General features: G+C 37.5%; 2 protein-coding genes across 2 annotated transcripts in view; both read left to right on the top strand.

The window, feature by feature from the left end:
- Positions 1-781, top strand: part of KBTBD11 (kelch repeat and BTB domain containing 11) — a gene marked incomplete at both ends in the record, with an annotated part of 1,785 nt that extends 1,004 nt beyond the window's left edge. Inside the window, one exon of the mRNA XM_079550747.1 lies at positions 1-781. This exon is cut by the window's left edge and continues 1,004 nt beyond it. Within this exon, the coding sequence (XP_079406873.1) occupies positions 1-781 (781 nt within the window).
- Positions 782-45,894: 45,113 nt separating this feature from the next.
- On the top strand, positions 45,895-111,896 carry MYOM2 (myomesin 2; the record flags this gene model as incomplete). The annotated part of the gene is made up of 37 exons (XM_079550376.1): positions 45,895-46,001; positions 47,069-47,188; positions 49,640-49,778; positions 49,981-50,138; positions 50,991-51,083; positions 59,906-59,994; positions 60,072-60,122; positions 60,391-60,555; positions 63,451-63,612; positions 65,665-65,806; positions 67,391-67,590; positions 68,683-68,736; positions 71,211-71,338; positions 74,614-74,797; positions 76,311-76,485; positions 78,203-78,324; positions 79,086-79,106; positions 79,762-79,953; positions 82,290-82,412; positions 86,335-86,513; positions 86,692-86,806; positions 87,385-87,541; positions 87,648-87,754; positions 89,519-89,563; positions 89,967-90,103; positions 94,552-94,696; positions 94,809-94,868; positions 96,281-96,348; positions 100,921-101,034; positions 102,373-102,460; positions 103,463-103,501; positions 104,165-104,270; positions 106,834-106,997; positions 107,294-107,330; positions 107,447-107,469; positions 108,321-108,376; positions 111,582-111,896. 37 exons carry the CDS (start codon positions 45,895-45,897, stop codon positions 111,894-111,896), a joined length of 4,380 nt encoding a protein of 1,459 aa, XP_079406502.1.
- Between the last annotated feature and the right edge of the window lie 32,283 nt (positions 111,897-144,179).

Below are 144,179 nucleotides of genomic sequence, written 5' to 3'. Positions count from 1 at the left end.
AGGCAGCGAGCCACGGGCTCGCCTCTCTGACAAAGTCTTCTGCTACAACCCCCTCACTGACACATGGAGCCAGGTACGCCCACTGGCTCAGCCTCGCTCACAGCTCAAGCTGCTGGCTCTGGATGGTTATCTCTATGCTGTGGGGGGTGAGTGCCTCTTCACCGTGGAGAAGTATGACCCACGGGCTGATCGCTGGAGCCCCGTTACACCCCTACCCAAGGGAGCCTTTGCCGTTGCTCATGAGGCCACCACTTGCAATGGGGAGATCTATGTTTCAGGGGGATCTCTCTTCTACCGACTGCTCAAGTATGACCCCAAGCGTGATGAGTGGCAGGAGTGTCCTTACAACAGCAGCCGTCGACGCTCTGCCGACATGGTGGCCTTCAAGAACTTCATCTATCGCTTTGACGTGAGCAGTGGCCGTGGTGGAGAGCAGGGCCCAGGTGGTGGGACTGGTGCTGGTGTTGAAGTTTTCCGATACAACACAGTGGCCAAGCGCTGGAGCCAGTGTGCCAGCTTGCGGCCCAGCAGTGGCCCCATCCAGCCCTTCCGTTGTGCTGCCTTGGGTAACACCATCTACTGTGTCAACCGGACTGGCACTCTCCGCTTCATCTTAGCCCAGGATGGCGAGGTGGAAGCAGATGGTGGGCTCAAGGGTACCTTTGATGGTGAACTTCTCAAAGCTCCATTTGATGCTAAGGGCCTCCTCTTACCCTTTGTGCTCACTCTTCCAGAGAAGCTGGAGAAAGCAGGGGACCAAGAGGGTTCACTCTCGCTGTGAGTGGCCAGCCTTGCTCTGGCGTGCTGGTCAGAGGGCTGGGTTGCAGCTTTTGGGGAACACGCAAATTCACTCCCACAGAAGGGACCCTCTCCAGCATGTTTGCAGAGAGAAGGGGCTCCCTCCTTCCCTCTCCCAAGGTTTTGGTCTGGAAGTGCTTGGTTGTCACTTGGGTAACTCCTACTGTGTTGCCTTGCTTTGTGTGAAAAGCCGAGCAAACCAGAGGAGAAGCTGCTATAAAAGGATAATCTCTGGATTATGTTTGTGTCAGTTCCTGACACTTTTTTGCACCTGGAGTTCTAAAAATTCCTGACAACAGTGTCATAACAAAATGTTCCGATTAGTTTTGGTTGTGTGTATGCATGTAGTTGTGATCTGGGCTGGAGCCTCTTCTGCCACCTGTTTTCTTTTCTCTCCTGGATGATTCCAGAGGATAAGCACTGCTGGCAACATCACTTAACTGTATTTGTTCTTATGTCAAATCAACTGTTTCCTCTGCTAGAAAAGTATAGGAAGATCATCTCAATCACAGCGTCTCAGTGCAATAGATGGTTTTAGGAAGACATGGCACTGTGTGGTCCCAGGAATTTCAACCATGATGATGTAACAGATACCAGACGTAAAGCTTTAAGCAACACAAATGTGTGCCGCATGTTCATATTTGGAATATACAGAAAAAGGAAGTTAGTTGTTTAAAATGCGGTGTGTCATGGCAGATATGAAATGTTGATATGTTCTTTATTTGAAAAAGGCAAGATTTCTGTATAAAAAGACACTGTTTTATTACTTTTTTATCAGAGATTTTAAATTATAACAAAAATGGACTTTAGCTGTTTGGACTGTGGCAGATTTACATGACCATGTAGAACACTAGAGCTGTGGGAAATATTTTGTACTTCAACTACCCTTTAATTAACTGCAGGTCGAGGAAAATTAATCTAAACCAAATGTAAATTTTTCAAAACTGTCTGCAGACAGCTTAAATGTTTCTTTGTATGTTCAGTACCCTGTGGCAAGAGGCTTTTCCAACTTAATGCAAGACCATCAAAGGAGGACATGGTAAAGAGGAATGTGTTACACATGTTGATTTTATTGTGCACTAGCATGATGTTATTTCCCTATCTTTGGATTGAGAGACTGCTTTATTTATTTTGATTGATTGCTGTAATCAATAAGCCCTTGTCAACTGCAGTACATGCTGATGGCCTATGCTGTCATTGGGATTCCGAACCACTCAGGTGCTGTTTATGGAGCAGCGTCCTAACAAGACACAACCCCAGAGAAATTCTTCTTGCCTGTGCAAAGTCAGAGCATACTTTCTTTGTCATTTTACTCGGAACTGGAAAAGCATAAACTGTCTACATAGACAAAGTATACTGAAAAGGGCACTTGCATTTATTTTAAAAACTTTATATATATATAAAAAGTCAATAGACAGACAAGGCAAATGTTTTAGCTTTACTGTAAACCACTGAAACCTTTTCTGAAAAATAGAACCAGTGTTTTTACTATTAGTGATTCAGCCTGGAATTGGCATGGACTATGGAAGGGAATTGTTTATATTCAAAGTTCTAGTATAGATTCATATTTTAGAAATAAATAGGGACCTTACATCAAAGAGCAGCAGATCTTTTAATGTTTTATTAAGATGTTTCCATTAGCAGAACATTAGCATTCTTATGTTATGGCTAGTTCCAAAGGGAGGCAGCAGGTTCTGTCCTAAGAGACACCATCTTCACAGAAGATGGTAGTGAAGTTTATAGATATTTCTTTCTTTTCCTTCCCAGTTTTTTTTTCTTCCTGTTGTTTTTATTTTTTTTTTTTCTCCTTCACTATCTGTCCTGCATTTTAATACAGCTGATCTGATTTGCCATCTTTAGAGAGCAGTTGTTCGGTTCTGACAGTTCTTAGCCACGCGAGCCCATTTCCAGTGAGCTCATTAAAGCATCTCCCAGGTGGGAGCTGCACTCTGATGCTTATCTTAGCCTCACTGCAGGACGGTGCAGTGGAATTTAGTGCCACAGATGGTGTATTTGTTAGTGATTAACAAAGAAACTGTTGTGGTTTTTTTGTTTGTTTGTTTTTTCCTGAAAGATGATCTTAATTCTTTGACAAGAATGCTTGGAAATATTGACTCAATTAAATTACAGTGTTGTAGCTTGAGCGGGAAAGAAAATGATGTATTTGCCTTCAGCATCATTTTCTATTTTAACTGTAGAAGGTATTTAAAGCTGTGTAGTGAAATACTTAGGTGGATATTTAAACTGAAGATGTAAGTGCTAGGCCAGGTTTTGAATTAGCAGTCACCACAAACGCCCAAGTGTCAGTTCTATCTTACAGTACCATGCAGTTTTGTAGTTCAAAATATTTAGTAGTACAGTTTTTATGTTACAGCATAGTAGGGAATCGAGCCAGCTTTGTCACTCCTATTAGTTGGTCATTAATTAAGCATTCTCATTCCTGTTAATGCACGAAAATGCTGCTGAACAAGTTTTGAGAAGTCTCCCTGATTTGAGATGCAAAAAATATGTCGCAGACTTTGAGGAAGGAATGAAACACATCCTTTCTTCCAGAACTTGTTGCTATATACTATGAATAAATAGATTTGGAAGTAATCTTTACAGCATTATGTGTTTGCCAAACGTGCTGTGGTTTGTATTTTTGCTAGCTTACATCATTAGCAGAGATTGTTTCAAGTGCCTTCCCACTCCACTGTCACACAGTGAGAGCAGAGTCTGGTCTCCATTAGCAGCTGTCCATCATGCCTGTTTCCTTCCTACACTCTGCGTAATCACAGCCTGATGACTGACTGCAGTGCTATGTTTCAGCCCACGTTTCCTACTCTGTGGCCTCTCTTTCCTCCCTGCTAAGCCTGAGGCAGATTTTCTGGAAGCTGTTTTTTTTTCTGCAGCTTGCGTCTTTACTATATTGAAAAAATTAATGCTTGGGTACTAAAAGCAGGATTTAAATAGACTTCAGGAGTGGAAGACCAGATGATGTGATATCCAGGAGCCACTGTTGTAATATGTTTGTATGGTCCAAACCAAAGTGCCATGCTACCCTCACACTGTTTGTCTATGTATAGCTTTTAAAGCAGTCATTTATATAACTGCCTGAAGGCTTCTGCATTTGCATGGAACATGGACACGGTGTTTGCTTTCTTAGCCTGCAATGATTTAACCCAAATCCCTGGAGGACTGGAGGACTTGGAGCTAATCCCTGCTCTCTAAATATTTGCATTACAGTATAATACAATGTTTTGTGTTATGCACTAGATGGCTAAAAATCTCAGAAATTATCCAGATAAATGAATTCAAACCGCCATCCTCACTGAATGGTCTGAGACAAGCTGGAGAGCCATTTTCTTTCTCCATGAATCTCACAGTCTCCTCTCCCGTCTTTACTAGGGCATGCAGGAAATATTTTTTCTGTGTCCTCTTTCCTAGGGTACTCCTGTTTTCCAGGTCATCTTCCAGAAGACATAGGCTTGAATTCTCCTGAGCAGAGGAAGGAGGGAACTCAGACCTCCCACATCACGTGTGTGTATTTTGAAATCTGGATATTCGTAGAAGAATATTGATACCACATCCTGTAGCTTCTTTCAGGAACGAATCTCATGCAAAACTTTCAAAAGCACATACAGGCTCCAGTTCCTGGATGGGTAATTCACGATATGTTTAGTACGAGTTGGTAGAATGGGACAAGTTTTCTGGAGAAAGGTTTTTCAGATAGGCTCTGAATTTTGGATCTCCAGGCTGGGATGAGGGGCTCCATGTACTGTACCAGGAGACTGCAGAGGTATTTTAGATCCCACTCAGGGGCAACGCCTTGTTTAAGAGGCATGCACGGCATGGAAATGCCAGGAGCCTTCATTGCATCTAAATGAAATCCCTGCATGAATAAAGAAACAGACCACCTCAGCAAATGCTAATAACAGACAGAAATTTACTATTTCCACTAACTGGTTCTGTAAAAAGAATTTAATTACGGCAAAGCCTTTGGTACAAATTCTGTTTATTCTTGGAAAATAAGTCAAAGGAATAATTAGCAAAAGAATAATCCTATTTGTGAAAACAGGCACTGCTAAGCAACATGGGAAGGATGCTAATCGTACCCTACTAATGAATAAAATTATGCAGCAGCTGATGTAAATTCTGTCCACAAAAACAAATCCTTTGCAAACAAGTACATGGTTAAATTTTAAGAATGAATTATGCACATGAAAGCTGTAACTCTCCTGTGCTGTTTGAATGGCTCTCAGAGTACTGTATCCCAATGTTCACTATTCATGAGTGGCCTGTTGCTTTTCTTGCTTTATGGTATCCGTTCCATTGACTGCTTTGTAGATGGGTTGCCCTTCATTACCACAAAGCTTAACATTGGCATGGGGATGATTTGCTTTGTGTCTGAAATGACGTGTAGTGCTTTCTCCTTGAATGAATCCAAAGGATTTAGGATTACCTTTCTTTGGGCTTTTTATTTTTTTAGTGGCGTTGCTTTTAGGAAACTTAAGAGGGCACAGGAAGGGAAATGGTAGTACAGTGGATGAGCTGTGGTAACAAGCATTTAATGATTTTCTGTCTGCCATTTTTCTACACATCAGATGCACATTGGACTGAAAAGGACGGCTCTGTGTAGCTATTAACAGTGTGATCCCAAGTGCTGCTGTGGCAAAGTATGTTTTCATTTAACTATATTCTCTGGCTCAACTCTTACTCTGTGATCATTTAATGAAGATTAGTAGTAAATCCATAATAAAGTAGATTACTGGAACTATTCTGAATTGACATTACAGCTACTAAAAGCAGAGATTGACACCCAAATTCAGTAAAACCGTGCACTCAGAATATGTAATAATGCACTTTTCATTTGTTTTGGCTTAATGAATGGTGCTGTAAGAAGTGCTGGAATGAGCCCATCTGAATTAGGAAGCAGAAGGCTATTTTAGAGGCTCTCTAAGCTTCATAAATTACTCAGCAAGAGAAAATGGGAGAGTGAAGAAGGGGGAGAGGAGGAAGAAGGAGAACTAGGAAAGAAAAATGCCTAGCACGTATTCAGTAGAAACAAGTAGCAGAGAAAGAAACCAGAGGTAGTATTGAGACTGTGATGACTATGTGACCAATTTTCTTTCAAGTATTTTTTAGGTAGCTTGAGTTTTTTATCTATTATGTTGTCGGTCTTGTTGTTCTGCACCTGCAATTCATCTCAAACAACCACAGTGTTCTGTAATCTGCTTTTTGTAGGAGCTTTGTGCTTTGCTTTTAAGTTTCGGTGGATAAATCTTGGACAAATCTGAAACCATAAAGTAACCATGTTGATGCTGCCACTTAAAACAGGTTAAGTCATGCAAATGCTTTAGACACTGTTCACAATTCAGGTGAATTACATGTGATGTATTAACAGTTCATTTTCAAAGTGTATATAGGTAAGGTCACTGTAAAGCTTTTTATGTATTCCAACTTATGCTGTAATGAAATAAATACATACAAAAGGCTTATGCTCCCCATAGAGGTTTCTGACTAACTGTTGTTTTTTCTTTGTCATCCATTTGATCATTAAACAGTATCATGTATGTTCTTATCATAAAACAAAGGCAAAATTAGATGGATGATCACAAAGGCAAAATCTTCAGGAAATGTTTCACCATGCCCTGAATATTAGGAACATGAAATACTCGGTAGTGAAAGCCCTGTTTCAAGTACAGATTTGCATAAACTCCAGTTCCACTGATTTTTATTTTCTGTTATGTTTATTTTTTTTTTCTGGAAGAATGTTAAAATATTTACTTGTGACTGTTGTGTGCAGGTTTTCCCAGTGTGCTCTCCTTTCTATGTCAGACATAGGATTTTTGACAGCAGTAGATTTACAACAGTATAAGAGCAGAATCAAGCACAACTTGAGCTTAGGATGTTGTCTCCTACTTATTGTCTCATCTGTTATTTTGCTGAAATGATATCATAGAACCCTTTTGAAAACTCCAGGATCCATAGTGAGACTCAGTGGAGTTTGACATGGTATCATTCATGTTGCATGTAATTTTCCTTTGCCAACCCAATGTACAAGTTCTATCTATTTTGACTTTTTTACGTTTTCTTCATAACACCCAAATTATGCTGCTGGATAAACCAGGATAAATCAGGAATGACTTAACCAAATGTCTGAGCTTGCCAGAAGAGTTGTTTCATTATGTCCCAGAGTTTTGATCTGACTTACTAAGGATCTATTTAGGAAAAAAAGAAACACCTTATGGATTTAGGCAATCGCTAATTCAAAGTGTATTTTTTGCATGTTTTCTTGTTTTTTTTTAAAACTTGATTTCATTACAACATTATTTTTTTTTTAAACTATGTCACTTTCTGTTTTTCTCTGAGCTGTTAACTAGATACCAGGAAACATAGTGCCCGTGATGTTTCATGTTAAATGTATATTCCCTTTAGGTTCACTGACCATTGTCATAGAATGATTTGAGTTGGAAATTTAAAGGCCATCTAGTCCAACTTCTCTGTAATGAACAGGGACACTTACAGGAGATCAGAGTGCTCAGGGCCCTGCCCAGCCTGGCCTTGGGTGTCTCCAGGGATGGGATGTCCACCACCTCTTTGGGCAATGTGTATCAGTACCTCACCAGCCTTAATGTAAGAGATGTTTTCCTTACATCCAATCTAAGTCTTCCCTCTTTTAGTTTGAAGCTGTTTCCCCTTTTCCTGTCACAGGAGACCCTACTAAAGAGTCTGCCCCTTTATTATTGCCCCCTCATTCCTCAGGTTAATTAGCCCATAAGCTCAAGCATCAAAACTGGTAAGAAATAGGAATGGGCCAAAGAACTTATGTCACATTATGGCGCTAATTTTCTAGTTCTGAAACACTGCACCAACTGTGGCACAAGGATTTGGGTTTCAAAGTCACCCTGATTTGGGTGCAGAGCATTCCCTCATATCATCTGTGTCCAAGTATGATGCACATTTTTAACATGATGTTTAGCATTTGTTTGCATGCATCCATGCATTTGTGCTTCAAAAATCACAAAGGTTTCTGTATGAAAGCATCCAGAGACATGCAATGTTGTCTTTATTCAGTTGAAGGCAGAGAAGTCTTACTGGTAGACAAATTGCTTTTGTTCTTAGACTGCAAAACAGTAGAGGCATGTATACTTGGGAAGTGCCATAGCATACACAGTAATTAGCAAATACACAAAAAACCAAGCTCATCAAACACGAGCTTACAACCTACAGATAGATGTATGTTGTGGGTGGAGACAAAGGCAGCTAATTATTAGTAATTATTCTTGCTGTGACCATGCCTAGGAACAACCCCTGGTCTTGTTTCAGGGCCATGTTGTCCTGGCACCTGTAAACAGAAAAGAAACAAGTCAAAGACTCAATATAACTGGGTGGCTAAAAGTAGATCAGGGAAGCAGAGAAGCAAGTGGCATTTATTACTCAGCTATGACAACACCTGCAGGCTTGTGTTTGAAAAGAGCATGGAGAGCATCTGCACCTCCAACAGCACCTGCAAGCAAGCAGGCTCATCTGTGAAGGAGGGGAGTAGGCAAGACACAACAGTGACACTGCTTGTCAGCAAGGAACAGAGAGGAGCTGAACCAAGGCCCTCTGAATGACAGCTGTGCTGACAAGCAGTCCTTGGAAGGGTGCGAGGAAATGATATGTGCCTGGCAGTCTTAGTATTTCTCCTCCACTGCTGTGCCCTCCGTGCTGAAGGTGACACACGCAGATCTTTCTTCCCATTCAATTTTTAATTTTTTCTCCTCCTCTCATTTTTTCCCTTTATAATGTGTTCGATTTCTGTCTTGGCTTGAATGCTTTAACAGGGGGCTGTGAATTTGAAAAAATTACCTACTGGAAACCAATGAAATTCCTTTTTATTTTACTTCTCTCAAGAAATCACTAGCTCATTAGTTTTCCTCCCAGATCAGGTGGGGCAGGCTTAATGCACCTGCTCCTGGGCAGAATGGTGCAATTTACCCAAGCAGCTTGCTTCCTAAGGAAAGACAGCTGTGAGCAGTTAATGAGTCATAAGGCAGATTTAAGGCAAGAGCTCTGTTACCTTTGTTAAGGTACTGGTGCTTTTTATTTACTGTATTTACTTGTATTTACTGTAGCTTGTAGCTCAGCAGAGAAACTAACTGCGGGATGACAGTATTAAGCAGGAAGAGGTTCTCGGAGGAATGGAGAACAGACTGCACTACTGCAAAATTAGGTTAGTTGCCACACCATTTAGAAATCATTATCTCAGGGCATTATTTACTGACTGCTTGCTACTGCATTACAGATTCAGCTGTTTTATTGTTGTTTTTGAGTTGTTTGTTTGTTTCTTGTGGGGTTTTTTTTTCGCCTCCCCCTGCTGCTTTGCAGTTCTTTGCATTTGTGGAAGAACACTGCAGAGCTTGCAAGCAGAAAACAACAAGAAATTTTTACTTATTTTCATGGGTAACTGAATCTGTCATCTGTGGTGATGGATTATACTTCTCTCTTGTCCTTTTCTAATTAAATAAAATGCTGAATCTTGGTTAGAAATGGAGAAGGAAGTGGTGAGATTAATAGTTTCTGAACCTTAGAGAAAACAAAGAAGACAATCAAGTTCTGCTAACATTATTTGTCTCTTTTTAGATCATAATTAAGTCCTAAGCAGGCAGACAACCTTCTAAAAATATGAGTTATGCTAAGCCTGTGAGAGATCATAAAGTCATTAAGGTTGAAAAAGACTGCTAAGGTCATCTGGTCTATCCACCAGCCAATCCCCACTATGCCCACTAACCCATATCCCATAGTACCACACCTACCTTGTTCTTGAACACCTCTAAGGATGGTGACTCCACCACCACCCTGGGCAGCCCATGCCAATGCTTTACATCTCTTTCTAAGAAGAATTATTTCCTAATATCCAACCTGAAATCCTGTCTGGGGAGTAGTGCTGTGTAGGAACTTCTTGAAGCTGCTCGTTTCCAATTTTTCCTTTCCTACCTCTGTGCCCTGCATCTCTTTGAAAGTAAATGCTGGCTCCAACTTCATAAGCACATCAAATATGCTTTATGATTTGATAACACACCTTGGAAGCACTCTGTTACTCCTACTATAATAAAAATGACATGCAAAATTCTAAGGGTAAAAATTAAGAAAATCTCATTCATTTATACATACATAATTAAGCATTGCTTCTATTAACTGTTGTTTTGATGCAGATTTTTGCTGTTTTGCTTTGGTTTGCTTTTGGCAGAATTGCGGTATAAAGGTGTGATGATAGCATGTGTTAATTATCATATGTGATGTTGGATTGAAATCTTAATTTGGATGAAATGGTGCTGCCTGTCTCAGCTGACTATAGCTGAGGAGCTCAGCCTGGCATTCAGCTAGAGCTATTGCTGTCACTGATGCCAGACTTTTCCAGCAGGCTGCTGGTGTGCAAGCATGTGTTAGCATATCTTATAGATGCCTGGAACACTCTTTTATCCCAACCTAGAGAGATGTTGCTTCATCAGCCAAGAAAAGGACTGGGCAGACACTGCTCACCTGATACTCCCTATTGTAAGTAATGGCTGCAAGGATTTTGGGGAAAGAGCCTGTCTGGTTCCAGCTGCCTTCCTGACCAGACTGCCTGGCGCATTGCCGGCCATGAGAAGGGAAGCAATATTTCCCTCCCAAGAACAAGAGAGGAACAGCAGATTGGTTGTTACCCATTTGTAGGTCTCCAGGGAGAGCGCAGCTCCTGGTTTCCTCTACCTCAAGTTACAAGGTAGCTTCTGATTCCTGAGAGCCAAGGAATAGCTCAGATTACGCGTGGTAAAGGAGAAATTCTAAAAGAAGTTATTTTTGAAGTAGCAAGGAAAATCAGTATTTTCATTGGCTGCTCGTGGTTTTGCTACTCTGTTTGAAGCAGTTGGAACATGCTGTGCTCTTCCTCATCTGTCTTAGGGCATCTCATGCAGTTTTAGTGTGGAGGTGTCCAGGCAATATTTTTTTTTTAAGTTCCCCAGCTCTCTGAAGCCATTAAAAGGGCAAATGATTATCATGGAATCATAGAACTACAGAACAGCTTTGGTTGGAAGGAATCTTAAAGATCATCTAGTTCCAACCCCCAGATCATCTGGGAAACAGCTTCCAGTGAATGCTTTTCTTCTCCTCCACAAGCTGAATGTTCTCAGCTAAAAATGAAAAAAGCAGAAAACTGTATGAGCAATGGCTGCACAAAGAACTTATGGTTAGTTTCTGATGCTCTTACAATAGGAAAAATGGTCAATAGAAGGACTGGTTCTGCTACAACCTTGCATCTGTTACTGGGCTCAACTGCTTAAGCTTCAGTTTTCTCTGAGAAGTGTGTCAGGGAGGAGCAAGATGATTCATCCCATGAGGTGTTGGAAGTAATTCCATTTTTTACTCTAGCACAGCACTGTGGGAACATTAGGTAATGCTGTGGAGTACATTATTTCTTGTTTCATATTTTACTATGTTTTACCCATGTAAAAAGAGTATTTCCTTCATATGAAAGAGAACTGAATCAAAAGAGTAGAGTGAAACTCTTCCTGCTTTGTTCCCTGTTTGTGTCCTTTAGCAGCATCCACTGTTCCTGAGGCCACAAGATCTGACAGGCAGCAGATTGCCTTTCTACCGGTGTTCAGATGCCTGCTGTGTAGGAACCAGGTGAGTCACTGTGTGGAAATAGGTGCTTTGGGAATGGTAGTTCCTCACCCTCACGTCTCATCCATATACGTGGAAGGATACGTAGTCTGGAGAGAAGTGGAAAGAAAAGAGTTCTCCCTCTCAGTCTCTTCTCTGTTCCTCTGACCTGAAATTAAGTGCAGTGTTTCAGTCTGAATATAACTAAAGTTGCAAATGTTCAAATTTTCATGTTTTTTCACTTTGCCTTTTTAAGATTTTGGTGCTATTTTTTTCTCTTAATTGCAACATCGAAAGCCGTTGAGCAGTTCGTTAAGAATCCACTGTGTGCATTCAGATGGGGTACCCATTTTTATTCTATTCCAGATGAAGTCATAGTTTTAATCTTTGAAGTGTTCCTTTTAGTAGACTTTAAAAAGTTAAAAATTTTAAAAAGAAATTAAGAATAAATATTATAAAATTAAATATCCTAATATTTTGGAGAAAGAAACAACCAAATTCATTTCCTGGAAAGAGCTGTGATTTCAGATTTTCTAGATCTTGTCAAGGGCTGCAAATCTGAATACATGAAGTCAAGAGGGCTGTGCTGATTTGTGCTTCCTGAGAATGCAGTCGCTGGGCAACTTTTGCCAATGTCCTTCCGTGTGCAAGGATCTGATGGCTTAAGGACATCTAAAATGCACTAGCTATCCCTTTGCTAACCCTGTGCCAGGATTCTACATGCTTTTAGCCATGTAGTTCTCCGAACATTCAGTTCCTGCTTCTGCCAGCCAGCTGATGATTGCCATAGCACCTCTGATCTAAAATTTCAAAACAAATATGGGACAGCCCTGGCCAGTTCCCCATAGTGACACAGGAAGCTCTGTCCTCATCCAAACCGGTTGCGAGGCACAACCAGTTGCTTTGAGGGCACAGCTTGCCAACCTGATGAGCTCCTTCATGCTGTCCTGCTGTATACAGCTTCCTCTTTCTTTCTAGATTGGAAGATTTGCAATCTCTAAGCCAGAAATATTCTAAGATCTGAATCTATCAAACAGGGCCATTTACTACTCCTGGATGTTAAGAGCCCTACATAGCCATCTGGGAGTGTGGTGGGGGAACCCATGAAAAGCTCTCACAAAAAGAATCCTTATTATCAGCTTCCTCATATGTCCACTTTCTAGCTTTGTGCTGAGCTGCAGACTTGCATAAAAATTAAAGCTGAGTGTATCTAAGCTTGGCTGTGTTCTTTTAATAGTAAAGAAGGCATTCTCCTGCAGCCTAGGGCTACCAGAGATAGAATACAGCCTGCTGATCTCAGCCTGCAACTCTGGATGTTACGTACTTCAGACTGATTATGGTTTCAGTAGAAACTCTACTTATGAAACCACACAGAGTGCAGGTAATTGGAAACAGCATCTGGCACAGAGGTCTTCCAGAGCTTTGCACCGGGCTTTGACTTTGTAAATAGAAAGGGCTGTGGTTCTCAGTAAATTTCATAAAGGAAACAGAGACCTTATTGTTTCCTCTCTCCCCACATAGTTTGCCTTTGTTTTTGTTTTGTTTTGTTGTTCTTTTTTTTTTTTTTCCTTTCTCTTTGATCTGAGAAAACTACAGGACATCTCCTTTAATTAAGGGGCAGTAGGAAAAAGTTTGCCTGCAATTTGTCTGCAAAGCAGTGTTTATGATGACAAACAGAGCTAAGCCTAAAGGTTCCATCTTTCTCTACATCTGTATTTGGAAAAGCATGACACTTTCCTTATGACCTTTTTAAGGTTGTACTATTTCTTGTTTAAAACATATCTTTTTCTTCTTTTTCCTCTTTCTTTCCCTCAACGGTATGTGCCTAGGCAGACTATATACAAAAGACACTTTTCTTTCTCTTGTATTAAGTAGCTTTTTTATAGGCATGGCACCAATGGTAATTACACCATTATATGCAAGAGCCATAGGCTTCCCTTCTATGTCTGTTGTTAGGTAACTGGGATTTCAGTCATTTCCTTAGACTGTTTCTTCTCACTCTTTCAGAGTTCTTCCCCTTTCTGCCTCTACCCAACTCATTTTACTGCTTATAAAGCACCAGATGTGAGCATAGTAAGCAACCACATTTTCAGAAGAAATTTCTGGTGTTTCATTTTACAGTATTCACATGGCCATCTTCCCAGCTAAAAAAAAAATAAATAAATAAAAATAAAAAAAAAAAAAAAAAAAGGATTATTTGATTCACCCTGCACAGTACAACTGGTCAAAATCTGTAGCTGAACTCCTCCTCACTCAGCATCTCCTAGGTGACAGTGACCGCACATACTCCAACATATTTTAAAATAAAATATCCCATGGTTACAATTACCAGTTGAATTATGAGGATAATAGTGGTGTTTGGTATCTCACATAAAGAACTCCAGGAGGCCATTGGGACTGTAAATACAGTGCTTGTTAATCCAAATCAAAAAGACCCACATGGGACAGAATTTGAAGTGCTGGATGCAATATTTTCATTTATGTCAATTCTGAACAGTGCAAACATCAGTGGAGCTGGTTTGGAGTTAAGAAAAAAAGGAAAAAAAAAAAAAAACAAAACAAAAAAAAAACCAACATTAAAAAATGTCCTAGGATAAAAAAAATACCATTTTGAGTTTTCTGATGGATCTTCCCAGGACTGCTGAAAAATCAGGCTCTTCTAGAAGTAAATTACTCATTACAGGAAGAACAGAACTATTGCCTTACCGCTAGTAGTGGGCATATAAATCTAACTGAAGCAAGAACTTATAAAGCAAAAGGCAGCTGGGATGTGCATAAATGTGAGCCCATGGGTTTGGTGACACATAGCAAAGTGGTGGTGACAGTACACGAGTGCTGGGACAAGTGGGAGGAATAATGATCTCTTGCTGCTGCTGAGAAATAGTTGGAGCATGAACATGGAGGAGGGATAAGAGATGTGTTCAGACAGAAGGCCATTTACCAGCTCTGCAAACTGGTACTCTGCTAACTAACTGCCACGTAAACAAAGCAGAGGCTTGCATATGGCAGATGAGATGTTTGCAGTGCACTTGGGAGCTGTGCTCAGCTGTGTCCTGCCCAGGCACCTCCTATGGGTCATGTATCTGTGGTTGCTTATTGCACTTCCCTAAAATCGTGTTCTACATCACTAGAACCATTTGTATTTTGTGGTTTCCGATCAGGATAAGGAAGAATGACAAAAACGATTGCAAAAGCAATTGGTTCAGTTTTAAAAATTTTGAAGATTTGAAAGAGTTGTTTTTATTTAGATGCACTGGCAAAGTAGGACCTGACAAAGTGCGTTACCTGTTGCAAGCTCATTTTCAACATAGAAGTGCTAATGGCATGAAGTACAGCCACTGACCCTTGTTAATAAGAAATTAGATGGTGATGTCCAGCCTGGCAGAGCTTTGATGCTAACTGTCCTATGGCTGAGGCATGCAGGCTGGGAGTAGCTCAGCTGAACTCCAGAGGAGTAGAGTACTACAGTACTCAGCACCTGTGATGTTGCACCTTGAATACTATGTTCATCCCTCACTGCAAGAAGGACACTGAGGCCCTGGAGTTTGTCCAGAGATGGACAATTAAGCGATGAGGGGTGTGAAGAACAAGTCTTGTGAAGAACAGCTGAGGGAACTGGGATTATTTGGTCTGGAGGAGGCTCAGGGAAGACCTTACTCCTCTCTACAATTACTTGAAAAGAGGTCGTGGAGAGGTGGGATTTGGCCTCTTCTCCCTTGTAACTTGCTGTAGAACTAGATGGAATGGATGTTAGGGAAAAATAATTTCTCCAGAAGAGCAGTCAGGTGCTGGAATGGGCTGCCCAGGGAGGTGGTGAAGTCACTGTCCCAGGAGGCATTCAAGAAACATTTAGGTGTTGTGTTGAGGGACAGGGTTTAGTGGGAAATATTGATGGTAGGTAGACAGTTGGACTGGATGATCTTAGGTGTCTTTTCCAACCTTGGTGAATCTATGATTGTAGGATTCCGGAGGAGGGCCAAAAAATGGTCCAAGGGACAGAACACTTTCCTACAAGGGCAGGCAGAGAGAACGGGGGCTGTTCAGCCCGAAGAAGAGAAGGCTCTGGGGAGATCTAAGAGTGGTCTTTCAGTATCTAAAGGGTGGCTGTAAGAAAGAAGGGGACAGACTCTTTAGCAGGGTTTTTTGTGTCAGAACAAGAGGAAATGTTTTCAAACTAAAATAAGGGTGATTTAAACTGGATATAAGGAAGAAGGTGTGTGTTTGTTTGTTTGTTTGTTTTTTTAATGATAAAGGTGGTGAGACATTGAAACAGGTTGCCCAGAGAGGTGGTGGAAGCCTTATCCCTGGAGATGCTCAAGGTGAGGCTGGACAGGTCTCTGAGCAACCTGCTCTAGCTGTAGGTGTCTCTGTTCGTTGTGGGTGAGTTGGACTGGATCAGCTTTAAGGTTCCTTTCCAAGTCAAATGATTCTATGATTCTATGACTCATGCTTCTCAGGGAGGAAAGGTGGAGAAGGAGCTGCGGTAGGTCTCTGAAGCATGGTGGTCTTCAGACAGGCAGCAGCTGGCTGTAGGTATGGCCTGGTGCAGATGGAGAGAATTAAACTGGCAGAAGGTTGCTCTGCTTGAGTTATCGATTCCTGTCAGGGGAAAAGTTTGATGCTACGATTAAGAAGATAATGTTTTCTACCAGGATAAGCTGCATTACACTTAGTGAAGCTTCATGGTAGAGATTAGTACGAAAGTGGGCAAAACATTTAAGTAATCAGAAGGCTTGGATTTGTCAGTGCTTCAGATTGCTTTTAAAAGAACCTGAAGGAGTCACTGAGAATCTGCCAGGAATGCATGCCCCTTTTCTCCTGGTATCTACTCTCCAAAATGAACTGTAGTGTCATTTCCTTTAAATTCCATCAGACATTTCATCATTCCATACCACATGTAGCAGTCGGTACAGAAAAGACTGAGAAAGGCTTCTGCAGCACCCTTCAAACTGCTGGCTTATCAAGGGGTTGTGGTGATAAAAATTCACATTTCCCTGGGTAGAGAAAAGGGCTGAAACACTTTTTCCTTCACTTGTATTAAAGCTCTGACACGTTGCCTTTGAAACAGGAGATTAGTCTCCCTCCCTGTATTTTGTGCAAAATGTTAACCAAAAAGTAGATTCTGAGTAATCTGGATAAACGAGACCTTACAAATGTAGTTTTGGATGGCACATAGCAATAATGAGGAAATGTTCTTCTGCCTGAGGATAAGAAAACCCTACAGAGGGATCTGGACTGGCTGAATTGGTAAGCTGAGGCCAGTGGGATGAAGTACAACAAGAGTTGTCTCCTGCACTTTGATCTCAGCAACCCCAGGCAATGCTACAGGCTGGGGAAGAATGACTGGAAAGATGTGCGGAGAAAAAGACCTGGGATTGTTGGTCAGTGCTTGGCTGAATATGAGCCGGCAGTGTGCCTGGGTGGCCAAGAAGGCCAAAGGCATCCTGGCTTGTATCAGAAAGCAGCATTTATCAGTATCAGCAAGAGTAGGGAAGCGATTGCCTATCTGTACTCAGCTCTGGTGAGGCTCCACCTCAAGTACTGTGTTCAGTTTTGGGCCCCTCACTACAAGAAAGACATCAAGACTTTGGAGTGTGTCGAGAGAAGGGCAGTGAAACTGTGAATAGTCTGCAACACAGTCTTATGAGGAACAGCTGAGGAGCTGGGATTTTTTAATGTGGAAGACACTCAGGGCAGACCTTATTGTTCTCTAGAGCTACCTAAAGGGAGGTTGTGAAACTGTGGGGGTTGGTCTGCATAAGCAGTGATAGGACTAGAGAGAATGGTCTCAAGTCATGTCTGGGCAGATTCAATTTGGATATTAGGAAAAATTTATTAGGAGAGATTTATTGGGCACTGGAATGGGCTGTCCAGGGATGTGCTGGAGTCACCATCCCTGGAGGTGTTCAAGAAACACACAGATGTGTCTCTGAGGGACATGGTGACCCTCCAGGTTGAAGGCAGTCCCATCCGTATCCAGACAGCATCACGATGTAGAGAAATACAGGGCAAGAGAGAAGGGCACAAGGACATGCTTGATACAGTGTTTTGCTGCAGGCAGGTTTGGATGTGGTTCCCTGCTCCCATTGTTGTTTATGCAGCACAGTTTTACTGCAAAAGGATGAGGGCCCTGAGCCCAGGGCTAAGAGCCATCTTCCTGCTTGGCTGCAGGCCCAGTGCTGTGGGCAGTGATGTCTCCCGCTGTCTCTCCCATCTCCCAGCACTTGTATTCCTCTCAGCAGAGGTCCAGTGGCTGCTGTGCATCTGTCTTAACAAGTGAAGCCAAAAGGAACCAACATCGTGTGTTGTGCAAGCAGGAGTGCAGGACTGGGCTTAAATTTAACTTTGCTCTGCTAGTTTTGCTTCAGCTTTAACTCATCCCATCTTCCATTGCCTACCACAGAGTTCCTCTGACATTCTGTATTGATTTAGCAGCGTAGAAAATTGAGCCTAGTGTTGGAAGCTCAGCACTATCATTGGAGCAGCAGCTGGACTTATTGCTCATGCAGTTCTCGGACCTCTCCTTGACTGCTTCTTTTTACAGCAGTTTCTCTTGCTGTGTCAGATCTGCGGTAAATTATATTGCTAATCTGCCAGACTGTGCCTCTGTGTACAAAATGCTTCTTCTCTGCTGACAACTTGCCTGTGAGGGATTTGTGCTGCAGAGCTTGGAGGAAAAAAAAAAAAAAAAAAAAAAAAAACAACCTAGAAAAAACAGAAGAGAGAAGTGTTCCTGTTCCCCTTTGTCCGCGTGTGAAATGAGCGTGCGGCACTCTGCCGGCCTGGCTGCACAAAAGGGCCTTTCTCCATGCTTAGCCCTGGAGCTGTTCCTGCTCTGTTCCCACTACTCTGCTCACTGGATGCCATTCAAGGAACAAATTGGGGTAACAAAATGGCCCCTGCTGTTCAAAGGGATCACTGCAGCTTACATAAAACACACCAACTCCTTAAAATCATATCCAATTCCTCAACCTGATTACTATTCTGCATCACTTTTTTTTCTTTTTTCTTTTAATACCTGTAATAACTTGAAAGAGGTTTGTATCATCCCACACACATGCATTATTGTTCTTCCCTAGTCGGTATAAGATCATCAAGCCTTGACTAGGATAACCTCTGTATTGACAAAACATTGTGCTAATGCAAATAGTAGTGAAATGCTGTAACCAGGTGAAAATATGGGTACGTATATATTTTAAAGTAATGAGATGAGATTTCACCTGGGGCTCCACTGGGATTATTTTAAGTGGAAATGTAGTATATGCTGTAGTATCCCTGCTTGAACCATGGTGCTGTATCCAATGACCTCTGGAAATTTCCTGCGACATCACCCACTCTGTGATTCAGTAGCTCTGTTAGTGGTGCATTGCTGCTGCTTTTGCAAACAAGCAAAAAGAGATAATTACCTTGGGGGGAAAATCCCCTTTAATGATTACTAAAGATATTAAAAATAGGTTTTTTTTTTTTTCCAGATAATTTCGCTTTAATATATCAGGACTGAATAAAATGCTTTGCCTTTACCTTTCTGCTCTTTCAGAATGGCTTTGAAAATATGTAGGAAATTGCAGGACAGATATGGATGAGGTGTCTGCAGTTCCATACAGAGGAGATAGCACAAGAAGGTGAATGAAATAAGTAAATACGGAAGAACTAGAAGGTACATTAAAAAGAAGACTTTTGACCAGTGAGTTTAATATATTAAAAGAACAAAATGATGTGAATATTTGGCAGACGCAGTTCTTGCTTTTGCTGCCCCAAGTTATGACTGGAGTAATGTGGTTTTCAGGCAGACACCTCTGAGACTGCCTCACCCTGCAAATGAAGCTCCAAGTGGGTGGCAAACAGCTCGTGTTCTCTGTGGCATATCTAGTTCTGTAAGTGCCCAATGTGACCTGGTTGAATTTTCACCCCTGAGTTCAGCAGAACAACACTCATCACCTGCATGTAATACAGGGTCAGCTTTCTTTCATCTAATTCCCAGACTGTTTTACATTTAAAAATTTAGTATAATATAGTCTACTCCATGTCAGCTTACCAACAAGATCCTGGGAACCCTGTCTATACCTGTCCCTGTCTATTCAGTCTGTTCTCATCTTGTAGTGACAAGAGCCAATTTCTTCTCATTTCCTCTCTGGATTTTACCTTTTGCACCATCCACACAGAAGTATCTGTGGCTTTTTCCACATGAAGTTGCTGGCAACAAAAATGAGCTTCATGACAACAAGAACATTGCTTGAACAAAAGCAATGAATGGCACAAAGCACTACTTCTGTGGATGAAAAATCACATGTGAAAGGAAGATTGGGAACAGTCAGCCAGGTGGCAGAATCCTACCACATCCTTCAGGATTCTGCTGGAATGCAAAAGAAATTGGATTACCAACAGCATGATGCAAATAGTGTACCAAGGAGAAATTAGCCCTAAGAAAATTCTGAACAGCAGCATATTTGTGAAATGGAGATGAATTTTATTTCTCTTGGCAGGAGGTGTGAGTCCAGCCAATACTGAAATACTTCACCAACTTTTAGGGATTGACCTTGGCTAGAAATGTGGACCCACTGGAGAGAAGCTAGAGAGCAGTAAAATGAACATGAGGATCAGGAAATGAGGAAAGGTTCAGAGCAGTGGGTATGCTTAATCTAGAAAATGAAACATTTAGTAAGGAACATGAGAAGTTTTCCATTATATAAAAGGTTGCTATTTGAGAAGATAAAGATCTTTCTGATTCTTTATGACTCTTTTGGAAGCGCAGAATGAAATCAGAATTATTTTTGCTAACTCTCCAATTAAAAAGTCTAAGACTGGATATTGTGTAAAGTATGTCCCACATTGAAGTAGTAATATTCCTACCAGACTGCTTGAGGATGTGTAACATCCTCGTTTCTTATTACTTTGTTACCAGAAATTTCAATGGCTAGAATGTGTTTATGAAGCACTAACTTTGCTTTTCTGAAGTTCTTGAAGCACCTTCAGGCCGCACAGGGCTACTGAGTAATTTCTAGATAAAATGAACAAAGATGCTTTGCTCCTAACAATATGTGCTTCTAATTATCTTGAGAGCACTGTTGGAGTGGCTCACCCTTTCAGAACTAATTCTGATACTGAGCTTTAGAGAGAATTAGATGTGCCACAGTCTAGCCAACACAAGGAAAGTAACTTGGAAAATTAAAAACTTCTAAGGAAATTAACCACGGGAAAGAATTGATTGATTATGTGGTTAATGAAAAGAATCAGAAGATGCTGTGGGAAGAAGTTGCAGGCATGTGACAAAGTGACCTTGGTAAAGCCATGCATGTAGGTGATGAAGGAAAATCTTCCTGACAGAGAGCTGCAAAAGAGCTGGGTGGAAGCAGGAGAGTGGGTAGATTAAAGCAGTGGCAGATGAAGCGTAGGAGGCAGCAAAGAAAAGCTGGAAAATACATGAGGCTGAAGCAGAGGTTTTCCTTCCCGCTTCCTTACATTACAGGATAGCTCTGCTTTAGAAGAGCTGAAAAAGAAAACAGAAAATATTCTTCAGCCTGAAGGTGCCCTGCACAGTTCCCAAGGAAGACATAGTGTCATCAGAAACCACTGCCTCACTCCAGGCATGCCTTTTCAGATGTACTTTGCTATTCTGGATACCACAAATGGTATCTGGAGCTCACATTCCTAACCCTGTAGCTACCTGTGTGTACGCAGAAAAGTCTTGCTTGTTATTTCCATGCCTCGGTTGAATCCTGAATTTGTACCTTAATGATTCCATTCCTTTGTTTTAATTTTGTTAGCTCTATTACTGCATGTGTTTCTCCCTTGCTAAAGTTACAAAATTACTGGTGACCTTGCCTTAAAATGCGTAAGTGACATAACCACCATACTACTTCTTTGGTACGTATCTCTTACCCTAGAATTGGAGCAAATGCTTCATTTTTTCGAATCTACCAGCTATGTATATATAAACACTAGTGCTCTTTCTCTCTCTGTCTGTCTGACTGTCTGTCTCTCTCTGTATGTATATATATGTACAATAAATAGGGTTATGGCTGTTGGCATGGTCACATCTGCACTATAAATCTCTCATAGCTTTAAAAAAAGGAGGACCACATCCCAACCTGCATAGGCTATGCACCCTTGGCCATGCTGAAACCAGCTTGTACACAGAAATATTTTGGGGAAATGACATGTCCTAGCCCAAAAGGGTGCCAAGGAGCTCTCTAACACAATGACAGCATTGATGACTGAATCCCTGGGAATCTTCTGTTTGGTTCATGATTAGCCATAGTGTTCTATCTTCGGAAATTGTTCTTGGAGAAGGCAGTCTCTTTAGGTTCCGATCTAGACAGCAATATGGCCAACCTTGGCCTAGTTCTTGTCCATTTTGACATGAGTAGGTATAAGATATCTGACCTGCCAAACTTGTGTTTGTCCCACATGGCTGGTGCCCCTCATCACATATGCTGCTGTGCAGAGCTGATAGGAAACTTAATTGGGGTGTTATCTAACCATAATGTGACTAATATTTATTGAATGATTAACTTCAAGGCTCAAGGTCTATGTTCTCCTCTCCTGTATGTAATTTACCATGCTAACAACCTCCCAATCATATTTTCCTTCTGTTCAAACAAAGCTTTGAAGCTTTTGCAGTTAACATTCTCTTACTTAATTTTGTAAACATAGGCATAGAATTTTAAGCTAAAAACTGAAATTCTATCACTTCTGAGAGGCACTGAGAAGAGAATTAGGTTGTTTTAGACAGACTTTTGTTAGGTTGTCTTACAAAACTGATGAATGTGAAGAGAGAAAAATCTGATCTCAGAAAAAAATGCTACTGCTTGTGCTGTTAAATAGAAATGTAATAAAATGTATCTCCTCCCTTTCTGCCAACCTTAGAGATCTCCGCAACTCTGACAGCTGTATCTTAACTAATGCATTATGATGACTACTTTTAGACATTTATTTTGGAATGGGATGAATTGCATTTGTGCAGTGCCTTTCTCCAATGGCAGCCCATGGCGATGAGTTCAGGTACATCCGGGGGGGATAACCTTCATAGTAATAGTAGGCTACGTCACTGTGGGACAATCACCTTGCAAGATGGTAAATCATCAAGTAGTCAGTTGTGAGCTGTGAACAACAGTGGAAGTCCAAAATGATGCTGTGGATCAGTGGTTGTGGCACCGGCTGTGTAGCACACAGATTTTTGTTTCTCAATCCCTTCTCTTTAGTAATGTTGAGAATTATATTTTCTGCAGGGGCTGATCTATTAGGCAGAGGCCAAGCAGGGAAGTTGTTGTGTTTCTGCAAGAGGATGGGTGCCCAGCAGGCAGCCATATCTGAAAGGCCTCCAACTACTACTGCTTGTGGGAAACATAATTTCCTAAGGGATGCTGGCATTGCTGTTGTTTGGTCTAACAAGGAGGTACTACATAATGCTGCATAGGAGGTACTACATAATAAAGATGATGTGTCATCTTATTTTACAAATGTCCTCCTTTGTAGCTGGGAGAAGCTTCAATCGTATTGGTCAGAAACAGACATGTAAACTTCTCTGAATGTTGTCAGTAAAATATAGGGACCTCATTTCTTTCTTTCCTTTTTGAACAATGCTTGTAAGGATTAGGTAGCCAGGAACCTATTTCAGTGTGTCACTACTAAGAGGGCAGTGACACATTGGAACAGATTGCCCAAGGAGGCTGTGGATGCCCCATCCCTCGAGGCATTCAAGGCCAGGCTGGATGTGGCTCTGGGCAGCCTGGTCTGGTGGTTGGCGACCCTGCACATAGCAGGGGGTTGGAGCTAGGTTATCACTGTGGTCCTTTTCAACCCAAGCCATTCTACGATTCTATGAATATGGGGTTTAGAGGGTTGGGGTCTGTGTTTTACTTCTGGAGTAATTTTTCTTCTGGATACTAGTTCCTTTATGAATCAAGTTCCAAATTCAGCTCGAGCTCAGCTCTCAGTTCTTCAACCTCAGAGTCCTTTCTGCCCTTATTTCTCCGTTGGAAATGAAGCTTCTCGTGATGGATGCCGTGGTGTGAGCTCAGAACTTCTTGCTTTGGATCCCCATCTAGTGGGCAGCAGGTAGTACTGAGGAGCGTCAAAAGCAACTTGGTGCTTAGAGAAACACAAAGCACTAAAAGGAGCTGATAGGGAGATCCCTAAGGAACATAATAACTGCAAACAAAATCACTATGTTCATTCATCTCCTGCTGACATTCTGCCATTTTGTTTCTGTTTCTCGTTACATACATAATGTTTTTATGCATTGGTGTACTGATGAATTTTCAGAACATACTGGGAGCATATCTCAGTCCTATATAAACAAAAGCAAGCAAAAGGAGTTAAAAAAGCTATAAAGCCAAGCAAACAAACAAATTTATCCATTCGTTCTGTACCCTTGCAACCTCTGCATTTCTTGCACTGTTTTGGAGGAATGGCTGCATTATTTCACGGTCTACTCTATAATCGATGGTAAATGTTTCTAGGATGTCAGAATTACTCTGCAAAGTAATCCATAAATTAAGAGGTTTCTTGGGTAACCTTGGAAATAGGAAGCATTCCAGCACTATTAAGCAGTCTATCAGAGCCAAATGTTTTCAATCTGCATTTTATCTAGAAAGAGCTGCTTATATAGCTGTTTGCTAAGGCAATTCATTCCGATATGAATTGTCATGAACTGTTAGTAGCACGTATGTATTAGGAACAGAAAACAAAATTGCTCAAGAAATGGAAAAATGTTTTTAAACTCTTCCCAAGTTACCTTTACAAATGACATTTTTTTTCTAGTCCACCTGTCAAATTAATTTATAGAACAAAAAGTGGGTTTCAATTGCACTTAAGTAGTTCAGTATAACCTGGGGGAGTAAGGTGGATAGCCAGACAGAACATATGATCCTGGCTGTCTAAAATTTTGCTTTTTAAAGTTAAAAAAAAAAAAAAAGAGAAGAAAGAAGGAAATAAGTGAACTATCTTATAACGATAATGTTGCTCTTCCTGGCTAATGTGTTTTACAGAACTAGATATTTTCAAGGGACTGTCTATAAACTCTTTGCGGCTCACTGTCTCAATTTGAAATAAACCCCAATGAAAAGCACTTTCTGAAGACTTTCTGTGCTATCTGTACTTTCAGAGAGGATCACAGGAGGTGGAGACTGAGTACTCCAGAATTTATTTAATGAGGTGATTTCACAAAAAGCTATTTTGCAAGGGATAGTCTGATTATTTTCATTAAACTGCATAGCAGAGTTATTTAAACAGAGTGCATGAAATCCCCCAGGAAGAGATATTGAAAGACAAATGAGAGTCTGACTAAAATAAAAAGAGTACTGTTGGAAAAGAAACCTTTTTTTAACTTTGGCTATTCAACCATGATCTTGAAATCCTCTTCATTTATTTTTTCCTTTGTGTTTTTTTTTTTTTTTTAACTTAGTGAGAAAAAAGGACAAGTTATTTAGAGTCTGGAAGGCTTCCCATGCCTTGAAAATCTGACTTCAGTTTACTGAAGAAAAATAGTCTTTAAGGGAGAAATGTCTGTGTGTAAAAAAAGTAACCAACAGATGATTTATTCTTTTTTCTCATTGACACCATATACATTTTTACTATTTTCTGTTTTCAAACTTCTCTTTTTTTTTTTTTTCTTTTTTTTCTCTTTCACATCAGATGTCACTTTTGTAGCACAGTTACTGTCCTCTCTTTTTGACTAGTTTGGTCTTGCACTGTCTCAGGAGTCATGTAGAGAGTGGGTCAGAACTTTAGCTGTGCAAATTCTGTGTTCATAGACATGGAGAACCTCTTCTCTCCCTAGCCCCCACCTCTCCTTCTCTTTTGTAATTTGTGTCTTAGTCTGTAAGAGCTAAAATGTTTCTGAAATAAATGATCCTGGAAAAAATGACTTTGAGAATAAATGATCTGAAGCACAGTGCTGGAATTACAGCAACTGGAATGGTCCCATAAGAGCTATTACACTGACCAACAGTTGTCCTAGTTCAGCTCCTGATGAAAGGCGTGAAGGCCTGACAGAGGTGAATAATGATAATGTTTTCAGAGAATAGATTTTATTTGTATTGCAGCTATATTCCACTCTAGACTAGACAGAAAATATCTTTTTCACCATAATAATAACTAAGTTTTAGAAAAAGTTCTCAAACTGAGACAGTATTGAAACTCTTGATAAATGGAAGTTCTTCCATTACCCATACCGAGGATCAAGTCCTGGCCTTATTCTCCTCTGTGTTCTCCTATTTAATTACTCTTTCATTATTCAGTTTTTAGAGAGGCTGGGCATAATATAGAAATGTCTGTTTGGAGAGGGAAGATTTAAATCTTTTTAAATCCATGAAGCAGTTAATGCTAAAGAGAAGGAGTGGCAGTGGAGAGGACAGAGGTTCTCCCAGACAGCATGGAACTGAGAACTAGGCATGGGAAAATTCTGGTGTTAAGATACAAGATACATGAAGGTCAAAATGCATGACCAAGTTGCCATGGGAACTGAGACTCTCACAGATCAGTGGGCAGTCTGTCTCTTAAGATACCTTTGCATAAGTTCTGTATCTAAGGGTATACCTACGTGGAGGTAGAGTTAAGTCATTTTGGTACAGGTGTTTTGGATAGAAATAAAATTTTATCTTGAAACTCCTAAAAAAATCTATTCATCTCCCCAGAACATCAACTCCCATTCAGATATTTTCACATCAAGCATAACTGATGAGTCATACTTCAGATGAATATAACCTAGCGCTGAGCTGAGCTTTCACAGAATCACAGAATTGTAGGGGTTGGAAGGGACCTCCAGAGATCATCGAGTGCAACCCCCCTGCCAAAGCAGGCTCCCTACAGCAGGTCGCACAGGTAGGCATCCAGGCAGGTCTTGAACATCTCCAGAGAAGGAGACTCCACCACCTCCCTGGGCAGCCTGTTCCAGTGCTCCGTCACCTCACTGTAAAGAAGTTCTTGCGCATGTTTGTGCGGAACTTCCTATGCTGCAGTTTCCAGCCGTTTCCCCTTGTCCTGTCTCCACTCACCACTGAAAACAGTCTGGCCTCGCCATTCTGCCCCCCACACCTTAGATATTTATAGACCTGGATCAGGTCCCCTCTCAGTCTTCTCTTCCCAAGGCTGAACAGACCCAGTTCACTCAGCCTTTCTTCATAGGAGAGATGCTCCAGGCCCTTCACCATCTTCGTGGCCCTCCGCTGGACTCTTTCCAAGAGATCCTTGTCTTTTTTGTACCGGGGAGCCCAGAACTGGACGCAGTACTCCAGATGAGGCCTCACCAGGGCAGAGTAGAGGGGGAGGATCACCTCCCTCGACCTGCTGGACACGCTCTTTTTAATGCACCCCAGTAAGCCATTGGCCTTTTTGGCTACAAGGGCACACTGCTGGCTCATGGCCAACCTGTCATCCACCAGGACACCCAGGTCCCTTTCCGCAGAGCTCCCCTCCAGCAGCTCATCCCCCAACCTGTACCGGTGCATGCATTTATTCTTCCCCAGATGCAAGACTCTACACTTGCTTTTATTGAACCTCATCCGGTTTTTTTCTGCCCAGCTCTCCAGCCTATCCAGGTCTTGCTGAATGGCAACACAGCCTTCAGGCGTGTCAGCCAATCCTCCCAACTTCGTATCATCAGCAAACTTGCTGAGGGTGGCCATTATCCCCTCATCAAGGTCATTGATGAAGATGTTGAACAAGACCGGACCCAGCACAGACCCCTGAGGAACACCGCTGGTTACAGGCCTCCAACCGGACTCTGCACCACCAACAACGACCCTCTGCGCTCTGCCAGTCAGCCAGTTCTCAACCCACCTCACTGTCCACTCATCTATCCCACACTTCCTCAGCTTTGTTATAAGGATGTCGTGGGGGACAGTATCAAATGCCTTGCTGAAATCAAGGTAGACTACATCCACTGCTCTCCCCCCATCCACCCAGCCAGAGGCAACATCATAGAAGGCTACCAGGTTGGTCAAGCACGACCTCCCCCTTGTGAACCCGTGCTGTATCCACATGAGGCAGTGAAGCTCTTTGATGGAATGTGGTTGTTAACCTGTGTGTGTAAATAAACAAATAGATCTTCATGGCTTATTAACTTGGGTTTAATTTCATGTTGATGTAGCTACAGATTGCACAGATTGGAAAAATGTTAGGTGCTAAATATAATATTTAGTATGTTTTTGAATATTTAATATTTTGTAGTATGAAATTTAAATCACTGGCAGTACCAAAATAGTTACTTACTGAAACTTACTTGTTTGAAACTAGAGCTCGAGAGCCATCATTTATTGCAAAAGTTAAATGAGGCCTTGAAAGAAATTTGAGCAGGTTAAAGAGCTCGTTGTTTAAGGGTGAATGCACTACCACAGAAACTCTGCTTTCCTAGTTTAAATGCCTTATAAAATTTTACGTTGTGAATTCTACGTGTTCTACAATTCTACATATTGTGAATAAGACAGTAGACATTTCCTGATCAAAGCATTTTCACTGGTGGCCTACATTAGGCTGTGTGTTTGAAGAGAAGTCTTTGGAGGAGACTTTCACCATTTATTTCAGTTTGTGTTTATTACCTCTTGTCCTGACACTGGACACCACCGAGAGAGCCTGTCTCCATTTTCTTTACACCTTCCCTTAAGGTATTTATATGCATTCACATGATCCTGAGATCTCTCTTATCCTGAGAGATCTCTTATCCAGGCTGAACAGGCTCAGGTCTTTCAATCTCTCCTCTTGATTCAGATGCTCCAATCTCCTAGTCATCTTCATGGCATTTCACTGGAAATATTTGTTTAATAATGCATAAAGCAATTAATCCAAAGATGGTAGTTGAAATATTAGTACAGTTGCAAGATGATTAAGTCATGATGCCACCTTGAATGTTTGTTTGAAATTATTCTGAATGTTAAGAAATTTAAATGCCTTATATAAGACATATTCGGACAGCTACTATTTAAATTATTTCCTGGAGGGAGCTGCTGATCTTTGATGTTGGTCTTCAACTGTAATCCATCTACCTAGAAAGGCGTCATTGTTCTTGACTTCTCTTCTGATATCTTTTATACACACTCTGATTTATCTTACCTCCTTGATCGGTTGATGTTTCCTAGTTGTTTCTTTCAATAGATTACATTTATCAAACAAAAGTTTATCAGTTTTTCCTCTTTATGATTCCTTGGTGCTAATTTTATGGATTCTATTTTAAGAAATGAATGACTAAAATTAGACAAGGCCTACAGTTAGATCTAATGTCCTCTCCCTGCCTGTGGCAAACAGTAGGTACTTTGAAAGAATTTGATAACCAAGGCAAACAAATGTGTTATGCTGCTCCCCAGAATAGTTTCCTTCCTCTCAATCAATTCCAGGTCAAGGGATCCTTGAGAGCAATATGGTACCTCTGCAGCTGTGAATTTAGAAGGGCTGGATGTGGAGGGCTTTTTTCAGGACCAGCATCAGCTCACCGTGTTCCAGTTGCCCACATGGTCCATCAAGAAGAAGTGTGACTGCCTACAGAGAACCCCAACAGAAGACTGAGGGATGACATGATTACTTATGCTGGTAAGCTTATATGTAACCCTGTTAATTCTGTGTCTTGGTAAGCGGTGAGAGATGATGGCATTGTTTTACTGGCTCTCCTCTCATCTCCGTGGATAGCACCAATAAAAGGACACTTTGTTTTCTCTTGCTTCCTGAAGATAATTAATGGGAAGGTGGGAAAAGGAGAAGAATAGCAAAAAGTGATAAAGCTCAAGACAAAAAGTGAAGCAGAAATTCAAATATTGAAAGAACTACTCTATATTATTTGAGGCTGTGGCTTTAATGGACTATCCCCATGTATTTCTCTTGAGGCACTTTTATTTCCCAGTACATGTGACACATTAAGAAATTTTTGCCATACTCCCATTGGAAAGGGTGTGACACTGCACGTGTGTCCTTTCTGCCAGTAGGGAGATACATGGGTAAGCAATGTGTTCTCTTTTCAGTGCCATACTTACTAATAGCTGGGATCAGAGGCATTATTTCTATAAAAGATATATCTTGCATGACCTTAAAACACACAATAGATTGGAGATCCACAGAAAAGCAGGATTTGTTGTTGTTTCCATTTAAAATCACTGAGTCCAGAAGAAAGATCTTACTTTTCCTTTCAGGTAGTCCTGTTTGCTGGCTTCTTCCATGATTCCTGTGCAGACATGACCTTCCAGCCAGCCTTTCAACCACCAGCTGTCACAAACATTGTTATGTTCTTTACACATCTGTATTATTCTACCTGAGATTAAACAGGAAAGAACTATCTACAAAGTACAATATACTGTCTTTTTGTACACACAACTAAAGTTCAGGCTGAGGCTTTTTTATCACAGTGGAGTAATGGAATGCAGTCTTGCACATTTAATGCTACCTGGAATGCTTCTGAAAATAATCCTAAAGTGTTCTTTTTGACATCACTCCTCTTTCTAAGGGCTTCTTTCTTCAAGATTTTTCTTCTTCTACTGTTTTTTTTTTCTTAACATACCACTGCAAACTGTTACTTCCATTGCTCAAAGTTTATTATGATCAATGTCTATCCCACATCTCTGATTATCCAAAGATCAAAACCTACCATGAACTTTCTCATTACTTCATTGTCTACTAACACTGTCTAGGCAATCACTTTCTTTTCCCCTTAACTTGGAAAATGACAAATATAAAGATCCCAATGCAAAATATTTTCATGATGAAAATTTATGTTTCCATTCAAGACTTTTCATGCAATGGAAACTCTGAACTGCTGATTTGGGTCCCTTTGCCAGGGAGAGGGCAAGGATCGGTCGCTCCCTGAGGTCCCTTAGCAATCCCAAAGGCTTCGATCATGTTACGATGTTGCTGCTGTTGTCCTGTTGTAAATGCCCAGACATCTTGACGACTGCAGTCAGCTCAAAATTTTTTCCTCTCCTGCTCTGCTCTGTAGTATTTGTGTCACTTGGGGAATACTGCCAATGGATTGGATCAGGTACAATCATAACCAGACAGGCCACTGAGGGAGGGAGAACAGCTGTCCTAAGCATTCAAAGCTTTGCATTCTGTGCAGCTCTGAGGTGATCTGGGCTGCAAGATATTAATTAAGCTGGAAGAAGGTCTTTTTTGGTCTCGCAGCTCACTGATTCTGCTTACCTATTATTTAGATACTTTGCAGTAAATGTGGGATGGTATGCATTGCTGCCTGATTGCAATAGAAATTCAAGAAAGAAACAGGTTTAATGTTCCCTGTGGAGAAAATCATATACTGCCAGCTCTGCAGTACTATTAAGCCATTTGAATATCTGGAGTCCACAACATCATCTGACTAAAATCAAGAATAACAAACAAAGGCTTTAGTTCAAGTGAAGCAGGAATACAAATTTTCATAATTCTATCTGAAAAATGATTTTCAACATAAATATTGCCTTGTGAAAAAAAATAGTTGCAGAAGAATGCGCAGTAAGCCCAGGACACAAAAAAAGACATGGGTGAGTTGACTTATAGATAAAACTTAAAATGAAAAAGAACATAGGTATGTCTTGTATAAGCTTGTGTAGTGTAACCATGAGAAACAGTCTTTATTTGGTTAAAAACCCCCCTTTGAAATCAAGTAAGTCTTTAACTTGAGGATGAAGGATGCTGTTGTCAACCATCTGGGGTCACAACTGAATGTCAAGGAGGGAGAAGAGTAAAATAACAGTTAAATAGCACGGCAAAAGAATTCAGTAAATCCTCCAGTCAGGAATACTTGTTGCTGTGCAATGGCTGAGGATGGTAGTGGTAACTGTGAAAACTGGTGATCACCAAATGTATCTTGGCTTGAAGCACTAGCAGGGCTTGCAGCATTGCTGTTGAAGACCTGGAGAAATGACTCACTGGCATTTCTGTAAAACAGTAGTCTGTTTTCTTGTCACTAAAACCACCAAATTCTGTCTCATAAGACTGTGCAAACTCTGAGCCTGGCAAGGTTAGCGCACTTCTTGTTGGACCACTTTGTACAGAGCTCAGCTCTTTTGTTTATAACTTCTGAAATGCATATAACTAACAAATTCTTTTGAATTCCAGCAGTAGCACTAGAAATTACAGGGTCCTATTACTATCACTCCTAAAGAAAATTATGCCTGGGCTGTTTCCATTGTTTCTTGCCTGTTCACAGTGGAATTCTGGTCTGACCTCTACTTTATCATTGCTTTAAGTTGCTGTCCTTGTGAGTAACTTAATCCTTGAACTAAATAATATCATTTTTTAAAATGAGAATTACCTGCTGCCAGGAATATAGAAAAGACTTAGTACTCTAGAGCACATTTACAATCATACATAAGTCAGAGAGGGGATCTTGTGTGGCATGGGTCATACGCTGCATCAAGAAGTACTTTCAGTGACACGAATTGATGAATATGTCACGCAAAGTTCAATAACCCTAAATAGCAGGATATGCCTGAACTTGATACCATTTGATGATCTCACATGTTCTCACATTGAAGGTGATCTCATGCAGGTGATCTGCTGAGTGACCTGTTATGTACTTGTTACCTTCTCTTTTTTTTTCTCCTGTGAAACAGGAACAGTTAATTTCCATATTATCTGTGTGAGGATAAGTGGAATGTGAAAATGTTTTTTCTCTGCAAGATTATGTGACCTTGTTGTGTAAGGACGGAGAGAGGAGAGCCAAAAATACAGAGACAAAAGATCTGACTAACAATGACAAAAACAGTAATAAAAGTGTGTTTTGTTGTACTATTTGGTGAAGGTGGTAAAATTTAGAATGTTTCTTCCAGCAAAATGATCTGATTGAGAAGCTCCTAGTGACAGGGTAGCAAGAAAAGGTGAAGGCAACAAACAAACATACAGAGACACAGACCTAACAAACTGTGGAGAATGTGAGGAGAAACAAAATTCACTGGTCGCACCGATTGATGGGCTATCCCAGGAAGACTAACCTGGACTTTGCAAATGGTAAGAATGCAAACTGGGGTGTGGAGATCCTGAATACTGGGCTAGGAGGTAGGATTTGGTAGAACTGTGAGAAATGATGAAGGAGTATTTAGGAGAAGGGAATGGGGGAGGAAGAAAAGGGGACAGAATGAGAGGTAATGCGCATAAATTAGAACAGAGGAGATTCTCCCTGAACATCAGGAAGCATTTCTGTGCTGTGCAGGTGTCAGAGCACTGGGGCAGCCTGCCCAGAGTCTGCGAAGTCTCCTTTTTGGATGTGGTGCTGGGCACCCTGCTCTGGGTGTCCCTGCTTGAGACGGTCCCAGAGGTCCCTTCCAATCTCAGACAGTCTGCAATTCTGTGATGTGGCTATCTGTGCCCATGTTTTATGTGAGTCTTGTGGTTAGGAACTATTGATGCAATGCCTTGTCTTCGGTAATCTTGGAGACCAGTCATGTTAATGTCTTCTGTGGACGTTAATGTCTTCTGTACATCATTGCATGTCTCTTCAATACATGTTCATCTTCACTACTGATTGAACTTGCAAATGGAAAGCAGCAGCTGAGTTCCTCACTCTGGCGAGAGATTCTGGGTCACAGAATGGGGTCCAGCATCTGGGCAGGAGGGAGTTTGCTCCCAGCATCCTTTACCAACATGAATAAGCAAACTCTACTGCCCTGTGCTTGCATAGTGATATCCTAACCTCTTTTATTTTTTCCCCAGAAAATCAGGAAAGAACATTCAGAACAGGGCCAGTATTGGGTTTCAGAGAATCCACAAAATCTGACCATCTAACTCCCCATCAGTGATGAGAAAATGGTCAGTTCCCACTCACTCTCCTGGGATGCAGACATCTTGGGTGTCATCTGATTAGGAAAATAGTGAGAAATAGAACTAGTGCTCTCTACAACAGTAATCACTGCAACTGGCATCTACCAAAGCTTGATAGCATTTAAACAGACTTTGTATGATGTTAGTCAGTGGTGGATTCAGGGACAGTAGCTGAGTAGTGCACAGTGCCAGTGCAGTGACGTCTTCAGGCCACTTGACTTCAATGTAACTGGTTCCTGTCTCTGCCCTTTTACCAACTGAACTTGTCTAGATTTCATCTCTCCTTGCTGACACTAAGATCAGTTGATGGAGTAAGTGTTGCTAGTGCGAATGCCTGCAGAACATTTCACCACACACTGTGACACTTGAATAAATATACCAGAGTAAGAGAAAATCATTATGGCCCTTATCATTGTACCTGGCTGAAAAATAGAATGCAATGGTAAAGGAAGAAAGAGTGGTTGATAAATACTGGGGGTCTTCTATGGTATGGCTTGTCTAACTAACTGCAGTTAGTAAACTTTAGTAAGTGCTACTATTGTCATTAAGAAAATGTTTGGAAACTTTACAAAACATTTGATTAAATAAATAAATAAATATAAATCTAATCAGTATCTTCATGCCAGAGGTGGGTGACCCATTTGCCTGGCTCACCTTAAGACTCAGCAAAGCATGCTTAGTTAAGCAATCCCACTGTATGAAACCCCAATTTTGATTAAAATATCACTGTCATCCCATTACCAGCTTTGCAGTATTTCATGCTATCCAAAGCAATGGAAAATATATTCTTCTTGTCACTTGCAATAATTCACAAAAGAAGAATTTGGAACGCTTTACTGCATGAAGCAACCCTATATTTTCTGTTTGTGTTTGAGCTAGCCCACTGTCAACTCCTTAAACAGGCATTAAATCACGAAGGATATGATTCAGAGCCTTCCTGAGTCAGTAAAACCTTACTGCTGACTCTAGTGTGCTCCAGTGTAGGTCCTTGGACAGCAGAGTGACACATTACAGTTTAAATATCTTTTAAAATGTCGACTCAATGAATCATGGGCATGTTTGCCTTCTTAGATATAAATAAGAATAGTTACTAAAAGATCAACTTTATCTTATGTTGCAGGGAAAAAGTACTTAACATGTTGTGTATACAAGTATTGTAGCATTTGCTCAAAGTTTAATGCTGTCTGATGCTCTGGATGCATTTCAGTCTACCTCTGTATAAATGCCAGTAGAAAATCCTGGTCTGGATGCTTAAAACTGCCTCTATCAATGCTTTTTGCAGCTGTTGCTGTTCTGTCTCCCAGGAGTTCCATAGCCTTCTCATGGTTGTAAATGTCTTCTACGTCTGCAAACATCTTGGCTTTGGCATATGCTCATCTTTACACAGCCTATCCTCATTTCTAGGAGGGTTAGCTGGAGCTTTCAGCGGTGTGCCACTGCATGTGCTCTAAAATACTTGTGATTTGGGTGCTGAGAAATTAAAAAAGGCTCTAGTAGAAAAATGGAAATCAGTAGAAGATAGGAGGTAGAGAAAGAAGTGTGCAAGCTTCTTAGGATCTGGGCTGGGGCTGTCCTTTTTCTACCTGAAGAAGGCTGTTGGGTATGTTTAATGTTTAAACGGGCATGAAAATTTTAAAGTACTTTATATATTCTTCTGTTTTGAATAAGGGATATTTTATTTGTCATATACCTGGACTCCATTACTGACAATCTTGAGCTTCTGACCAAAGGCAGTAGTTGAGTAAAGAGCCTAATTTCTTTATGTGGTTAGACTTGCATCCATTGTTTTGCCTTTCATTTGTAGGGTCAAGAGAGATGCTAGGATATGGGTAGCTATGAAGGAAATCCAAGAGATTTTTCATAGAATCATAGAATGGCTTAGGTTGGAGAGGACCTCAAAGATCATCCAGTTCCAGGTTGCCACCCACCTTATCAGTCTGCCCAGGGCCCCATCCAAACTGGCCTTGAACACCTCCAGGAATGAGGCATCTACAACCTCTCTGGGCAGCCTGTGCCTGGGCCTTACCTCCCTTTGAGTGAAAAATTTCTTTCTAACATTTAATCTAAATTTCTTCCCTCTTTTGAAGTCATTCCCACTTGTCTTATCATTATCAGATTCATTGCCTGAAAACTCATTCTTCCTCTTGCTTGTAAGCTCCCATAAAGTATGGAAGGCAGCAGTAAAGTCTCCCTGGGTTGCTTTATGATTTCCAGTGTACAGTATCCTTTGTCATGATGTGGCATCAGAAATATTACCACAGGGCTCTATAAATAATTAGAACTACTGCAGAAATGAGGAACTTCATTTCTAGTTACCAAATTGTCAAGTCATGTGAGGCTATGAATACACTAAAAGCATCTGAAGAAATCAAGAGCTAAAATATTAAAGCCATGCTTCAGAAGATGTCTTTCATAGATGCAATATGTTTTCCTGGAAATGTAGAGAGAAAAAAGCACAAGGCCATCACTGAGGAAATCTTGCAGGCAAAAAGTACTGCTATATTTCCTTTCATTACTGTTTTGATGTTTCCTCCAGTAGCTAACAAAGCTAATGCATCTTTTTTTCTGAGCTCTGTTGCAGGTCTTGGTCTACCCCTGAATGGGAGTAGCTGAGCCATTACTTAAGCCTGTACACATGTAAACTTCCTACAACAAGAGGTTGGGATAAGACAGAGAGATAATTCCGAAAGACCACATTCACTAAAGGATTTTAGCACAAGCTCAATTTTAAGTGCTTGAATAATCCTTTTGATACCCTGCTAAATCTCGGGTTTAAAAAAGTACCTCTTAGAAAAGAATTTCTGTTTGGGAATTAGAGGGGTCAGGAAGAGGTGCCTTTAAAGAGGAAGTTTGTGCTAGGCCATAATCCAAATTTTTTTATAATTAAAATGTTGGATCATTTTTGGATTGTAAGTGCCCTGCTGCCTAAATTTCAATACCACCAAATGACACAATATTGCTGTTCTCCTTTCTACTCTGTACTGTGAATAACTACAATGAGAAGGAGAATTTTTGTTTTTTTGCTTACCTGGAAACAGTTTGGAATCAGCCCCTGCATGAATATTTCTTGCCTTGTTCTGCTCCCCAGAGCCCTCAGGATGCACTCTCACATTTTTGACATCCAGCCACGCCCTGAGGAGATAACTTAAAATAGAAGAGAGCTCAAGTGTTAGGACAGACAGACCAGGCTGTACGTTCCTCCATTTCTTTATAGAAAATAAATATAGCACAAGAAATTTAAAACAGAGTGTAATGAGGACTTTAAAATTTTCCTGCAAACTTACCTTTTGCCTCCTAAAACATAATGAAATAGGAGAGCAGGAGTTCTGTAAGTAAAGTGGGTTTGCTCTATTTTATTCCATGCTAATTAACAGCTGCTTCTGAATCAACATCTGTGCTCACTGCAAATGTACTCATTCTACCATGTCTGTCTGCATAGATCTAATTCTTTCAGACTGAATTATAATTTAAGATCGAAGGGAGGGAGGCAGAAGTCTGCATCAAGGAAAGAGTAGTCCTACGTTATGAGAAGGTAAGAAAGATCCTTAATCAGAATTATTTAGGAACTTTGGATAGGTTAGAATGATCTGGTTAAAGGCATCCCTTACACGTGTGCATAAGAAAAAAACATGACTTAAAAGTATGTTTTTCACATATCAAAATTTCTTATACCATGTGCTGAAAAATCTTAGTTGCCATTTAGTGACTTTCGTTTTGATCCCATTCTAACACAAGTGAATTAAAAATAGATTTTGTTGTTTTAAAATACTTGGAGCATCCATTAATTGCCACTATTATATGCTGCAGTTTCGGTGACTAGACTCACTCTTTGTGTCATTACCAGCCATGTTACGAGGTGCCATTAGGTGTGCGATATATTCCCAGAAACATTGTCCTTATTTCCAGGCGGAATAACAGGAATGTGATTGTTTCTTTACACTTGTCACAAAGCCTTGTTAAGGACCTGTTCCCTTCCTTTCTCGTCACTCATGCCATATGACAAATCTCTACAGGGTTGCTCACCAGTGGAGTAGAGTACTACCACTGAGCCCATGCTCGTCAGCTCAAGCAAGCACTGCTGTCCCATCGCATCTGGCTGTGTCTGAGCCAAAGCAGCAGCGCTGTATGCTGCTATCATCCATGATTCTGCCCTGGATCTACGAGATGAAAATCTGGGAACCCTACAGGCTTTGAATATCCATTTTAGTTGGTAGTAATCAGGGATCCTCAGAGTCTCACAGAACTGTGTGCTTTGGGTTGTTTTCTTTTTTCTTCTTCTTTTTTTTTTCTTTTTTTTCTTTCTTTCTTTCTTCCCCTCCCTCCCCCCAATGCACATTGATATATACGGCAGAGAAATCTCTCTTAGGTTGACCAGTGACATTATAGAGATGGAAACAGTGAGTAGGAATTGAACTCTCTTTACACCCATGTCAATAGGCTTTTTATATAGTTGCTGTGTCTTAATATATTGCAGTCATGTTCTCCAAAATCCACGGAGCTCTTAAGGAGGCAAGAGAGAGGCTCATTTTACAGCCTGAGGCATCAAGGGGATCTCATGTCTCTACTTATAAGATTCTGGGATTTATGGCTCCTCACAAGTTACTGATTATTTTAAATCCACAACCACTTCTAAATAAAACGTTAAAACTGTTTTCTCATAATAAACTGTTTGCCATGTGCTTGGTGTCGCACTTTTAACAGAAACTTTTTTATTTAGAAGTGAGGTCTGTCTTTTATGAGAATACAGCTTAAACTGCATATGTGTTAGGGCTTTTCTCTCATCCTTATATCACACCCTTATTGCCGATTAGGATGACCTCAGTTTTGGGAGAATTACTTCGTTAGTTCTAAATATAGCATTGTATCTGCCCTTAAATGGGAGCAAAGGGGCAGTAGCCTTTAGAGAGGGGAATTATTTTTGTTTTCCTCAGCCAGAGTCTACTAAGCTGGGAAAGGCTGATCTTCTCTGCTCTGCAATTTTTCTGTATCCCTTGGTAAGTCCATTCTTCATCTAACTTACTCTTGTTCAGAAGAAAGGGGAGTGATTATGGGGAAAGTGTTGCATGTTGAGTGCCTTTCTGTTCACAATAAATAACTTTCCATCCTTGGGGAAAAGCAGCAATAAACAGGACATTGATGAAATTATAAAAAAACAAGCAAAAAAGAAAAGCAGAATTGTTTCATTCTGTACATAGCCAGTTGATTTTATTGTGTATTGTGTGCTTTGTTTTACTCATTTCTTTTCTTTTCTTTCTTTCTTTCTTTCTTTCTTGCTTGCTTTCTTGCTTTCTTTCTCTCTCTCTTTCTCTCTTTCTCTCTTCCTTTCTTCCTTTCTTCCTTCCTTCCCTTCTTTCTTTCTTTCTTTCCTGAATATAAAGAATTATGTTGTACCAATATATATTTCTATTGGTATATGTGCATTCACACTTGCATGCGTATTGATGGCGCACTTTTTTATTTTTTTTGGGGGAGGGGGGTGGGTTTATGCTGTATGAAGAGATAAAGCATAAGTTTTATGGTGGATATACCCAACAAATAAACATGGAATTCATCCTGTACTAACTGGCAAAACTATTTGGCATGCTGAGTAATGAAAAGTAGCTGAGACAGAAAGTTTTACTTTTATTTTTACTCTACCATACTTTTAAATACATCTTCAGAAGATGCATTCTTAGTGCCTGTATTGCTTTAGGCTACGTGATTGTTCTGTGCCACATGAAAATTCCAGGCAAATTCCACTGATAGCGTCTGGGGAAATCACATTCATGCTCTTGAAACTTTGCCTGTGGGATGATAATACCTGTGAGCCAATGAAAGCGTCATAATTAAAGATAATAAAGCTTGGGATTATGGGAAATGGCTGACTTTCATCATCTCACTGTCTCACATTCCTTGCTGTCCAGCTGGAGGGATTTACTACACTTGCCAAGCAAATGGAAATCTTAAAACCGTACTGGAACTTGTTGCAACTCCTTAAATATTTGGAGTGCTGGGATGGCAAAGTTTCAGGTCAACATGGCCAAATGCAGCCTCATTTAATTTCCAGTGAAATAATATCATAAGAAATCTTCTACTTAAATAGAATAGAATATATACTGCTTGGCTTATAGCAGTGATAAGGCAAAAGATGTTAGATTGTGGTGGTGAGTTGTGTGTATGTCCTCCCTTCCATCACAAGACTTGTGGAAAAGCCAAAATTACAGATTAAACTTTCAAGAGTGCAAGAACCAATGCTCCCCACATGGCAGTGACCTCACTAGAGGGGCGGGTAGCTGGGGGGGGGCAGAGCTATGGCCCTGCCTCCTGTCTGCACACTGCAGAGTATAGCTGGTGCTGAACTCTACCAAGGGTTGTAGCTGTGACCATGGTATACTGTAAATTGCCTTCACACTTGCTGTGATGGTTGAAGGTAAAGCATACCAATAAGTCTTCGCAAACAAGACCACTTGATACAGTGAGATGTTAAATGTCTACTCATTCAAAACGTGAACTTATTAACAGAAGACAGATACATCTATGATGGCCAGTATCATCAGATACTTGAAAATGTTGCTTTGTTGGATGTTCAGATGCCTAAAAGTTGGTCAGAGAGTCCTTTTTTTTTAGGCTTAAAGAGGAAAATGATGCATGTATTTCTCAAAATGATTTTAACCAGATCAAACATCTTGTCCACAAGATTTCTGTTTAAAACCAATTTGCAAAACTGGCAAACTCTATTCCCAGACAGCTGAGACGTGATCAGTAAAATACGAGACCAGCTGTAATGTAGCTAAAAACAAGACAAGAAAGAAAAAAAGACAAAGAATCTTGAAGCTTGATGACTAATGTCTGGAGTTCCATATGGTTTAAACATTGTGAATTCCATATGCTTTTTTAATTTCAGAAACATTTATATTCTGTTGCCAAAAAAGTTGAAGCTGATTTCTTATTATGCAGAAGGAAAAAAATTCAATGGGAAAGACAAGTGTCTTAAACTAACAGTAGATTGTGTGGTTTTTTTTCTATTTATCCTCTTTCATACACAAAATATAATTTTTTTTATAAGATCTAAATACAGACACACACAGAGATAAAAACTGAAGAAAAATATTAACATTTTAGAAGTTTATTATTAAAATGGAGATGTTATCAGACCCTGTACATGCCATTCTGTTATAGACTACAGTGTCTATGAGTGGCACAATGATTCATGCTATCTTTACCAGATTTCCACCAAAGTGAAGTTTCCTGAGGGAAAATGTTCTTATGTATCTGATGTAATTTCTATGGAATTGATTAAGCCATCCGGAAAAAACTACATGTTTCCTGAGGCAGTATGGTAATTCTGTAAGAAGGATATTAGAAGCAAATGATGTCTACATATTTTTTTTTTCCCTTCCCCTTCCCCTTCCCCTTCCCCTTCCCCCTTCCCCCTTCCTCTTCCCCTTCCCCCTTGCCCCTTCCCCCTTCCCCCTTGCCCTTCCCCTTCCCCTTCCTTTCCCTTTCCCTCCCCTCCCCCTTTCTCTCTCTCTCTCTTACAGGTAAGTAATAAGGAATTAATTGTATTTGATCAGCTAAATATAACAAATTTTAATGTACAAGAGAAGTATGAGTTGGAAAACCAGGGCTTCTGAAAAACTTATATTGTGTAAGTAAAAAGAGCTACAGATTTTCAGAGGGAGAAATTCCATGAGGAAATCAGGACGAAACTTTGATTCAGTGCAAAAGTTCAAAGTTATTTAAGAATGATGAGATGCCAAGGAGGCTCATGGATTTATGCACATAGGAGCAGGATGTACTGATCTTACAGCCAGAATGAGAAAGATAGGCTATGTGATCCAAGATAGGTAGACAAGAACCTGAGAATCCTTTTTGGCACTTCTGCAGATGGGCAAGGACAGAGATGAGCAAAGGAAGTGCAAGTTGCATGGTATGGCATTGACAAGTCAGGCAGAGAGAGTACATACTGTATAGTGCATCTCTCATGACATGATCCTCCTGAGTCTGAGAATGCAAATCTCAGTCTATCTGTGGTGTGCACAACCATGTTCTCTTTCCCATGATATCTGTCAATCCCATTCATAAATTTATTTGGTTGTGAGCCTGCTCTCTGAGGTTAGGTGAACAATCATGCTAGAATTTACTGCCTGTCCTTTAAATCTTAAATTAACTCACTTATCAAACAATGTCTCCATATCAGACGCTTGGCTTCCTGCTCCCAAATGTGGCCCCTTATCACATGGCCATAGATTATTGCTTTCTATTCAGATCAGTATTACTATTGCATGAAGCTATGCATATCTTGGCCTGGGAATTCTTCTATCTATTCCTGAGTTTTCTCTTTTATTCACATATATAAATTGTTATACAGGTGCTACCAAATGTGAGGAAATATGTATTTGTGTAAACTGATCTGAACAATCTAACTCACTCACATTTTATATCATTAATTCTCATGGGCATTTTGGTTGATGTAATATTTTTGTTTGTGTTTGATAGCCCTCTGAGTGCTTTATATAGCACACAGTTAGATCCTGCTGATATCAGAACCATCATTTAGAGTCAGAGAAATAAATAAGTGTAAGAAATAAAAATGCAGGAATAAAAAGGTACTATGCACTGCCAAAAGAGTGAAGGTCATATAAGAAACTAAACACCTTGACCTGTAACTCCAGATCTTTTTCTTGAAATCCAGGGAAGTTAACTGGATCTCTATGGATAAATTTCAAGAGCAGTTTTGTGACCAGTTCCCTCTAAATCTTGCAGTCACATATCAGTAGAACTTCACAAATAAAACTATTAATTTTTTACAATTGTTCAAACAGTTAATTTGTGTTTCTCTTGGCCCATTTATGTAATTTTTTTGCTGATTTCTCAATTTCCCACTGGAAAATGTACATTTTTTTCTTTGATGCCTCTATCAGATCATTTTCTGCACCTTGCTATTGGGTTAGTTCCACCATTTGGCATACCAGTATAATCAGGGCTCCATTAGTAATAAAATCCTGATTTACCTAAGTCAGTAAATTCAGTGTGGCTAAGTTGTTACTTGTGTATCATGTTAACTAACTCTGTTTCTGTTGACTAAATATTAATATATATTTCATATACCTCGTATAAATGTATATCAACAATAAACTGGAAAAAAAGCCAACATCTTATTCCTAGGAAGACAGTAGAAACTTTCCTTATCCTAAAATCAAGATACCCTATGGGTTCTGTAGACTCTGCTAAAGTTGTTTTTACAGTAGGGCTGCAATTTTGTTCTTCAGATCGTCATCTTTGCAGGACTACTAAGTATTAAATACATACTCCGCAAGCATCATTGTAATTAACTGGTGATGATTATTGCGTTTGGAACTGTTGCCAGGCAGCTCCCCTCTGTGTTAACAGAAGGTACAATGAGTCTGGCTGCTAACAAGCTCTGCTAATTGCTTGCATGTAGGCTGGGAGCAAAGGGCTATGCCTGTTTCCGTTCCATAGACGCTTAAGTAAATGTGAAGAGTATCTGAACTGAAATTTTGAGATTTGTGTGCTGATTAACAGAAAAAGACATGCTAGTTAAAATGTAGGTTTTACATTTAGTGGAAAAAGTGGAACTGTAAATGGCAAAGATGTTTTTTCCTATCTCAGAAATGAAAATAACCTAGGCTGTGATCCATCCAGGCACCTGGGAATTACTGTGCAGCCCTTGTACACAAATCAGATCTCAGGGGGAGTTATACACATAGCATACACATAGCAACGCATAAGTTGCATGTTGATAAATTCATAGAATTGTTTAATGGGGCCACATGTAAACATGAGTAGCCCTTCACAGCTGAGTCAGCTGAATCTATGGGTTTGCCATTTGCAGCTTCATTTAAGTGACAGGGCTAATTAAAAATAGAACAGATGGAACATTATACTATTAACTATTTGGTTAACATACAAACTTTGGAGAAAGACAAATATATATGCATAATAGTCACACGGTTAAACAACTGGAAGAAAATCAGTATTTGATCACTGCAGACATCATGTCATGTACTGATATGAAAAGTAGGAGAAGCAAGGCTGCTAATCTGTCTGTATAACTGTGTTTATGTAGCTAAGACAATGTGTTACTCCTATAATGAGTTAATAGATTCAAGTCAGCTCAGCACTGCATGAGGGCACATAACTAAATCTGCATTTCTGCAAGCTGTTGCACCATGGTGTACTGACTTGAATGGTGTTAACTTTTTTATTTCTCTAGAAATGTTATAATACATTTCTTTAATGTCTCTTATTAATGCTGTAAACCTGCTTTATTTTTGTCTCACAGCATATGGTATTTTGCCTAAAGCTCTCATTCCTGCATGTGTGACTAGTAACTTTCATATCTCTTTAAAAAAAGAATGAAAAGGGAATGAAGGCTAGAGACTATGCAGAAGGTGCAGCTGTCAGGTGGTAAAATATAAAACATATAAAACATTGTGTGATTAAATCTTATGGCTTTTTTTTAATTAAGATCTTTCTACTATTAAATGTAACTACTAAATACACCTAAATAAACCTGCAGAGATTTTACTTTGAAAAGTAAGACTAGCTGGTGTGAGAATGTCATGACCTGGGAGAATCTGATTCAGCTTTTGAATACCTGAAACTAGCACTCAGATGCAGCTAGAATTTATAGTATCATATGCTGGAAATGGGGTATTTGTAGGTGCTTTACCAGAGTTTAAGATTCAGTTTCTTAGCCTTTTAAGGATGTCTGTTTGCTTGTTCGCTTTCAGTTGATTTGGATTTAATTTTGTAGAGTTGAGGCAAATTGCTAAACACAAACACAAAGAGGAGGGACATATTAAACTGAGTTGCAATTTTTCAGTGAATCATCTTTTCTTCTTCCTAAAAGTCTAATGTGTCCTGTAAGAGATCTAGCTTTGATTTTTTCAAGAACATCAAAATGTACGAAGTAGTTTCTTCTGCATACATGATCTGGCTAACAGTACAGTTAGGAAAATCTTTAAAAGGTCACACTAAAAATGCATGCAAAATTCTTGATTATATTTGTGATTTTCAACAATTTTATAATTGCTTACCTATTCTTAAATAGGAATTTTGCAACTTTTTTTTTTTTTTTTAAACATGAGATAATATTAAAAATGCAGGTACATGACAGAAAACATCACTGCTTTCAGAATAAGTATTTAAAAGCTTATTTTCAGTAAGTGGATTGCACGTGCTTTTTCCACAATACATTAAACAAATCCACAATTAATTAAACAAAATAAAGTTATTGAAAATTGAAAGTTGAGAATGATGTGTGACTAAGATTATTTAATTTTGAATTAAATTTCATTTTAACAGAAATATCTGTTTTCCAGAAAGAGTCATTCCTCTGATTTTGATGTGTGTATTAATTTTTCTCCCCAAAGCACAGGTATCTGGTAGTAATTAGAAATCAATTAAAATTGGTCATTACTAGTGTCTTTGAAATTAATTAATGGGAATTCCCATTGTACCTATAGGAGCAGGGCCTGCATGCCCCAGGGGCTGACGTGGATGCCTGGGTAACAGGGAAGGCCCAGGAAGGTTGGGCAAATAGGTTCATGACTACCCTGGGGCCTTGAAATCTCTCAGTGGCCCCTGGTTGACCTAGAGGTGTTTCACATCCTAGAGTGTGTCCCAGGCCATGCCAGAACTGCTGGGCAAAAAACTGCATAGGAGTGTAAACAACTGGGGCATTCTCCTATCCTGGAAGAAGGAAATCAGATGTTCTCTCAGGAATTTGCCTAACTTCAGGCTTTGGCACAAGCCACTTTATAGACTTTATATAGGGAAATTGCTTATATTGTTACTGCAGAGCAGCCATCTCTTGGAGAAAGTGTCTGATTTGTTTGCCTGCTGTTGTCCCTCAAAGCCACTTAGACCAAGTAGCCCAGGAGCACAGAGCCTACATCCAACTGAGAATACGAGCAGGACTTACAGTTGCATAGGCTGACACCTTCTCAGGATATAGCCAGTAGCATTCCACGCTTTTGCAAAAAGTCTTCATCATTTTCCTAATGAGCATAAAAAAGATGCGGATACTTTTGTCTGCTTTTAACAGCTTAGCTGGGAATTCGGTAAATGCCGACACAGTATGCTTGCCAACCACATGTTTTTGCGAGCTCCCTGAACCTTCTATCATGATCAAACTCTGCAAAAGTTTTGGAGGCATTCTGTAGGACAACCACAATGACTGGTCTACAGAAAGAAAAAAAAGAAAAACATGAGAAAAAATAGCGTGAGCCAGCTTTTTTTGGTTTATATAGGAGATATAGGATAGGAGATGTGAATGCTGTGTTGGAAACTTCAACATGCTGATGCAGAGTGGATTAATACGATCTATTTTGTGTTGTCATGGTGAACTGGGCTAGAAATGGTGAGTGCAAATTGCAGGAAGGGATAAAGCAAAATATTTGAAAAGTGGAGAGATGAAATAGCTCGAAAATGTCCCAAAAGCTGTCAGATTTCTGTCCCTGGAAACTTCTAAGGAGGTATTAAACGATATCTGGAAAGAAGAGAAAAATCATTCATCAAGATCTTCTTGCTCTATTATCTATGATTTTGTGGCTTGTTTTGTGGCTAATAAACAGCCCAATGTGCCCATGTATATAACTGACGGCTCTGTTTGCGACAAAGTGATGGAATTTTGTACATCTGTGCTTGTACATATGTATATGTATGTAAAAATATCAAACAAGTATCTGAAACATATGGCTAACTGTGATTTCATTGCAGGAATTGCTGGTTGTAACAAACTGAAGTATGTCATCAGTAGCAGTGCCATTTTACCAGAAAAGACACAAACACTTTGATCAGTCCTATCGCAACATTCAGACAAGATATGTACTTGAAGAATATGCAGCAAGAAAGTGAGTACCATGTATTTCTCATGTATCGCATACAGATGTTTCTATACTGGATAATCAGTCAGTTCTTCGAATGCAGATATTTGCATTCTCCTCTCCCTTGCTGGTGATTTATTCAGAATGGTACTTTTTTCAATTCCTTCCATAGAGATGCTTCTTGTGTGTCATCTTCCACCAGCATAGCTAGACTATCTAGTTAGGTAGCAACCCATCTACACAGGCTTTTTATCTGAGGTTTCATCCTTTTTACTGCCTCCAAATTGGAAATTCCATTTTTTAAGCTCTGATTGAATCTCACTTTGTCTTAAGTAAAATTGCACTGAAATAAATTGTAAATTAGAAGCAGGTTTTTTATCCATTCTTCCATACAACATGAGAAGAATATGAATTCTCCCAAAATTGGCTATTCCTAATTATGCTTTTTTTGTCATTCAAATTATTTCTTTCTTAAAAAATCAACTAAGCAACAAAACAGTTTCAATTCCTCTCATGAAGTCTCTGAGTTTTAGTTTTAAAGCCTGGAACATTGAATCTGGGTTGCTTAGGAATTACTGTCCTCTCTCTTGAGTAATTAAGATGCCTAGCTAACTGTCCAGCTTCTGCAGATTCCCTTATGAAAGAGGGATTTTATGAGGAAGATTATGTGAAGTGTAGAAAGGCAAGAATATTTAGAAATATGCAGTATTATAGGGATTCTGTGTGCGCTGATTATTAGACAAGCTGGTTCCCTTGTGATTCATTTAGCAGTGCTACCACAGCACTTAAAGTATTGAATATGGACTATAGACTATTTAATAGAATCAAATGAAATAAAGTGTCTAATGACCTCAAGTGATTAATGATGGGCATTAAGCCTCTGAAAGTCGACTGGGAATCAGAACATCCTAGTAGCACTGCAGTTAGTAAGGAATGCAAAGTAGCATCTTTACCAAACTGCTCGATTACAGAATTTAACTTGCTTGAAGTAATTTGTTTGACTTTTATGAATGCATTTTTTCCCCAGAACTGCTGGGGTATAACAGTTTTGGCTTTTTTTTTTTTTTTTTTTTTTTTTTTTAATATATTTGAAGGGCTGCTTCTAGGCAGGCTGCTCACTATGAATCAATTGGCCTGGGAAAAACAACATGCAGACTCTGTGCCAGGAGGGCACGCAGCTTGGCTCATGAAGCAATGCAAGAATCCAGAAAAAGGTAAAGCTGTGTCCCACCTGACCTGTGTAGTGGCTCTGGTTCCATTCAGTATCTCTTTTTTGCCAGGGCTCTCTTCAAAGTCAGCAAGACTGGAGTCTTCTCTGTCACTGTTCAACACTAATCTATTTTGGCTAGAATACTAAATCACCAAGTATCATTTTCATTCTCATATTTCAACCCAGAGTTGTTCCCCTTAATCCCCAGCATGGTCCTTGCAAATAGCTTTAAACTCAATAAAAATTAGAATCTGCTCAGGATCCAAAACATTTTCAAACAGATCTACTGCACTATTCCTACATTTCTGTTTGGATCAGTTTGAACATTTTGAATTCTTTCCTTAATACCAAGATGGCTTTTTGTCATGTCTCAATTACAGGCTTGGTATGAAGTCTTAGAATAAATGTGCTGGCAGCAATGCTCCAATTAGAGAATTTGACTGTTTCTGCTCTGACATGCTTTACAGTGACTGTAACAAATATATAGACAGTATATGATACAAGAATTAATTCTGCCTTATCTGTAGAAAATTTGTTGAGAATATCATATACATATTTAGGGTTCTTGAACTTTTTTTTGAAAGATGCATCCTAGGAGTAGAATGTTCCAGGGGAATAAAACTCATTAGCATAATATAACTTATCTTTTAAAAACCATCTTAAATTTTATTAATATTAAATTATACATGGCAAAACAAGGCTGGTGTTCACAATACACTGAAGTAAAAAAAAAAGATATTTAAAAAATAGCAGTGAAAATAATATCTTGATCTACTTGTTCACTGAAGATCATGCAAGTCGTCTTCTTTGCTTCACTGCATCTTGGGTTATACTTTAAGAGTCTGTAATTATAGTTGTGTTAGAAATTGCTGATAGCTCCTTGCTTTTGTGCTGTTGTCAAGGCCAAGTAATGTAGGCTGCTTACAGAATCATCATGAATGAAGAGGCGTGAGTTAGCTCCTCCTGAAAATGTTGAGGTTTTTATAAGAATTCTGAAAAATCTATGGAGTCAGTTCTTCAGTTTACCCAGGTGGCTCACTAACCCTTTTAAAACCAACAAATTTCTCAAGAGAGTCTTTTACTAGCATTATCTGTAGCATGTCCTGCTTGCCCCTGTCCAAGGATAACTTTGGTGTATGCAGCAGTTCATCACATCTTTGTGAACTCCTTGGTCTATATCTGTCAGGTGAGGACATTTGATGCAGCCCTTGGATCTAGAAGTGATTCTCAGGTGCTAGAGCCAGGGACACACTAGAAGCATGGCACAACTTTTATCATAATATGACGTAGGCACAGAACCTGCCTTCACTACTCTGCCTTATTGTATCCATGGGAAGGAAAGTTAAAGCCAGAGTGAAGCCAATCATGTTATTGATCTTGAATAAGGCTGTGGAGTGTCAGGACAGTATGACCATGCCTGCTTCCAAGAAATATGAAGCTATGGCACAACATATATGGGGGGAAAGACAGTGTAAGAATCACAGAATTGTGAGGGTTGGCAGGAACCTCAAGAGATCATCAAATTCAACCCCCCTCCTAAAGCAGGTTACAAAAATAGGTGTCCAGATGGGTCTTGAATATCTCCATACAAAAAGACTCCACAACCTCTCTGGGCAACCTGTTCCAGTGCACCGTCTCCCTTACTGTAAAAAAGTTCTTCTGCATGTTAGTATGAAACTTCCTATGTTCAAGTTTTAGACCATTATTCCTTGCCCTATCACTATGCACCTCCACAAAGAGCCTGGCCTCATCCATTTGCCACCTACTTCTCTTTAGATATTTATAAATATTAATTAGATCCTCTCTCAGTCTTACTGAGGCTGAACAGACCCAGGTTACTCAGCCTTTCCTTATACTGGAAATCATCTATCATCTTTTTATCATCATCATTTATCATTTTTGTGAGCCTACACGGGACTCCTTCTAGAAGATCCCTGTCTTTTTTGATCTGGGTAGCCCTGTGCTGGACTCAGTGGTCTATATGTGTCCCCACCAGGGCAGAGTAGAGGGCGGGAATCACCTCCCTTGACCTGCTGGCCACACTCTTTTTAATGCACTCCATGACACCATTGACCTTCTTGGCCACAAGGACACACTGCTGGCTCTTGGCCAACCTGTTGTCCACCAGAACACCCAGGTCCTTCTCCACAGAGCTCCTCTCCAGTCCGTAACCTGTAGAGATGCATGTGGTTATTCCTTTACAGGTGCAAGTCTCTGCACTTGCTTGCATTAAACCTCATTCAGGTTCCTCTCTGCCCAACTATTCAGTCTATGCCATAGTCATATGCACCTCACAAGCTCACTAGGATGAACTCATAGACTGGTAGGCTAATTCCTAAACTAAGTTTTCCATCCTGATGTGGTTTCAAAGCCCTTAGATGACTAATGTGTGTAACTAATAATCTTAAAGCTTCATATTAATCGTTCTTATCTGACATTTTTTCTTGTTCTACAGGACTCATGAACAAAAGTCTCATGCTAGTGATGAAAAAAGGATCAAATTTGCCAGTGAGTTGTCATCTTTGGAAAGAGAGATTCACATGGCCAGGCACCATGCTAGGGAACAACTGGATAGACTTGCTATACAAAGAATGGTACAGTACTGAATAGTTTTTTTTGTCCCTATCCAAGTACAATTGTAAGATATACTAAAAATTAGGTGTATGTTTCAAATATTAGTAATGACTTAACATTTTTTGATATTGTGAATTTGAGATTAATCTTCTAGTCTATTTGAATATAGTGCTAAATGCTTCCTTTCTTTTCCTACTTCTATTGGTTTCCTTTGTCTAACAGGTAGAAGAAAATATGGCTCTGGAAAGACATGCTTTTGAGGAAAAAATAAGTCGAGCTCCTGAAATCCTAGTGCGCCTGAGATCTCACACTGTCTGGGAAAAGATGTCTGTGCGTCTTTGCTTCACTGTACAAGGATTTCCCTCCCCTGTTGTTCAGTGGTAAGAAATTGGCCTTATCCAGGCCTCTAAAAATGTTGTTTAGCTTTTCCCATTGGGAATTTATGGTGTTAGTGATAAACGTCACAAACATAATGGCTATTTAAAAACACTTCGTAATCCTCATGTATGGGTTTTATCCTGGTACTTGACACTGCAGTGGGAAGAGTGGGTGGAAAGCTTGCTGAGTGGCCATGCGCAGTGCGAAGAGCAGCAAAATTGAGCATTTCAGAAGGCAGATTGTGGAAAGCATTCCAGTCTTTTTGGCCATTCATTTCCCTGAAGATGAAGTAGAAAATGGCACAATATGCAAAGTTCACAAACTAGGCCCAGGTTAACTTGCACAGCACTATTGTTGTCATAGGCAATTGCCACAGACTGAGTGTTTGCTTTGTGTCAGCCCCTCTTGAGGTGGACATTAATGTAGAGACTCTGAAGCTGCCCTCCTGTCTAGATACGTTCTATCTGGTATATGGCAGAGCTACAGACTGAACTGTGAATATCTTACCCAATTGCTATTTCCCTTTTGTGAGCTGAAGTGCTCTACTCTGATCAAAGTTTGCTTCCCATCTTGTGTCAGGGCTAGTGGACTGGAAAGTTCAAGTAACATCCTGTCTTTCTCTACTGCCATGTCTTCTAGTCTGGGTACATTCCTTTCCACTATCTACTACAGCAATGGTCCTCCTTCACCTTTGTGGCCTGAATTGTATTTATTCACATAATATTGGAAAATACACAGAGAAAATGTATAGAGTTCTCAGATTATAAAAAATGATTCCTGAATGTAAAAAGCAGCCAAATCATTGCAATGAATAGAAGCTGCTATTAATTAACTCATTTTTTTTTGATTGTCAGGTACAAAAATGAGGAACTGATTACGCCAGCAAGTGATCCAGCAAAGTACACTGTTGAAAACAAATATGGAGTACATGTATTGCATATAAACAGGTACAGTAGATTTTTATACTCTATTCACATTCATCACATTTCTCTCAAATTTAGGCTAGACGTGGTTCACTAAATAGCTGGATATTATGTCATGAAAATGAGTTGAAAATGAAAAAGTAGATATTTCTATCTATCTAGATTTTCTAGCTTTGACAGTCTATAAAAAGTAAGGAAGATGTAAGTGGCTGAACGAAGTAGTTTTTTTTTTTTTTGTTATAATTTTGTTTTCTTGGCAATCAAAGTAGAAAAATGTGTATTTTATGTTCTTTTCATGACAAAGCTCTTTAAGTTACCTAGAAATTCTGCTGGCCATGGCAAAGATACACAATTATTGGTTTTTGTTTTATTATATGGCGGGTTCTATTTCCTTTTGATCTCCATTTATTTGTTCTCTGAGAACTAAGGAAGTGTTAACTTAGAAAGAAAAATCTAATTTAATTTATTGTGTTTTTCAAAATGATGTTAATCTTGAAATATAGAAAATGCCTGTATAGAACATCTTCCTAAAACTAACACTCATACCAGGCTGTCCTAAACAGCTGAAATGTTGCCTGTTGCCTGTGACTTAGTACGAATTCTTTTTATAAAATATAAAATGCCAGAGTAAAATGAAGATATAACAGCAGTATTCAAAAAAGAAAATGAATATCTAGAGAAGAGGCACAAAAAAGACCTTTGCTTTTAAACTTCTCTAGATATGAGCTGTGGTCAAACAGCTGGAATATTTGTAGCTAGTCCTTATCTAATCAAATGTTTCATCTTCTACTCTGTCTGTCTACCTGTCAGCAGTGGAAGAGACCCTGAACTTGTGAGAAAGCGGAGCAGAGAAAATAACTGCATAATTCTTTCTATTTTTGGGAAGGAATGCTTGTCTTTGTTTCTGAAATGAAGTCCAACTGGACTTTTCAACTTTCTGTAGCTCAGGACAGGAGAAGCATATCCCTGTATAGAAGTTCTCAGCCATAACCACTCTGTTATTGCTTCTTAAGAGATTTCTAAAGGAGTAGTAGTACTTGTAAGTACCTATAAGATACTCACAGCCTTCAATCCCAGGACATGAGTAATTTCCTGGCTGCTCTCTGTATCTGTGAGATGTCTCATCACAGCTAGTTCTATCTCGCCAGCATTACTTTTGGAGGTGAGGTTAAAAGAGAAAAACAGGTTGCTCTATTGCAACCCTCTCCCTTGCAGCAGATGAAAATGAAAAATGCTCTCCTCTTGTCTGGATCTGTGTGGCAATGAGTGATAGATAAAATATGGGTAACTTAATGCAAGTAAATGATTGTACTTGTGTTTATCTTGCTTAGCGTTAATAAGCTGCTGCTTGGTGAGTCCCGACATTCAATATGTAGCACAGTTTTCTTTTCTGACTTTTAGAGTGTAATTTGCTTTTTGAGGAAGCGAGAATCAGTGAGGATAGTGCTTTTAGAGCATCTGTAGCCATCACATCAGAGGTATCTTATAATCCCCTGGTACCTTTTTGTCTTCCGTTACTGGTTATCAGTCATGTAGACAACATTCACAGCCACCTTTGGGATTGTTCAGATAGAGTTGTACTTATTCAGACATACCTTAGAGTCATTCACTGGCAAACACTTAAGAGTCCACCCCCACTCATCATCATCCACTGTTTACTAGGCACAGATCTGTGTGTATTCATATGTGGTCACTCATGCTCAGTTAAGCTGCCCTCTTCAACTACTGTTGCTCTGTTCCTTTTCTGTTCTGTCTGGTAGCATGGTTTTTATGCTAGCTAAGGTCACCTAGGTGCTCTCTGACAGATCTCCCTTCTCCACTTAAAAGACTATTGGGGGATTATTATTATAGACCCAAAGCTATGATTTATTTACCATAGACTTACACAGTTCATCAACGTAAAAAAAGGTCTAAGTTTAAATAGAATTTTTAATTACTGATCTATTTGATTTCAAAACTTGACCATTAATTTCTTAGTGCTTCCCAGTAGTTGGAAAATCAACCCGTGGGAAATGAAAGAATGTTTTGATAGTTTTTCTATTGCTTTTATTATATGTACTAGTATTTGACAAATTATATGTATTTGGTTAAAATAGGTATTACTAAAGTTTTAAGTAAAAACATTTATCAGTTCACTTTGGATCTTCCATAAATATCTGTATGCATGCATATTTGTAGCACTATTTTTTTCCTAGAAGTAGAACAGTTTGGATTTTCCACCTATCCACTGCTGTGCTCTTCTCAGCTGTTCATACCAAAGTGCTGAGCTGCATATCATCTGATCCACAGCCACTCTGAACTGCCTTGGAATTTCTTGGCTACCTTTTTAGTGCTTCAGGGAAGCTCAGGGAGTGAACTTTTCCTTCTGATGCAAGTGTGATATTTATTCCTATGAGTATTCCTTGATCCCAGTGGAAAAATTCTTGAGGCGCCAGAACCAGGACGTCACCTTGTCAACTTAAAACAGTAACTGGACACAATTTCATCCCTCGTATTTGCTGTCTTTGAGGGCCCATGTCTATAGAAGATCATTTTCATTTCTCAGTCTCCTATTTTCATGATGCTTTGTGCTCAGTTTACCACATTTTCTACATTCATTAAGCACTATAATTACCGTACAGTTCCCCTCTCTTGCTCATTATAACCTTTCTCATTTCAGAGTCTGAGCTCAAGATTTCCCTTATGCAGTAAAGAAGGGGGATATGGAGCTTTCATGATAAGTTTTGAACTTCTCACAGTTATAGGGCTTGTTTAATATTTATTTCTTTATTCCATTTGATTTAACTACAGATAGTCAGATGATACAGTAAAATATTTCTCTATCAGAGGTAGAAAAGATTAGTACACTCTGTTTCTCTATAGCATGGCTGAAAATATTTTACATGTTAGTGTCTATCTCAGTACTTTAAATTCAAACATTTTGGATTTCTTAGTTGATGCTATTTGTATAGCCACAGGTTTTTGTTCTATTCTCTAGTGCTTTTCTTTTTTTTTTTATTTCTTATGATGCATGGACTAGTTCTTTCACTGATATGAAAGTCAAATTGCTTCTCCAATGAATCACTTGGCTTTACACAACCATGAAGGGCTATACTATGTATTCTGATATGGTGACTGGAGTATAGAGCGGACAGTAGCATGCTCCCAGTATTCCAAAAGTCCTGCAGTGAGCAGGCAGATGAACTGATGAGAAATGATAAGCAGAGAAAGAAGTTTGATTTTCCAGAGCAATGTCAGTGTGGTGCAGTTGCACACTGCCACTTTTACAATCTCAAAATTTGGCAGTGTTTTATATTTCATTAGGGCTATCTCCCTTTCCTGTTCCAGTTCACTGCTTAAAAATGCTTCTAATTGCAGCAAGAAAGGGTTTGTGGTTCCATCAGTGAAAATGCGTGGCAAAGCCAGTAGAGTGCAGTGTAATACCTACTGCCAGAAGGCAGAGCTAGTCCCTAATCGAGCACTCGGCTCCTAAGCATCGTCAGCATTGCTTTAAAAAAGAAAAAAAAAAAAAGCTTAAAAATTGAATGAACCTTCTTTTCTAACTATTCTCATTTAATAAATGACACTGTGCAGTCAGTACAGTGCTATTTTAGTTTGATTAGGAACAAAAGGCTTGGAATAATTTAAGCCGGAACTACAGAATGAAGCCTGCCCTTCCTCCTGCTGTGGGTGGAAGCAGGACAGAGTGCAGGCACTGCAGCAAAGGTACTTCTCCAGCTCAGGAGGCAGAGCCTTGGAGCTGCATACAGTTGATTGTGTGGTGATAGGCTGCAGGTCCTGGCGCCTTGCAGGTATGCGCTGCCAGTGTATGTATAGGCAGCAGGTATGATATGCTTCAGTTCTTTTTTTCATCGCAGAAATACAAACAATATTCCCCAAATGAAATTATCTGTAATTTTCTGGCCTGTCAGTCACTTTCCTCTATAAGCTGCAATAGCTGGGAGCCAATGAGATGGGCATGAGACAGTGTCAACCTCAAAACAGAGGTTCTCTATTCAGTAAGAACAAAACCTAACCAATTGAAAAGAATCCATCAGGTTCAGTCTGCCTAGAGAATCAGAATATGAGATGGTGATCCTGCAGAGTATTTCCACATTTTGGTATCATATAGATGTAATGCTGAATATTTTGTCATTTAAATTCAAGGAGGCAACTTTAATTCTTGAAATGTACTATGTTATGCTTCCTGCTCTTGACATGCACTAAGTTGTGTTCTAATTCAGGCAAAAATGTTATCTTAGTCTCAATCCCTATGTTTAAATGAATATATGCATTTTAAACAGAAGTATCTGCCTGGGGAATATTCCCTTCACAACCACAAGAGCTGCAGAAACTTGTGTGGATTGAAGGCAATTTAATTTTCACAAAAGTTATTAGTACTTTGGAACATGTGTGAGGTGCCCTCACACCTCATATTTTCTAAATGTACTCTAAGCATATTTTAACTGACCTTTGTAAAGGTTAGATAATACGTTCTCCATCATGATGCAAGGAAAAGTGGTGTACAGTTTAGAAATGGTCTTGACTCAGGGCACTTTGTGGTGTATCTAGGAAATCTATTTTTTATATTCACAGAAAAGGAAGTAGTTTCCAAGGTAATCCTCAATCTGAATATTATCTGGCACCAAAGGAGAATTAGGACTTGATGTACCTTGCCATCCTGTTCGACTTGTGTCAACTTGCGTGTATCAAGCCAATGCGCTGTGTGGTGCTAACCTACTAACCCCATATACCTCCAACATCAAATTTAAAGGCAGGCCATTGAGTGTGAGGCTATCTAAGATGGTTTGATTTACCCCCTGAGTTCAGTTAGAGGTTATGGGAGAGTACTATAAAATGGTTTCAAAGCAGTGACCTCCAGAAAATGGATAGAATTAGTAGGATCTCTTAAAATGCCTGGACTGGGGAATTATTATCAGTATGTTCATAATAACAACAAGAATCTTGTTCCTCATCATAAAAGAAAATGTACTGTAAAAAATAAGCGTGCTCCATCCTTTTATAAAATTAGTTCTCACACCATCACTAATCTAAACAATTCTGTCCGATAGGTCCTTTAATACATCAAGCTGGTTGGGCTAAAGAAACAATCCTTTTGTGACTCTTCTGTCTGTTCTGGAGACTTTTATGGTTATATTCTCTTTCCTCTACCTACCTTGGAGACCCAAAATACATAGAGGCATTTTGCTGTTCCTTATGAGACTGCAAAGTTATGGGGAAAGGACTGACAGTAGCACAGCTATATACCTATCAAAAAGTTAATCAGATATTTGATTCATGCTGCTTCCTCATTTTCTGATTTTTTTGATGCTTTAAGTGGTCAAGCAGAATGTGGCCTCACATTTGTTCTCTATTTTCTTAATTATTTCTATGCCAATTTGTGGTTAATAAATTATGTTTCAGTTCCTGAATCCTGAGTGATTCTTATAGAAATTAATTACTATTGATTGTTTCATCTGCTATTCTGCTGGAAAATGAAGCCAACAGTGAAAGCAGATGCTGGCTATTTTAAACTGATAGTTGAATTAACCTCACTGTGTTGAAGAGCAGCTAAGTAGTATTTGAGAGAGGCCTGAAGTAGTGCTTTGTTTATGAACGGGAGCAGCCTGGTACAGCAGTGATGAGGCAGCCATCCATCACTCCATTATGGTGTCAGTGCTGAGAGCTGCCTGAACTGTGTGCAGCTGGGGATGGATCAGCACTGGCCCTGCAGCATGTCTCCTGGAGAAGCCTGGAGGTGAAGGCTGGTGAAGTTGCAGTACACTTCTATAGGTCTCTAGACGGGTTGGCCTGGACAGTGGCCTGGAGAACAGGAAGTCTTTATGGGGCATGTATCAAGGGATGAGGTCTGCAGGGTATGCTATGGCACTACCTGCCACTGGTGACTAGGAATTGCTGTCCTTCTATAACGAACTAAATGCATCCCCTTCTACAGTGCTCTCCTGGTGTGCAGTGGATGACAGCCACGCAGCTAATTCTCTTATCCTTCAGGACAGAGCAGTTACAACCAGGATGCTTCCTGGGAAAAGCCCCTTGCTGTCTCCTGAGCTGTGCCTAGCAGTCCTTTGGGAGCTGTTACATGCTAATACATGCCAAGGGCTGTTCAAGCAGGGTGATCTCTGTATATTACATATCTTACTGTATGTACTGCATACTATGTACTACATATATTTCCTTTAAAACAGGTGTAGTGCAGAGTGACTTCTACACCTCAGATTTCTACCACAGTCAATTATCTAATGCCCCTTGAAAAAACTTCTTGAGATGCCTCGTTTGTTGTTGGCTTGTTTCATTATAGCAAGGCACCGTACTGAGCTGAGAACAGTGTGTAAGTTATGTACATTTCAACAAAGAGACATTGAAGCATGATTTAGGAAAAAAAAACTGCACTAAAGTTTTAACTCACTTTTGACATAACACAAATATTAATACAGTGAAACTGGGATACTAAAAAAAAAAATTAGTGTTAATAAGAAGTTAATTTCACTAACTCCAAGAGATTTCAGCTAAGTCCAGAATCATTTTAGCTTTATGTAGATTGGTGAATGGGTATTGATATTTTTTAAATAATTTCAGAAATCTCTGAAATATTGAGTAACATTTAGCCTATTATTTCAATTCTTCTCTAGTGCTTTTCAGACTTACTTTTTCCTGCCTAGACTGCAGTAGAGTGATAATGGGTTTCATCCTCTAACTCCAGGCTTTCTGGATAAGTGGGTTAATCTTAAGAGTCACTCCTCTGTCTTTGATAATTAAATGTATGATTGACTTGGTAGCATGCCATGTTTTGTGAATTGTGTGCTGAAGATTTGCCTCTAGGAGGAGCTGTTACTCCTGTTCGTTTAAAGAGTTAAACCACAATTTTATAGAGCTTTCATCAAGTTTTTTTTTTAGGTATCACAGAACAGAAAGTATCATTTTTTACTGACACTGCCAAGAATATATATAAGAGCTGAAAAAAAGGAGTCTGATGTGCCTGTCTCAAGTACTACATGGCCCCAGATTGGCATTCTCTTATACAATTTACTTCAAACACTTTTATGCATTCCTTCTTCTTTCACACCTGGGATATAAGAATTCTTAGAAGACAAGTACAGGCACAGTTTCATCCCTCTAATCTGGCAGTTGCCAAGAATATACAAATTCATTAATTCTTCTTAGAGGAAACTAAATGCACAAGTGTAGAACATTATGTATCGTCACTGGAAATTACTGAAGGATCTCCATCAAATGCATTGGAATACACAGAAGCAGAATTTAATTATACATATTTCAGACAGTGCTCTGATTAACTGATGGCTAATCATACTAGAAATTCCAAGAAATAGGAAAAAAATTGACAATTTTCTTTGACATGAATATATTTTTAAAGGAAAAAAGCTCGAGAAAAGATATCAACTTTAGCCAAATTAAAATTTTTATTTATTAAAAACCAATATATGAGAATATTTCATATTAAAGTATTTAGTATGTTTCTGAAAATAAAGCAGATGTAAATCCTGAAATATCTTTTTGAACTGAAATGTTCATTCTGAAATGATTATGACTGTTTACAAGGGTGAATAGTGATAGGATAAGGGGGAATGGTTTTAAACTGAGACGGGGACGTTTAGGTTAGATATTAGGAGGAAGTTTTTCACACAGAGGGTGGTGACGTACTGGAACAGGTTGCCCAAGGAGGTTGTGGATGCCCGATCTCTGGAGGCATTCGAGGCCAGGCTGGATGTGGCTCTGTGCAGCCTGGTCTGGTGGTTGGCGACCCTGCACATAGAAGGGGGTTGAAACTAGATGATCATTGTGGTCCTTTTCAACTCAGACCATTCAATGATTCCATGAAATATTAAAATGAAATATTCCAACTTTTTCAAAATTGTTTCTTCCTACAGACTAATATTCTTTTTTGAGGAAATTTCATTCTATCTAAATCTGTGTTTTAACAAAAAGGAGTCTAAAATATTTTTAATGCTTCTAGTCAGTGATTTTTATGCTTATTAGACACAGATAAATTTACTTCAACTGTAAATTAAAGTAATTGCACAAAAAATGCATGTGCAAATAAAGAATTAGTTTTCTTTCCTTTATTTAAATTTTATGTCATACCCACTGAAGCAATATTTCTTGTGGTTTATCACATCTTTAATAGAAAAAGGTTTGGACTAGTATCTTAATTGGTCATATATCTGCTAGCGTAAATTCTCCTTCAAGGGAGGACGTAGTAGGTGAGACATTCCATCACTGAGCACTATTTGCCATGAAGTAATTATTTTTTTAAATTTTGTTTTCTTTTAAGTTCTCCTTACATAATAGATAAATTTTGTCACTAACAAAATAAACTAAAATCTTTATGCCACAATTTAAGTTGGATTCCTTTTGTTTTTGTTTTTGTTTTGTTTTGTTTTGTTTGCATTTCCTAGGAGGTATGAGAGGCATAAAAAGCCAGTATGTACTTCCTAGGAATCACTGTAGAGCAATGTACTTCTGCAAGCATCACATCCTTTTATTCCATGTATCTTCCCTAAAGTATGTGGCAGAAGGGCAAGACAGATTAAGAGCATAGTTACATAGCGAAAAAGAATAGCCGCACTGGTATATTCCAGCTCTCTTATTTTGATCATTCTCTAAAGGTCATCTCCAGTTTGCTCAAGTCATTGCAACCTGCACATTAATCCATGATAAAATCATAGAAAAACATAGAACCAGCTTTTTGATTGTCTTTCATCAACTTATTCTGTTTAGTGTGAGTGAAGAACTTTGCTCAGTGTTTGCACAGCTTGTTTTGTAATATTGATCATTAAGAGCATTTGTATTTGCACCGAGTCATTTATTTCCCTATTTTCCATTCTCAGAGCTGATTTCGATGATTCTGCTACCTATTCAGCTGTTGCAACAAATATCCACGGGCAGGCATCAACTAATTGTGCTGTGGTTGTGAGAAGTAAGTACTAATTTATGGTTAAAATAAGAAATAATTATCATGTTCATGCTGTTGAATCTTTATTGTGTGTTTCACAGGGTACAGAGAGAGTGAAGAGCCTCACCCAGCTGGGATTATGCCCTTCCACTGTAAGCAATTTATAAAATTTTTGCTTAAGTAGTTTATATACCCTTATCATTATTAAGAGCCATAATAATGTTTTACATATGAGGAAATTAAATATAACTTGTTTTTTCTGATACCAATATGAGCTGTCCAGATGCTTTTCTTTCTCATTTGCATCTTTTGATCAGAATACATTATACTAGAGAGTTCCATTTTCTATTCAGATTAGACAGTAATCTGCTTGTGCCAACTACAATTTACTTAAGAATGTTTTCATTTTTTCATGCATAGTGCCACTGTCACATGATGTTTGCTTCACACATTTTGATGTCCAATTTCTGGAGAAATTTGGAGTCACCTTTGCAACTGAAGGTGAAACACTGACCCTTAAGTGTTCTGTGTTGGTCACCCCAGAGCTGAAAAGACTACGGCCTCGTGCTGAGTGGTATAGAGATGGTAAGTCGGTACACTGTATAGAAGCTGCATGGAAAATGCTGGAGAAGACTCTGATCAGTTTAGAACATGAAATTCACAAGTTTAATTTCAGAATTAAGCAAATAAGCTTTTCTAGTATGAATTTATGGACTTAATCTCTCTTTAGTGACGTGGTGTACCTATTCTTGAGCACACACAGCAAAGGAGGTAACCTCATATTATCTAATAAGATAATGGTTAAAATGTTTACTGACTAAATGGAAATCTAAAGTCACTTCCTCACATGAGTGCCCCATATTGTTTCAGTTTTCATCCACCATGACTTATTCTTAATCTACTGAACAACAAGACTGTTTGCCCTTTCAACAAGCCCTTTCAGATTAATACTTAATAATGCCTACATAATTCATTCTTGGTATGTAATGGATATGTAGATAGATCACACTATTTCCAAGAGGTGTAAAGTTATATCAAGTGGCAGAACTTGTTCCCAAATACAGCAGGAATTCATGAACTATGAATCTTTGCTGTGTGCTACAATTTCCTCTGTTGAATCGCTTGAAATCTGGAGGCAATGCATTAACATAAATTATGAGATGGTTAATAATTTGTAGAACATTGTGTGCTTTCAATGTTGTGATTTTTTTAGGACAATATTTAATTCTACTATTTTATGAAGACAATCTTTATTTTTCCTATTTTTGATTTTTGAGTTTATATTAATCAAGTAATAACAGTTGAATCCCTGATAAGGTTTTTTCTAATAATTATACATGTTTATTCAGTATTAATAATCTTCACATGAGTGAAGCTTATTGAGGTTGTCTACTAAACTCCTAGGGGTGTATAAGTCAACTGAATCAAATCCTCTAATGTGATTTGGGATTCAACAAACATGAATATGACGTCTACAATTCATGGTCCACCTAGAAGAATTTTAGATACTGCAAGAACTAAATCAAGATAATACTTCTGAAATGTCTATCCAATCTTAATAAGAGATGAGCTGGTAACTAGAGCTTTCTGATATTGATCTCTTGTGTAATATAAGCATTATAAAGTGATATGCACCAGCATTCTGCAGTTATTTATACTGTAATACAGAATATAAAGTTAAATTCAAAGGAAAAAATCACAGAGTGCACAACTGAGCTGATAGTACAACAGATCAAAATGCCTGATGAAGATGAACTTCAATTATATAAGAATTTTCAGAAGAATAATGTTTTAGGAAAAATCTCTCATACTGAAAACAGCAAGTGAAGGTTGACTTACACTGACTCTGAGGTGAACTCTTGATAAGTCTTGGTAGAAGTGATGGAACTGGAGCATAACAGAAGTGATGGAACTGGAGCGTAACATATCAGTGTACTAAAGATTTGATCACGACTGTGAGGCTTTGGTATTGTAATATCATTGTGATCACAGGTGCATAAATACCTTCCCTAGTAAAACCAGAGAATATGTTTGTGGCCTCTGAAATTTACTCTTCTCCTTGGCTTCTTTTGTCAACCATCCAGGCTGCATTAAAAAGAGACCTCTTGCTTTCTTAAAGGATTTAGTGTGTCTTTGGCCTTTTGTGAAGGAAAGTTTTTCTGCTCTTACCAAACACAACTACTTCCATAATTTCTGGTGTAAGGTGCACATGAACAGTGGGAATGGATGATTGTGGCCTTGACAGGCAATACAGGCTTGTTTGCAGTTTATATCAGTTAATTCTGGAGTGTCTGCCATTCCTCTCAGCTTGAAATGTATATAAGTGACCTTTTATTCAGAGGCGCTCATGGCTCAACTTCATTTCTTTCTTTAGGATTTTCCCCAGAACCCAGACACTAGTTAAAGATTCTAAGTGGAGATGTTTTCTGATTTCATTTAAAGTACTTCATGTCTCTCTGCATGAAGTGTCAGTTCCATTGTGACATGACAGAAAGGGGACAGGCAGATTTTCTAGGCAAGGATCTCATGATTAAGGATTCCATGGGAATAAATGTGACTAAATTTACTTTATACTCTTCTCTCTAGGAAGCTGTATGCTTAGATGATCACATAATTTACTGTTTTAGTAGCATGTTTTATTATCTGAATGTGTTATTTTTTATACCTTCCATGTAGTTCAACTGGTAGCTGAATCATCTGCACCAACATGCATTTAATCAATAGAATAATAAACATTTATAGATATTCATTTCCTTTACATATAATTATGCTGAATTGATTAGAATAAATTAATATGCAATAGGTCCTAGGGAAATAAAAAATAATCCAAGCAATTATTTAAAAAGTTAAGGTGAAGAAACTCCCTTGGCTAGCATAAAATATCCTGCTCGTTCTTTTTCTCAGGTTTCAGTAGGCAATCAGATTAATTTTCATTAATCATGGGTCACCATCTCTCACCTATGAGGAATTCAAATATAATTTCATTCACTGCTGAACAGACATGCCTTGAGGATTTAAATTCAGTGTATGCTTATAGCAACCCAGATTAAACAGAAATCTCATTTTTAAACTTGGAGAAAGAAATTGAGTAATCTGACATTTGACCTGAACAGGTTACAAAACCTATTAATAATGAAACAAAGTTCCACCCTACATTTATTACAGAGTATGGCAGGTTTTTATATAATTTTCTTCAAAATGTTGGTAATATTTTTCTCTGTCAGCATATTCAAAATAACAGTGATGAAAGTTCAGAGGTTTGCACTGTATAGTATAGTCTGAGACCTCATATTCTCAAATTCATTGAAGAAATATGCTTAGGGAGTCGCAAGTTACTTTCTGTAGAGTTTTCATGGCATCAAAGCACTGTCCCTCTGAATAAAGTTAGTATAAAGCTGGTGTACTTTTGCCTCTCATTAGCACAGGGTTACGCTAGGGCATTGTGCTGTTCAGTGTGCTAACGTGGGTCTTCTGTTCCAGATGTTCTGATAAAGGACTCCAAGTGGACAAAGCTGTATTTTGGAGAAGGCCAGGCAGCTCTGTCTTTCACTCATCTGAACAAAGATGATGAAGGTTTATACACCCTGCGAATGGTTACAAAAGGTGGAGTGAATGAATACAGTGCTTTCCTGTTTGTCAGAGGTAAGGTTTTCACCCCTTTCTTGGGAGAAATTTAAAATAGCAGTAGAAAGAGCAGTTTCGTTCAAAAACCCTATGCAATAAATGATGCAGAAAGAAAGGTGGCATGGTGGTATTTAACAGTAGTTTGATTTATATACTAGTTTGTACTAGACACAATACACTTGCTCTACATGAGTGAGAGCTTCAAGAAGTGCGTGATTCTTCTTGGAGAACGAGATACATCATTCTTGTAAAAAAACAGCTTATATCTTTCTTTAATTTCTCTTTTCCCAATAGGAAATGAATGTCTTTGCATGCTAACAGTCTGCGCTGTAGTTGTTTTATCTACATTACCAAGTGGGAACAAGCCTTGTTGGGCACACTCAAATTCTGGATGAGAAAGAAATATTCCCACTGACATACCAGGCACACTCAGCTTAATAAGCAGAAAAAGAAGCAAAGTAAGAAATTAGCTCATTGTAGAAATACAGTTTTCACAAGAGACATAGCTAAAAGAAAGATGAATGTGTTAAAATGGAATAAAGGTCAGAATTTGCCCTTGCATTTGCATACACAACTCTCTATGAAGGGAGAATGAGCTCCCATACGTACAGCTGTACAAAACTAAGTCTTTCTTTTTATTTATTTAATTTTTTTTTGATTGAAATGAAAATAACTGGCTGGTTAGTGCTTTCGTTCTCTTAAATACATTTGACCACATGCTTAGTCATTGCAAACTGGTGCAGCCACCCTGAAGCTGTTGGAGCTGCAGTAATTTTAAATCCATAGAGATCTGGGCTGATCTTGGAAAGATACTTGCAGAAGTGTCTTCCAGCCAATTTGTGTGGGGTGGAGAGGCATGAATGTTTTTTTGAGTGGCTGAGGTCCATCTTTCTTGTGGGACTAGCCCATAGGCTTCATCAGCTTTTCAATATATATTTAACAAGCCTCCCTGATCTCTCTGGAAACAATATGCAAAAGATTTTTACTTCCATTTGATTTCTAAAAAAGAAACTACCCAAGTGAAAAAAATGTTCACTAATTTATAGTAATTTTCCTAGAAAATATTCTCATGGTGGTGAGTTAATTTTAGGTACCTCAATGGTCCATTTTGCACTTCGTCTGATGCAAATGCATTCACATGCACAGAATCTTGGCCTTGAGCTATGTACTCCAGAGTCTGTGTGCCTTTTGTTTTCCTTTGTCTTGCCTATTTTTTTTCCCCTTTCATGTGTACCAGGACTGCAGCTTGACTGAATTTCAGCCACCTCAAAACTGATTGCTTTTCAATATGGGAAAATTATGTTCTCATTACCTAAGGATCCTCTTCTGAAATACTTCAGATTCAGCTGCAAGAAAAATGCATAAAGCAAATCTATGAGCATTTTTAAAGCATGTAGATTGTTATAAAATGACAGTACTTTTGGAACATATCTTGAGAAAATTTGAGAAAACACCAAGATTTAGGTTCAAATTAAACTTGTAACTTTTATTTGGTTATTTCAGAAAACAAACAAACAAACAAAAATCCATGAAAGAATACATTTGGACTTCCTACATGAATTTTTCATGTTATGGAAACCTTTCTTTGAAAGGAAAAAAATCTGTCAGTAGACTCCATTAGAAGCCTTGGGTCTATAGTCAATATCTCAAAAATGAAGCCGCATAAGGATATCTTAATGAAAGTACATTCATTACCTAGGCTTGTTGGTACTGTAAAATTTTATATGAAAAGCAGCCTTAGAAATGAATCAAGAGTTTGAAAAATTTTAATTCCCTGAGAGATTTATTTTCCTCAGCTATACGTTTGTTACTGAGTACCTTGGTCTGATCAGTAACCCATTTAGCTACAGCTCTCAGTAGGAAAGATCAAAAAACACATTCCAGAACATTTTTATCCATGTGGAGAGACAGATACAGGTCTGATTCATTAGCGCAGTGAATTAGAGTATGACAAAACTCTTTTTTGGCTCACATTCACATAAAAGACTAGCAGAGCAGCTGAAAATTTTCCTTTTTGCAGTTGTTGTGGATTTCACAATCAAAACGGATTTACTTTTATTTGTGATCCAGATGCTGATGCATTGATCGCGGGAGCACCAGGGGCTCCAATGGATGTTAAATGCCATGATGCTAACAGAGACTATGTTATCGTTACCTGGAAACCACCAAATACAACCACTCAGAACCCAGTCATTGGATATTTTGTTGACAAGTACGTAAGCATTGGGACTTACTTAGTTCTGTTTATTGTCAAAACCATGTACATTCTGAAGAATAAAAATGCCATTATATTCCCATGTACTTATGTTCTTTAGCTGGATTTCTATGCAGATCCCAGGCACTGTAAGTTGCCTACATTGCTAAATGTTTTCTGGAACATTTTTAGCTCTGATTTTCTAGTACTTTCCCAGGCAATCCTGGACACTATCTTGAAGATAGCAAGGACCAGGAGTCCTTCCCAGTAATCATTTGCAAGCATCCACTCTTTATCAGATAATGAAAATGCTCAATAGCTTTCATGTGGCCAAAACAGAGAATGGGCCCTGGCACTATTTGATTTATAAGAGTAGAATCTATGGGTACCTTGAATTAGATTTAGACTTTGTAGTCTGTATGCTGCAAAACCTGGAATCTAAGAATTATTACATTACCTTTTTGTTTTAGCCATAACTATGTTATAAGAGGGGCTTGAGGCATAGGCTCTTCAGAGCCAATAGTTTAAATCAGAATGGCACTTCTTTCTTTCCTCCAGTCTACAATGCATTTGGCTCACTTTCAGCTCAGTGCAGGCAGCCCAGGATCAGGGAGTCCAATTGTTATTTTGCATCTCTCTTTCACTGAAGTGCATGGTTGCCCCTTGCAGCCAAGGTAGAATATCTGACCTTTACTGTCTGAAGCTGACAGTCAGCTAAAAACATTACTGACATGATTTTACAATGTACAACATTCTGCACTTAAAAGCAACATTTATAGTTCATTGCTGTTTGCTACCCTGTAATTTAGGGTAGTTCAGAGACAACTGTCTGGAAATTGCTGGAAAATGTTGGTTTATGAATAGCAGTCAGCATGAAGAAATTAATTTAAAAACTGAGGACTCTACCAGTTATATCCATTTTGTGCAGTGAGTAGATCATAGTAATATTTCATCTATTTTGTATGTAATCTATCCAGCTGTTCTTTTTGACATTTTGCCTGGATTACTGCAGCATGAAGTAGCCTTTGATCACGACCCTGTTTTTGACGATACTGTCAGGGCAAAAGGCGGCCTTCTCCATTAAAGTTTATAGTAGTAGGAGGAAAAATGTGTGGGCATACAGTGGAGCCAGTATGTGGACATCACTGTGCTTCTTGATGACTCCTGCAGTCATCTGCAGTAACTAAACCACTGTCAGAGAGAAAAGCCTGTTTGATTAAAATATGACAAGAATGAGACAGAAAAGATTAGGTGAAAGTTGCAATTTCAGCATGTTCTGTAGAGATACGTATAAAAATAAAAGTGGAATAACTTATGCCTTATATGGCAAGGTAGAGAAAGAACTAAATGGAAGCACAGAGAGTTGACAAGGACAAAAACAACCCACAACCATGCAAGAAAAATGGCATTCACAATTGCATTATGAATAAATATGAACAAGGTGAACACTGGTTACCTGATGTGAAGAAATCATATGAAGTGTGTAGCTTTCATTAATAAGTGATAGTTCAGTGGCTTTTGTGAATCTGACTTGGTGTGTGTGGGATGCTGTATTTCTATTGTGGAACAACACTGATAAATGCTGTCTTCTGCTACTTCAAGATGTGAAGTAGGTTTGGAGAACTGGGTCCAGTGCAATGATGCACCTGTAAAAATCTGCAAGTATCCTGTGACTGGTCTTTGTGAAGGACGGTCTTACATCTTCCGTGTGAGAGCAGTGAACAGTGCTGGCATTAGCAGGCCTTCTCGAGTCTCTGAACCAGTTGCAGCTCTTGACCCCGTTGACCTGGAAAGAACACAAAGTAGGTTGTACAAGGCTGGAACACATATTGAATATTTGATCTAACTTTTTTTCAGATTCTGCTCGTTTAAGTAAGCTCAGGAGCAGCATTTGCTTCTTCCTTTGAATGAATATCTCACTAGTTTCAAGGTTGGGGGGATATAAATGGAATGCCAAGATCCGCATGGACAATCCCTGGGGATTCTATCTCAGTTATTGTTGATAAGCATTAAGTATAAACAAGATGAATTACTACAAAGAACAGTGTTTTCAGAAGAGACAGTATGCCCTGGCAGCTTGTATCATTTGCAATGTGAAATGGGCCCAGAGGTCTCATAATCTTCTATGTTTGCTAGCAGCAACATTTGGAAAAGTAGTTGAATATGCCTGCTTTAGAAAAAAATAGAAATGGAATTATGATATAAATTCATCAATCCATGGACTGCTGTATTTATCCACAACTTTTTTTTCACCTCAGAGAAGTGCCAGTACTGGCACAAAGCTCCCCTGCTACTGGTTGACCTATCTGATATTATCACTTTTCTGGCAGATGGAAAAAGTCAATCTAATTGAAAAAAAATAACAACAAAAGCCTTTCTGAATGCTGGTCTTATGCTAAAGGCCTCTAGAGTCTGCAGAGAAGCCTTATGAGAGCTTCTCCATGAGAAGAGTCAGAAGAGTGTTTTGCTCTGGGGACTACTTTTATTCCATATATCATCTATTTGTGCACCTTCAGTTTTGTGTGCTCCTTTTATGTAGAAAGGAATTAAACTGATTATGAAGATGGCAGACCACTGTCCCAGTATAGTCTGTAAAACCTGAGCTGAATATACTCTTTCCATTGGCTTTATGACTAATTCCTATAGCAAAATTCCAAATCACAATACAATTGTGACAGAATAGAATAAAACTATTGTGACTATGGTTCTTACAGTTTATCACATCATAAATAGTAGTGTCTTGCTCAGTTTACCTATGAAAGTGAATGAAGCAGCGTATGACTTTCAGTTGATAATAAAATTATGGAAATAGAAGTACACAGGCTTTTTAATAGATGATGCACAGTAATTCGCAACATTTACAAATATGTTAAACAGAATATTTTGCTTAACAGCTGTTCATGTGGATGAAGGGAGAAAGATTGTTATCAGAAAAGATGACCTTGAAGGTATGTTATGTTTCTGTGATTTCATTTTGTCTGTTTTAATCCCAGGAATTTAGCATTGTAATTTGAAACAGCTTGAAAAGAAATCCTCCTAGTGAATAAATGCTTTATAATAATAAATATAGTCAGATATTTTGGCTTGCGAGCCTGAGCAAACACAAGGACAGACAGCACCACACTCTTGACTGCACTAATTGCATTAAGTGCTGATAATATCTCCTCACCTTTTGCTTTGGCTAGTGCTAGGCTGCATTTAAACAACTTAATATTGCATTTAATCACTCACATTTCCCTTCCATGCATGCTGCTAGGAGCTAAATATAGTTTTTTCGACTACATTTGGTGACCTGAGCAAGTTGTTTCTGTTTTCTTAAAAAAAAAAAAAAAAAGAAAGAAAAGAAAAAAAACCACCAACCACATACATAATCCATCGTGATTATGTAATTAATATATCTTTCTCTGAATGGAGATGATGTTGTTAAGGCTAAGGTTATGGACTGGACATTGTTTTTGTCAGGAGAACTGAAGAGATCACTGCCAGCTTTTGAGATAAAGCCCAAATTTCTTCCATCTTTGGTTGTTTCTATATGCCATGGTTTATTATTTTTTTTTTTTTTTTGCTTGGATAATGATCTTCTTTTTCCTTAAACTGTCAAAAATGTTAACTATAATAGCTCTATATATATAAAAAAATCTACTGTCTTTAGCAAAGTAAGCTTATAAAGTTGTAATTCCAATAAGAAATTAATAAAAGAAAATCCACCTGAGAATAGGTGCAATCGAATGGCGAATTTGAAGTTTTTCTCCAGTGCACAGGTAGGACAGATGAAATTATTCTATTTTGGCCATGGTACCCTAAATGAATTTTTGTGGATATTATAGAATCAAAATTACATTATAGAATCGGAATATGTTTGTCTGATTTTTTTTTTCTTTTACTTCAAAATACATATTCCTCCTTTCAGGATTACTTGAGAATGGTCATGGGAGTTAAGCAGCCAGTCTGGTATAGGAATATGGATATAATAGGATAGGAATAATGATATTTGGATTTCTGTATCATTATTTCTTCAAATTTAGTAAAAGAATATGATTCAGATAGATCACTAGTTTCATTTGTGAAACTGGAGAACACTACTGAAAAATGGATCTCATAGACCACAAACAGATCTCTTTTTTAGTGCCTGGTGACCTCTTGTTCTGAGAGAGGGCTGTATCATCATGTTATACCATTAGAAACTGCCAGCTTTGTTTTTTCAAGAATGTAAAAAAATATAATGAGTTACGTAAAACCAATTGGAAGCCTTTTGACTACACACAGTGTTTTGCAAATTGTTATTTTTAATGTTTAAAATTGTTTTCTTGATTGCAAGTCAGCAATTTTGTCTTAGACTCACCTGATTCATGTGCCTTTCTTGAAGAAAAAGTATCTGCAGGCAATCAAATACTAGAAAACACTAAGAAAAAATACGTTCTCTTGGGGTATGCCACAACGTTGTTTCTGCAATTTAAAGATTACTATTAAAACACATTTCTCTTTTTTTGTTGTTGAAATCTGGAAATTTAGGGTACATGTGCTCCCTGTTAGTACGAGAAATGGGTAAACTGACCTTAAAGCAACAAAAATTTTTCCTTTTGTAAGCCTTAAAAGAATAAAATATTTGCAGTTGAACATGTTTCTGAACAGTTTCTGAACTGTCATCAAGAGGAAGCTTCATTCAGAGATGTATAGCTATGTCTGAAGCGTTCCTGCATAGGTCTGGGCTTTACAGCACTGTAATCCTACTGGCATGGAAACTGGCTTCTTCTCATGCTGTGGAGGGTGACAGTGGAAGAGCCATGCTGAATTCCTTCAGCCTGGAACTGGGCATGCAGGTCCTGCCTCACCTTCCTGGTAGCCCTGCAGAGCAAGAAGGGAGAGGGTTATGGTTAGGTCATTCCAACTGGTAGAGTCACCTGTCAACTGGTAGAGGCTCTACAGTTTTTAGAAATGCTTTAGGCTGGCCGGTAATACCATTGCATTATACTGTAGTGAGTTCTCTTTCCTTTCCTGCTTTCCACTTTGTTTTAAGCTGTGTCTCTCCTTCCTGTTCTTCTTTTGCAGATATCCTCTAGTTGAAGTTCTTGTATTAACACACTGGGCTTCTGTCTTTGATCAAGAAATATCTTATTTGCATATATGAGCAGATTTTTCCAAGGCATTCTGCCCAGCAGATAAAAATAATTCAGATGTGATGAAAGAGAAAAAATATGTGACAAATGCACAGCTTGTCAGGGACATATTTAACTTTTACTGAAAAAGTAAATAAGCAACTCAATTCCTCAAAATGGAATTGAAGTGAGCAAGTGCACTGCAAGTATGATATCATAGCTGAGATTGTGCTGCAGGGTGGGAGGTCAGAAAGATGAGCTGTAGCATGAGCTGACTCTGAGGTTAATCCACTGTTTTACACTTGCTATGCTTATTACTCTTCCAGGCGATATTCAGATTCCAGGCCCTCCCACCAATGTACATGCTTCAGAAATCAGCAAAACATATGTTGTGCTCAGCTGGGATCCACCTGTTCCTCGTGGCAGGGAGCCACTGACGTATTTCATTGAGAAGGTAGTGTACTGTACAGAGGCATTTGATGATGAAGGGTTTCATTGCCACATGCAGTTATATTCAACTCATTTTTAGAGCTGCAGAACGAACAATTAAACTAGCACTTTCTGAAGTCTCGCAGGATTTAGTGATGGGATGTTAGAGAAGCCTGGACAATCAAATGATTTAATGAATATTGAAATTCAAGGTTTGGGGAAAAGGTTACCACTCTGCAATTTGATTACTGCTGTCTGAAGTGAGAACAAACTACATGTGTAAGGCAGCAGTTTAATGGAAAAAAAGCCATCTTATATTTCATATCCCTATAGACAAGACTGCCAGTTTTCACCTTGCCTGTATTAAAGGAGATGTTATGCTAGTCTTGCAAAGAAGCAAGGAAAAAGCAGTGACTCATAACTTGATACCCACTTTTCTTTTTGTATGCTTACTTCACCCTCTGCTATAACCAAATATTTCCAGTTTATTCCCTATAAGGCCAGTAGCTGTGTCTCTCAGATTCACTATTGCCCATCAATCTTTTTTGTTGCCTTCCTCTTCCCTTGAAGTTGATAGGGAATTTTGTTGATCACAGTAGATGTTTGTTCTCCCCTGTGGCCTACAGAGATTTAGATACAGCTGCCCCCAAGTCAGGTATCTAAATTATGTTGAAATACAGCCAGACGTTGTAGTCTTTCTTCCTTGCAATGTTTTGCCATCACTTCTGTAAGTAAATTGGACCTCACACCTGACCTCTAAAACTCCTACATGCGAAGCTATATTTAGTTTTTATGAATGATGTCTCTAGCATATGCCTCCTCTTAACGATTCACAAACAGTGAAACCATCCATAAAACTACCACATGCTCAGTTTCCATCTTAAATATTGTGACAACATTTTCTTAGGACCTTACTGTGCAAGCTTTTTCTTTTCGAAACTGCTCAGCACATTCCTTTGAAGTTCATTTCTTAGCCAATCATTCTGTGAGTATTTTGGCACTTTTTGCAGCCTACCATTCTGCTTTTCCCTTCTAAGTCACTTTGAAATCTCCACTTCCAGAGCCCTTCAGCTCTACTTTATCAGTATATATTGCCGTCTGGGTGCTATAACATGAAGATCACTCACAAGATTTACCAGAAAGTATGTTTACGATTTCTCCCTTTCTGCTTTTCACATTCAGGAAAACTAATGACAAATTCCATAGAAATAAATGTTTTGTTTTCCCTCTATGCAACAAAGTATCATGTTATTTCTTATTTGTACTTATGCCTGGATGTAAATATCTGCTCTTATGTATAAATATAATGCAATTTAAACTAAGAATTTTGAATTAGGTCTTTCTTCTGTATTGGTAAATCAACTGAAAGTATTTTTTGATCTCCAACTATGGTTTCCACGAAAAAAAACAACTGACCAAACAAACAAACAAACAAAAAAAAACCCAAAAACCAAAAAACCTGACACCAAAGCATGCTTTCAATCACAGTCTGACAGAAAGTATAGGATTTATCTTAAGTTTAGCTGCCTATAATTTGAGTAATTTACCTTCACTTTTCTGTAGCAGTGAAAGAGAAACCAAAACTTTGTTTGTATTAGATAATGACTTGGATGAGGTGAGACCCGAAAATACCTACTTGTTTCCAGAACATGCAGAACTCTTCAAGATGAAAAGCTGGGATGAAAGTTTCTACTGAGTGGACATTAAGATTTAATTGAATTTCAGTATAATTGTGAATTTGAAAATACAGATATCTGCATATTTTAAAGGCAACGCTTTATATAGCTTCAGAAACTGTACGGCAGTGGCAGAAAGGAACAAATGAGTCTTAATTAAATGCCAAACTTACTGAGAGAAACTGAGAATGAAAACTAAAAGGCTATTATTATTAAGAAAAAAAGAGAGTTCATTACACTAATTAATACTTGACTGTAAAATTCTTTGGCATACAGATAACTTGTGTAAGTGAATATCCCAATCAGTACGTAAGTGTATGTTTGGTTTTTGCTTTGCACAGTCATTTGATAATTTAGGAAAGCTTGATAATTTAGGAAAGCACATTTTCTAATTAATTTCAAATAAAGAAATCTCTGCCCTGAGTAATAAAAGGAGTTTTTAAAGGCCTCAGGAAACACAAATTGAAAGTGAATTCAGCATAGCAATGTTCCCTTAAAGCCTTTCTAACACATATATTGGATCAAAATGCAGGGTTAAATATGATATTGATTCTTGCCTCTATGAAACCGAAATGCAGCTATTTATGTTTTTCATTCCAAAAACTAAAATAAAATAAAGTTGAGATTTTCCATCTTATTAAAGAAGAAAATGTTACTTTTTTTTCTTTTTTGCTGTAGACAACAATAGATGAATTTAGTGTGTATAAAGGAAGATTTTGATACATGGGCTCCAGATGTTTACTTTTTTATTATTTACCTATAGTAAGCCTTGTAATGTACAGGATAGTTTCCAAGGACCCATGAAACATGATCTCTTCTGTGAGAAGTCTGCAGTCTATTAAATTTTGTTTTTGGACTCTTTGCTTGATAATTTATGAAAATTTAATTTTTATGCATGTTTCTGTGTTGGAAGGCAATTTATTTACGCTATTTACTGGGCACTTGCATTTTACTAAACATATTGAACTACAATATGATTAATCTTTGTTTTGGGTCAAGAAATTACCTGGGGAATCCAATGGCAGAACTTTCTGAGAGTGCTGGTTTGCTGGCTCTCTTCTATGTGTAGTTATAATACTAACTAGCTCAGCAACTATACCAAAAGCAGTATAACAGAGAGTATTCAAAAGTAATTATTTAATTTGATGAATGATTCTAGGGATGTGACCTTTCTAAACAGAGTACATAAATATATGGCAGACTGTAAAGTAACCTCACACCACAACATACTTTTCTGCTTAATCTGGGTTATACTGAACCTTTGGGTGTTCAAATAAATTTTACAGAGCATGAGACCTTCGGGACCAATCTTTTGGGACTAATCATAGCTCACAGTCATGGCCCTAAATGAAGGTTAGCTATATGTACAAGAGCCCATATATTGAAGTCTAGACAGATAGGGAGACAATGAAGTACTCAGACCTTTCTTGTAGAGTAATTGAATGCACAAGTTATGAGAATTTGCATATGCTAAAGTAGGGCATTTGAGAATAATCATCATCCATTAGTTCATGAACAAATTCATGGCAGGGTGCAATATAGCAATATGCTTGTTTTTGACAGTTCCCAGAAGTGATTTGCAGATTTTTATTTCTTTTTTTTTTTCTGTTTTCTTTTTTTCCAGTCTATGGTTGGCAGTGGAAGCTGGCAAAGAGTCAATGCACAGGTTGCTGTAAAATCTCCTCGCTATGCAGTGTTTGACCTTGCAGAAGGAAAACCGTATGTCTTCCGAGTCTTGTCAGCAAACAAGCATGGCATCAGTGATCCATCTGAAATCACAGAACCTATTCAACCACAGGATACTGTTGGTAAGGCATTAATTGTAAGGCATTAATATTAAATACCATTGATATTGTATTGTACAAAATATAATGAGACAACTACCACTGTAATTAAATTAGTCTGATTACAATAATAGTAATCAAATTAATTTGTGTTCAATATTGCAGAATTTAAAAAAGACCAAGTTGTTAAATTTTGAAAGCGTTCCGAAATCTTTGATACTGATGAGAACAATAGTTCCTAAAAAGTTAAGTGAATTTTAGTTAGTCATTCCTCATAGTGCTCTCGACATGTGACTTGTCGAAAGATAACATGGGTTATCACTAACTTGGATAATTACTTTGTCTAGCTCAGGAAATTACATACTACTTAATTTCCTACATTTTCAGCTTGATAAGGTAGCCTTTCCTTTCTTTCCTAGTATTCTAAGTTGCAAATTACATCTGGTGCAGAATTCCTGTGGCATGCAGATGATTAGATTTCAGTGATGGGGAAAGATGCATCTTCTTGGTCAATGGTAACATTCCACATGAAAATGAAGTTTGTGTTTTGGGGCCACATTCAATGACACAAGTGAAAATTTAGGGAGTGGTTATTCCTCTTGTTACTTAAATATCTGGTCTACTCTTGAGGTTTAGCAAAGCTTAAATGTGACAGCCTCATGTATTGACAGCTGTTACCTTCAAAGAACGTAACTTGTTAGTACACTTGCTAGAAGTTGAAAAAGTTATTACATCTGATATACCACATGCAATAAATATTGACAGATGTAGCCTTCTTAACATTTACCATAATTTTTAAAACCACTCTCTTTTTTCTCGATGTCTTACTATACAAAATGAAATAAAATCATCTTTTGCTTTTATGTATTCTTGATTTGATATTTCATTAATGAATAAAAAGTATTTAAACTATTCAACATTCCCTAAAGTAGGAAATAATAACGCTGTATTTATTTAACTTAGTACAGAAAATAGACTACCCCTTAGAAGTTAACACAAGAAGTTCTGAATAAATCATCATTACAGTTGAAAGCAGAAAGCAGATGATTTTATTTTAAAGAGAAACTGCAGGAGTACTTGCAGAGATGGAGTTAACCACCTGAGCTAAAATGTATCAGATACACATGATTTCATTCAGTTTCTGGAACAGCATTCCTAAGGGTAGCTGAGACAACTTCATGGGACTGCTAAACATTATGTACAGATTATGGGATGGCTTTTTCTCTTGAGTGAAAACTAGAGGGAAAAAGAAGTATGCGAGGCCATCGAAAATGACATAACTGAATTGAGTGGTAGAAGGGAATTGAATTTGAGACTTACGTCTAAATTTAAGTAGATTTATGTAGCCATCTATATAGGTGCTCTGGATTTCTCTCCTCTCATACTAAAATATAAATCATATAACAAAAATAACATAGCAGGAAAAACCATAGCCAAAGTAATTTAATATGGTATAAATGTACAGCATTGAGTCTACTTTCACTTATTTTTATTTTAATGTGTTTCATAATAATACATATTTTTCTCTTTTTCTTAGTTGTCCCATCAGCACCTGGTCGGGTAGTTGCCACAAGGAATACAAGAACATCAGTTGTAGTCCAATGGGACAAACCAAAACACGAAGAGAATTTGTATGGCTACTACATTGACTATTCTGTGCTGGGATCAAATCATTGGGAACCTGCTAACCACAAACCTATTAACTATAGCAGGTACTGACAATACTTCTGTATTTTGGGGAGATTTAAAAACTGTAGTTAGTTTTAATTCAGTTTAACTACTAAGCAATGGTGTTCTCATAGTTGTGAATGATGAGTGTGAGGAAAAATAGTCTGCAGATTCTGAGCTAAACTATGCTGGGCAGACTCTTCCTTCCCTTGTCCACCTTTCTATTCCATCTAAACGGGAGGCATTTTTATCTATTTGATTAATCATAAAATAAGGTTCTGCAGGCGTGATTCTGAATGTCTTGAGCATGAGAAAGCATAAGTCTTAAAGTCTCAGTTATGTTATAAAACGGACAGACCTGATGCACCTGAGAGAAAGTATGAGGAGAAGAAGGGACTCATAAACTTCACAGATTAGTTCTCTTAGGAGCTCAGAGTACATGGACATCAGGGCAAAAAGGGCAAGCTGTATCTGCTATAATGGGCATCCTGTGCCAAAGCCTCATCACTCTTTCAGAGAAGAAGCTTTCCTTAATTATCCAACCTGAACCTCCTCTGGTGCAACTTGAGGCTGTTCCTTTTCATCCTATCATTAGTTACTTGAAAGAAGAGATTAGCCCCTACTTCACCAGAACCTCTTTTGAGGTAGTTGTAGAGTGTGATAACGTCTTCACTTTTCTTCAGACTAAACAATCACAGTTCCCTAAAGCTGATCCTCCTAAGGCTTGTTCTCCAGTCCTTTCAATGGCTTCACTGCCCTTCTTTGGACACAGATCTCCGAGATCTCCAAGGTGGACGCTCTGCAACCCCTCCAGAAAAACCTGTGCCAGTGCTCTATCACCAGCGCAGCACAGAATGCATCATGGTGTTCAGCAGGAACCTCCTATGTTCCAGTTTGTGTTGATTGCCTTTTGTTCTGTCACTGGGCACCACTGAGAAGAGGCTGTCTTTGTCCACTCTGCACCTCACATTCAGAAATTTATAAATATTGATGAGATCCCCTGAGTCTTTTCTTCTCCAGCCTGAACAATCCCAAGTCTCTCAGCCTCTTCTCATAGGAGAGATGCTCTAATCCTCTGACAATCTTGATAACCCTACTCTGGGCCCTTTCCAGTAGGTCCACATGTTTCTTAAGTTTAAATGTGTAAGGCATATTTTCTTATGGGTTTATAACAAGCACATCATATTCTTTAGTATATTTTGTCAGTTACTAATTAATTTTGAGTGACTTTGTGTTCTGCTGAATCCTTTGATAAAGTAATTTGCTGAGAAAAAGTAGATGACTAACTGTTGGTCAAAAGGGTAGGGACAGAACAAAAGTAAGAAAATAGTGAATCCGTCCTGCGCTGAGATATTTGTGACTATTCTAATGCTACAGTAATTGCCCAGAACCTTATAACGTAACTGAAAGCTTCTTTGGATGGTTACTACGAAAATGAAGTGAAAACTATAGTGTCTTCCAAGAATAGATTAGAATTTGGCAAACCAATATTCACATGAAAGATACTACAGTTGGCATGATTCCATCCAGTAGATCAGCACTAGCAATTCAATATGAATCCTCTGGCTGTTTTTCCAGTGTTATATCCAAATACATTGTATTCAATCATAAAATTATATTTCAGTTTCCCTCCTGGAAGTATTTTCCTTTGTGAAGTATTCATGTTGAATTTATGATTGTCAAGATTTCATGTTACAGCAAAGAATGGTTTTATAGGATATATTGAAAAAATGTAATGCTATTTTTGTTTTTTAAACACAGATTTGTTGTTCATGGTTTGGAAACTGGTGAACAGTACATCTTCCGTGTGAAAGCTGTGAATGCTGTAGGATTCAGTGAAAACTCACAGGAGTCAGAGGCTATAAAAGTACAAGCAGCCCTTAGTAAGTACAAATTGGTGCAACTAAACTTCTTGTTGAATGTAACTCATTAAAGAAACAACCAGCTCATTTACTATAACAGTATATTTCGTAGCCATTGAACACATTTCCTCACTGAAGTTTATATTTTAGGATGTGGCTGCTGCACAAAGAAAAGATGATATTAAAAGCAAAAGTTATTCATACAGACTTAGAAATATTGGGTCAGATTCATTATAATGCCCAGGATTCCTGCAGTTCCTCATCTGTAAGAAATAGTAAATCTTGATGATGTTCGGCAGTAGCTTCTGGGTGACGTGGAGTGGTGTAAATTAGTTTAGAATGGAATCTGCTCAAATTAGAGAGCTTTGGAAAACTTTATTAGTATGTGGCTGGACTAAACAGAAAATTGCCTTGGGCTGTTCAAGGTCAGAAAGCAATCTGCCTCCTCTTGTACCCTGCAAGCAAAATTCCTGTGTGAGAACCCATGGTTCTACTTCCAGTAGGAATGACACATGGAGAGTACAGGGCTGAAAAAATGTTTAGAACATAAAGTATACAGATTTGGGCAATTTTCATTTCTTCACTGTTTCAGTTTCTCACTGAAATACTTAAAATGGATCAACTACTGCCCAGCCAAATGGCCTGCACTTCTTAGGGAAGACCAACAAATAACCTTGTCAAAAATACTCTAGAAGTTTTACAATTCAGAACAAATATTAAAGGATGCCTTCCTAACTTTGCATGAGATTTTACTGACAAATCTACTCTTGAATTTTTTTTAGGGCGAAGTCTGTCTCATATGGGTAGGTGGGGCACAAGCTCATTTATATTTGTCACTCATATGTCATAAATGCACTCACACCTTTTACTTTGTCACTGTATGTTTTGAAATGAGAGTTGCATGTAGTATGTCACCAAACACAGAGCAAACAGACATGATAAGAACATACAGGATGTGAATGGCTTTAATCCATTTTAGTTGTCTTAAAAGAAATTTAGCTTAACTGTTCGTAAGGGACTTACATAGTTCACTACAAAAGTAATGTCTCATTTATTTCCATGGAAAATTCAGTGAATACAAAGAGCACAACAACAATATTTGATAGATCAAATTCTCAGCTACAAAACACTGATTTTCAGCACGTTCACCACCATTAGCTATGCGTTTTCACGAGTGTTGAAGAAGAGCCTGAATGTCACGCTTGTAAAAATTTGGACCAGCAGAGGTGACGCGCTGTTGCTGTCACCACTGCTGAAATGCACCACCCAATGCTGCACTGTGCTCACATCCACTGTTGTGTCTCCAGAAACGTTCAGCAAGTGTCGATGAATGTCAACCTTCATCTATTTCTTCTTACCACCTCCAGAGAGGCCAGGACAATAGGCAGTTGTTCCATACAGGAGCTTCCATAATTATGTTTGGAGATGAAATTAATTTTGATTTTTTTTTTTTTATAGCTTGCCCATCATATCCTCATGGCATCACACTTCTGAACTGCGATGGTCATTCAATGACCCTTGGCTGGAAAGCACCAAAGTATAGTGGAGGCTCCCCAGTCCTTGGTTATTATATGGATAAACGGGAAGCTAACCATAAAAATTGGCATGAAGTCAATTCTTCCCTTATTAGCCAGACAATTTATACGGTTGGTACTTTTTAATCCTTAACTTTCTGGACTTGGTTTGTACTAATTCTTTGCTCTTGGCAGAGTTCTACTTTTATGTAGATAAATTATTTAAATTTACTTACTACAATGCTAGCAGGCCATTCCACTGTGTATTTTGGGATGTAGAAAGCGTGAAAGGTGGAGTAGAGACACAGTAAATCAGCATCATCGTTACTATGAAATGGAAAGACTGATATGGCCATTTAGATGAGGAAATTTTGAAGAAAAATTTGCAAAGTGAATTCCAGAATGAGTTATAGAACACTTCATAAAATGAATACGGTTTTCACTAATGAGTAGCATGTTTATCACCACTGTAGTAACAGCCAGAGAAAGGATAGCAGTATTTAGTAGGACAGATAATCATGCTGTCTGTAGAACTGGGAACTTGAAATGGAGATGGGCTGAAAACAAATCTAATGAGCTCCTGTTCTTTCTCTCAACTTTTGCCTGCACCTGGAAATAGGAGTATATAATAAACCTACCATTATATCTAATACCTTCCTTTCCAGTGTACCAGATCAGTAATATTAGTTTTGAGATAAATTGTATCTGGTAGCTCCTATAATTTATTCAGTTGGTTAACAGAAGAAATTCCTAGTTAACTTGAATGAGGAAAGATTAGGAAGATAGGATATAGCAAGTAATTAATCAATATGATGCTTATTAAACAATCAGATTTTTTTTCTTAAAGAAATTCTTGAAATTATCTCTGCAAGCCGGCAAATTGTCTGCCAAGGAATAAATGAGTCTTTAGGAAAAATTTGACACTAAAGTAAAAAATACTGCTGGTGAATTTGGAAAGAATTTTTCATGCATAGAAGGCAGTCAGCAATGCTCAAGTACACATATGTTTGTGATTGAGTTTGTAACTGGCGTCTCTGACACAGCAGACAGAGAATGGGTAGTGAGAAATAAAACAGGGTAGATAGGATAGACTAGAAATGGCAGAGCTAAACAATGCTTTTCTGATATTTTCAATTTTTAACTCATTTGTAAACATATGAGTTATTAAGGGAAAACATTCAGAGCTTAATCTGATATTTAAGTCTCCATCTTGCTAGTAGCTGGATTTGTACCTGAAGGTGTATCTTCATACATTATTTTTGTGGACTGGAATCTGAAATACTTAAGGGAAATAAAAGCAAGACAGCTTTTAGTAGTCCAGAGTATTTTATGACACTGCAATCAGACAAAACCCTCAGATACACAGTGTAGCACCAGGAAACCACTGAAGTGTAACTGCCTCCGATTAAATAATTCTATGGGAGCCCACAAATATTCTTTCCTTAACAACCTGGGATTTCAAAGTCATATTTACTGGCTGAATTATTGTTGTAAATTACAGTATATTGCTCTTTATTGTCAAACAATCCTGTCTAAACTGTATCAGTGCACAGCTTTACTTAGCTTAATCTGTTTGCTTTGATCTTGCATCTAATGCTCAGATTATCATCCCATCGTATATTTGTTCCCCTAAAGAATATCACACTAAAATCTTTTTTTTTTTTTTTTTAAATCTCATGTTTTCCCAGAGAATGCAGCATAGTTTGTTTAATCATGAAAATTCAAAACTGTTCAGTATCTGTACCAGAATTACTGGTAAAGGAAGGAGGTACTCAGGGTGTCAAGATTGCCTTACAGATTGCATACACTGATCTCAAAATCTGAGATAATGATGTGAAGACACACTCACTGAATGTCTGGTTTCACTTACCAGGCAGAGAGGTAGCATGGATTCTGCTTATCCCATTTCCAGTGCTTACTTCCTCACTATTTAACGATAAGTAATGTTGAGAAAAACACATATGAGAGCAAGAAGAAAAATTGCCAAGAGACAGTCTTTCCCAAAGTTATAACCACATACTACAGGTATTAGTTTCTCATTGTTTCCCTCTCTTCTCTGGTCAATCAAATATGACCTCTCTAGACCAAAGAAACGTTTGAGCTCTTAAGCGAATGATATATAAATATTACAAGAAACTATCTTCCAAATGCTTCTCCCTAAGTATCTGTTGGTGGCCATTCATTACTTGGGTTCTCTGGACCTTTTTGCTCTAACCTTTTGCAGCCTCTCATGTCAAAATGTTGATACTTCTAGGGTGATGTGTTTGAAAGCATGGAAGTACAGCCTATATATATAATACCATAGCATGTTTGGGTTAAGAGTAAAATCCCTAGGTTAGAGCCTGCCAGTACTCTAGGCACAGCAGTTAATCCTGATAATGAATTAACCAATGGTAGAATGCTTATTTTTAACTATTTCACGTTTAAACACAATAAGTCATAGCTTTTGATTTGTTTTCTCCATAAAGGTAGAGAATTTGACAGAAGATGCTTTCTATGAGTTCAAAATTGCTGCTGCAAATGTGGTTGGAATAGGTCATCCTTCAGATCCCAGTGAGCACTTTAAGTGTAAAGCCTGGACTATGCCAGAACCTGGTAAGTCTATTAGTTTCTTATGGATTAAGTTTACAATAAGCTCCTTATACAACCCACGTAATGCTCTAGTAAAACTATTTGATGTCTTTTCTTTCATTTGTGCCAAACTACCAAAATCTTCTATTAAAAACTGTCTCTGGATTTCCACTGATGACAGCAGATGCTCTAAGAAGTGAATGATCTTTACTTAGCTTGCTAAATATCACTTTCATTTACTGTCTGTGTTAGAACAAAAAAAAATCTCAGCCGTTATTGTATGTTTTTATTACCATCATCTTTTTAGCTCTGGGCTATGAGCTCTATCTCACTCTCTCCTTTAGGGCAACGTACAGTCATCCTAGCACAATAATTGGAATCTATTATAACTATTTCTGGAGTTTCAGACTCTCAGACTGGGATACTGATCATAAATAAGAATCAGCAGGGACCTGTTTCTTGGCCTAAAGGAAAGTAGCACAGCATTCCTCGCAACTTATAGCTAAACTCTCACAGTCTCAATTACTGTGCCCCCCTTCTTTATTTATGTGATTATGCAGATTGTACCCAGGTGTTACCTGACAGATTGTTATTAACCAGGTGTTAGAACAAATTTGCTAACAACCGCACAGTAGGAAACTGGTTTTTAGGTTGTCTATAGTTCACCAGTGTAGACATAGCTAAAGACTTTTAATTATGATGCTAACTCCTTAAAGATGTTAAAGAAGCACTGTGAATTTAGGGCAGGCAGTAGAAGGAAGTTAACTTTTAGCTACCCTGTGAGCACGTATATTTGTGCTTGAATGTCAGATACCAAGGGAATTGTTTTCTGTCAGTAATGCTTCAGTTCTGTAAATAACCTATGAAAGGATTTTTGAAGGCCAGTGTGCTCTTTTTATAACACTCCTTCACACTGAGCATCAATTTTTCTGAAGCTGCTCCTGATGTCTGTTACTGATTTGCCTAAACAAAGGGTGTCACAGCACAGCCCCTAATGAAAACACAGGTACCTACCACTTTTTTGTTTCTATCTTATTTTCCCCTAAATGCTGTGAAATACTTCTATGTTGTTAAATTGAATTCTATTTACGACACTGAGTTTTGTAATACTGTTAAGGATCCACTTGAGTACCTGTTTAAGTAATCAAGATCTGCCTGACACCTACACACATCTGTTTTATTCTTAAGTGGTCATGCAGTCTGTTTGTTGGTAAATCCAAACACTGAAATTATTTTTATAAAACTGTTGAAAACTTCAGTGGTATCAAAAAGACATAATTTGCTTAAGAAGGCTGGAATTTTTCATTTTTGCTTTCTATGTAAAATGTAGCTCTTGCCTAGAACAAGAAAGACTTCAATGAGATAATAAATACCTGTGTTGTTGGCAGAGGCTTGTTTAATACATCCGTAAAGACTTCCACCCATGAAGGATGCCCAGGCTATCCCAAACTTTGCTATGCTTAAAATCCAGAAGTTTTTCTAATATTCCTGAATCTTTCTTGTAATTTAATCCTTACACCTTGTCCTGTCTACAGAGGATGTGAAGAAGACATTGCTCCTTTCCTCTCCTCAACGAATTTTCTTTGTTTTTAAAAACTTTTTCAGACTTCCAGCTTTCTTCTTAGCAAGAAAAATGAGTCTCTGTAGCATTTCCACATGGATCATTTATCTGCTACCTCTAAATAGATGTATTTTTTCTCTCTTTTGAACTTTTCCTAAGTGGCTCATGTCTATCTTGAATGGCAGCACGCAAACTGTAAATATTATTTCAAATAAAGATTTGTCAGTACTAAGCAGAGAAGTGGTAGTTCCACACATCCTGCAATTATTTGCCCCCTTACAAATCCCTTCCTATTTGCCATTTAAAAAATTGTTATGTTATTATACTAAGTTTAGGGCTTACTTCTTTTTAATGTCAAGATTCTTTTCTGCCAAACCACTGCCAGAGAATTCTTCAGCACAGTTTCTATCTAAATTCTTCTCTGATTTCATAAACGTTGACTTCTGGGTTCCATGACATGGCAAAGCTGTCAATTACAAAATGTTTAATCTCCTAAGACTCCCAATGTGTTAATTTCATTTTCTTACCATTTTGTAATACTTAGTATAAATGCATCGGGGACAGTTATTTTCCTTAAAGAAGGTATCTGTGATTTATACACTGTACGTCAGCTGATTACATTGCTCTAATTATGAATACAGCCGAATGGAGTATTGCATTCTACTTGCTTAAGCAATAGCATAAAAAACTGTGTACCCCCCAAATCTTCAAACTTGTTAAAACATTTCTCAAGTCTTTCCTAAGATAAATTTTTAAGCAATAGCTTAGCAATAGCAAAGATAAAAACTTGAGGACTGTGGGAGACTGATCCTTTTCCCTGACTGACTGAAGACATCGATGACTAATGTGATGTGACTGCAGTGTACTCCCAGTGTCACCAAAATATTCTCCCACGTTTGATATAGAATTGCAAGACTTCTAGTGTGAGTGATGTATTCCAGAGCCCAGAGCCCATTATTATTTCATTGTTCTGCAGAACTCCAGTCCTATATCTGTGAGCCTCTGTGAGTTAGCAATGATAGCTAATGAATTATTTTACATGACTTTAAAAAAAAAAAGAAGCATCTGTGATCTCAGACTCCTCAGAATAGAACATGCTTCATTACACATTTTCTTCTATTGTCTAGACTTCAAATAGGTGCATCTGCCAGTGGAAATTTAATTATCTTTGGATATGTAGATATTTAGGTTGGAATCTTAATCAAGCCCTAAGAGAAGGCTTTATCTTCCTTGAAAATTGTAAATTTTCCTTGAGAAATCTAGTATTTAACTTCTTAAGATTTGCAACATATACTCAAATGTTACTTTTCTGAAATGTACTTATCTACTACCGAGAAAAAGTCTTTCTGTTATGCGCTGAATCTCAGCCCTGAGAAATTTCTCACAGGTTGCCATCATGTAAGCTGGAATGGCAATCAGATTAATTTTTAAGGTTTTCCTGCTTTTTGTTGTTTTACATGATGAGACGTAGTTGGAAAAAATATTTCTGATATAGGCCAGACTAACAGCACTGGAAAATCCATCTCAGGTTTCCTTAATTTAAATTTAAAACACAAGAAGCAAACTTCCAGATACATTATTTGTCTGAAAGGCAGTGTTCTGCTATAGATGTTGTCACTTTGCTAGTAAATGGATATGATTATGCCTTGATAGTCTATAGATAGAAATAAATACCAAGAGTGTAGTAAAAAATAAATACTATAAATCAAACTGAATGGTTCTGGAACAGTTAAGTGAAGGTAAATAGCAATGAGAATATTCCTTGACAGCTGCAAGGGTAAGAACTCTCATTTATTCCTAGAATAAATTAGAATGTTTTTGGTGGAAATAGTATTCTTAGCAGATATCCTATGTAAAAATTATTCTTGGCTACCATTATCCACTTCAGAATGAAAAATGCTCTTCTGCCAAAGAACGTGAAGCCTGATCTAAAGTCCATTGGTAACAGTTGGTTTTGAACCAGGCTGGAGAATGTACACCAAGAAAAAATAAATATCTTGATGTTAAGTTGTGAACCTGAATCTAAGCTCACTGAATCAACTTTGTTTTGGGGCTGGAGAATTAAATATTACATAAAAAAACCTCTGCCTCTTGTTGGAAAATTTTGAACTGCGTGGATTGTCCAGGTGAATAACTTTCTCTTATAATGGAGATATTGGCATCCAGATAAGAATGCCTTCTTTGGAATATTCATGTCACTCACCACATAAAGCAGATCTGTTTACTTGAATATCATGAATAACAAGTTTATTACATAGGAGGAGATATCTGGAAAGCAATACAGTCAAAACAAAATTAAAATTATATATTTCCATGTCTTCAGCCACAGTTTTTAAAACTTTATTACAATGAAGTGAACTTCCATACATATTTGAAATGTTTTAGGTCCTGCATATGATCTCACAGTTTGTGAAGTTAGAAATACATCACTGGTTCTTCTATGGAAAGCTCCTGTCTATGAAGGCAAAAGCCCCATTACGGGGTACTTAGTGGACTATAAGGAAGTAGATGCAGAGGACTGGATCACTGCTAATGAAAAACCCACTTCACACCACTATTTTAAGGTAACATATAAATATTACGGTTTGTGTTAATTCAAAACTGAATTTTAAGAACATCTGATTGAGCGCAGCAAAGATACAGATTTGAACTTAGTCTTCTGCTAACATCACATATAGCTAAATGAAAGAGCTTAGACTGTTTTTTTTTTTTTGATTGACTTTGCTCTTCATTTTTTTCAAGGTTACCGATTTACATCAGGGTCATACCTATGTTTTCAAAGTTCGTGCAGTGAATGATGCTGGGGTTGGCAAGTCGTCTGAGATATCTGAACCAGTGTTTGTTGAAGCAAGCCCTGGTAATGAACTGTTTTACCTCCTCTGCTTCTGAAATATCTGAAATTAGATTTAATCAATCTGACCAGATATCGTAGTACAAATAAGTATATCAAGAGTTTAAAAGCTCTTAGCCTTAAAACTGAAAGAAAAACTCGTTATGAATTCAGAGGTACTGCCAAGCATTGTTGCTTTACTTACTGCAGGAAATATTTTGATAATTGATTATTTTAATTTTTTTTCTCATAATCAGAAGTGCTTCTGCAGTAAGTGAAAAGTATAACATGACACATTTACTTAAACTTCAGGACTGATGATAAAATTAATTTACTTCAATTGCTCCTATCTTCTCATATTCAGTTTCATTTTATCTCCTTGTTTCTCAATAAGCATGTATTATTTTTAGTATTCCTTATTTGTTTAAAGAAAGAAAGTGTCTAGAATGTGATGTTGAATCAAAATATGACACAAACATTTCAATATATACGAGTAAACCAATATTTATTAGTGGAGATGGTTAGAATCTGCATAGGTTTTTATCATTTCTGTATAGCAATGCTAAAGAGAAATGCAGCTTTGACATTTGATTCTCATTTTGCAGGAACAAAAGAAATCTTTTCAGGTGTGGATGAGGAAGGTAATATTTACCTCGGTTTTGAATGCAAAGAAGCTACAGATGCATCTCATTTTCTGTGGGGAAAATCATATGAGGAGATTGAGGATTCTGATAAATTTAAGATTCAGACAGAAGGAGATCAGTAAGTCATGCAATCTGTATCAAAGCCGTAGGAGTTTATACTGTTAATAAATACCAATAGCATGGTAAAACCCACTAATTATATCCTTCATTATTGATTATTTTAGTTCCAAGCTATTCTTCAAGAATCCTGATAAATCGGACTTGGGAACTTACTGTATTTCAGTTAGTGACACGGATGGTGTTTCATCCAGCTTCATTTTGGATGAGGAAGGTAAGGTTCTTACCATCTCAGGTCTGTCTTCATTTTGTGACCCCAACTACAATAAAAAACTTCAAAGAAAAAGAAATGAACAAACCTCCCAGTCTTTCCTGTGCATAAAGGGCAAACAAAGAAAAACATCACAGTAGGTTTTGTGTTGTTAATTATTTTTCTTATTATCACAATAATGAAGTTTTGTATATATAATTTAATACCAGTGAGGTGCATAGAATTAGAGAGAAGAATCTGAGAAAAAAATGTTCCTTTCACAAAATGTAAATTTATTGGGTTCAATTGTCCTTTGGCATATACTTATATCAATTTTGTTTTACTTTGTTGTAGCCATTTTATTTCATCAGAATTGCAGTGAATTTGCTTCAGTCTGACTTTGGTATACCATGCAGGGTTATGGAGGTGAAAAGCAGAAAGAGAACTTGGGTATTCTTTTCCAAAAATATTTTTGGAGCTTTTCCAATCCACAGTCTGCAATTGTTGAGTTCTTAATTTAAGCATGATTTTCCCTCCAGCTACCTTCTTTTTAAGACATTTAAGGAGAACCAATGAGACCGAGTGAGAGTTGAGTTGTAGGCAGGATTTCTGTCATAGTGCAATCAGCTTCATTCCTTCCATTCACCTTCCATTCAAAGTAGATGTCAAGAAATTGGTTTTTTTACCAAAAACAAACAAACAACAAAAAAAATTATCCAGGACACGGACCATGTATATAGATTCTTAGTCAATTATCAATATCCTCTTCTTCTAGTGAAGATAAATTTTCAGTATTTTAAAATTTCTGTTGAATACTATTGGAAAAGGCAGGCCAGCATTTGATAATGGTAATTTCCTTTTGGTTTAGTTTTAAAGCATATCTCTGAAAATGCTTTATAGGTCTTGTTACCCTAAGTCCTATCTTCTAATGTTTTTCTATACAAGACAAAGTGATTCCCAACATACATTTAGCTTTTGTCTTCGTTCAAAATTATACCTGTATTTGTACTGGATCCCTGCACAAATGTCTGTTTTTATCTCAGCACCAAAAACCATTATTTCACTGCCCACTTCGATAATACTGGAATTGACAATGATGTTCATATTCCAAATTTTTATTCGCAATGAATATGAAAAATAGGGTTAGTCTGAAAGCCTAATAACATGATTTATAGACATACAGCCCTTATGAGAATGTAGTGCATTAGACAGAATTTTCTTTACCTCTTTCAGACTAAGCTGCACTTGTTTCCTGCCATAGTAAGCAAGATTTTCAGGTACTTTGTCAGAAAGGATGTCAGTAGATAAAAAAGCCTTATGTACTGTTTGAGCTGTTGTCTCCCATCCTTAGTTTAAATCCCATAGGAATAGATAAAATAGAAATTTAAAATAGAGGGTATGCAAGAAATCATAGAATTATAGAATGACTTGGATTGGAAGGGACGTTAAAGATTATTCAGTTCCAACCCTTCTGCTGTGGACATGATTGACACCCACTTGACCAGCTGCTCAGGATCCTTTCCAACCTGGCCTCGAACACCTCCAGTGACGGGGCATAGGAAATAGGAAAAATGAACTCATAAAAAATGAACTCACAATAAATCCATGCATTACAATTTTAAATTTATTAAAGCTTATATTTAGGGTATAATTTTCTAAAGAAAATTGGGTATTTCACATATAAAACTTTAGGAGATTATTTGCTGATGCTCATATGTAACTTCTTTGGCAATTGTATTCTGGCCATGTTTTTCAGAATAAATTAAAATATGCTTTTCTGAATTTCAGAGTTTGAACGTTTGATGACAATAAGCAATGAAATAAAGAATCCAAGTAAGTTGAAGACCTGAATCTATTTTTTTGCTTCTACAATAAATATAATGAAATACTAGTGAATGAAATTCTCAAAAGGATCTTCCTGATACAATGGCAGCTTCACTGATCAACTTGATATTAGAGTATAAGTTGTTTCTAGCCTATTCCTTAAATACTGTACAAACTGTAAATTGTAAACTCAGCTTTCTCTCTTTTTTTGAAAAAGTAATTTAAAAATGAGCCAAAGACTAAATTAGATGTCTTTTCACTGCATAAAATTAATTCTATATTCAGTGTTCCATAAATAATGGGAAGATATTAACGCTTTACTATACTAGTCCCTTTTCTTAAAAGAATTCACACATTGTTGACTTTTGATTTCTTTTTTTTTTCTTTTTTCTTTTTTTTTTCTTCCCTGCAGCAATACCTCTCAAATCAGAATTAGCTTATGAGGTCCTTGAAAAAGGAGAAGTCCGTTTCTGGATTCAAGCTGAAAGCTTATCACCAAATTCTACCTATAGATTTGTTATTAATGATAAAGAAGTTGAAAATGGAGATGTAAGTGCACACTGAGTACTACTATATATTTGTGAATCTGCTTAATGTAACTTTAGACATTAATAATGCATTTATATTAATAGTTTAAAGCCAATTTATTAATATGAATGTGATAATATTTGAAGAAAAAAAAAAAAAGAGAGAAAAACGTAACCCTCAGAAGTCCATGCTCATTTTTCAGAGCCAGATGAGCAACAGGAAAAGAAAAGGAGAACATAGGCCCTTAATTAAACACATCTGATTAAAAGCAGTGCACAAATATTTTAGGAAAATTGCTGAAGACATAGAAAGCTGCTTCAAAGTACAGTTTTTGACTGCAAACCATCAAGAAATACTGCTGCCTGAGACCCCCTGAAGCCAACGCTGGCAGTTTTATATATAATGTGAGAGGCACTTGACCATGCAAGAATAGTCATAGACATAAAAGCTTTAGACAGTATCACTTTCATTTTCTTTAATTACTGTTATTATTTTTAATTTTGGCCTAGACGTTGAATTGTTACTGACTGGCTACATGGAGATGAAAGAGCAAACCACAAGCTTGTTAGCTCTAGGAAGTCCTTTCATGCTAAGGGACACTAAAAAGATTGGGCTGTGAAGAAAGCAAGGTCATGTCCTTGTGGGCCTGTAATATGGTTCATTTACTGGCCATAATGTTCAGCACTGGAAATATCTTTTCCTGTAAGAAATACATGTACAGTACAGCTAGCTGAAAAATCCAGTTTATTCTTGAGGTTACAAATCCTGTTTTTGGCCAGAGGAACTTATCAGCATTTTTACACCACTGAAAAACAAGAAGCATTTCCTTTAATGATAGACTTGCATTCTAAGCAGAATGCTCCTCTGTATTTCTTACTTCAAGAAATAATAAACTCTAGCACTGAAAACCTGAATTTAGTGATGAGAATGCATTGAAATGGCAATATTATGTTTTGGCAGTCTCAGTGGATCAGAATAAGCTATTTTTAGATCACATATGTTTTGAAAGCATTGACATCAGAAGGAGAGTCTAGAAGTGGAGCTGCTTTATTTCACCTTTTTAATTAGTAACCCATCGGTGACATTTACTTTTGGAGATTGATGATATTTTTGTGGAAAGTCACATAAAAGCCCCGTATTTATGGTGCCCATAAAATCATTGAACTTCATCTTGCTGCATAATGGCAATAGTTAGAAGCCTAATTACACTTTAAAACCTGCCTGGAGACTGGGCTATAGTCACTGAACATGTTCAATAGACCGTTGTGCTAGTGAATTGTAGTCTGATTCTTGACACTGAATAAAATGATATTTTTTTTCCTTTAGGTCCTACCCAGAGAACAGTTTCTGTAAGATTTTGAAATAATGTGAAAATGGAACAAACTAGGTCTCGATTAATCAATCAACTGTCTTTAAATCTTTTAAAAACTTTTTCTTTACCCAAAGTGTGAAAATATTTTGGGGGGATGTGATAAAGGATCAGATTAAAATATTCACCTTGCTTTTTTTTTTGTTCTGCTTCTGGAAAACCTCAATTTAACATTCTCCCTGGAAACTCATTAAATGAATGCGAGTGTTGTCCTTGACTTCTGTGGGCAAGAGAGTATAAGAGAGAGTTTGAATTTGCATTTCTTGAGAGGTTGCTGCTGTTATTAGCTCTCTTTTTTCAGCTCTCTCTACTGGCCGATATAGTCCAGTCTTATATATCAGTACTTAAATAAGTAATTTTTCTACTTACTTTTCTTATTAAGTCTTATCTTTTCATATGATATCTTTTAATATATATTTGAAAATGCATGCCCAATTATAAAAGCCTTTACCCTTGTTATTTTAGGCAAATGGCATACCTCGGTCTCTTCCCTCTAATCATTAGTTATTCAAATTGATCTGTTGGCTACTGCTTTGTTTAATTCTGATATTTTTTTCTTCGTTCTTCAGTTACCTAACAAAGATTTAAACTAGATTAGTCTAACTGTATTTCCATCAATGATAATACATTTTTAAAGAATGTTTCCTGGCACCATCCTGTTAAATATTCTATCATGCAAACAGTCCTAGCTCTAATTTTTGGTTATGCTACATTATAATTGTTTGGGAACAATTCGCTTTGCACAGAGTCCTAGATAAGAGAAATAAATCTCTGACGTTTACACATTCCCTTCCTTTCTAAATGATTACCATCTCTTCCTAACGCTTTTCATATTTTCAGGAGCCCATAATTACCTTATGAACTCTGCTCAATTCCTTTCATTTCCAAATCTCAGTATTCCTTATTGAGAATTTTTTAGAAGAGAGCAGGCATCAGCACTCTTCAGTACAAACCTGGACTGAGGTCATCTAGTCCTACTTTCTTAATCTATTTTAAGATTATTTTGTTATTTCATGATCACATGTGTTCTTTTCCTGATTTTTCAGTTTTAAGAATAAGGGGAGTGAAAAGACATGAATGGATTTATGCCATATTTTTAGTGGCTGTATATTTTTTCTATTATATTGAAAAATGGCTTTCTATTTTATTTCCTTTACAGAATTTACAGAGTTTATCTTGTTTTCATTTCAGTCCTCTATGTACTTTTGACTCACCCTTTTTCAGGTGTTCTGTAATACCTTACCGTTTATAATATACTATTTATTAGATTTTCTTTTTTTTTTTTTAAGTTACAAATTTGACAGCATTTTACAAGTTGAAATTGATATGTTGATATAATTGAAATTGATATAATTTTTTTTTGTACGACTGGTATGTTTGAATAAATAATAATAATAAATAATAATAAATAGGTAATAAATGGTAGCCATCTTGCTATGCCTAAGCTATATATAGGTATCTTAAGTAGCTGCAAATGTGGCAGATTCTCTCAGCCTTACCTCTGTTCTTCAGATGACTGCTTTGACAGGTTGTCCCCAGTTGGTAATTTAGTGTACCAAGCAAGCAATAAGTGAGTGGGCATACTTTGCAACATCGCATTAAGTCCTGCATCTGTTCAGGAGGTGGCCAGGAGGCATTCCTTAAAGCTGAAGACATGTCTGTGGAGTCATTCTTTCTTATTCTAGATCAGTATTTGAGGTTTCTTCCACTTAAGGAATTGATCCCAGATAGGATAACAAGTGGTATTTCGATTAGATTTCGTTTTCTTCCTTCTTCCTTCCCATTTATTAAACTTTGCCTGCTTCTGGCCTTTAACTATTTCTGGTTTTGGATTCCAAGAAGAAGGTTAATCAAAATATTCATAAGGTCTCTTGTCTCTTATAGCAGCTACAGAGCATATAGTAATTTATTGCACAGAACTCCTCTGAGTCTGTGATACTCTTCTATCCCCTCATGAATCGAAGAGTTAGTGTGTAGTATCCTTGACCACATTTGTCACCCCAAAATATTCACCAAATAAATTCTGTGAATTATTGTTGTTTTCCTTTTGGAATTTTGTAATTGAGATTCAAGCAGTATCACTGTTAGTAGTATGCACAGTCCTCGTATTTATTACTCACTGAGTGAAAGAGGATCTTACTTAGGAAATCATGTTTATATCTAAAATAGTACCTGTAAATTAAATACATGTTTTTCGATTATTGTCAAGTTTTGCTTGTAGTTTTCTGTTTTCTTCAAGATTCCTGCTAAGAAATCTTTCTAGAATGTTATCTTTCTAGAATGTTTAATAGAAAGCACCCATTAAAAATACATTAACAGTGAAATCATTTTAATCATTTAAAATTTAAATTGTTATTTGGTATTTTCAGTGTTCTCCAATGACTACAGTGGGTAGCTAGATGTTTGACAGAAATCTAATTTTCCTTTGCTGAACTTTGCTGATCATTTTAGTTCCTGGCAGTTCAGTTACATCTGAACAAGGAAGACACAAGTTACAAGTTCTCAGTCATGGTCTTAGTCTTTGGGCTTCTCTGGAAAGAATTCATAGCATAAGATGAGCGAATTATTATACTCTCCCTAAATGTGTATTTTTAAGTAAGAAAAGATCCAGTATAAAGCTGCCATATATACCTCAGAAAGTGCTTAGTGGTTATAATGGCTTGAATTTGTTCTGAAGATTCATTTACAGGGTACATGAAGTTCTGCATCTGTACCTATAAATAAAATATTCCAGCTGTGGAATTTGCTAGGAATATTGCTTCAAACTAGGAAAACCCTTTGTTGAACTGGAAGCTGTAATGTAGCTAGCTGTGGAGGCATATCTCTAAACATGTATAGTGCAATAAAGTATTATTTTTAAATGTAAAACATCCATATTATTATGATTTGAGGGTTCCAAATGCAGCAGCACACAGAGGTTTCCACCATCACTGGGACCTTGTTCAACAACAGTGAACAATCATGATCCTGTTATCATAGTACACGATTAAAAGGAAATGAAAATAATGAAGTGTGAAAGTGGAGTTACAAAACACGTCTTATTTGGTAGGGAATCATAAGTACTTAATAATACAGTAAAGTTATTACTTGTTTATTTCAGAGGCACAAGATAAGTTGTGACCATTCAAATGGCATTATAGAAATGGTGATGGACAAATTCACGATTGACAATGAAGGTACCTACACAGTACAGATTCAAGATGGAAAGGCCAAAAATCAGTCTTCATTAGTTCTCATTGGAGATGGTAAGTTCAGTGAAAAATTAAAACTTTGACTCACGTGAAGAAATAAACTTCAATTGTTCCTTGAGTACCTTTATGACTAACTGATTATTCATTCACCTCTTCTAAAATTCAGCATTTAAGATGGTATTGGCTGAGTCTGAGCTCCAGAGAAAGGAATTCCTCAGGAAGCAAGGTAAGAGACTAGATCGGTGACTTTAGGCCCATTTTGCACCTAATGATGCATTCCTGGTGAATAACAGGTGCTTTTAACTTTCATACAACTTCATTAGAAGATGAGTATGCTGCACAGTTGGAGAGGATATTGAACTCTTGCTGGATATAGATCTTATTTTCCAACATTGTCATTTAAAACTTGCAAATTGTGACATTATTTTCATTAAGTAGTGGAAATCTGTATAAGAGGTTACATTTGCTGAATATTCATAAGAAGAGTGTTTATTGTAGGCTCTGAAAAAGCAAAACACTTCAGCATGTTTTGATATAAGCACACAAGTTGTCACTTCATTATAACTGACAGAAGAGCTGCCAGCACAGAGTCAGACAAGGAAGATTAAAAGCCTAATCCTGTGGATTCTATCCAGGCAAATTTCAGGAACCAAATGTATGTGTGTTTGTTATATAGTTGTTAGATGTTTACAGTTTGTTAGGTACGTTTTGTAATTTTTTTTGAGCTATAAGTAAGAATTACTACTAGATAGCTAATTCAGAATTCTATCACTGTGAAATGCTGAAGGAATTGAGTTTGAGCTCTAGTTTGTAATTTTTACTTGGCAATAACATGACTTTTAGAATGGATGTAATGACAATAATTACAAATAATTTATTCTAAACAGCTTAGGTAAAGTTCTCTGAGTAAGTACTGTAATTGTTATATTCTATCTGAAAAAAATTAATTATTCTGTTTACTGCATAAACTCACATGAGTTTCAGTTCTCAATGATCTAAGCAAAAGTCTAGAAATTTGCCATATTTCAGATGTGAGTATAGCAATTACAGGCTCTGATCCTACAGAAAGGAAAACATATTCATGAATTTACTGATATGAGTAACCACAACTTCAAAAGGACTAAACATATCAATAAATTTTCTTAGGGCATATATATTTGGATTTGGAACAACAGTGGGGAACAGGAATGTTTTCAGACTTCAAATAATTTAGACAAAAATTGTCTGGCATGGTATTTTGGCTTCAAATATTCAATTGGTTGAGTGTCAGAGTATCAGACTTGCATTTGTCCGTTATCAAGTTCCACCTGATTCAATGAAGCATCTTAATTGCAACTATTTTGTTGCTTTCCCATGCTTACTTGGAAATTGAGCATGAACATATTTAGCAAGCTTGTTTGTGTCACTCACCTTTTTACATTTACTCAGGATTAAATTGGTACGTTAGACACATGGGCTAATACAGTGAATACTTATTGCAGGACTTTTCCCTTTGCGCATTCAGGAGTGCCCTGAATCATTCTGATATAGGGATGCTAGAATGTAATTATTGTTATTTTTGGTTCTTCTACTAGAACTGTCAGATATCCTTTTTCCTTCCTTCTACAGCATAAGATTTAAGACTATTTTGTTTCTTAGGTCCCCACTTCTCAAAGTTTCTATATTGGGAAGTTACAGAAGAATGTGAAGTTCTGCTTGTTTGTAAGGTGAGGAAATACTCTTGAAATAATTTTTAGAATGTGTTGCTTAATAGTTGAGGAGAAAAATGCAATGAAAGATTTTGATGTTTTTGAAATTAAATCTTCTTAGACACGTTTAAAACTACACTTTCTGACATTTCCAGCAGTAAAATGAGTCAAAATCTACTCTCTTCCAGTTGGCCTTCTGGGCTGCAAGCGCACACTGCTGGCTCATGTTGAGTCTTTCTGTTCCCCCAGATCTTTCTCCTCAGGGCTGCTCTCAAGTCATTCTCCACCCAGTCTATATTTGTGAATGGATAATCCAATCTTATAATAACTGTGAGCCATAAAATTATTTAAGTGCAATAACCAGCCTTAACAGGTTCTTCCTCTTTCCACAAAAGTAGTCTCAGTTCAAACTCTTTCCTCACTGTTTTCTGATTTGGATGTTCTTCTACTAATATATATATATAATTTAATCAAATATAGCCAAACATGTAACAAAAGTTTTAGAATCAGTATTATAAAACAGGATTTTTATTATATTTGGCTAATGACATTTGATTCTTTTGAAAGCTGGTGTGCACAGAATTTAGAATAACTTCTGCTGTTAAGGTCTTATATGCCATTCTAAATTGATGTGTTTACACTTTTGTTGCTCTTCTCTAGAAAGACTAATTAGAGGCCTCAATTAAGACCTCAATTAAGGTCTCAAACTAAGTTAATTGAATTCAGTAAGCGTCAAACTGTTCTTCACTGTCTTTTCCTGTAGCACATATTCTATTGTATTAATTTTCTCCATTTCTTTTGAATAAATTTTTGACTTTTAATTAGACCAACTTGAATCACTCACTATGAGTAATTCACACGCATCTTTTTATTTCTTCTCTCTGCTCACTAATTAGGAGGCCTTTAACCTCAACTTATTACCAGCAGAACTGACCTGGGTGGTGAAACTGCCACTTGGTGAGCCCAGATTTTACCACCATAGCTCATTAGCAAATGTGGTACCTTTGCTGATACTGAAATACATAGCTGCAGCACTTTATAATCTCAACATGCGTCAGGCATGAACTCTGCTTATCCCTTTGTTCACATGTGGAATTGTATTGTTGAACCAATTATACTATTGTTAGCTCTCTACAAATTAATCTGAAATTATCCTTCATTTTTTGACTATAGAGCCTGTTTATTCCACTGTGAAAGGCCGATATGCTTTTCATTGGTGTGTCTTTTCTTCATAGGGTCAGAAAATTTTATTTAAATGCAATCTAGGATGTGGGCTGCCTGCAAACTCATCATTTTAACTATTGTGTTGACCTTGTAATATTTATTACTGTTAGTGTGTGACTGGACATTAGGTTCAGGCCATTGTTGATTGTGACTCCAATTAATTTTTATACATAGGAGGAAGCTGAACAATTAAGTCTGTATTTATCTCACATGAGGTACCAGATGTTTAAGTTAGAAGAAGTGTGCCTGCCTCAATCTGTATGTGCAGTAATGAAATGCTCAAGGAGCAATCTCTGCCTCTCCAGACCATATCCTTCAGGGTGGCTTATATTCACACTGCTCAGTTGGCTCCCTGTAGAGAAGACTGAGCACACACAGGCTGCTTAGCACTTGGCACAGGTCTCTTCTAGATTCTGCCTTCTGCCTGTGTGCAAAATAGTTTGCATGGGTGTTTTCACCTCTTGAAAGAGCCTGGGATAATGTGAAGGGATAACGTGATCTGCAAGAGGGGGCTTTTGGCCAGGATGTTATCAAAGTCTGTGGCATGAAATGGGGTCTTTGGGAACTGGATGCTTGGTTAGGGCAGAGAACTGATAGTATGATCCAGGTTCATAACAGTAATAATAAACAAATATGGATTGTGTTATATAATAACACATCTAAAGAAGTATACATAACCTCTGGTACCACTTCCTTTTTGTGAGATTGGACCTGATTGAATTTTTACTTAAAATTTAATTCTAATTATCTTATTATTGGTATTGTAGACTCTGAATGACAGAAAGATATATTTATCCATCTGAATGACAATTTGATGTGTTTTCTCTTTATTGTGCGCTTATTTTTCTATACATGCCAGTGTCTACTGTCATTTTTCTTCAAGAAATTCTAAATTTCAGAATGTTTGGAAGCTACCTACTCTTGCATATCTTTGACTATTATTTATACTGCATCTGTTGAAAGCAAGACTTTTGGTGTCTGACTAAACAGTAAAAAAAAAGATAACTTTTCTTAGCCAACGACAACATCAAATAACTTCAGCGCTGCAAACTGCTTGTGTCTGAATCTCTGTGTATTTATTGTCAGATTCAGTGCTAACAGTCTTTGATGAAAAACTGTTGAAAAGTGTTAAAGGTTTCTTCCTTCAGGCTTTGTTCAAATAAAATTGCCACATATGTCATATGGCTACCGGAATAGCCACCTTATAGTTACTGGTAAATGTAAAATGCCTCTCATTTTTTTCAGGCAAGACATTGCTCTGGGCCAGATTGTGAGCCCATACACTGTCAAGAGGCATACAGCAACCACACTGTTTATTAAACAGCAGGATACGTGATTATAGTGAGCAAATTTTGAAGACCTACCAGAAAGTAGGTCTTTTTTGTGAGAGCAAAAAAAAAAGAGCTTTTAGGAGAGAGCAAAAAAACCCTCCTTGTATCTGGTCTATATCTGGTGATCTCTATAGTGAGTTTTTGTAGAGCTCTTTATCAAGAGTAAGATTCCTCTAATGTAAAAGGTTCAAAAATTGGTGTATGTATTTTCCTCTAAGCAAGCCACTTGATATATGTATGTATATAGAAAAGAATTAACTTCTAGGCTGCCCAGTATCCATTTGTTCAGTTATTTTTCAAGATATTCTTAAGTGACTGCCTGGGGACTAAGAAATATCTTGCCAGCTATGTCCATCTACCAAAATCTTGTTAACTCTTCCCATGACCTGGAAGTCTTGGATGGGGAGAAGAATAAACCATCTCATGATTCAGGTGGAAACTGTTAGAGGCTTGTTACACCACCTGGACTGCCACAAATCCATGTGGCCAGATGGGATCTACCTGAGAGTGCTGAGGGGACTGGTAGAGGTGATAGTCAAGCCACTTTCTGTCATCTGTCAGTGTTCCTGGTCAACCAGATGACTCAGAGGACTGGAGGCTTGCCAGTGTGATTCAAATCTACAAGAAGGGTGATAAAGAGGATTTGGGAAACTACAGGCCTGTCAGCATGACCGGTGTGCCAGGGAAAGGTTATGGAGCAGATCATCTTGAGGGAGATCACACAGTGTGTGCAGGACAACCAAGGGATCAGGCCCAGCCAGCATGGGGTCATGAAAAGCAGGTCCTGCTTGAAGAACCTGATCTCCTTCAAGCAAAACCTTCAACACTGTTTCCCATAGTATTCTCACAGTATTATTGTCCTCTACAACTACCTGAAGGGAGTTTGTTGTGAGGTAGGGGTTGGTCTTTTCTCCCATGTAACTAGCAACAGGACTAGAGAGAATGGCCTCAAGTTGTGCCAGGAGATATTCATGTTGGACATTGAGAAGTACTTCCTCTCTAAGAGATGATCTTGTAGGTCTTTTCCAACCTTGCTGATTCTAGGATTCTAGGATTCTGTGACTGGGGATTCAGGCTAGGCACACAAATACCATTGCACTTATGTGGTTTTTGGAATGAAAAGAGTATAGAAACATTAAATAAACTCTAGTACTTCTGAAAAGGAGAAAAGTAAAATATATTGCCAAGGTTTCTAGTCACAGCTGAGCTTTTGGCTTCTTTGAATTAATACTTCTATGCCATTCATCCAGCAATATTTTAAGTGTTTCTAATGCACAACTTACATTTCCAAATTATAACAGTACATGAGGTATACCTATACTCTATTTATGTATTGCTCAGATCAGCTGCTACTATTACAGCAACAAGAACCTTTTCTGCATTTACACCACTTTGTTAAATTCTTTTGTATCAAGAGACAGTCCTAATTTGTAGGATTCCTCAAGTCTTTGTATTCCGCATAGGACATGTGGAAAAAAGGATTTCTAGTGCAGCTTACAATTTTGAAGTCTCAAATGCTTATGGAATAGTAATTTCAATGGCTCTTTGTGGTGCTGCCCTGAAAGGCGTTGCTTATGTAGCCAGGATAATTGTACAAATTGACTGAATATTCTCCCAGATAGAGTCTAGATTCTGTGTTACAGGTCTCTGGAGACATGTGGCAAACACAGAGGTCAGAGGAAATTTCAGCAGCTCTAATTTCTAATTTTTTACAGATAGCTCTAGACAAATTGCAACCAGATGACAAGTCTCTTCCTTAAGGGAACAGACTGACAGAATTGTCTTTAAGGATTTGACAGTGCTCTGAAGGCCTAAACTGCCTACTTCCAACCAGTTCTGTGCTGCAAATAAATGTTGTAGGAATAACATTCTGCTGAACAGGACTTGGTTTGCATTTATTTTTTTTACTTAACTTGATTTGACATGTGTTATAAAAAATTGGCTTCTTATGCTGCAAGTACTTTTGTGACCATGTATAGTACAGTATCTTTCATCAGGATATAGCCATGACTACATGCCTTTTTCTGTTGTGCAGGTTGCAAACACAAAGAAGGAGACTGTTTTCAAGTGGTATAGGAATGGTTCTGGGATTGACGTTGATGAGGTGCCTGATCTGCAGAGGGGAGAATGTCACCTCACTATTCCCAAGGTACAGTATCACCTACTGATCAGAAATGACAGCTTCTGCTTGACATGCTATAGATTTGCCAGGCAGATCACTCCACCAGCTATTATGATTTTTATGAAAAATTTTAAGAAAAGGCATATTTTGTACCCTTCAATTAGATAGTGAGTAGTTACTGCTAGTAAAAGAGTATACATTTTTGTTACAGATTCAGACATGTCTTGCTTAAGTTACTTAAAAATCCTTTGGTGAACTCTTTTTTTTTTTTTTTTTCCTTTTTTTTCCTTATTCCTTAATTTTTCAGTTTGTTCCAGCACTTTACAGTTGTCTTCGTTTTATTTCCTAAGGTACAAGGCTTTTTAAGATTTATCTTCTTGTGAGGAAAATAAGCTGCTGAAGTATCCCCTGCATCAAGTCTTTGAGTTTTCAGCATAATGTGCATTCAGTTTAATTTTTTATTTAGTGTTTTTTTCTTAATTGTCTTCATGTTTTTATAATTTATTCCCTTCGTTTCACTTGCAATAGGATACTGGCTTTCCAGTGGCTTTATTTTTCCTGTGTAGACTTTTTGGAGAGAGGGTGGTTTCAGCTTGTCTTGAATTGCTGTCTTTAATTGACATTTAATTACACGACACTTTTCCTATTGTCACTTTCTTGTGGGCTTGTATAAATGTAAGATTCAGTTAATCAGCCTCCAACTTGAATATAAGTAAGTATATATTTTCCTTTAAGTTTTTAAATAAATTAAAATAAAAACACTCGAACAAAAAACTACTGTCTTTAAAGCAGTATCACTGTGTTAGTTTTTGGAATGTAATTTTTCTAATGTTAATGAATGCACTATTGTAGTAGCATGTAATTTAACTATAGCTGCTGCTTGAAGAAATCCACTTAGTTGATTCTTGAGAAGTTAAAAGGAATAGATGCATTGTCTTGCTCTGCACATAATGACTCCAAAAAAGACAATAGATTTGAGTGAATAAAAATGGCATTTCTGAAGTTTATGTTAGTTGCAGTTACCCTCTTTCGCATCTTATTAAGCTACTTCTAGTTTCTGCTGATAAGGATCAATCCTGTTTGTCTTTATGGAACAAGAGGAAGAAGGAAAGAAAACCCACATTTATTAAGGCATTTGAATGGAACTTGAATTATGGTTTAGGCTTAGGAACCTAGATATAGCTGCTTTAAAAAAAAAAACATGTACAAGCCATTTATATTTTCCCATCTTATCTCTGGCAAGATTATTCAGCAGTAAGTCGATTGCAGTACAATGTCTGTTGTTTGATTCAGAAAAGCGTGAAGAGGTTAAGCAAATATATTCATATCAAGTTGGTCAGTAAACATCTTGTACTTTTCTTGTAGCTGTCTCGCAAGGATGAAGGAGTTTATAAGGCAACACTGTCAGATGATAGAGGTCATGATGTCTCTACTCTTGAATTATCAGGAAAAGGTAATATTCAGTTCACTGTATCAAAGTAATGATCTCTACATTCTCTTAAGAGATGTTCAAAAGCTACCTTTGCAAATTGCAAGCTAGCAAGCGTGTTTGGGGTTCTTCGTATTTCAGTGCCTTCCTTATGGCACTGAGGCCTCAACTGCAGATGGCAAGTTTAGAGGGGGGGACACTTTGCCTTATAATGATTACTTTCTAGCACCCTCACAGGCAAGAAGTGAAGTAAATTTTAATCAAGCAGGCACCATCTTTTATATGGGATCTTTTGTAAAGAGCTCTTTGTCAAGTTCGGTAAGTTTTAATGTCTACTAAAGACGTAGCATCAAGTCTTTCAAATATATTGACGTGGGAGTCTCAGGGGGGACTGACTGTTATTCTAACTGTAAAGTCATAAAGCTATAATTCAGAAACTCTGAAAAAGCAGACCGAGTGTAATTCTTCTGGAATGAACAGAAGATACTGTGGTTCTCCATCTTACAAGAAAGTACTCCAGTTTTCTATTACTTTGTATAATGTTCTCCCCATCCAGCATCCCATCAGTACTGTGATTTTTTAAAAGTTTGTTATGATACCTGATTTATTCTATTTGCTCTCAAGAAGTTTATATTTGCCAAATTCTCTGCTACCAGCAGCGGATGGGTATGGCTTTCTCCAAGAATTTGATAATTTTTTGTTTCCCTTGCACTCTCCTCTGAATGTGAACTGTCAAATTAATGACCTTTTATTGTTTCTGGCATGAAGGATACAAAGCCAAAGATCTGCCAGCACATGGCAGACACTGCATGCAGTGGGTACATTCATTGGCACAGCACAGAATTCATATATTGTACACAGGTAGTCTCCAATTTGTCTTGTACACCTGTTACAATTTTAATGGTTTTCTTTGCCTGAGGATATGAAGATTTCCCATATCACTTTAATTAAACTAAGCATTACAAAGCTATATTTTGATTAAATTTTGATGCTACATTTTCTTTCTTTCTTTTTTTTTCTCCACAGTGTATGATGATATAATTTTGGCACTGAGCAGAGTCAGTGGTAAGTAAATGCTGTCTTGGATTTTCATGTAGTTTTTTTATACTAAAGTCATCTGAGCCTAAGGCAGACAATTTTTATTGTAAGTGGGAAATCTATGGCAGTCATGATGCTTACATTTTTATGGGCATGTTATTAAGTTTTTGAATAGGCAGTCGACCTTGCTAATTGACACTATTAAGCGGGAACAAAGTATTATTCCACCTGGCTTGTTTGGTTTAGATACTGTGACAATGTTACAGCAATTATTTGTTTTATACTTCCCATTAGTAAATGAGCTTTATGATACAGATAGAACTAGATTCTGATCCTAATGCCAATAAGAAATTCAGAGCCATTCCAGTGAAAGAAGAGGAATTGCACTCAAATAAATTTTGCATGCTATTAAAATCATAGCGCCATTATTTTATGGCAATTATATGACTAGCTGATTACTTCACAAAGGATCTTGCTAGTCATAATATTTGTATATGATCATAAAACCATAAACTTCCACTAAAATTTCATCTGATAAAAATCAGCAGATCTCCTTTGAGAAGCATGAATCATTGTCTCTTTATGGTACTTGAGAACTTCAGATCTTGAACATTTTTTGGTTCTCCATTTGACGGTTTCCTGTTCATTTCATTATATGTCTTGATTTGCATATATTCCATTTCACCGTAGGTAAGACTGCTTCTCCTCTGAAGATATTCTGCACAGAAGAAGGAATAAGGCTCCAGTGTTTCTTGAAGTACTACAATGAAGAAATGAAAGTCACTTGGTCTCACAGGTAGATGAGAATATATTTTCAAGTTCCTTCCTACATTGAAATTTATTTGAGAAAAATATAGTCTTGAACATTTGTTATTTTGTATTTGGTGTTTCCTGTAGTAACTGGAGCACGAGTGAATTTCTCTTAATAGCATTTTATATTCTCAGTTCGCATAGGTAGTGGATACATTAAAAGAAATATTGACAGACTTGTCCAGTACCTAGAAGTAACAGTACAAAAAAAGTACATGCAGTATTTCAATCTCTTACTCAGTGCCGGATTTTTTGTCCTCCACTGTATTATCTACTTGGTTCAAAGACAGTTAAGAATTGGAGCAGTTTTCTGTCCAATGTTGCTCTTTTCTATGAATAGATGAAATCCTCCTCCAGAAGTAGGTGAATCGCATGCTCTCACCATTTAATAAAAGCTTGTACTAAGAAACCAATTAACCACAACATTCAAACTTTTTCACACTAAATATTTTAATTCTATTTCTATTCTTCGAAATGACAGAAGAGGAAGGGAAAGAAGTGCAAAATGTTTTAAGAATATCTGTCAGAGCTGAGAGTATAACTGGAATTCAGATGTAAAATTTCAAATACTTTTTTTCACCCTCATGTTACTTTAATTTTAGACTTTGGTGGTACTTTTTATTCATCTGTGTATTTAGAGTTAGATGTGTATCCAGGTGCTTTGGTATGTTAGGCCTCTATTATTTTGGAAACTGCATGGAGGATGTTGAAGGATTTTAAACCTCTTCAGGTATTTTCAATTTTCACATTCCTTGATGACCTCCAAAGATGACACACAGTGAAGTGTTCTGACCTTGACAGGAAGAGGATGGTATGGCTGCACATTGTCTTATTCAGTTAGGAATGTGAGAAAAGTGTCAGTGATCATTAGGTTCACGGAGTGCAAACAGACTTCTATGAGGGTGCTCAGTTGAACTCATAACTCAAGCTTTGTATTCAGTAAGTTCTTCTCCTTCTTTCAGTAAATTTGATGTTTGTGTGATGAAAAGGAGAAGAAACTTTTTTTTTTCCTTTATCTTTTACTCAATCAGCTTCAGTTTCTAAGACTTATTCCATTCCACCATATGCTTCAAAGAAACATAAAAACAGAGAATATTGAAATATCAGCATGCAAATTTATATTTGATAGCTGATATCCCCCACATACTGATGTTCCATGTTGTGTTATTAAACATATTTTGAACAAATAACATTTCAATCATTTCATAAATATTATGATTAGGAGCTGGAGTTATTAAGAAGAGCTAAAACGAATACTAAAATCAACCAACCATAAATAACCAGCATCCTCTACACTCCCCCAAGCTTGTTCCTTTTTCAAATGGAGTTCTATTACATTATTCCTGGACAAGAAGACTGAACATTTCCTGTTTTTTAGACAGCTGCAGACATATCATGAAACATAGAAAACAGATTTCCAGCTAGCTTTGAATTATCCATTATAATGAATAGCAGGAAATATAATAATATAAGACCTGAAACCAGAATGCATTATCCACTCAAGGCACAGTAGGGAATACAGTATTTTGTAATAAATAGTTATTTCTATCCAGGTATGTATTTTAATATACTGAACTCAATGTAGTCCTCTTACAGAGAGAGAAATAATAAAAATTCCTTTTCCTCATCAAACTGGCTATGAAGCCAAATCAACCATGTCTGTGCAAATAAATTAACTGATCAAAGAGAAGCTAATGTTGACTTTATCTGCTAAAAAACATCCAGTTAAGTATGCTTTGGGTGAAGGGAAGTAAAAAATCTTTTCTCTAGTTAATGAGAGAAAGCAAACTTCACAAGTCATTGAAAATAGCTTGGTTTCTGTACTCTTCCTAGGCAGCTTCTTCTATTTCCACTCTTCAGGACAGATTATGGAGCAGAAGAACCACCAATCTAAATTAACATAGCATTTCTTATACTTGGGAAGTGATGTTTAGTCAATAGAATGCCACACTTTGTTGTTTTTTTTCAAAGTACATATTTACTAATTATCAGCAATTAGAAAATTTGCTTCTTGTCTTGATCTCAAAAACAAATGAGCAAGCAAAGGTGTATTCTGTCTTGATGTGAGAATAATACATTCTATGTAAGTCTTTCATTATTTTATTAATATTTTTTGGACGTTAATGAAAGGTAAACATTTTCTTCCTCTTGTAAAAAAAAAAAAAACAGATTTTTTTTTTCCTTCAGTGAACTATTTTAATGCATTCCACAGTTACTCTGTTATTCACTGCGCATGAAGAGTTTAGAACTCTGAAGTCATACAGCATATTCACATTCAGATGTATATGGACAGTTCGACACAAACACAAACGTCTTTGTGGGGAGAAAAAAAATGAGGAGAGAATGAAGGTGTAAACCATCAGAAGGAAAGCTCAAGCTAATGATTCCAAAGTATTTCATACTCACATTGGAAAGAAAAGAATTGCATTCACTAGTTGCAATTTATTTCTAATTTGGAAACAGTATGTTGTCTAACTTTTTATAGATGGTCTCCTATGGAGATTATATGTGAAAAGAATGTTTGAACACATTTCTATTCATTTTTCAAGGGAATCTAAGATTTCTTCCGGTGAAAAGATGAAGATTGGGGGTGGAGAGGATGTTGCCTGGCTGCAGATAACTGAACCCACTGAAAAGGATAAGGGGAACTACACCTTTGAAATCTTTGGTGACAAGGAATCCTTCAAACGCACACTTGATCTGTCTGGGCAAGGTATATTTTTAAGATCATACTTATATGGTGACTTTTCACAGATTAAACAGAATTAATCAGGAATTAGAAGAGGAATGCAGTAAAAATAGACATTCTGTTGTCAAAATTCTATGCAATTTAGTTGCATAACTGTTTTTACCAGTAGTGACACTGAATTCAGGGTTTGGTTTTCCCTTCTGCTACTGTTTAATGCTGTTGTTTTTAAAAAAGCTTTAGTAAGGACATGTATTTAAATACTTAGACCAAAATGCAGATGATGTTCACAGACAACAACTCTCTCAACTGTTTTCTTACAGCTTTTGATGATGCCCTTACCGAATTCCAGCGACTCAAGTAAGTGCTACATTTTTTTCATTTTAATGCTACAATAATCTTATCACAGGAAAATTATTTCATTAATGATTTATTAATAACATTACATATTTTTTTCCTCTCTTCAACAATTTTAGGGCAGCTGCTTTCGCTGAGAAGAGTAAGTTGATTTTATATTTTATTTTACATGTTCTACATTCTAGTTTAGTGTTTTCTTTAAGACATCTATTGTGGTATGTTGTCATACCTGTCCAAGATCTGTAATGGCAGAAATCACATATTACTGCAGAATACTGCAATAATAATAGTAATTTGAGAGTTCATTTCTCTTTAATTCAAATGGAAACCCTCTGACTGCACATTTTACACATTTTGTAGTGATCCACTACGTCTTCCATGATCTGCAGAGTTTTTGTTAGGTGTTAGTATCTGAGTGTCACACAAGGAGGTGTTGACAGAAAGCTAAGAATGAGACTGAATATTGGGATCTACATATTAAGTAGCAAATAACCTGCTAATGACTGTTGAATACATAACGTTGAAAGAGAGATAGTATGGAAGCTTTTTACTACTGGAATTCTGGTACAAGATGCAATGTACCTTGAAAGATGCTTCTGCCCACAAAAAGGATGGCAGAACAGGTTTTCCTCTGATCTTAGATATCACTGCAATGCTGAAAGTACTTTGCTTTGCTCTTTTCCCAAAACTCAAGCTGTCAAGCTTGGTAGCAACTTCAAGGCTGTTGTGTCTATCAGCTTAGAACTCCATAGCACAACCTCTGCTAAAAACGTGAGGGAACCATAAAATATGTTAATAAGAAATAACACAAGATATTGTAAAAATTGTATTATTTCATATTTAATTGGCCAAAAATTCCAGTGTGTGTTTATTCTAAGAGAAGTCCAAACAGAAATCATGACTAGTGTGACACCATGTTAATAAAATAATTAAGAAATGAGTAACATTGAGCACTAAACCTCACTCTTTTTTTTTTTTTTTTTAAACTCCTAGATCGTGGTAAAGTCATTGGTGGTTTGCCTGATGTAGTTACTATAATGGATGGGAAGGTAAGTTTTTATCAATGAATCACTCTGCTGAAATTTCACACTAATGAAATGTTTTCTTCAGTGGGGAGAGGGAAGTAATACAGATGATTTTGCAAGTTGAGAGAAAAAAGAAGTAGTCATTTAATTGTGCATAGGTTCCATAAGCTGGCTATACAGTTAGGGGAAGCACAGCCTAATTCCTATCTCAGGCAGTCAAGGTCAGCCTAGAGAGGTGCTGGTCTTTTGTCCTGATTACATGGAGACTGAATTAACTGCAGACTCAAATCTGTGTTGAGTCTCAGCTCTGCATACTGACCAGAGCAGTTCAAGGGGAGAAACTTCTCTTGCCCTCTAGGAGAATCTGAAGAGGCAGGAGGAGACAGCCATTCTGTCACCCAATGTAACACAAGGGGAAGTACTTGGAAATGATCGTTCACACAGTATGAGAACTAAGGAGTGCGTAGTAAATAGTCACTGCAATGAAAGGGAAGTGTTTTTTCAAGAGGTTCATAATTTATTTGTGCCTTAATACCTTAGATCAAAATAGATTTCCATCCAAAAAAAGAAAACAGTACTGTTATGAAGAGAAATCTAGCATGGCTGTTAAACACAGTCTTCTCAATATAGCTCATACTTCTAATCAGTTTATAATCCACAAATTGTGGAAAGAAGGAATATGCACTGGAAGTAGGATCACAGTGTTTATTCTCATTTTGTACACTTCTTTATGCAGTTGTTTTTGACTTCTAAAAGATCTAGGACTTTACTCCAACATACTATAGCAAATCAGCTTGTGAGCCAGTGTGAGTCTTACTATCTGCAGTTTCTTAAGATCGTGTTGAATGGGGTGTTTAAGTGTATTGTGTGATGTACATCTTGAGAAACTACAGCTGCGTTACCCTGTGTGAAAACTGTCCTCTTGGCCAGCGAAAGGGTAATGCATAGCTTTTCCAGATTTTATTGTACATGGCCATTTCTAGATATGCAGATACAGTCTCTCCTTAGAAGTGCTGAACCAAGGAGGCCTTGTAGTGGATGCTGAAAGCTGCTCAGCTCTAGACCAAATCAAGACGATTTTATTCTTGGCCCATTCCTTCCTTTGTGGTGCCTTCTAGTTGTAATAGACTAAGGCACTTCATGGCAAGAGAGCCAGTCTCTTGGGAAGTTAGGTATAATCCACTTGATGACCAACATCTTAGTGTTTGTTAGGAAACAGCCAGAAGAAGTCAACCTGACTGCATGCACACAATAGCTGCAGTTTCCTCATAAAAAAATTATGCCCTAAAGCCTATGACCTTAAATTAAGGAAATACTACATAAAAACTTTCCAGAAGTTAGAGGAGTTTGAAGAGGAGTAACCATATGAGGATTAAATAAGTGAATATCCAAAGGGAATACCTCTGATTCCTAAAATCAGGGAAAACAAAACATACCAGAAAGAATTGAAATTTTAAATTTACTTGTAAATTATATATGAACAGGTACCATGCAGAATTCATGTAAGTACAAGTGAGAAGTTGCTTTACAAAAACAAGAAAAAGAAAAGAGAGGTATCCTCATGCAATAGAATGGTATATCTATGCAAATATATGAATACAAAACAAAGCTTTACTAACTTTTGTTAAGAAGGTATAAATGATTTTAGGCCACATCTATAATTTAATAAATTAGAACAAGCCCAAATGATCTAAAATGACTGTGGAATATATCTGCTCTCTGGCAAGCTTTTAATATTAACATATTAAGACTTGATTAATTATTATGATTGAATTATTAATTGCTCTTAAATTAGGTCATTTTTGAGGGTAATAGTCATGAAATGTTGCTCAAGTTACAGAAAGGACAATGAGATTTAAACTTGCTATTTGCTATCAGAATTAGTTTGATTTCCCAACATTTTATTTTCATGTTTACATTACTCCTTTAAATATTTTATAGAAACGTTAGTTCCTATAGGTCATTAGTTAACTTTACATCCTACATGATATCACTTCTTTAAGGGTACTTGCACACTTAGGTAGCCATCAGGTTGTACCCAGTGCACATAAATCTTCCTTCAACAGTCCCCTCTGATTTTGGAGGAACACCATATGCAAAACTGTTTCTATTTGTGTATGCATAGCACTTCCAATCACTTATAATTTGTCAGGTTTTTTTTTTTTTCTCACTGTGTAATATTATATCTATTTGTTCATCAGAGTTCAAGAAAAAATAGTGCAAAAAACATGCACATGTGCACAAGGATGGATTTTCTCTGCTTCCTCTTGGTCAGGAATCTGTGGGTCTTAAAGAGTAATTGTGAGGGGATGGTCATTCTGGTACAAGTTATTTAATTATTTTTTTAACACGGTGATAAAGTTTTCATACTGAGATAAGTTACATAGGCAAGAATTTTGTGGAAATGGAATTCAGTAAAAGATGGACAAAGTAGGCAGTAATCAGTGCAACTTCAGAAATGATTACTTAATGTATTCTGTCATCATTACATAAATGCATAAAATCTGTGCACATACACAATGGTCAAAATGGGATTCAGAAAGCAATCTATATAGATTTGGAAGAATAACCATCAAAATTTTGTGAGCTTCTTTAGTCCTAGTTCTGTTCTGAGAAAATACCTGGACTGTCAGGATCGCCTACAAAGTCTTTTTTGCTATTCTCTTAACACACTGAGTATGCACGCAACACTTTCACAACCTTTATGAATTATTTAGTCTTCATAAAATATTTCCATTTTACGAGTCAGCAGCATTTGTAATCAACGTCTGATGATTCATGTTATGTACTTTTTTTTAAGTGATTTTTTTTTAATGTCATCTTGAGCAATAACCTCCAGAGGCCTAGGTTGGAAAAGATTTGCTCAGTTCTCTTCCCTACTGTGTTCAGGGAATCTTCAAGGTTGTTTTTAAACCTATCATTGCCTGAATATCATGTCAGACTAACGGGTTGCCAGGAGTCTCCTGCAGGCAGGACTGCATTGGCAGTCCTACTTAGTATTCAGAATCATACCTCGGGGCTATTACTGCATCACAGTCACTGGTAAGATGGTGGAAAATCTCAGTGGAAGCGAAAAATATAGAAACTCTACTTTTCAGTCCTCAAGAACGTGCTACCTGTCTTACTTTAATTTACTAGGAGTAAGAAGTGTCTGAAAGTAATACTGAGAATATTCTGTTTAAACAAACCTGGCCAATCCTTAAAAATATTTCTTTTTTAACTTCCTTAGACTCTGAATCTGACCTGTACTGTGTTTGGAAACCCTGACCCAGAAGTGGTTTGGTTCAAGAATGACAAGACTCTCGAGCTTAATGAGCATTATTTGGTTTCACTGGAACAAGGAAAATATGCCAGTTTGACAATCAAGGGAGTGACCTCAGAAGATTCGGGCAAATATAGCATTTATGTCAAGAACAAATATGGCGGGGAAACAGTAGATGTCACTGTAAGTGTATACAGACATGGTGAAAAAATACCTGAAGTTAATCAAGGCCAGCTTGCAAAACCTAGAGTAATACCACCATCAGGAGCTAGTTCTACCTAGAACCCAGGGGCAAGATAAAATGCCAATAAGTAAAGCCTGTAACTATGTTTGATGAACAAAGTAGTATATGTGAGCTGTAGCTGAGGTATTCCCACAGATAACTAATTGGTACTCTCCAAATGGAAACTGAGCTTTTAGAAGTTTTTAGGGTGGTAGCTGTGCTACAGCGCTGTACACATATGCACTGAAATCATTATGACTATGTGTAATAGTGTAGTATTTCAAAATAGAAAAAGCCAAATGCCTTCCTGAAGTTCCTTGTGGGCAATGGCAGATTGCATAAGCCTACAGTAAACCTCCATTTCTACACCTTCAACAAAACCCATTGAGCACCCTCTTGAGAAAATTGAGAACAAATGTTTCATCAATGAAGGTAGTGAACTGTAGTTACATGCTCAGAAATGATTCCCGCTCTGTTACACACACAGTCCCTTTGGCTTTGAAGCCTCTGATTGCATAACTTTAGTGGATAGTCTCTATTTAGTAATTATATTGTTATTTTGTAGTGTGATTTTTTCTTTAGTAGAGCTCAGTAGTTTTACAGATGTTTACTGTCTGCTCATTGAAGCATAGGTTACATGGTTGTATTTTGTTTTTCTTGCATTGTGCTAATAAAACTTTGAAAGTCACCTTTGCTACTCACTGCTCCAAATCACACCTAACTAGTTTTGTTTACTCTCTTTCGTTGTTTAATTATTGCTTATTGCACAATTTCACAGCTGGTAGCATGCAGACAATCAACTTTCAATAAATGCAAATTATGGTTAATCACAGTCAATGGGTGGCACTTATGATATTAATTTCACTCTTTGCAATACAGACCAAGATGCAAGATCAAACTGGTATCAAAAGACATGTATATAACTCAGTCATTTAGGATAATTACCCCTCTGATTCTCCTCTATCCAAAATGAACAAAAAAGCTCTCCCATAGATGGTGTAACGTTCTGCTAAGCTAAGATTTAAATATGATATATTTATATATATGAATATCTTCAAAAGACTGTTCATATCTTTCATGAAATATATGACTGCAGCACTGTGTTTTTTGTTTTTGATGGTTGTTTTTTTTTTACATCAGGTTCTCTATTTCAGTAAAATTTAATTTACCTACTTAGACAAGCCCTTGTTATTTGCTAAGCAGCTTTCAGCTAAGAGTTTAACAGTGAGAAATAGTGGTGATAGTGATACAAACATCCCAGATACAGCCCTCCACTCTTTTGACTTCTCCCAGTCTCTAGGATAAAGGAACCTTGTGGGAGGCAAGGGTGGTTGCACGACCTGAGTCTATACAAAAAAGCACTGCAGAATCTTCACCAGGGAAGCTGGATGTGAAGGTGTTTGGTACAAGTGTCAGGAAAGTAACTGTGTTTGAGGGTCATGGCTGAAAGCCATAGCTCAGATCTGAAAATATGGAAGAAATATTTATCGTTGTTTTGTTTTGTTTCTGTTTGTTTTACCCAGTAGACAAGTTGAAAAAAAATCCAACAGTAAATATATACATTTATATATAATATAAATATACATATATTATATAAATAAATACATATAATATATTTAAATATTATTATATATATATATTTACTGTTGGATTTTATATCTGTCATCTAGGTGATATAGAATTCCTTTTTTTTTTTTTTTTTTTTTGTCTGGAAAAGAAATAACTTGATTCAAAAATATTTTATTTGAGAGACAGAGGACGTGAGAAGACAATTTACAAACTGTCAAATATCATAGGTTAGAACAGTCATCCAGGAGACAGGAGAACAACATCACAACATTTAGTCGTTCCCCTTCTGCCTCTTCTAAATCCATGGGGATTTTGAACCTAAATCTCTGACCATCAGAGGTAGTGCACTAATCCCCCATCTTCTCTGTATTTTGCATTTGTATATGAAGTGCTGCTTCTCACAGTTTTTCATGTTTTTCCCTTTGTGTGACTACTAAATAGACACTGAAAAAAAGACTAGACCTATAAGTCCTACCTCTCATAAGAGCATGTTAAATGCAAAATTAGTGAGGGTTCCTCCATTTCTGTTAGTTCATCTTAGTTCCCAGCACTGAAGGAGGATATGAGAGTTTGCTGACTGCAAACTGCATAAGAACCCAATTGTTTGAACATGAAATTTTTGGTGATAGATTCATTGTGATTTCAAATTGCTCAAGTGCAAGCCTGTTTTGCAGTTCACCATCATCTGTGAGAATTCATGAAGAAAACAACAGCCTAGCTCTGTAAAGGAAACAGTCACACTTTATTAGAGGTTAGTCTGCTTTTAAATAAAAAGTTTTTTAAAGACTCTATGAAAGGTGAGCTTATGTATAAATACAAAACAAAGAGCCAAGAGTTACATTACACATTGATCAAAAATGCTTTTTTTTGCGGGTGAAAAATTAATGTGGAACCAACATGTCTAGTCAATGAATGAAAGTAATTGACAAGGTTCAGCACTCAAGAACACTACATTACCATGAAATAGTTTAAATAGGAGGTTTTAGCACAAAGCAAAGTAATGCTTCAAGTACATAACAAGGTAAGAAAGTATTATTTCTATGGATCTGCTATCACAAGAATTTAATCAAATCCTTCAATTACATAACTCAATTTTTCTTCCTTTCTATTCTAATTTAGTCTTTAAGGCCTTTAAGGTTTTCAAAATCTTGCTAAGGCAGTCTCACAAAGCAGCAGAGCCAGTCTCTGTAGCACACAAAGTGAGTATCAGCAAGAATTTAATATTTTTCTTATCTCCTTCTACAGTACACAGGTTAATTTTAGCTGAGACTATCAAATTATTGCATGTTATGGCAGCTTTTCAGAGGTATCCTTGGGCACAGGAGACAAGGTTAGCCTCATCTCAGTTATACCTTTAGCTGGCCTTCTTAGTTAAGCAAGCTTCACTTATTTCCTTTCAGGCAAAAAGAAATAATTTATTATGACAGTTAATCCTCCGCTGAAGTACAGAAATTATCATTTGCAGGAACACGGCATTCAGAAGGCTAAGGACTTCCAATAAACTGTTTCACATTTTTCAGTGTTCAGTACAGCTTTGATTCTCCTGTATATATTTAAAAATCTCGTTACCAGTGCTAGGAAATGAATCAGGTTAACTCTGTTAAAAAAGGGATATTTTCAGAGGGAATGTGCATCTAGTCGCCCAGAGGGGCTATACAAGCCTGTGGCTATTAGAGGAACAAATAAGATGCTCTGGTGATTGTCAGACGGAATTCATGATGAGGCACATTAGCATTTGAGCACATTATTCACAGGCTTAATTTAGTTAATAAACATTTTGAAGGAGGAAGGGGAGAAAGTAAGAATTGCTTCAAAAGGTCTGATGTCAATGAGCCTACCCCCATGGAGGTCAACAGAGATCTCATTCATAGTGCACATGAATCTTGTCTATGGCTCCCTCACAAGGGGGAACAGGGAGGCAGCACTGATCTCTCTTTGATGACCAGAGATAGAACCCAAGGGAATAGAATGAAGCTGTGATACAGAGTGTCAGGTGGACTATAAGCAAAAGGTTCTTCACCAGAGGATGGCCAGACACTGGCACAGGCTCCCCAGGGCAGTGGTCATGGCCCCAAACTGCCCAAGTTCAAGGAGCATCTGGACAAATCTGTCAGACATAGTATGTTTTTTGGTGGTACTGTGTGGAGCAAGGAGTTAGACTTGATGATCCTCATTGGTTCCTTCTAACTTGGACTATTCTATGATTCTACGATTTTTACAATTTCAGGGCCTCATTACAGTGGATTAGCTATTTCTCTTACTGTAAAGAAAAAAGTCTTTGAGGATGATTTTCTGTCACACGGGTAAATTTTGTGTAGCCTGAGTTTCATGCTGTGCTTTTCTAGGCAGTGCTGGCATGAAACAAAGCTGCTTTGTCAGAGGAGGCAGATAAAATGTCACCCACTTGTGCTAACAGGACAAACACCACGGCTGTGACTGTCATGTTGGCCGTCTGCAACAAGGCTGGCAAGGCTGCATTTCTTCTGAGCACCTATTTCTTTTGAATTAGCTTTGATAAATTACCTTTTATTCGAGGAAAACAAGTTCTATGAAAATTTTTCCTAAGGCCAATTTACAGGTACTTTTTATGAGAAAAAGTTATTTTTTATGTGACAGTGTTTGCCTCCAGTGTATACCTTTGTCCAGCCCATGAAGTTCACTTGCATTCCACACCTTAAAAAGCTGTGTATACTACATTAATCTACTCTTTCATGGAAACAGAATTTCAGTGATAATAGTACCCTACGTGGTGTTAAGTTTTAAAAAGAAACAGTTTTTAAAACAGTTTTTAAAAGAAACTTTTGAAATATAATAAAGCACTTTATATTGTTTAGTAGAACTAAAAATCAAACCTCTAGATGGCACCAGAAGAACAAGATAGAAATGAACAATCTTTAAAAAATTCTGCCAGCTATAGCATATCCATCTTTTTGATGCAAACACATCACTTAGGGAATGGGAGATTATTAAAAGCATTACACTTATGCTAGTGACAAGGACAGGTCCAACAAATGACTGTTTCCCGGAAATAGCAGGTGATTTTGCAAGCAATAATGCTGCCTCTTAATCTTTGCATGATGCACATTAAGAGGTTAAGTATGCCTCTGTAAAATATTGCAAGACTCATATTACAGCAAGTTTCTCCTTAGGAAGTGATAATTCTAACCGCAGCACATCGACTATATTTACAAGGGGAGATTCAAGCTCTAGAGGTAAAACTCTCAGACTTAACAGCCTCCACTTTTCCTAATATTGTTAGATCCTTGTCCTACAATTTTTGTTCAGTCCTTGTAGAGGGATGATTCCATTTGAAATTAGCAGAAGGTTTAGGAGAAAAAGAGCTCAGGATCCAGCTCTCAGCACCACCACTGCAAGACCAGTGACGCCAAGGCCTGTAAGAAATTATCGGTAGCCTTCTATACTGATATTCCATTCCTCATTGGAATGTGCAGTAACTCAGTACTAGTTTTGTCCTTGGATATTAGCTCAAGGTTTATCTTAAAAATAGCTCACTTGACCTCACATCATTTCCATTATGAACATTTGAACTTTGTGTTGTAGCATTAAAGAACTGTTAAATTGTAATAAACTTCTCTAATTTTTTAAGTTAATGTAACTTCATTTTCTATTATTGTTACTCCTATCTTACATTAATATTGTACAGCTGAAAGCCTGATTGCAAAAATACAACCCACCGCAGTTAGTTGTGTTATGGTTAATGGCTGCAATGGAGGCCTTTCCCATAGCATCCTAAACCATCTAGCAGGATTATCCCATGATTTCACCTGGCACAAGTGTCTCCAAGAGGAAGTTTGACCTCTTCTCTGCAAAGAGCTTCTGTTGGAAGCCTTTATCCATTTGATGATGGTGGTGCACACAGCATGTGGAACAGAGGCAGATGGAAAGAGCTACAACTAGTATTTAACACAGAGCTAATGCAGATTTTTCACATGTTAGGTCATGGAAAAAATGGTGATCAAAGTTTTAGTCTGCTGACTTAGTGACCTCCACGGGACCATTTTGAATGAAGTGCACAAAAAGCCAATCCAAGAATTGTAAATTAACCCAAAGACAGTCCTGATTGCAAGATAATGTGTGGAAAAGTACCCCACGTAGTTGTGTGCCACTTTTGCTGTCTGGAAAAAAAATGCCTTCCATATATGAAAATGGCAATCAGCCTCCTGCATGGTGCTTAATGGGAGGTAAAACACAGTACGACACCCTGGCTGGTAGTTATGAGGCCACATGCAGATGTCTCCATCTGAGCTAATCACTGAAACCCCCTTCTTAGAAAATGGAGAGAAACAAGTACTAGTAGGGCACAAGTCATGTCATTCTAAAGTAGGTGTCTCAAATAACTGAGATGAATCATGTCTATTATTTCCACTAACTGCAAATGAAGATTAGTGTAACCAGGTTTGATGGGAGATATCTACAAATTTGATGTTTGAATTTAGGTGTGATAAATTCTGCACCATGTTTCTCTAATTTAATTGGCTCTTTATTTGAAAAATCTATTTAAAGAGGTGCTTCATAGCAGTTGTTCTTGCAGGCTGGATTCCTCCACCAGACTGCTGTGTCTTGCAGTCTTTGCTCCTTTACTTGATATTGCTGTTATTTTGAAATCTCTGTGCGAGCATTTGCTGACATCCAGCTGCCACTTCACCCCAATTCATTGCCAACTCTCATGATTTGGTCTGTATCAAGATCACGTGCTAGGCTTTCTATTCTATTAAATATGCAGCTTTTGAGTGGCTGTACTATTGAGTACTGTTAGACTGGGACTTGTTTCTGCCTTTGCTCCTCTCAGTACCATTGCTCTGTGGCAACACATCAACCAGTATAGGCTGTAAGCATTTCATAGTCAATTAGTGCCCTTCTGCTAAGCTCGTAAGACTTGCCTTGTGCAGTTTCTCTGTCATTCTGACCAGGCGCATCCTCTGGCTGGAAAAGCATGATTCTGTGAGTCTCATTAGCCAAACTTCTGCCACTGCACCTAAAGCAGCTGAGCAACTGACCAAAGCTCTGAATCCTCCAGGACCTGGCTTTGACCTGGTCTGCTCTTGTCTTCTAGTTGTCTCTAATTAGTTCTCAGTTATCTTTCTCTTCAACTCTGTTACTCTCTGGACTTCCTGTTTACTTGACATGATCTGCATTTATCTGTAATTCAGTTTTAATGGCAGCTTTAATGGCAGAATTTTTATTAGTAAATAAAGCAGTGCCAAGTTTGATTATCTAGTGTTTAGGCCAACTTCCTGTAGCCTTTATAATCTTGCATCCTCTAACATATGTAAGAAATCAGAGAAGGCAGAAAACCAGAATGGCTGAGCAAGGAATTTCTGGTCAAACAGAGGTGTGGGAGGGAAATGAGGGCTTTCCACATTTCCCACATTCCTGAACTTCTATATGGGATATAAAATCCCTCCCCCTGTATGCAAGGAGAGAGTTCAAGACCACCTGATGAAACTTAACACATACAGGTGTATGGGGCAGGAGGACATTAATCCCAGGATCCTGAAGGAACTGCCTGATGTTGTTGCCAAGCTGGTCTTCATCATATTTGAAAAATCATGGCTGTCGCGTGAAGTCCCCAGTGACTGGTCACTCCCGTTTTTAAAAAAGGAGGAAGGAAGACCAGGGGAACTATACACATGTGAGCCTCATGTCAGTGCCTGGGAAGATCATGGAGCAGATCTTCTCGGAAGAAATTTTAAGACACATGCAAGATGAGAAGGTGATCAGAGACAGCTAGCATATCTTCATCAAGGGCAGATATTACCTGACCAATCTGGTGGCCTTCTGTGATGGAGTGACGATATCAGTGGATGAAGGATCTACCTGGACTCAATTAACTTTTTATGTAGAGTGTTCTGAAAGTAATTTTCTATCCTATTTATCCTATTTATCCTATTTATTTTTCTAGAACCTACAACAGATACAAGAATACAATAACAACATTTGATAAGGTGAATTCTCAGCTAAAAAACACTATTTCTCAACATAATCACCACCATTAGCTATGCTTTTCACCAGCAGTGAGCAAGAGCCTGAACGTTGCACTCATAAAAATCTGTTTTATACTGTCATCAATCCTTAAATCCACTTTTGTGCTCACTTGAAACACAATCTTGTTTTAAATGCATGGCTCCCCTTCTACTTGTTTCAGGTGAGTACATCTTGCTCCTTTCAGGCTTACTCATCTGAAGTGTATGTTCCATCCTATTGTGACTAAAGCATCCCAATGCTCATCAGAGAGTTTGTCTTGTAGACCTCTGTCCTGTATCATCAAGTCACCTACATTGTATTCCATTTAATTAGCCATGATTTCTATTGTCAGTACCATCTCCTTACCTCACAGGACCAAAGTCTCTGAAACACAATTTGGATCACATTCAGAGTTCAGTAGTGTCTCTTCCATATTGCTTCCTGGTGGGATGTTGTTGGAACTCATGTCCATTGTGTGCCAAAAGGTGAACTGATAGAACAGTTCCATTTGGAAGAACACAGCTAGTAATTCCTCTTCCATCTGAGCATAGTCCCTTTGGGCCTGGAGGTTTTAATTGAAAATGCAGTAGGCCAGTGACTTCGCAGCAACTGTGCTCCCAGATCTCCTCCAGAGGCCTCAGGCTGTAATTACAGATGCTTCACAGGCATTACAGGATTGGCAGCTTACTTGTATTCACCTCTGTTGTTTCAGATGATCTTGTAGCCTAATGTTCCGCTTGTTGTCTAGTTTCTTATCTAGTCCTAAGCTTTGCAAATGTCTGATATGAATATGCTAAATGTAGAAAAGCTTCTATCCACACCTGCTAGACATTTCCTTGAAGGCTCTCAGTTCTTCAGGATCTATTCATAGATGCAGAGGAGTTGGTAAGTGTTGACATCTTTTGGGGAATTATTTTAACATTATACTAGGAACCATTTTTTTTCCTCTTCATAATACATAAAAATGATTGCAGATAGCAAAAAGTCCAGCACATGAGTTTTTCTTTCAGTTTATTTCCATTCTGTAGCAGGTATTTGGGGCCTCATTGCCAATAAAAAAAAAAAGGCGGGGGTTACTGATAGAAGGGATCTGAATCTTACTGCATGTTTAACTTGAACTTGCTTACATTGTGCTAGCAAGATCTAGGCTTTGAAATGTTTGCAGTACATTCCCAAGACTTCCTATTCAATTAACTTACTGCAAACTAGTAAAACAAAATTATTGATCTGCTGTGGACTGAGGAGTAACATTTTATTATACTTTTTTTTCCCGTGAACTATTTCAGGCCCAGTTCATCCCCTACATGTAGCTGTTTAGATTTATTACACAGGATTCATGCCTTTCTCCATGATCATTTAAGGAGATGGAAAGATGAGTAGCAGAGAAAGTGGTAGCATTCATGCCTGAAACATCTCTGTGCCATTAACATTCAAGGCATGCTATTCTGTATAAACAGTTGTCAATAGGAAATTCAAATACAGAATATTTTAATTCCAAATTCCTGATCAAAGAAATACTGGAATTGAAAACTAAGTCTAAAACAACACTGAAGAAATTCTGATTCTGTTCATATAAAATTTGCTTGAAATATGACTGTTATACTGTTTTTTTAAATAAATATGCAAAACTTAAGACTACTGGTAGAACTCTCATTATATGAATGTTTCCAGTTCATTCAGGTATTTTGGATGAACGGATAAACATATCTCTGCAGTCTTCTCAACTGAAATAGTGCAAAACTGTTTGTGCCAAGGCAACAAGAATTGACTAAAACCACAGAATCAGAATACCAATTGACTGGTCTATATTCATTGTCTGAATGAAGAGAAAGGAAAAGAAAGCAGTACAAATGACAAAATTGTTTTTTAAATACTTCATGAACAATAATCAATGTGTTATGACAATAGCACCATAAAAAGAAAAAAAATCCATAAACTATTGGTAGTTTTATTGTCATTTGTTCTTCAGCTGTATTAATTTAAAATGTATTCCTTCTTAAAACACTTTCAGGTAATTTTTAGTTTTTATTTTCACTAAATGATGTCTTAGTAAGCAGAGCTAGATTAAAAAAAAACACATGTAGAAAGACGCAACATGCAGTTTGTGTAGACTTTGTACTAGCTGATAATAGCTTTGTTTCCCATTGTTTCAATATTGCCAGCCCAATCCAATCTGCAAAAAAAAAAAAAAAAAAAGCACTCTAAAAGCAAACATTAACAATTCTAACACTTTTTGAAGTGGCTTTAGGTAGCAACACTGTGCAAGAGAAAATTTCTGTTTCCCTGGTCTACTTACATGAATAAACTGAAGTGCATGAAATTTCTCTTTGAAATCAGCCTTCCCACTGACTAAAGATGGCACACATGAAATCTTGCCAGCAATTCCTTTTTAAAAATCTTGTTTGCTGTTGCTTCTGTTGCTTTTATTTGACTCACTATATATATATTTAAACTGAAGTCTCTGCCTCAGGTTGTTTTTCTTTTACAATTATTTTATTTGGGGAGGAAAACGGGATTTTTTGGTAAATATAGCTGTGCTTGAATGCAAGAAGAATTACGTAAAGTTTATTGCAAGTATACGTACACGCATGTGTGTTATATATAACATGAAATGCATCTGCAAAATGAGCTTATTACCCATGTTATGAAAAGTGAAGCCCTTTCAAAAACTTTTTCTTTTCTACCTCCTAGACTTTTGGGACATGACTTTGAGGTCACCAAATGAAGAGGAGTGGGAAAAGGGGTTTGCAGAAGAAAGTTGCCTCTTGCTGTCCTTCTATAAACATGTCTAAATATGATCAAGTTACTAAACTGCAGCTTACACATGATTGGAGATTTTCCAGGGGTAAAAACCTGCAATGGTTCTTGTGTGCAGAGGTCAAGCTCCAGCTGACAGGCAGCTTGCCCTTTTCCTGAAATTACTCTGTTGGGATGCTAGAGGCAATGCCTGCCTCCTCCTAACTGGATGCTACAGCAAAGAGCATCTCTTCTTGTCCTTCTGCTGTCCCTGGGATTCAGGCAAGGTGGTTGTGGGAAGCCTGAGGCTGCAGTGAGTCCAGGGAGGAGAGGGAAAGAGAGACCATCGGGAGACAGAGTGGGAAACGGAACAGCTCTGGGAAATGGAGACCCTGGCTGCAGAAACAGGTGAGAGTAGGGAAGGAGGAGAGCCTTGAAGCAGTTATATGGGGAACTGGCTAGAGAGAATGCAGGCTTCAGCGAGGGGAACTGAGGCTGAGATGAGAGGCTTGATACATGTGTGGAAGAGGCAATAGTGAAACAGAAGGCGTCTGGATAGAGAAGTACAAAAGCACAGTTCATGGAGTTCATGAAACACAGAAATATGGGCTGGATGACATCTCTGCAGAGCCAGAGATCATGGAGATCTCCTGGTATCTAAAATTTGTACATTTAATGAAACCTGCTGTTGATTCTCCAATATTATTACTGGTAGCGGTTTCTAGGGAGCAAAGCACAGTAGGAGAATGGAGAATTATGAGAAGTAAGATAGTCTTGCAGGAAGAAAGAGACTGTTGAGAACCTGATGCTGCCATAACTGGATAAGACTACATCTGAGCAAAAGCCAGATGACAAGGAACAGAAGCAAATGAGGTACTAAAGCAAGACTTGCAGTAATCCCAACCAGCGTGCAGTGAAGGGAGAAGTGAAACATTCAAACAAGCTTGCAAACTGAGGAAATTCGCAGTAGGTGTATTCATGTCATCTGAGAGCATTTTCAGTGGGAATGTTGGATTTTCAGTTTTCTTTGATGAAAATCTTAGGTGCAGAAGACACTGGCATCAGAAGCAGAGATGTGTGATTGAGCTGCACAAGGTTCTCACTAGTCAGATGAATGCAACAGTTGTTCTTTTAGTTATGGCAGATACATCCCTGCAAACCTCTGACCCTCTGCATTTGAAGACTGCCAAAGCTCACTAAGGACTCAGATACCCAACTCTAAATAAATCATTGAAAATCTGTTACCAGATCTTCAAGATGAACTTTCAAAATCTCAAGCTAAATCTCTCTAGCACAACCTTCTCAGGTTCTCTGTACAGCACAGGACCCTGTAAAGTTTACACACAGAGTTTTCTGAATGCACTGTTCATCATGAGAAGTGGGATTCTCTCTTTCTTCCTGAGGGGATACTGATAGGGATTTCTTTATTTTGAGGAATTTCTTGACGTTAACCTCAGACTGAACACAAACTACCAACCAAAAAAAAGTCCATCTCTGAACTACACAACTTGATTAAATGTTTTTTTTCTGGTTGGCTGGCAGTACGATGGATCTCAAATAGGGCTGAGGAGGAATTGCACAGCTATCAGTATTCTCTCTGCAGTGATTTCATCTGTCAAGCTGCATGCTGCTTTTGCTTTAGTTTTATAAAGCCATTATCTTTAATAGAAAAAATAATAAGTGATACTGTGGCTGCTAGTTTCACAGACGTGTTCCAGGTTCTCTGTACTCAACTCCAGAGCCACAACATTCCATAATCTTAATGTTATGACTCTCTTGTCGCAATGTTTCTCTTGCTCTTCTGGCACGGTACAAAACAACAGCCAAGAATATAGCATATATTTTTCTCACTGGTAGAAGCACTTTGTTTTCAAGGGATAGGTGCAGCATTACACTTAGGAGAATTACACGAATTACAGACTTTGTTTAATTACCACTTTCTATTTTTAAGTTTTGCATTGTTAGATTCTTTTCCTGAAAAATAATAAACTGCCTCAAAAATGAAGCTGAACCTAATTTGGAAAAGAAATGAGAAGGTAATCCAGAAACTTATTTTATTTTTTATTTTGGTGGCTAATTCCAGATAAGATATTTATATATTTTTTAAGCAAACAAACAAACAAACAAACAGACAGACAGGAAGGAACACATTTGGTAAAAACTATATTTCTCAAATATTTCTATTTGAGACAGAATGGCAGCTTTTTGCTATCATTTACTAGCACAATATTTTAGAGTGAAAAGCTTTAGCAGAGGTTTTTCAGTGAAAATCAGAATCACAAGGACAGAATAGCAGAGAAAAGGTAGTTAATGCACTTGAAGTATAAAAGAAGTCATCAAATTGGTTAAGTCAGACTTTCTTGAAAAGTTGTGAGCTACAGTAAGATTAAGAAGTGGGAATACAGAATGGTCTGTCAATAAAAGTGTAAGCACCTAATATAAACAGATATTTTATAACTTCTCCTACCTGTTACAAAATAAAGAGGAAATTATAAGAAAAATATTCCTCCTCTTCCAGTGTCTTAACATAGTGGACTACATTAGTAATGATAATTGTTCAATTCCTCTGGAGTGAACAGGCAGAATTGAACACTTCTGCATGGTGATTGAGCCTCCGTTAGATCTCAATTTCTCTCCAAGGATATGATAGCCTAGAGGTGATTGAACATGCTTCTAGAAACAAAGAGATGAGTGGGTGTCTTTTATGATGCAGAATGCTTCATGAGAGCACGCAAAAGAAAAGAAAACACTGAAAATATCACTAGTACTGCAGTCCAGCTCTTATTCCATTGCTTCATACATGAATAAACATTCAAAACCAGATATTAGGAGGAAATAAGCCTTCAGGATATCAGAATTCAAATTGGAAGCAGGTTGCTCATCTTCAACACTGAAAATCAGTTAACATATGGGGCTTACCTTTCAACAGTAATTAAGACAGTAGGTCTTTCTGAATAGTTACAGATTCATTAACTTACAAGATCTTTCAGAATTGCTAACAGCTTAGCTTAGTGTGTTTTCTTTTTTTCTTCTTATTCAGGTTAGTTACTATCTTCCCGCCTTAAAAATCTACAGAACATTTTCAATAGTCCTGACGATCTTAAGGTATTAAAGTGAAGCCCTAATTCTTTCTTCAGCTCACAGGTTTAGGAACAAGGTCCTGAGCAAAAGAATAAGTGACTCTGTCATCATGAAGGTCATTCACTTCAACAAGTAAATGAGAGGGGAAATTTGACAAGAGGTTCCTGAGAGGGTTTCCCTTACAAGGGAGGAGAAGGGAAGCATTTCTTTGACAAAGATACGTAATGAGATACAACTTCATTTCCATCAAGAGATGGGGTTCATTAACAATCATGAGTAGTGTGCAACTCTTCATATATCTTCAGCCTGAAATTCTGAGTCATGGGCTTGCCATATTATTAAAATAAATGGGGTCATACAAAGTGACACGTTCTTGAGCATAGGGAAGGTTTGGCCACCAAGGATTTTACTTACCATGCTAATTCAGCTAATCATTCAACTGGTCATTCACATTTAATCCTGGCAATAAAACATTACTGCAGTAGAATCTTAATTTGTGAGCTCCTTGTTCTCTCTTGGGAGTCAAGAAGTTAAACCAATTTGATATTGCACTCCCCTGATAATGAAAAAAGCTTATGAGAGTAAGAGAGATTTTACAGTAGTCTGTCCCACTGTATTGCAGTAGTTGGATGGTTTACCTTTCAAGTAGTGTTTATGATACAGGACAGGTTAAAAAATTGTTCAAAACTCATTAAAAATATAAGTTTACTATTTTTATTATAATAATGTTACAATTTCTGGTAGAGATCACATCTGAATGTGCCAGAAGTTGTACAAATATAAACCATCTCTATGAATGAGATATAATTTTGCCAATGGCTGCAATTTGTACTGTAATGTCTCACAACTTATATTCCAAATCCTAGGCTGCAGTAATAAGCTGCGTTTTAGTTTAAGATAGAAGAATGTATTTCTAACCTTGTGATGGTGTGTAAAAGCTTGAGAACACAAACTAGAAAAGGTCAGAAAAATGAGAAGGTAGCAAATAGGGAAGTATGTACCCTATAAAAAGAAAAAGTATACTTAACACTCTCCAAGAGAGCTAAAATTAATCTGTTCATTTTAACCACATCATCCACAAGCATGGCTTCCCCAGGTACAACAAAAGAAGTGAGTGGTCTGGTGCCACTGGAGGCAGCTGGAGAACCAGTTGGAGCTTCTTTCTTGGAGGCTACGTGGAGTGGGGTCAGCTTTCCTCAGGCTGCAAGGACTGTCTTTGTTACAACTGCAAACTGCTCCTCTTCACTGTTGTTACTTGAGATCCTTCCCTCCTGACATGTCAGCAAGATAATCAATTTATTAACTGAACTCCCTCTCCCAGGCTGTTATTGAACTGCCTGCAGTGAGATGGATGCTGAAAGCAGCTATACTCTGAATTATGTGTTCTGGTTGGCCACAAGTAACTTCATGGGCTGTGGAGTGAGCATTCCTGAGCTATAACATCATCATAACTTTGAAGGTATTTGGCTGATAGCTAATGATATATGCACTCTGAGATTACCTTCACTGTAATTAAAACCATGTGAGGATCAAGACTTGTCAAAAAAGAACCTGCTTAAAACTTAAATTCAGAGCTTTACTCGTAGACAGGTTTGATTTCCAGGGAAAACAGTGTGCTTATCTGTGCAAGAGGGCTTCTTGATCATATTCACATTGCACTCTCCTTACTGCAACATGCAATAATATAACATGCAGCTGTTATGACAGTCTGTTATCTTTAGCCATGAGCTTGTAAATAAAGCTTCTTTACCCAAGGAAATTTTCTGTCCTTTTCATTGTTACAGCATTTTACTGTGCTACTCTAAAGGAAAATTTTATATGCTTATTAACATAACTGCACATAATATCTCTGCTCCTTATCACAGAAACAAAAGCCTTTTTTTTTTTTAATTTTTTAAACAACAAAAAAAATCTACGTCTCCTTTAGCAATAAGGTTAGTCTGATCCCAACTCACATTAAAACAGGAGTTACTGACTTGAGTATTTAGTTTAAAGGAGAAAACTGAGGTTTGGAAGTACCTAATATCTGGTGGGCTCATAAAGATGAAGCATATTTCAACAACTTAAGCTCACATTCACTGGTAAAAAAAACAGCTTACTAATATTTAAAATGAAGAAAGGTTAAGGGAGTTGGGCTTATTTAGCTTGGAGAAGCGAAGGCTTCAGGGAGACTTCACTGCGGCCTTTCAATACTTGAAGGGATCTTGTAAGTAGAAAGTGGAGCAACATTTTAAACAGTATGATAGTAATAGGACCAGGGGGAATGGCTGTAATCTAAAAGAGAGGAAATCTAGGCAAGATGTTAGGAATAAATTATGTACTCGGGTTGATGAGGCACTGGCACAAGTTGCTCGAAGAAGATGTGGGTGCCCCACCTCTGGAGGTTCTCAAGGCCAGGCTGGATGGGGCCTCTGACAGCCAGGTCTGGTGGGTGACAACCTTGCCCACAGCAAGTATTTGAAACTGACAATCTTTAGGGTCCCTTCCAACCTAAGATGTTTAGAGATTCCATGATGATGATTACCTACATGTCATGAAATAAATGTCCATTTAGATTAAGGGTGAAGACAAAGATGAGGAACAGGAGCTGATTTCTTTTAAGAGTATGAGTAGATGCCCTAAGACACATGCTAGAGGTTCCCAATAATGTTGAAAAGCAGACCACATGCATGGCTGCCCAAGCACAGGTTAATGAATATGTGGCCGTGTGTAGCCTCTGTGCACTGCTGCAGTGTTCATGAATCAGATAATGGCAGCATCTTTGCAGGCTGCTGAATCCTGCAAATGTTAATGAGGCAGTATGCAGAAGTCATAACTGCTGCCACTGTCAAGTGGCCATGAAAATGATTATCTGGTAAGATCCTGGAGGTAGAGCTCCTATCACCTAAATTCTCAAAGAACACATCTGATTTACTATCTTCTCATTGCATCAAGATTTTCAGTTTGTCATGGCAACCTAGCTGCAGATTGAGTAATAGGATGCGATCAGGCAGCAATCATAATGAAAGCATAAGTTAAATGCCTCTAAAGTTAATGATCCAGATTCCTCACTGCAGCCGTGGGGCACACAGTGTAACTTGGAGGAGGTGCACAGATGCTGTAAATTACTTTGGACACCATAATCATGACCCGAGCCAGCTGCATATGAGAACAGATCGGTGGCATAAGTTACAATATTCCAACTGCTGCTGCGGGTGCTCCTGAATGGCTGTTATGGCAGCTCTGCAGTGCCAGGTCAACGCTGAATCCCTGCCAGGCTTCCTTTCCCTTCTGCACTCTGACTGTGGGACTGACAGTATAGAACTGCCGTGTTTTCTTTTCTGTCCCACTAAAAGATTGCCCAACTCTGAATAATCTTTCCATTCCTGCTGGCCCTTTTAATTCAATAAAATACTGTAAATCGTCTTGGATGCAGAGTGTGAGCTTAAGGCAATATACTTTCCCTTGATTTGCACTTTTTTCTCTATCATAATAGCATGGGCATTAATTTTGCATTAATTTTAAAGCCCAGATTCAAGGAAATGCTTTTAATAGTATAAAAAACTATTAATCTGAGTAAGAAATGGAAGAAATGGTAACTGAAAAATGATGTTATAGACAACATTCTCTGTCAGTGCAACAGCATCCTCTCTACAGTTGCCACAGTGTGATCATATTAGTGCATGTTAGAGCTGCCAGCCTGCTATGCTGCCTGCTTTTTGATGATAAGTATTATCTATTATATTGCAGGGGCTTTTGGTCAGAGACTGGTTTATTTTGCAGTTTTCTGAATTTATTTCAAGATCTTAACTTCAGGTTTTATCACCTGCTGATGACTTCTGCAGACAAACTAACAGAAATTAATCTGGTGGAAGAACAGGGAGCAATGTCTGCAGCCAGGAACAGCAGCAAACTGAAGTTTGGAGACAGCAGCTGAACCAAGTGAAAGTAGGACAGCCCTAGCAGGGAACAGTCACTGTTCTGTGCAATAAAATCCATGCAGTAAAATTAATGGGGTTTTGGTGAGCTGCCACTCCCTGGAGATAATGCTCAGCCTACAAAAAAAAAGCAGGTCTGGATTTCTTGCCTCCTTCTTTCCTTATCCCAGTCACCAAGGCTGCTGAACCCCTTTTGACATGTCTTGCCTCTCTTTTCTTTTCCCCCATGGAATATGCCAGAATGGGGCCATATGTCATAAAGCAGTCATGGTATTAGGAGACAGAAAACTCCCAAAGCCTGGGTAAATGTCAATGCCACAGAGCAACTTTACCCCTGAAAGGTCACAGTCTGCAGTCTTGCCAACACATTCTGGGCCAGGTGGCAAGCAACAAGTCAAGTGTATCTGTTCAGCATAATACCACATTATTACATTTATCTGGCCAGCATTAAGTGAGCTTCACTCGCATGCTTTGTTTTCCTTGACTCTGAATGTGTAAGAAAGCTACTGCAGCCCATCCTAAATCTGTTCACTCAACAATTAGTAAAAGGCCATGATGTCTGATCTGTGATTTAGACTAAATGGAAACACCTAACAACAAAACTGTGATCCTCAAACTGAGCTTCTGTCTAATCCTCACCATTTACATTTGCTAAATACCTAGTATAGAGCATTAATGGCGCTTGAAGTAGCACAGCAGTTGTGAAGCATTCAGGATGCCCCTGGGATAAGCTCTCTTATTTGTTTGAATCACCCTTGTCCTGAGCCAGGGATGCAGAGAGGTGAGCCTTGATTTTGAAGACCAATAGAATGTGTGCAGTCCTCTCCTACAAAAAACAGTAGCCTGGTGATTTCTTCTCTCTTTTTTGGGGGGGCGTGGAAGAAAGGGTCTCAGAAGTTTCCAGGCTGGAAACTTTACGAGGCCCAAATGTCCATGCAGCCTGGTAATGCTAGGGCGCTAATATATAGTACAAATCCACCCTGCTCACTGTGTGGAGCAGTTGTTCCTTGTGTGTCCACTGCACTACTTAGCATTTTGACTCCTGAATTCACATTCTGACTGGTTGTTGTGTATGGGGGTGCATATTTTGGGAGCTAGATTTTTGAATTTATTTAATTAATTTGTCAAATTGTCAACCTGTTAAATTTGAAAAGTATACTAGGAGCAGGTGCTTAATTTTCTTGAATTTACTTAAACAACAGCACAAAGAAGACAGCAGTGGTGGATGCTGATAGATCCTTCATACTCTTTCTGATTGTATTGCAATGGAGTAGAGATTGTATATTGATTCCGTATTATTTTTTAAAAATATTAGCTCAAATTTTCACAATCACTGTGACTGATTGTTCAGACAACTAGTGATAAATCATTTATCTGCTGATTACTCACTGGTAATGACTTCTTTTCCTTGGATGATTATTCTGTTGGAGATTATTGCACACAAACTATGAAAGTTTCCAAAGCTGTGCTTTGTTGTTGGTGAGCCAATAGCTTTTAAGAGGGCTCTGCATATTACAACGTTGCCATTTGCTAGGGCAGACTGCTGATTGCTACCTTCACTTTTCTGAACATTATCAGAACATCTAATTTTTATTCCACTTCAGGGTCACGCTAAGTTACCAATTTAAAACAGTTGCTGTGATGTTGACAGTTTTAATTTGTTCCACTTTATATGCTGGTAGGCCTATTGTCTGTTCAAAGTAGATTTTGTGGTTCTGAAAGAGAGAGTTTCAATACTTTCTTAACACGATGCAATTTGTACTCATATTGCAGCTTCAGACATCTCCTTGGGGGCAAGTCTAATTGAAGTTGCTTGATTTCTGTTACCAATCACGGTCTTTTCAAACTGCATTCCTTTTCATCTCTAATGCTTTAAGTTTCTGCTGAATTAGCTGGCTCACTCAGGTGTAATATTTTCTCATATTCTGTCTGCTTGACCACAGACCTCTGGTTGGCTCCAGTCTTCCAGCTGACATTTAAAAAGCACCCAATGCACTCTGAGACTGAGACTTAGAAGAATTTGCTTACCCCTTCTTAAAATGGTTGTACATAAATTAAGCCATAAATCTGGGTCTCATTCACCTTTACATGTGCTGCACCTTAAATGTCTGTAGTTGGCTTCAGTTTTACTCCCAAAAGTCAAGTCAGGAATCAGTATGAATCCAAGAATGAAAATCATCTGGATCTTTGTCATTTAGTAGACGTTTGAAGGGCTAATGTATCACACAGAATTGCAGGGGTTGGAAGGGACCTCCAGGGATCATTGTGTCCAACCCCCGTGCCAAAGCAGGTTCCCTACAGCAGCCTGTTCCAGTGCTCCGTCACCTCACTGTAAAGAAGTTCTTGGGCACATTTGTGCGGAACTTCCTCTGCTGCAGTTTCCAGCCGTTTCCCCTTGTCCTGTCTCCACTCACCACTGAAAAGAGTCCGGCCTCGCCATTCTGCCCCCCACACCTTAGATATTTATAGAGCTAGATCAGGTCCCCTCTCAGTCTTCTTTTCTCAAGGCTGAACAGACCCAGTTCACTCAGCCTTTCTTCATAGGAGAGATGCTCCAGGCCCAACAGTATCAACAGTACTGTAGCAAGTTACTTAATTGGATTATTGCACAGAACTGTATATAAATTCCCTTCTTGGCAAAAAAAACAAAAACAAAAACAAAAACAAACCACCCAAACAAAACACATTTTGTTGTCAATTTCAAAAGTACATGGTGAGTTAAAGGAGATAAGTGTAAGCTTACATGCATTTGCATTATAATTAATAGAACTAGTGAAAGTGATAGTGAAGTTGGCAATTTTCATGGGAATACATTCTTCATGGTTAAAAAAACCCCACAGATATAACCAAGCACTTCTTTAGGTTTTAGGAAAAGCATGGGATGCATTCCTTGACAGTTTTATTTTCTCCTTTGGTTTTACCAAGATGGCAAGTGCTTGATGTTTGTATTCTATACCATTAATTATCCACTGATTATCCTAATGGACTTTTTTTGTATATTTGTTTTTTTCTTCTTTTTCTTAGATCTTTGTGTAACCTGTATTTTAAATACCTTGGTTTGTGTTGAAGTTTATGTCTTGTGTTAGACCTAGGTTGTGGGGATATGTCAAAGTGCTTTTATTTTCTTTTTTCTTTCCAGAAAAATAGATAATCATGAAACGATTTCTTCTCAGCAGTTCATGAACTGTCTTTTTCCATTTGGTTTTCCTTCCTCGCACAAGGTTTGTTCTCCCACCACTTCTGCACTGGAAAGATAGAGAGGTAAGAGGGAATGACAGGAGAACCAGGATATGTTGTGCACGATTGTCGTCAACTCTGCTGACGTATTCTCTGCCCTGGCTTTCTCTTTTCCTCCCTTTAATGCCTGCTTTTTTTTTTCTTTTTTCTTTTTTCTTTTTTTTTCTTTTTTTTTTTTCCTCCCTAGTAAAGGCATTTAATGAAGAATGGAGGCAGGTGATTTTGACCATGGGACCAAGGGGGTGGATGGAGCCTATTGTGGGAGATGGTGAGAATGATTAGAAGGAGAGTTATTTCTCTCAGCATTAGTAGATGGGATTCACAGATCCTTTTAGTTTTGTGATCTCCAAATGATGCAAGATTGGCCTGGCTGTAGAGTATTGCCAACTGTAAGTTTCTTGCAAAGTATATATGATTTATTTTATCATCTTTAGCTTGGAGATGGGGAAATCAGACACAGAAAATTAAGTTATTTACTAGTGGGAATAAAGACAACCAAAGCTGGGAACTGCAGCAGAATTAATGCAATCCCACTTTCCAGATTTATGTCTGTTTACCTTTTGTCATAAGGCTGCACACAGAGACTTAGCAATTATTCACTTTTAAAATAACTTAAGATAATAGCTCAGACCCCTATTAGTTTTGGGTATTGTTGGACTTTCCTAAACATTTTAAGGTGGTTCAGCTAGATAATTGATTATTAATAACTGATATTCAAACACTCCTTTGAAAACATTCTAGAGTCAGATCCAGAGCTAACACAGATCAATATACTCCCACTGAAATCACACTTACCGAGCAAGTTCAGCATTGTAATATTTCCCTTAGTAATAATATATACAAAGTGAAGTATTTCTGAAATTACAGAATGGATATTATGAAAAAAACTACCATAAATTACTTATTGTAAATCATTAATAACTTATTATATGCTCAAGAGTCCCATTGTAGAGCATAAAAAATATTTATTTCAAGTCTTTTTTAAGATCCAGCACTTTCATCCCATACGTAACATTATAAAAGTTTCCAATGAAATAAAATTGAATGGAAAATCTGTGTATACAAAATTGAGACATACTAAAAATACACAGATTGCACAAAGGCTCTGATTTTTCTTGCATGTAAATATGAACACATAGAAGAAAACCTTTCCCTTGCAGGGCTGATGACCTCTGAATGAATTATTACAGGAAAATGAATTCCTCAATAGAACATCAACATTCAGTATATGGTCCTGATGTTGAAGATGGATCCTTGTAAATCTTTGCTGATAAAGTACTACCTGTCACATTGTTGTCTAAAATAATGATGCTTCATTTCTAAGCTAAATCACAGTGCAATAAAAATGCATGGAACTAGTAGTCTAGTGAACCATGCCATGAAAAATTATAATTGTTCTGCATAAGTCTCTGGAGATTTCAGGTCCATGAAGCTTTTATTGAACTTATTCTCTTAAACCAACTATGCTATTAACAGATAAAATAAGTGTAACAACAGAATTTTAGCTACATTAGAACTGTTTCTAGTAATATTATTTGTCATTAATATATATATATTTTTCATACACTATAGCTGTTTCAATCCAATGAATCTATTCAAGATATATATATTCATTACTGTGTAATAATCAGCATGGTTTCCTTGTGTCAGCATGCTAAATCATGAGGCGTATTAATTTGTTTGCTTTTAAGAGAGATTGGAATGGAGATGTTATAGTCAGAAATACTAATTATAATATAATTTATTAGAGTTTACATCAGCTGATGACATTTTAAATCCATAGTCCAAATTTCTTAATTGATCTCAAGAGCAGAACATCATATTCAGCTTGCTGTTGACTCCTACATTTGATTGAAAAATGATATTGCTTCACCTTATGTATATGAATCTGTTTGCAGAGAGCTTTTCTGCTGCAGTGATATCTAAATTAAATTAGTACCACAGATTAGAAGAGGAGGAAATGTTTAAAATGACATTAAAACTAAGCAGTAAATCTTTCATTTTAAAAAGAAATGAAAAAAATATTTCATTACTTATTTCTCATCAAAAGTAGGCAACTAATTAGTCTTCCTCCAATTAAGACTTGTGTTATATAGAAGATGATTGATTCTGTCTAGATTTTTGTCCTTTGATTACATAGCAACAAGGAACGTGTAAAGTTTTCATCATTTATGTGAATGTATGCTTTGTGCATGAGCAGTGGTGTATTATTTTGGCTGAATGGGTTGCCCAGCAAGGATGTTCTCTCCCTGGAGACATTCAAGGCCAGGCTGAATGGGGCTGTGAGCAACCTGGTCTAGAGGGAGGTGTCTCTGCCTATAGCAGGGGGGTTGGAACTAGGTGATCTTAAAGGTCTCTTCCAACCCAAACCATTCTGTGATTCTGTGATTTGATAACTTTATTTCCATGATTTTCAGCTGATAAAGAACAGGTGTTGGCCATGCAGGAAGATTACTAACCACATATAGAGTCTACAGATGGCTTTTGAAAGCATATCCAGGCTGATGATTCCAGTGTGAAGAGGACATAAAATAATGGGCACTCATAAAATATACGTTCAAGGTATGACGCAGAATCTGGATCTTGCTCTCTTCTTATCTTTTAAAGATGAGAAGTTTAATTAATATGAAATTAAAAACGTAGAGGGGACTGTTTTCTTTGTAACTGCAGAAATCAATTGCAAATTCTTATACAAAGATAAGTTAAAAAGTGAGGAGAGACAGGCAAACGTAGATTTCCCATTGTCATGAGCACTGCGCTATTGCAGACTGCTACAGACACTGGGTCTCCTGCTGCAATATTTTCTTCATTTCTGTGTTTCAGATATGGTCCTTGGCATACATCACATTAGTGCTTACTGCTGCTCCCTACTGATGGTTGTCATGCTACAAAGAGAGAGAACTGATAAGAAGTGGACTTACCACAGCCGCTCTTTTGCATTCTGCATACTTTCCTGTTCCATGTGTACACAAAGGGTAGACGTAGTGCAGAGGCAGGCTGCTACTGAACTGTAGCTGTTCTTACAAGCAACAAATCTGCTGTTAAGCAGAAGGAGTAGTTACCCTAGGAGTAGTTACCCCTGTTTAATAGTGTCTTTACAAAATTAACCTGCCTCCAAGTCTCCTCTGTAGCATGAATTAGGCTTAAAGGTCCTCAGAAAATAAGGCTAAAGAAATCCACTCATCATGAAAAATAATAAACAACATAATTTGAACAGTATGTAATTGAACAATGTTACTTCCACAAGCATTTTCTGGCCTTACTTTGTAAATTAAATAAATTCCTGATAAATACATGAAAATCCAATATAATTACTTTTCTTGTTCATATCTCTTGGTTGAGAAATATTTATCTGTGACAAAGCAAATTTTTGCTTTGTACTGTTGAACTACTTTCATCTGAACAGGTTGTGTCTCTTTTGAATTTATATGCTTAGCTGAGAAGGAGGCTTGCTTGCTTGCTTGCTTGAAAAAGGGAATTTTGTGAATCATGAAAACAGGGAAATCTCATATCCACAAACCACTGTCTAGGATTTTTGTCTCACAATTTGCACATTAATAGAAGAATTGTTAATTTTCAAACATAGTCATCAGTAACTATTCAGAGTTTTGCTTCATGAGATGTGAAACTGTGAACAGTTTGTTGCTCTGTGATAATGCACTGGAATGAAAAGGAGCTTCAGTAGCCAGATCCTCAGATGGTACAAATTTATGAATGTTGCTGAAGTAAATACACAGTCATGTAGGCTGCCTCATGATGTTCCCTTTCATTCTCTGGGTGATGTATGTCATCACATTCACACAAATCTAGCATAGCTAATGTTATCCAAGATGCTATTTGCAAAACATGATAGCCTTGCTCTCTATATAGTGAAAGGAGCAGTCATTCTCTATCCAGTTCATTCTCTCCTCAGTCAAAAAACTGCTCCCAAATTATTGGCTCAAGCAAATAACCAGAATATATTTTTACTTCCAAAGCAGAAAACAATAAGCAGTTACTCAATGGTGTATTAGAAATTGAATAGAATGGAACTATAACCGTTTACTATCACTGAAAGTTTGCCCCTAGCTTTCAAGTACACATTTTTTATAACTCTTCATTTTCCATTCACTAGCTTCTATTACAAATCACTTATTTTTCTGGTGCCCATCAAGTAAATTCAGACATTGGGTACTACACATAAAAAACACTGTGCAATTATTCTGTTTTGTCGACTCTAGAGACTGGAACAAAGACAGCACTGAATCAGGAGTTGGAAGGAGGGTAAAGGAGAAGGAGCCATTGAATAACATGCAGCAGAAAGATACTGAAAGAAACTCCAGAGGTGATCTTCAAGAAAAAACAAAAGTAGACTAAGAAGATAATGAACCATGAAATGGTGAAAGATGAGGAAGGCAGCAGAATAAAGATATTTGCACTTCTATTTGGCAGTAACTGCAGCAAAGCAAACTGTAATTTTTGTTGTTTGTTTGCTTTTCTTTGTGCTCAGTGGTACCAATATTTCTCTCACAGATATTTTAAGAGCAGTAGAGATAACATTCAGCAAAGTTAGCAAAAATAAATTACTGCCAAGATTCAATTTAATTCAAGAGAACTTCTCTATAGTTTAAAACAACTCTTGTAAATCTGCTGTATGCACTCCTTTTAATTAGGAGTGACACTTTTGATTTAATAAGTAGTCATGTTATAAGTATTATTTTACTGTGATTTGCTAATAATAAATTCTTCGCATCACTTTTAAAGGAATCAAATAACATTCACATAAAACAAAACAAAACCCTAGAAAAAACATACTGATTTATTTACTTTGACCACAATAGATACTTCAAGGATCCGTCTCTTCTGTATATGTCTAACCTACAGTCTTCAGATGGAATGAGCTGATGACCACTTCTTCTCTGGAGAAGGAAGGTGACATGTTCTGGACAGTATAGTTGTCAATGTCTGGGATTGGCATAAGAGAAACCACATGAGGTGTCCCATTACCTTGGAGAATTTGGGATCTCTTGACTAATATCTCCCATCTCCTAGTGGTCTTCTGAGCATGGATTTGTTACATTATAAGACATAAGCATGTATCAAAAGTTATTGAAAAAGCCTGTATGTACACTTGGACTAGGCACAGGTTGTCCAGGAAGGTTATGGAGTTCATGCTTCTCCAAGTTGTTGAAAAACCATCATGACATGATCTGGAGAGACTAGTTTGCTGATGACCTTGCAAGTACACGAGACCTCCAGAGATCCCTTCCAGTCTCAGCTCTGCTGTGTAATTATATGTGTATGGGTAATATATTCAGTGACTAGAAATGTGCAAGTGCGTGACATTATTCTGAACAAAATATCAGCACCTCTGTATCTTTTTGTTGCTAGGGATTTAGAAATGTTCAAAAGACTGAAGTCATGACATGTGTTTCTATCACAGTTATAAATTCCACAGCTATAGAAATATGCATATACAATTGATCACATTTTGCTGGCTGAAGGACCAATTAAAAGAGTACTCTATATTATGAAAAACTTTGGGTTACAGCTGGTGATCACACATAAAAATGGTAAAAATAAAACTGGCTTTTACACTTTATTTTTCTTTCCAATCTTTGATTCATGTAGTTAATAACACATTCAAAAGATTAAAAGTTTAATGGAATTTACTATAACTTACATTCAGACTTCCTTATTCCTAAAGGATGAATATAATTATTTGAATTCTTCACTTCATTACAGATGTTTAAAGTGAAGCCAATGGCCCTATTCAGATATGAATACAAAATTGCTCTTTTTTTAGAAAAATTATTTAGTGAAGCAGAACACTTGTCCTTAAAAGAAAGCTAATTCCTCTCTTTAATGGATTGCGCATTTTTGTTGTCTGAATTGATATGCCCTAGGCAAATAATTGCTGGAGTTCATTTCTTCAAGCTGATTAGGTAGGTTTTCTGCATCTTTATTGCTCAGAGGAAACTACCCTCTAATTAGAAGTAAAATAAATCTACAAGCATCCAGGTTTCATCTCAATTGTTAAGATACATGTTGGATTCTGCTACGAAGAATGATAAACCTAGTTCCATGGTAAAAGTAAGCAGTAGTAAACCAGAATTTAATTACAATGATATCAAGTGTCAGTTTTGATTTCTAGGTATATAGGAAATATAGCCATATGTTGACAATAAAACATAGAATGTATAGCATTTTTTAATCTTTCTTACATAAGAAGATCTTTGCAATGTGCTATATAATAAAAAAACAATAGCAGTTATGTACTGTGTTATATTTATTTTGTAACATAAAGGAATGAAATGCACGAAACAGGAGCTACTGTGCAAATATGGCACAGTATAATTATTCTTACTCTATAGAATTGGCAGTTCAGTGTCAGCAGAGAAATAACAAAAGCTGTGTAGAAGACAATGAGAAAATGTGTTTACTCTGTGTACCAGCAGCTGCTGTATGGTCAAATCTGTTGTTCTTAAGCCTTTCTGTGGAGGACCTTTGAGTTTCCTCTGGTCCAAATGGGTTCCATAACTTTCCCTTTCTTCAATCTCATTGTTGTGCTCTACAGGTTCTGATTTAATCTTCGCAGCACTTCAGTTTTATGATCCAGTTACCCTACAGCCTGAGGCCAATACTCACTGTGGTTGCTGTGTGGAAGTCTGTCATCAAAGAAATGATCAGTCTGTAGTACAATCACAAAACAGGAGGGCTGCCATAAGGATTATAGGACAACTACTCTTTAATTTTGATGGCAGAAATGATGTACTGGTCCAGACACAAGAAATAAACCACCTGTACAGATTGCTTATTATATCTAACACCTAAAAATAACCTCTAACATACGGTTTGAGCCTTCCAGAATTCCCTTTCCTATATTTGTCTTTTCTTGCAGTCATAAACTGATAAGAGTGCCACTTCCTCTCCTTTTTTTCTGATTCTTCAGTTATGCTTGTTCATTCATTGCTGAAATAGTGGAAACAGATTGTTTCTGCTATAAGAGCATGTTCATGTAATTCCTTTCCCAAATATATGGTTTTAAAGACTTCATTCATATTTAGCTTCTATGGAACAGCTAAATTGCAGGATTAAGTAGAGATAAAACAAACTGCTTGAAATCAACTTGGCAGCATAACACATAGCTAAATGAAGGCTAATTTACTCAAATGAGAGATGGAGTATGTTAGTACACAGATGCTGTATGTGCTATGAATGACATCTAAGTTTCATTCTACTACATTTCATCTACTCTTAATCCTTTGATCAAGCTTAGACAGGACCAGCAGAAATTATTTTTACTTATCTTGTATGTCCTTTTATACTGATTGGCAAGTTCAAAAGTTTATAAATTCTCAATATTTGTTCAATCTAAACAGCTATGATGATATACACAGAAAATACATACTATTTGCTACTTTTACAGAGTGTCTGTTAAACAAATATATTTTTTTACATTAGGACTTAACATACACCTCCTATGTAAAAAGAAAAGGAAAGCAGGAAAACCAAGTCATCATACCTCACAGAAGCAACAGAACTGCATAGTACTGTAACATGCTTTATAACATAGAATCATAGAATCACCAAGGTTGGAAAAGACCTCTAAGACCATCCAGTCCAGTCATTCTTCTATCACCAATATTTCCCACTAAGCCACATCCCTCTGTACAACATCTAAACATTGGTGTAGGGAACCTGCTTTGGCAGGGGGGTTGGACTCGATGATCTCTGGAGGTCCCTTCCAACCCCTACAATTCTGTGATTCTGTAAACATTTTTTGAATACCTCTACTGATAGTGACTCCACCATCTCCCTGGACAGCCCATTCCAGTGTCTGACCATTCTTTAGAGAAGAACTCTTTCCTAACGTCCAAACTGAATCTCCCCTGGAGTAATTTGGGGCTATCCCTTCTAGTCCTATCACTAGTTACATGTAAGAAGAGGATCCCCACCTCACAACAACCTTCCTTCAGGTTGTTGTAGAGATAGGGTATTCCCTGAGATTCTTCTTCTCCAGACTAAATAACCTCAGTTCCCTCAGCTGTTTCTCATAAGACTTATATGACTTGTATAACTCATAAGAAGCATGTGAAGATGTCTCACATTTCAGTTTGTCTGCTTTTAACTACATCATAAATGTAGTGTTGTTGTTTTCATGGTAGTATCGTTTTTTATAAGTCTTTTAGATAAAGAACATACTTCTGTCCCTTTAGGATTCCTTAGAGTGTTGGATATCTTTGACTATAAAATTTATTTGAATTTGTAGCACTTTTAGTTTATACTTCAGTTGTATATTACACTCTTAATGCACTATCCTGCTATTATATTTTTGCCTTGTGATAAATGCTTGTGAAATACTGTCTTTGATATTAATTACACAAAGAGCTGAGTCAGTTTGTATGTTTATGATAAAATATTTAGAAGACAATGTGAATAGCCCTTATGTACTGTAGATTTTACTCCATGTCTTGAGAAGACCAGATGTTCTCATTTCTAATGGGGTGTTCATTATTTATTACTGCCACTTTATTGAGATGCCCAGCTGTTTTATTGAATGTGTTTCTGAATCAGTGGTTGTCCATAATGATGGAAAAAGATGCTTCATTAGAAGGAATCTTTACATTCATGAAGACAGTATATCTTAGGATCTGTAAGACCTCTCTGGTTTTGCAGTAATATTAATGTCCCTTAGGAAGATTGTGTAAAATTGAGGACTATGATTATTACACTTCAGGAAACCAATGAAACACAGGTAAAGAATGGTAGTAACAGCTTCCCTGTAAATGCACTGCAAAACAAAGCAAGGTAATTTTTTCTATTCATATAGACTGTACTTCAAATAATCTCTTCAGAAGCTTCTTGAGCGTTAGTGAATCTTCAATGTGCACTCATTTTTTAACTCAGCTAAAGGTTACTTTTAAGCATCACTGACAATCCCTAGTAAGAATTTCTGAATTTTACCAATGTCTGCAGCTAATGGAGTTTGAAGGAAGGTCACGGTTGGAAACAAAGTTTTGTCTCCAAGTTCTTTAGTCCCACTCCTTAAACTCTAACTTCTTGAGTATTAAATGATAAGTAGCTGATTTTGTGTTTAGGGTTTTCTTCATTTTACAGCCCACTATTATCTACTAGCTGAAATTAGAACAAAACTGTCTCTTGAAATAATATTTTTTGAAGGAGCCAGTGCTAAAATAAATAAATAAATAAATAAATAAAATTTAAAAATACACTCACAAATTAAGGTATAACTTGGAGAGGCTGGTTCAGATACAGTGGGCACACTGAGTTGAAACCACTGCTTCAACTTTTTCAGATAAAAAATGTTAAAACTTACACATCTTTTTAACTGCATCTTTTCTAGTCACATCCCTTCCTCTAACCTCTTTTCCAGCATAGTTATTACCAGTGGGAACCTTAAAATTAATTATAATCAGTATCCTCTAGTTTTTAAAGAAAATATTCTTTTCATCACTTCAGTCTTGGATGTTGCATCGTTCTGCTGTTAGGCCCCTCCTCCTATCAGTATTCAGTAAGTATGCACGAATGTATCAGCTTCTAAAAGTATTAGAGCAGTTAGCAACACAAATGAATTATGTATTCTTATTGTCAGTGGCTGAAAAGAAAAGATGAAAATTTCAGTGGAGTACTAACACTGAACAGGTGGTCTGACGTGTTCATGGAGTCACAAAATCACAGAACAGTTGAGATTGCAAAGCAGCTCTGGTTCATCTGGTTCAATCCCCGTGCTCAAGAACAATCAACCAGAGCAGGTTATCATCATAGAATAACAGAATGGCTTGTGTTGGAAGGAATATTAAGGATCATCAAGTTCTAACCCCCCTTGCACAGGCAGGGCTGTCAGCTTCTAAATTTAGTACTAGGTCAGATTGCCCAGGCTTCCATGCAACCTGACCTTAGACACCTCCACAGAAAGGGCACCCACAAACTCTCTGGGCTCTCTTCCAATCTTCAGGAGCCTCTCGTGGTTGCCATAAATTTTCAAAGGTAATTCAGTATGGCCTTACAGTGACCTTAACCTTGTTCATCAACAAGTGGATGCAAACAGTCAGGTCCCATGCATATATATTTTTTGCATTTTATTTGTCCAGGTGAGCCTTCCCTGTCCTAACTGAGAATGTGCAATCACATAGCATGTCTATAATCTTCCTTGGTTGATTGTCCCTGCTTTGCCATCCTGGATGCTTCCTTTTCACATTAGCTAGGTGATCCTTGAGTATTAACTATGTGGATTTAGATACATTTTAGGAATAAACATTTTAAAAACATATTTTGTGTTGGTGGCAATCAAAAAAAATGTAAGTAGCAATGCAGGAATATTTTTCCATTTAATAATTCAGAATGTTTTGTAGTAAAATGAATTAAAAAGAAGCATCTCATAAATGTTTTCGGTAGAAGAGATATTAAAATTTTATAAAAACTAAAAGATAGCATCCGTACAATTTCAAGACGTAAACAGGGATAGATATTATATGTTGAGAAGATTAGGGGCTCTATTTAAGGAGGTTTCTTTAGGTAGTTAATTAAAATATTGATTTGAGCAATATTGGAACTTTAGAAGAAATGGATAGCTGTGACTGTCATTTTTGAAGTTAAAAGAATTTAAGCTGTGGATCAGTTTCTGGACATTAATCCTCAGTAAAATGATTGGGATTTAGAGCTTACTGAAGAATTTTAGTGTCTAAAAATATAATTATAGCCACACAGTAAGAACTGCTTTTGGATGGATTATGTATATTTATACTGAAAATTATGTGGTATGATATGATATCCAATGACATATTAATTAAAATTTGACCTATAGAATTAACAGGAAATGTATCAGACTAATTAAAGTCTAGTCTACCACAAATGTCAAAATTTACTATGTATTTATTCCAAATTATAGAACTGCCTCTTCAGACTACTTGTCTAGTATTTATTTATATAGGAATTTTCTCGATGATGGTGAGGACAAAGCAATTTAAAAATTAGCCATAACATGACAAGTGATGGGAGAACAAGTAATGAGGACTGCATATTCTCATAGAAGAATATAAATTGCTTAGCTGAGTGGTCAGATGCCAACAAAAGATACTTCAAAAATTGCCGTGTGTAAGAGGAGAACGTAAATCTTGGAAAACGGCTTCAGGATGCCAGGAACAGCCAGCTCCCCGTGTCCTCCACAGTGTAATGATGGGGGCAAGAAGAGCTAATGCGCTTCTTGTATAGGTAAAGAGTAGAAATAGGGTCATGAGCTTGCCTCTGGCTGCATCACTGAGAAAAAGATAAACAACTGCATCTGACTCTGTAATATGAAGGGATGTACAAAAACAGTTTGAAGGAGGACACTCAAAATGATCTACAAATTGGAAAACAGTGTGGGACTTAAGGTGCTCAAACTACTGAACTTGTTGAAAAGCAGGCTGAAAGAACATTTCACACATAAATGACTCTGCTGGGTGGAACCTTTCTAACTTTCCTAGAAAAAAAATCAAAGCGGGAGTAAATAACTGTATATTAAATTTAGAGAAAATCAGCCTTCAGGTAAGATGAGTTTGACTTGTACTGTGGGTAATTTAAGATCAAGCAAATGATGGACTCACCATTTTACAAGAAAAAATAAGTAAGATTGGATAGCTATAAGAAAAAAATTAATTCATTTTCTGAGAGCATTCATATTGCCCAAATAAGTGCAATTCAGCACTAGGGCAAAATGGATAGGAAAAAAACAATTCCAATATTTTCTTCAGGGCTTGGAAGGAATATTTTCCTCTAGGCACAGCTATGCAAGTGTTTTGTTTATATTTTTTTATTTGATTTTGTTTTCCTGCC

Source organism: Tetrao urogallus, assembly GCF_951394365.1.
Source record: "Tetrao urogallus genome assembly, chromosome: 2".
In the NCBI taxonomy this organism is placed as follows: domain Eukaryota; kingdom Metazoa; phylum Chordata; class Aves; order Galliformes; family Phasianidae; genus Tetrao; species Tetrao urogallus.
This window is presented reverse-complemented; position numbering and strand designations above follow the sequence as displayed.